The following is a 144179-nucleotide window of genomic DNA, read 5'->3' on the forward strand; positions in this document are numbered from 1 at the left end:
CACAGTGACGTTGTACGACAGCCTACGATTGGCATGATTTCAGACGTGTTTCAGACACCGGTGGACACTGGAGGCCTTAGTTGGCTGGTCTTAGCTGGTTTAACCTGCTCCAGCTGGTCTCCGATCTGGACCCAGTTGGTGTTTAGCTGGTCTAGTGGGCAGCTGGTCTCCCACAATGATCAGTGCTCAAAAGTTCAATTAAAACCATCATCCGTTCCTTGTATATCAGAATTAAGTAGCTCAGCCCACAGCAAAAATTCACTAATCTAAAGGTTTATTCTGCACACCATTATATTAGCACAGTAAACATTTTACTGTCACACTGCACTTTTGCTTTCCAGTGTGGACAAATAAATGTTTGACAAAATCTGCATCACGTCTGGTAAGACATGGTAATGAAAGCATTTTAACTTTGCAGTGCCACGTCTTTTGCTGTGTAAATGAAGCGTTAATAACACATTAAATATGATTTATTTTACTTTGACAGACAAAACAGCAGCTACGCTAAACAAGACCAGCTATGAGAGCACCTAAATGACCTCATAGCAATGACACTTGGACAAGGGCAGTTAATTACAGGAATACAGACACAAAGAGGCGTGAGGACATTCATCACCACAATACATCCACTCTTTCTGCATCATATCACATTTTATTAGTCCACGGATGCACTGGCATTTACAAATGACTGCTGCCTATGGAAAACGGCACATTTGCCTATATTTCTGCATACATTTGTGGAGTTTGATTCAGTGTCAAGGAGAGCTGCTCTTCATAGCTGTCGTATTTGTGGAGATTAGTCAGATAAGCTCTATTTTATTCAGTTCACTGCTCTTTGACACAGCTATGAACACATATCATAGATCTTGAATGAGGCTAGTGTATGAAAACATATTTGAACCATGTTTGGAATATCTTTGACAAATATTTGAAGGTTAAAGGGTTCCAATAAAGAAGAATATATGTTTTTTTGTCCAATATTGTTTTGAAACCCATTTGACTTTCATTGTATAGACAAAAACCATTGACATTTTTCAAAAATAGCTTCTTTTTTGTTCTGCAGAAGAAAGAAAGTCATACAGGTTTGGAATGACATGAGTGAGCAAATTATGACAGAATTTTCCTTTTAGGGTGAACCATTTTAAATCATAAATTGAGTAAAAGTGGGCAAAAGTGTCAATCAATACATTCCATTTCCATAAATGTGTTCATATTTTGTGGTGCTTTTATGCAAAGCATATAAATATTCCTCATACTTTTCATATTTTCTGGTATAAATGTTTGTGTTACAGATGTGAATGATATATAACAGAGACTTGTGCTGGACTATTTTAGGCAACCACCTACAAAACTAGCCATAACACCCTAGCAACCACCTGGAACACCATAGAAACCACACAGTAATGTGACCCAGCCATATCTTGGTACCAGAATATCACATGGGAGTGGGCAACCATTTGGTTACATTATAGCAACAGTTACAGCACCTACCAACACCTTAAAGAGATAGTTCCCCCCAAAAAGGAAAATTCTGTCATCATTTACTCGCCCTCATGCCGTTACAAACCCGTAAGACTTTCGTTCATCTTCAGAAAGCAAATGAAGACATTTTTTTGTTCATGCTTGAGCTTCTGTTTAGAGGACTTTCTTCAGAAGACCTGGATTAAACCGCTTGGTTCATATGGATTTATTTTACGATCTCTTTATGAATGTTTTGGGTGAACAGACTTTCAATGGAGGGGCAGAAATCTCTCAGGTTTTCTTTATTTGTGTTTCGAAGATGAAAGAAAGCATTTTGGGTTTGGAACGACATGAGGGTGAGTAGTTGATAAATTGATGAACAAATATACATTTTTGGGTGAACTAACCCTTTAAGACTGGAATACAACACAACTTTTACACAGATTTCCCCCAATATACAATCAGAGCAAGACGACACTATAGATGGCTAGCTGTCAGATTTCATAAAATATTGTGTAGGCCTAGAGTATGATTGGAACAGACACTGGTTTTTCAGTGCTTCCTCAGATTATACATTTGTCCAGCATTATCAAACATGTTTTAAGAACACATTTTGTTTCTGCATGAGTTTGTTGTGAAATAACTACGATGCCCAGTTTTGCTCTGTAAGTTGGCAAGTGTATGATGTCTAGTGTTTTAAAATCTGTTCAGATTTTAGTTGTGTAGTGTATTCCAACTAACACTCATGAGCACCCTTGCAACAACTCAAACATATTCAGCGGTCACTCAAAATGAAGTAAAAGTCTAGTAAATATTGAAAATATTTTAAATGACTAAAGCTGAACTGGGAAATATAGAACAGCATACAACTAAATGTCATTAATATAATTGAAAGAAAATAAATTAGTTATTGTTTTCTAAAATGACTTTTTAAAATCAAATCAAAGGGTCAGCAAAGGTTCTCGACTACCTTATTTGGGAAACAATCCCCTCTGTGTGTGTCACAATCAAAAAATGGCAAACTCAGCTGTCCCGTGAGTGTTATTCTGTAGCAGCGCTGACTGATCCCATGGTCATCAAAGAGTCTACACAGCGAATATGATCAGATATGATCTGAGCCATACGGATGCCGCACACAATGCCATAATCGCAGTGTTATCAATAGTCGGGTTTGGGCTGGATACTTTTAAGCCCTGCTGGAGATTTGGCCGTTGCTCTGTTATTGAATATTTCCATTGTCAGTGCAACAAAAGTGTGATGATCGCAGGCAAAATGCTTACACAGCAAATTCTTTCTTTGCATTGTAAACAGTGGTTGATGTCAGCAGTTTTGAAGAGAAATATGTGATGATTGGAAAAGCGCTGTTTTGTTCCTCTGTGATGAGTTCTTAGAAAAAGCTGTTGGGCCAGTGAACAGCTCGATGTCACTCACCCTTTTTCATGTCACTCTCCTTCCTTTAACACATGGAAAAAGGGTTGCATGTTTTTTCGTTTTTTTTTTTAAACAATTAAACTAATCTATTTTGACTTCTAATCTATTGTCTGTGTCTGAAATTATTGTAATATTGCTGTCATTACACAATACAGTCCCTTTGACAAGTTGTTTGAGTAAAAATATATTTACATAACAAATAAATGTAAATGAGTGTATAGCTGCTTGGATGTGTTCAAAGTGAAAAGAAATAAATAAGAAATAATATTTTGCAAAAAGCGCAACATTGTTTTTTAGAACCATTCATATTTTTTATGTTGTAACATTATTTTCATATCACATTTCCCCCTAAATACCTCAAAATGTATCATTCTCATTAATTTCAATCTTTTTTGTATTATATTTCTTTATTTTATTATAATGTAAAATATTTTGAAAGCACATTAAATGCAGTACAACAAATACTACAGTGATCTGTGAATACTTTAACATTGAAATAATATATATATATATAACACCTGTTCAATTTCTCATTAATGCAATTATCTAATCAACCAATCACATGGCAGTTGCTTCAATGCATTTAGGGGTGTGGTCCTGGTCAAGACAATCTCCTGAACTCCAAACTGAATGTCAGAATGGGAAAGAAAGGTGATTTAAGCAATTTTGAGCGTGGCATGGTTGTTGGTGCCAGACGGGCCGGACTGAGTATTTCACAATCTGCTCAGTTACTGGGATTTTCACGCACAACCATTTCTAGGGTTTACAAAGAATGGTGTGAAAAGGGAAAAACATCCAGTATGCGGCAGTCCTGTGGGCGAAAATGCCTTGTTGATGCTAGAGGTCAGAGGAGAATGGGCCGACTGATTCAAGCTGATAGAAGAGCAACTTTGACTGAAATAACCACTCGTTACAACCGAGGTATGCAGCAAAGCATTTGTGAAGCCACAACACGCACAACCTTGAGGCGGATGGGCTACAACAGCAGAAGACCCCACCGGGTACCACTCATCTCCACTACAAATAGGAAAAAGAGGCTACAATTTGCACAAGCTCACCAAAATTGGACAGTTGAAGACTGGATAAATGTTGCCTGGTCTGATGAGTCTCGATTTCTGTTGAGACATTCAGACGGTAGAGTCAGAATTTGGCGTAAACAGAATGAGAACATGGATCCATCATGCCTCATTACCACTGTGCAGGCTGGTGGTGGTGGTGTAATGGTGTGGGGGATGTTTTCTTGGCACACTTTAGGCCCCTTAGTGCCAATTGGGCATTGTTTAAATGCCACGGCCTACCTGAGCATTGTTTCTGACCATGTCCATCCCTTTATGACCACCATGTACCCATCCTCTGATGGCTACTTCCAGCATTATAATGCACCATGTCACAAAGCTCGAATCATTTCAAATTGGTTTCTTGAACATGACAATGAGTTCACTGTACTAAAATGGCCCCCACAGTCACCAGATCTCAACCCAATAGAGCATCTTTGGGATGTGGTGGAACGAGAGCTTCATGCCCTGGATGTGCATCCCACAAATCTCCATCAACTGCAAGATGCTATCCTATCAATATGGGCCAACATTTCTAAAGAATGCTTTCAGCACCTTGTTGAATCAATGCCACGTAGAATTAAGGCAGTTCTGAAGACGAAAGGGGGTCAAACACAGTATTAGTATGGTGTTCCTAATAATCCTTTAGGTGAGTGTATATATATTTATTAGTGTAATGCAAGGTTTTGTGGCAACAATTTTCATTTAAATAATGGAATGAAATACAAAAAAAGGGGGGGGGGGTCCAAAAATAGGCTTTATTTTCTTTATGAAATATAATGCTATTGTGATTTTGGGGTGAAATATGACCTGTACATTTCCCTGACTGGTTTTCTGAGTTTCACCCTGATAATACTTACTGATAAACTGTTTATTCAAGAAATGTTTCATATAAAATGAAACATTTTAATATTGTAATTTTTTCATGCCTGTTTTAGGAAAAATTCAAGCCACCATTTTGGCACCATCCATGTATCTGTTAAATCTGGGGATGTAAAACACCAACTTCCCCAGTTCACTCATCAGGTATCTGACCGCCTGCTTACACCTCCAGTGCCTCCCATCTGTTTGAATCAGATATGTATCTGGAGAGCTTTGTACTCCCTTGAGCTTCATTCTAGCCGATTGCTCATTTTATAGTGCTAATGGTGGCAGGCGGGATGGTGTTGGGTTCCCGTCAGCTGGTCGCTGCGCTGGGAAGAGTGTTTAATGGACTTTGACAGTTAAGAGGGCAGATCTTATTCACTGAGGGATTTGGTATGAGCTATTATTGTCATGACAATCAATGGATGTATTACTCAACAGACCTCAATGAGTCAGATGTTTTTGGTCATACTAAAGCAACTCTGCAGGATGTATCACTATGGAGGAGCTCACACACAATGGACCACTCATTTGTATGCCATAATAGTTTTAATAAAGTTATCAAGACTACATCTGACAAGCCCTAATGAGGTGGAGACAAACATAACAGCACCATTAAAGTAATCTGTTATTAAGTTTTTGAAGCTTTTTTGGGTAAAATTTAACTTGTAAAGAAAGACTACACGCCTGCGCATATAATATTCTATCGTGCATACCTATAGACTAGACGTAATACGCATGTGCACGGCGTCAGCGTTTTCACAGGTTTGCGTTTTTAAAGCTTGCGCATAGATAATTTTATTTATTTTTTCTTTATTTTTTGTTTTGTTTTTTTCTTCAAGGCTTGCACCTTGGAACCTATTTAAAGGTTTGCGTTCTCGAGCCATCAGGCACTGTTGTTGTGCGAATGAGCGGCCGGAGCGTGTTAAGGGTTTTCTGTTAGAACGGTGTTGTGTTGGCGGCCCCTGAGTTAATAACTGATGGTCTTTGCAATGGAAGTAAATCGATCAAAACTAACTTTAGCTGGACAATAACTTTATTCTAGAGCTGCTGTAAAGCCAAAACAATCTCTGTTACTGTAATTTCCTATTTTCACTGTAAAGCTGCTTTGAAAAAGTCCATATTGTTAAAAGCACTATATTAAACATACTAAATACTAAAATGAGCAATAAATCTTTGTGGGAACTCAGTAGGACCAGCTACCTCTGACTGGCAGCTATGGAAAATACAATTATAACAGTCAGTAGCCATTTCATAACATAATTACCATATGACAACTACCACAGTAAAAACAACCACAACATTTTCAAATAAAGCATTTTATCACCTATCAAACGCACATACACACAAGAAACGCTAAACCATTGCTGACCATCTGTCCGTGTGCTTTACAGACATGAGGTAGAGCTGATGAGTCGAACCTGCTCCATGAATGGCCTCTATTATTCTATTTGGTTGAAGAAGTATCATCTTCCATTGGCAAAGATCATTGCGTATTAACACAATGTGTTATTATTGGTAAGTTTATTGAAATGTAAATGCAGAGGACAAGGTGACCTAGATTTTTATCAGTAGAGAAAGGGCATGAATTCTGCTTGTGTGTGGAAGTAGGGGAAGAATCATTTCTTTGTTAAAAGTAAATCACTGGAAGAGACAGGTGCTTGAAGGTATACACACTCATATGGTACAACTTATAATGAGTAAAATATAATGAGTCATTTCAAAAGCACACTCCTTTTATTAATCAAATGGGAAGTGAAATGATTGTGCTTTGTATAAGCCAAATGACAGTTAAAATGGAAAAAATGGCTTTGAGAACTTGCAGTTGCCATAACATTCAAGACGTGATGCCACAACATGAACTAACGTCATACATAACAGTTCCTCCAATGTAACAATTTAAATGTACAGAGTGTGTTTTAAAACAATACAAAAATAAAAATAGTTTTAGTATTTTTAGTGTTGTTTACATTAACAATGCAAAACCTGTAAGTATAAAAAGAACACTCAATTCAAGCACAAATGATATTAATGTGAAACAGGGATTGATAAATAGTTTTTGATAAAGAAATAGGGATTCATTTCTCCATTAAATACAAATGTACCTCATTACAAAACCTATTACAACCAAGTGTTTAGCAAATGTGATGCATGAATACCTTCAATTATTTAAAAAACTTAAATGCAATAAAATAATAAATCATAGCTGCATATTAACAATAGTTATAATCTTCCTCAGCAAAACAACAAAATAGCATCAAATTAATTTATACAATACAATCAACACTACTTCAGTTGTGAAAATCTACCCAGACTATATAGGCAACATTAACCTACAGCAGAATCTTTAATAATGTAACTACATAGGGTACACTTGTACAAAAAACCCCAATGAAACAGCACACCTATGAAATTGCATCACATTTAAATTATGGGTTTGCATCCTAAAAGATGAAAATCAATCAGTCACTGTTGTTTTATTATCTTCAACCAATTGCCGGAAATGAAACGTTGCACCATTTTCGCTCAATCTCTCAAGCCAAGGTAAAGCTCTGTTGAGTTGTAAGTTTTCCAGATGCCCAGCAGAAATCGACAGGTGAGGTATGGCACCATTTTGAATAACAGGTATTTCATTGGTCCTCATACTCAAACCACTAGTGAGAGAGGTATACTGGCTCCAGACACCTACGGAGTCCCCGTTACGCACTTTATCTACAACATCTTTTGGGGGAGCGTCTTGAAATCGCTCAGAGTTGGATCTAAGGAGTGGAGCATCAAGCCTGCGACCTCGTCTGGCTGGAGAACTGCTCCACATGTGAGTTCCCATATGAACCTAGATGGAAAACAGGATGGAAATGGCAAGTAGATAGTTGGTCATAAGGTATCTGGGATAATACAACTCATTCCATAAAAGCAACAAAATACAAACTGGCAATCAGTGATGGAACACCTTTAACAACCTTGGAATGGTGTACCTTCAAATTTCCTTTAGTGGTAAATGCACGTCCACATATGTTGCAGGCAAAGGGTTTCTCACCAGTGTGGGTTCTTTCATGAATCTGCAGTGCACTTGAAGAAGAGAAGGTCTTCCCACAAGTGTGGCAGAAGTGCTGTTTAGCTGTTCGTCGAAGTGGTGTTGCTGTGGAGAGTAGAGGTAATGTGGAAGCTGTTGAGCTAACCATACCTGCGGGTGAATCTTTAGGATCTTTTTTAATGAGCCCATTGTGTTCAACTCTTTTTGATGGAATGATTGGTTCCATGGAGGGTAGAAACTGGTTTGGAGGAAAAATCAGGATCTGATTTGCTGGCTCAAACAGCTGTGAAGGCAAGTCTCGCATCTGGTGGGTAAGCATGTGCTGTTTAAGGTTACCTTTGGTTGAGAACCCTCTGTTGCACGCAGTGCAGATGAATGGGCGCTCTTTGGTGTGACTTCTATAGTGAATGTCCAAAGCACTTTGACAGGCAAATGTCTTGTTGCAAATATCACAAACATTGCTTTTTAGGGATCCCCGCTCATTGAAGGGTAAAATCATGGTCAAGCTGTCGTTTGGTATATCTCCAGATGTTCCGTCAAGTAAACTAGACACTGTAAGACTAGGCTGTAGGCTTGAGTTGTTTGATTCAGCAGATTTCAGGTTTCTGTCAGTCGTTGTGTACCCTTGCATTTCATAAGCACAGTCATTGGGGCAGGATGGGTTCCAGGAGGGGTTTGTCTCAGTGATGGCCAAAATCCTCCTCCTTAAACTCTCATGATCCCTGTTTAGTGAAGATGATCTCTGGGTTAAACAGTCTCTATCCACTGATCCATTCCCCATAGTCAACTTATTGATGTTTGACGAATTCTCCACATTTGAAACTGTAACCTGACTTTCTGATCCAGTTGCTCTGGTAAACACAGAAGAAGCAGTTGAAGAACATAGACTTTCTGGTGAAGAGTCTTGGTATTTTGAATCGGATACACCTTCCATAATTTCTATGTTCTCCTTGGGAAAGGTATCCACTTCCAAGGTCCTACCATCTACAGAGTCAGTATCCTGGTCCATGGGTTCTTCACTATCATGCAGTGGGACGTTAGGGATGTGACCACCCATATGCATGTGGATATGCTGCTGTAAAACCAATGCATTTGTAAACTTTTCTTGGCATATGGGGCAAGAATGCTGTATTCTAAGAGTTGGCATGGAACGATGAATGCTATAGTGTGTCTTGAGATTGCCCTTAGTTGTAAAAGCCCGTCCACACACCCTGCATTTGAATGGCCTTTCTCCGGTGTGGGTGCGGTAATGCATTTTAAGGGCACTTTGACAGCTAAGAACCCGGTGGCAGATTCCACACTCATTTGGGTCAGTAGACTTCTTGTCAATGTTCTCCACCAACTGCTCCAGCTTTGAAGTCTCAGATGCTCCAGAGGGATTTGGAAGACTTCCAAAAAGAAATTTGGTTTCTAGCTGCTCTGATTTTAGCTCAGTTATTAATCTTGTACCAACCAAGGTATTAATAGCAATGTCATCTCTTGAACCTTCCCCTGAGGAGCTTAGTAAGGTAGCGATACTCAAGGGTTGTGTAACCTCTTGAAATTTCTCATTTGAAGTTAGAGGAGGGCTACTGCCAAATCCCTCTTGATGCCCGTTACTTCTCTCACACACCTCACTGACAACAGGACTATGAGGTTTGGTTATTGATACCCCTTCCTCCTCTTTTTTAATGATGGGTGGAAGACTTGGCAAAGATGATGGAAGCACAAAGCCAAGAGAGTTACCCACTAAAGGTTTACTATCCAACCAGTTAAGAGCAGGCTTCTCAGGAGGCAGAGACATGCCGTAAGGAACACCTGTGCTGGTTGGGACATTATCTAAATGCTCTGGAACCGGATAAGGATTCATTAGTATGTTAGGATACTTCTCCTTGTGACGTTGGAAATGGACTTTGAGATTTCCACGGGTGGAAAATCGATTCCCACATATGTTACATTTGTAGGGTCGCTCTCCAGTGTGAGACCGCAGGTGTATTTGCAAAGCACTATCACTTCCAAATACTTTGGCACAGAACCTGCATTTGTGCTTGAATATACAATCTTCGGATGGCCTCTTGTGTTCACATAAACTCACATTGAGAGGTTTGACTTTCCTATGTTGGGCTAGGGCAGTCAAAGCATTCAGGTCCTCTACAATTGCCCCAATACTAGGCAAGGAGTTTTCAAACATATTAAAGCTGTTTTGTTTATGGGCCAATTCAAGTTTGTTTAGAATCCCATCTGTAAATGAAGCAGGAGATGGTGAAGTTGTTTTTGAATTAGCTGTGTCATCAACTTTATCGCTGACTGTGTTTCCTTGCAAAGATTGATTACTACACCGATCACTACCAACCTTTGATGGCAAAGGGTCGTCTCTATTTTTTTCAGTCATTTGGGAGTTTCCTTTTTCATCCCTTAAACCATCTTGGTTGTTTTGTGAAATAACATGTTTAGACTGTTTAGCATTAGCAGTAAGGTTTTCCACTAGCCCAGCAGCTGTTGTGAGCTGTTCTGAGAGGTGTGAGCTGAGTTTTCTCAGTGAACTGGTTTGAAACAGACCATTGTAGGTGTTTGTGGCCAAAGGTTTATCAGAATTTGGGGTTACTAATAGCATTAATTGGTGTCGAATGTCTTCGATTAGTTTATATTGCTGCATCTGCTGTTGCTGCAGTGATAACAGCTGCTCAATCAAACTCGAGGAGGCCAATTTGGTGTTGATAGAATTCCTGCAACTTGTTTTTGGATTCAAAGTAGTTTCCTGTGAGAACTGAGCAACAGCAACTTTGGTGTTTTCTAGGTTCTCAATGAAGACATTGCTATTAATGGCTGATAATTTGCATAACTCAAGTAAGGTACTCTCTTGAGGTAGGACAGCTAAGTATGCTGAGCTAAAGCCATCAGCATAGTCTTCATTATCATGATGTAAATGAGACTTTTTGGCGATGTCATGATTGCGGTTTTCAAATATGTGTAAGGATTCGTCAACATCCACTGATGCTCTACCATTAGAAAAGTCACAATGTTCCTCCGTACCGTCATTACTTATCACTCCATTCAAATGCTCCTCAGAGTTGAAGAATGATGAATTGATTGTGAGGCCAGAAGGTGGAGAATCTAGGCTTTCGTTTTCACTTACTATTAGAACTAACTGGTCTTTTGAACAGTCTTTCTGATGCTGATAGAGGTCTGTTATACTGGAAAACTCAGCACAGCATTGTTGACACATATGGACATCGCGGGTTGGAGTGGGGTCATTCTCCATCATATGATCTGTATTTCAAGAAGAAAAAATGTAAAGACATAAATTAGTATATTAGAGCATTTTAGGTGGCAACTCAATGTAAACTTAAAGCTTAACAATTGACACAGTAGCTTTCTTCTCAACAGACATAACAATACAAGATATTGTCTCAAAATTAAATTAGAATAACTTCATAGTTATCAAGTAGTAATTAAAAAAATTGTCATGTAGCAAAATCTGCACAAATTTCAGAATAACTTTATGCCATTTGAGCATCCTGTAAATATCTCCTAAATACACTATGTATTTCATTGGAATTTCCAAACTGACATTCATTAAACAGAACACCTTTGTTTCAAGTGCATATTTAGGATAGCTTCACAGGTTTTGTTTTACATTTTAATGATAAAACTTGCATATAATGAAAAAGTACATTTTGATCCATTACATTCATGATGACCTCATACATGTCTGCAACACCCAGCAATATAACACCTTACAGCAGTGGGAAGAGATGTAACAAAACTGGCCTGTAGTGTGTGTGTGTGTGTGTGTGTGTGTGTGTGTGTGTGTGTGTGTGTGTGTGTACATCTGTGTTTCAGCATTAGAAATGAAAGACAGACAAGGTCCAGCAAACACTTTGAAAAGTTAATTTCAGAAAAGAAGGTTTATAAAACTAGTAGGATTTGTTTTTAATGCTTATTTCATTTAATTTAATCAGCGGTCACTACATTTTTTACAGCATGAACCTTCTATTAATAGGGTACAACAATAAGGTTTTTTTTGTCAACAGTTATTCCTTTCTAGCAATAAACATTAAATAAACATAAAAATAAAATAAAATAAAATGAATGCATAGCAGGACTGATAGCTACAGAGTTGCACATCAAACTAGCCTAAATTAAACTAGCCCCATTCAGTGGTTTGACAAAGTCACTCAAGTTACAATTTGTGTACAAATGTAGAAATTTAATTAGAAAATTCACCTGGTATTTTTACGCCATGTAACGTCTAACTGGGTGTCACTTTTGTATGGAATGTAAAATTTGTAATAGGTTGAAAATCATGCAGTAACAGGATTGAGTGCAAAATGTGGGACACAACTAAATATTGACTAATATGATTTTAAAACAAGATTTTAATATTTGTTATCATACCTTTTTTTTTTTGGTTTGAACATTTGTGAATAGAGCCATCATCACCATCATCACCCTCATCAAATTAAAGCTATATACAATGAAAACATAATTTTGCTTTTTTTTTCTAAGTTGTAAAGATGACACTCTTTGATTCAACACCAGTTCATGCAGTGATTAATTGATCATATATTACAGATATCAAAATGACTAACAGTTGTAGTACACTGATGTTGTTTTGTAATAAAATGTGAGAATCCTGGGGAAAGAGTTCTACATGCGAAACATTAAAAGTGTTGTACTTATTCCTAAATTTGCGCGTTTTGATCAAACTCCATCAGCATTGCAAGTTCAGAAAGTGATATAAAACTCACCGATGAGAACATACTGTGGCTTAGCCTGTTTCCTCCGGGACATGCTGGAATAAAACCTGTGTATCTTCCTGAAGAATCCACAAGTGTACTTTTATCAAAATGAATCAGTGTCAAACCAAAAGCATTCTTGTCAGTGAGCCCCGGCCCGGGGGAAATCTAGGCTACCGCGCAACTGTTTGCATATTATTCATCATAACTGAGAAATAAGTTCGCAGAAATGAAGTTGCGATGATCTCACATGGATGTGCTAAAGGCAGTGATGTCAACAAAGAAGTATTAAATAAGTTAAAAACGAAAGTCGTTCATACATCACCGCACTGTCGATCACAATATCCAAATTAAACATTCCCACAACTCATAACATGACAACTCAAAGACCGCAAATCCATGAGGAAATTCTTTGACAGCGTTGGGACAGTTCAGCCCCGCCCTTCGCTATTCCTATTGGCCGACACGTTTCACAGCCACGCCCTTCTACGACCCTTATTGGTCAGTGTGTTTCGGCTCGGCTAGACTGAGCTCATGAAAGCGTGTGTGAGAGCATGAATCAGTGGCTGGTAATGTAAAGGATTAGTTTCACTACCAGCAACAGAAAACCAGTGATTTAACCTGGTAACAATTCATATTATAACTTTCATTAATAAATAATTTACAAACATCATCGTGCTAAACATCAATAGTTCCAGTGTTGGGTAAGTTACTCAAAAAAAAAAAAAAAAAAAAAATTAATTAATTAGGCTACTATCTTTAACAGTGTAACCAGATTACTGTACTAATTACTCTCTTTAAAAAAGAATTGCATTATTTATTACTAATTAAGTCCTAAATCCCATATCAAACTCGAACAATACAAGAATAGACATGAAAAATAAATAATTTAAAATTGCATGATTTATTCTTGAACGGACCAAAGTATTTAAATAGAGAAGGTTACATGAAAAACATTTTAACATTAGATGTTAAATTTGTATGTTAAATCCACTATTGTTTTATATCGAATTGTTCTTGTCTATATGGTATTTAATGCAATGCAGAAGTAGCTAATTAAACTACAGACAAATGAAGAATAATTCCTTTACTTTTCAGGAGCAAAGTAATTAAATCAAATTAAATGTATTACTTAGTAATGCATTGTATATTTTGGTAATGTATTTTACATATCATCTGTTAATCATTACACCTTTTGTTATGACTTAATGAAGGTTATGGAGTTTATTATAAAGCGTGGTGTTTTGGTGTGAAGAGTGTCAGGCTACATATGGTGGTTGTAGTTAAGATATGCTTTGTTAGTGTATTAATTCGGGGAAATCTGTCTCTGCAGTAATACATTCAATGTCAACTTTTTTAATAGGGTATAATGGGTTATAATTACCTCCAGGATACAACAAAAGGTCTAACCAGAACCCTACCCAAATAATGAACACTCTGTCATCATCACCCTCATGTCTTTCCAAACCTGTATGACTGACTTTCTTCTCCAGAGCAAACACATCTGAAGATATTTCACATGCAATTACTATAAATAAGCTTCAAAAATGATGCAAAATCCCTATAAACGCTTTGTAAATGTTGTCAACAAGATTGATGCGCTATAAGTCTTCTGAAGTCATTTGATAACTTTGTGTGTGAAACAGACCAAAGGTTCATCGTTATATTATTCATGGATAACCTTCGGTGAAGCGAATTAGTTCAGTTCATGAACAAATCATTTAAACTTGTTTGCTGAGTCTGAAATCGCATGTACTACATTTGGCTTGCAATTACTTACTTTGTGACCGATTACAAAATAATGTTCTATTTGTGTAGTTAGTATGAATGAAATTCAGAGGTACATCCGCCATGTTGTCACAGTCATGTGACCTACGGCGTCAGTCATAACTCCTCTCCTGTGGCCTCATGGGATAGAAAATGATCCAGTGGACGTGCACTTCAGAATCTCACTGAAGGTCATCCGGGGACTTTTCGCTACTAATTTGATACTATTTATTATTTATTAATTGATACGCTTTGGCTCACATGCTGTTTTTCACCTACTGGGCATATTCGGACAAGAGTCATGTTAACCGAATCAACTAAATTTTTCAGTAAATAACATTGCACATTTCAGCCTTTTCCTTACACAAACTGCCCAGTCATTTTTAAATACTAATTTAGAACCGTCTTGAAATCTCACTCAATTGTGATATTAAATTGTAACATATTTAGATATATGTTTAGCATGTGCAGGATGATGATGCACCAGCCAATGTGATATTAAGGGAAATAAATAGAATTTGATCATTTATTTGTTATAGGACAAAGTGTAAAATTATTTTTTACTATTATATCTTACCCACTACTGTAAAATGACTTTTGATATAATTCTTATTAATATTTATATTTTTTATGAAATAAAGTATCATTAATGTAAAATGCATAAGAATATTTATATATTTAAATATATGTCATCATTGCAACACTATGCAAATTTAATGATTTCACTCAATTAACCTCTGGGTTTTAATGAAAGCAAATATGTCTGAAAGTCCATCTAATTCATGGAGATATTAAACAATAACTCCGTTAATGACAATAATTATTCAATTTAAAAATAACAACACCAGTAACAACATACCACTTGGGGCCTTCTGGGTGGCTCATCTTACCCCAAGGGTCTAATTTTATCTTTTTAATTCAAAATTAAACTTAACTTTTACTCCACAAACCCCAAAGCATAAATCCCTCATTAACAAATAGACACACACAAAAAAAAAAACTTTGATATTCAACATAAAATGTCATAAATCACTATTTTCCAGAGATGCAAAATTAGATAAATCAACCTCAGAACTGTCACGGCTGACTAAATCTCACAAATGTTGATTTTTAGAGTAGCATAATCACTCATCAAAAGTGCTGAGATGAAATATTGTGTCATCTATGGCCAGGAGAAAAAAATAATAAAAATAAAATAAAAATAAACAATAATAAAAATACATTTCATTTTGAGGTTTAATTATGTTCAGTGCTTTATTTCAATCCACTTTCTGGTTTCTAAACAGATTACAAATAAACCACAGTGTTCTTTGGAAATAACTCATTCATTCATTCATTCATAAATAAAGTAAAAGGGAAATTATTTCATTTATAATTCAGTGCTGCTCAGTCAGTGTGCGATACATGCTACAATTATTTTTAGCATGTTGTGACTTTAGTTAGCTACACAAACACACATTCATTATTTCCACCCCACTTTTGATTAACTCATTCACCTCTAAAACCGCACACACACACACACACACACACACACACACACACTCAACCCTTAAAAGTTTGCGGTGTTTTCACAGTGTCCTCTGCAAACAGAACAAGTCATTATAATCAAAAGCATTAATAGACAATGAGACACGCTGCCTCAGTGAGCCTAATGATATATTTTGCATGGTTGTCTGTTTTCAGAAAACATGATTTTATTAAATGCCACTGTGATGTAAACAAGTTATTTTTGCCCGTCGCTTCTCCGCAGCTCGTGTTGCCGTGAACAGTGATGTGTTGACCTAAGCCGGTTACCTTATACATGAGGAATTTTCCTGCTCTTTGATGGTGCGTGAACATGACTATTACTGTCCACCTGATCTTTTGATTCATGGTTCTTCCGTGCGGCACACAAATACATAAATACATATGTCATTTTGGTTTTGTGTGATAGAGGTGTGTGTGTTTGTGTGAACAGCAGCACACCAGGTGCTATACTGCACTCATATGAGTCATGTTTTATAGTCATTAGATATGAAGGGTTGTGCGGGAGCACTGTTATCCGTAGCCTAGGGTCCTTAGCAACAGACTTGATATGGACAAATGATACCTTCACTTCCTAAAAACATAAACACAGCATGCCAACACTGTCTCACACCAATATTTACACACTACATGTGCATAATTATCCACCGCAGATATATTTTGTTTTCTTCAAAGCCTTTAACACTTTTAAACATCATTTTCCGATTACAGTCCATTTTCTGGTTGAACTTTTATTCTGAAAAAGACCTTTACTATAACGTGGCTGCCTTAGGTGGGGATCGAACCCGGGTCTGCAGTGCTCAAGTGCAAGGTGTTTACCACTGAGCTAACTCCCCAAAAGTTAAATGCAAAAGCGAATGAATAAAAAGAAAACAAAGTACAAATAAACAAGGAAAGCCGAGCTTCCATAAAACAGTGAAACTAAATAGAGACAAGGGTCAAACGGTATAGCCTAATAAAGAACAAACTTAACTTGAGAACTGATCACAGAGCACTGAAGCACAGAATACATAGGCTCAAGACTGAACACAAAGGCAGGGAACAAACGGACTTATAAAGGGCTAGACACAGGTGAAGGGTATGAGGGTTAACGAGCAGAGTGCTGAACAAGGTTAGGGACGTTGGTGCCATCTGCAGGAGTGGAGAGAACAGGGCTCAGAGAGCCATCTGTAGCCCTGGAGGGAGCATGACATAGAAGACTCAAGGAGAGCACCCCCTAATGGTCAGGAGGAGAACAGCAACCCAAAGATGAGATCTTTACAGGAGCCCCTCCCCTAGGAATGGCTCCTGACGTTCTTCCAGCAGTTCCCTCTGGCCCGGTGAAACTCTGAGATGAGAGTCGGATCCAGGATGTCTTGAGCAGGAACCCAGGTCCGCTCCTCCGGGCCATAGCCTTCCCAATCCACCAGATATTAAGTTCTCTCACAGACCGGGCGAGAATCAAGCAGTCTGCGGACTGTGTAAGCTGGCTGGCCATCAATGATGCGAGGTACTGGGGCAGGCTTCCTAACTGGGGACAGAGTAGAGCAAACAACAAGTTTTAACCGGGAAACATGAAAAGTGGGGTGAACCTTCATGGACCTGGGCAGATGGAGTCGATAGGAAACTGGATTAATCTTTCGGAGGATCTTGAATGGACCGATGTATCGTGGGGCCAGCTTGGGGGATTCCACCTGCAGAGGAAGATATCGGGTTGACAGCCATACTCTTTGCCCTGAGAGAAGCGTGGGTCCCACCCTCCGGTGTCGGTTAGCCTGCCTCTGTCGGGTGGCTCTCAATAAAGCAAATGTTCTTTGCAGGAACGTCGGTACTGGCGGACCAGCTGAGTAGCAGCAGGGACGTCAACCTCTGGCTCCTGTCTGGGAAACAGAGGGGGAGGGAAACCATACTGACATTCAAAAGGAGACATGTCTAGGGAGGAATGGTAAAGGGTGTTATGTGCAAATTAAAGGAGAACTCCGGTCAATTTTAACATTGAGCTCATTTTTTTGTACATTTGGAGTGCTGTCAATACAGAGAACAACGACAAAAATCGGTGTTGCCTACACCGAGTTATTCTATTTTTAAAATTTGCACCCTGTTGACTTCAATGGGGCAAGTACTAAACCTGCTTTTAGCCTCTTAACATCCTTGATGTGTCATTACAAGTGCACAGGTCATGTGAGTGATTCCTTCTGAGTGAACACGAGTGAATCTGACTGCAGTAGATGTGAAAGATATGTATAAAAATGATGTTATTTAAGCCAGCGCAAATACCTGTGTTTACATCCTGTTTTCGGTTGAAGGCCATAGTAATCAATTGCCGAGTTCACGCGCGAGATCATAGGTAACTAAACCTATGCGCGTGAACTCGGCAATTGACTACTTTGGACTTCAACAGAAAACAGGATGTAAACACAGGTATTTGCGCTGGCTTAAATAACATCATTTTTATATTTCTACTGCAGTCAGATTCACTCGTGTTCACTCAGAAGGAATCACTCACATTTTCTGTGCACTTGTAATGACACAAGGATGTTAAGAGGCTAAAAGCAGGTTTAGTACTTGCCCCATTGAAGTCAACAGGGTGCAAATTTTAAAAATAGAATAACTCGGTGTAGGCAACACCGATTTTTGTCGTTGTTCTCTGTATTGACAGCACTCCAAATTTACAAAAAAATGAGCTCAATGTTAAAATTGACCGGAGTTCTCCTTTAAGCCCAGATTAATCGAGAGCTCCATGTGGATTGATTGTTGGCAACCAGGCATCTTAATGTCCTTTCAATGTCTTGATTTACTCTCTCTGCCTGGCCGTTGGACTGGGGGTGGAAGCCAGAAGACAGGCTGATGAAAGATCCGATGAGCCAGCCGAATGCCTTCCGAATGTGAACTATGGACCCCGGTCGGAAACCATATCCTGCGGGATGCCGTGGATCCTGAAAGTATGCCTCATAAACAGTTCTGCTGTTTGATTTGCTGTGGGGAGCTTGGACAAAGGTAAGAGATGGCAAGTCTTTGAAAATCTATCCACCACCACCAGAATTACCATATTTCATTGAGACTGTGGTAAGCCTGTGATGAAGTCCAAGGAAATGTGGGACCAAGGGCGTCTCAGAATAGGAAGTGGGTGCAGCAGGCCTTGAGGGTGGGTCCTAGGCTCCTTATTCTGGGCACAAATGGAGCAAGCAGCGACGAAGGCCCGGATGTCTTTATGCAGTTTAGGCCACCAGAATTTCCTCTGGACAAGCTTACATGTTCTGGTAGTTCCCGGGTGTCCAGAAGGGAGGGAAGCATGAGCCCACTACAAAACCTCAGAACCCAGACAGTTAGGGGCAAAGAGGCGCCCAGGAGGGCCATTACCTGGTCTTGGCTGCTGCAGTTGGGCCCTCTTGACAGCCGTCTCAATATCCCACTGGATGGGGGCCACTACCCTGGAAATGGGGAGAATGGGTCCTGGAACGGACTCCCCCTTTTGTGGCTCAAACTGTCTCAAGAGTGTATCTGGTTTGAGATTCTTGGAACCTGAGCGATAGGAAAGAGTGAAGTTAAATCGGTTAAAAAAGAGGGCCCAATGCGCTTGTCGAGATTTCAACCTCTTCGCCTCCCAGATGCAAGTGATGTTTCTGTGGTCCGTCCATATGAGGAAAGGGCGTTTGGCCCCCTCCAACCAATGCCTCCACTCTTCCAATGCCATTTTAATGGCCAGCAGCTCCCTGTTCCCATTATCATAATTTCATAATTTCAAAGAGTTGGGGTAAGCCGACGAGAGAAAAATGCACATGGGTGAAGCTTGTTATCACTCTTAGTCCTCTGTGATAGGACTGCTCCTACCCCCACATCTGAGGCGTCCACCTCCAAGACAAAGAGCATCTCTGAATCAGAGAGAGTTAGGATTGGGGCAGATTTGAAGAGTCGCTTCAATCTATTGAAGGTTTGGTTAGCTCTGCTGGTCCACACAAATGGTTTGGCCGACTTCTTAGTCAGTGCGGAGAGAGGCTCTGCAACAGAAATGAAGTTTCTAATGAATCTCCTATAAAAATTGGAAAAGCCTAGAAAGCGCTGTACCTGCTTCACTGAAGTTAGATAGAATATGAGTATGTCATCCAGATTAACAAACACAAATATATGCATCTCTCTGAGAGCATTAATAAAGGCCTGGAAGACGGCTGGGGCGTTAACCAGGCCGAATGGCATTACCTGGTATTTGTAGTGGCCCGTCGGAGTGTTGAATGCAGTCTTCCACTCATCTCCCTCACGGATTCTAACTAGATGGTATGCATTACGAAGGTCGAGTTTAGTAAATATAGTGGAACCCTGCAGGATCTCAAAAGCCGTGGTCATGATGGGAAGAGGGTACCGGTTCTTGATGGTAATATGGTTTGAACCTCAGTAGTCTATGCAGGGTCGGAGGCTGCCATCCTTCTTTTCAACAAAGAAAAAAACGGCTCTTGCAGGTGAGGTGGAAGACCGGATGAATCCACTGTTCAGAGCTTCTTTGAGGTATTTGTCCATGGCTAATCTTTCAGGACCAGAGAGAGAGTAGAGCCTTCCATGAGGTGGGCAGGTACCAGGAACCAGTTAAATAGGGCAATCATAAGGTCTATGAGGGGCAGTGAGGCAGCTCTGTCCTTACTGAAGACTTCATAGAGGTCCGCATACTCCGGGGGAACTCTGGATAACTTGGGAAGATGAGCAAGAGACTTGCTTTAGCTGGCTCCATCTTGGGAACAGGGTCTCAGAAACAGAGACAGATCTCCACATGGAGATATCTGGCGAAGGTTCTGGGAATGATTCTAGTAGTTTGGGGGAACAGCAGAAGGTGATGTCTGAGACCCGGTAGTTAGTTCCCCAGGTTCTAACAATCCCTCTGGACCAGTCAACGTGTGGGTCAAGGATTAGAGGGTGCTTAGGAGAATTAATCAAAAAGAACCGTATCTGTTCCTGGTGTTGGCCCACCTTTAGCTGGAGAGGTGGGGTACAATGATTAATCTGTCCTGAACCCAGAGGACTGCCATCAACTGCCGTAATGTTAAGGGGTTTCTGAGGCATCAAAGGCTGAATAGAAAGTCTCTTGGCCATCTCAAAGTCCATAAAACTCCCAGTGGCCGCAGAGTCTACAAAGGCACTAACTTGATGATGTTGAATGCCCTGGGTAATGGTGGCATGGATGGTCAAACCAGAGGTTGCCAAGCAGGGGATGATTCCTATTCTCGCCCGGGGCCCCCTCCTCCTGGACGAGAGTTGGCTTTTCCCGACAACTCAGGACATGCAAAGCGAAAGTGGCCTGGCTTGCCACAGTAGAGACAGCATCTCTCTCTCATCCGTCGGTTGCGTTCAGCTTGGGATATCCTGGTTCCATCCAGCTGCATGGGTTCCTCGGGGGCACTAGGAGACGAAGGCAGTTTAATAGGTCTAGTAGACTCAAGCAATCTTTTCTTCTGCTGTCGCTCCTGTCGGCGTTCCCTGAGACGATGGTCTACCCAGATGGCCACGTCAATGAGGGATTCGATATCAGGCACAGAGTCTCAGAATGCTAACTTGTCCTTGAGCTCAGGAGATAAGGCATGGTGAAAGGTAGCTCTCAGAGCTTGTTGATCCCATCCACTCTCTGTGGCTAGAGTGCGAAACTCAATAGCAAACTCCGCTGCACTCCGGGTACCTTGAGAGAGACTGAGCAAGCGGTGATCTGCATCTCCCCTACTAACTGGATGATGGAAAACTCTCTACATCTCAGAAATGAAGTCTTGACTGTCGGCTGTAAGTGGAGATTTCTGATCCCACAAGGCTGAGGCCCAGTCCAATACCTTGCCAGTGAGAAGTGTAATGATGTAAACCACTCTACTACTTTCAGTGGGAAAGCTGCTGGGCTGGAGATGGAAGGCCAGTGTACACTGGGTAATGAAACCTCTGCATCTCTCAGGACTGCCCTCGAATCACTCAGGGGCTGGTAGTCTGGGCTCTGATGTTAAAGCGACCATAGATCTGGGTGGAAGATCAGGAGGTGGGTCTCGGGATGAGGAGGCTTGAGACTGGTGACTCAGAAGGTGAAGGATCTCTGACAGATCCTGGTCATGCCAAAAGCAGAAGAGCAATGAGCAAGGATGCCTGTTTCTTTCCAAAAATATAATCTTTACTTGAAGAAAAAATATAAAGTACAAAGTTTTTAAGTAAGGATAAAAAGCCAATTTGTTACCATCATTATTACATCCTCGAGAAATATAATATATTAAGCTTTGAAAGCTTCAGTAATTTATGTTTTTTGAAATAAATTTTCAAGTGTATTAATAATTTAGCACCCGAGTCACTTAGTAAATTTATTCAAAAACAGAAAAGCAAAAGAGTTACCAGAAGCAGCACAAATCATAACTGTACAATACCATACTGTAGGACAAGCTTAGCACAGACAGCCTTTTTTGTTAAGAGCTGTAGGCTCTGGAATTTACCATCTGACATTAAGGTCATATCTGACTTGAAAAAGTTCACCTCCAGGATTAAGTTGTGGCTAACCAAAACTGCAACCATTTCTAATTATTGTTGTTGTTCTGGTTGTATGAGTGATTGATAGTGTGTGTATGTGTGTGTGTGTGTGTGTGTGTGTGTGTGTGTGAGTGTGTATGTGTTTTAAGAAATGTGAATGTTTTTTATTTGTATGTATCTGTTTTATAATGTACTTAGAAATGCCCAACCAGGGACAGGAGTTGAAAATTAGTATTAGCTATAAACTCTATATGCTGCGCATCTGTTACAGGCTTTGTATTGCATAGGCGTAATTTGCGGGTGGGACGGGTGGGACGGGTGGGACATGTCCCCACCACTTTTTGCTAAGGTCGATATTGTCCCCACCACTTTTGAAACATCTCACGGCACAAATGTACCAATACAAATAAATAAAACATCTCCAGTTAACTAGCAGAGCATTCATTTAGTTCGTTTGTAAGAGGCGATCTAGCGCTGAAATGTGTTGTTTTTGAAATCAAGTGATCCAAGTGCTCGTTGTCGCTGTGATCAGTGGCGCGGATACTGTGTTCTTTTGTGGCTCACGCACAGTCTTCACTCGGACGCACGCTTCAATCCGTTGTGGAGACTCTCCGTTCGTTCCGGTGAAATTACAAAACAAAATGCTTACAAACGTATGCTTGCCTGATATACAACCACTGATAAACATAATCGGTTTTAATGAGAAAAAAAAAAAACCTATACGAGTGTGGATTAGAACCCACAACCTCTGACACGCTTGGCAAAAGTTCTATCACTGGACCATTTCAACACACATATTAATAATGGATTTACCCACATCAACATATATCAAACCTCATTAAACGACAAATTAAACCCATGCACTATTTCAATCGATTGCTGGACATCGTAATGTTATTGTACATACATCGATTTATGATTTAGTGTTCATAAATCCCCCTGTTTTTTTTTTTAAAACCCATCCAACCCACTTTTTAAAACAAAGTTACGCCACTGATTGTAACTATGTTTGACTGTATGGTCCCTGTTAAATAAATAGATAAATAATAAACAAGGAAAACCGAGCTTCCATAAAACAGTGAAACAAAATAGACAAAAGGGTCAAACGGTATAATAAAGAACAAACTTAACTTGCAAACTGATCACAGAGCACTGAAACACAGAATACATAGGCTCAAGACTGAACACAAAGGCAGGGAACAAACGGACTTATCAAGGGCTAGACACAGGTGAAGGGTATGAGGGTTAACGAGCAGAGTGCTGAACAAGGTTAGGGACGTTGGTGCCATCTGCAGGAGTGGAGAGAACAGGGCTCAGAGTATGGCCGTTTCTCAATATGCGTTCTTGTCTGTACTTGCGTTCTTGTGGACTTGTGAAACGTCATCAGTCGCTGCCCAAGTACCGTCCCAAATCCCGGAAGTGTTCTTGACGCCCATTTTACCGAGGATGCATAGGTTGGTAACTTGTGTGAACTTGACGCCAGATATATCCCAGCATTCATTTCGGCATTCGAGGAACGAGAGGTCAATACAGCAAGTCGTTTTTCTACAATTTCGTACGCTATTTCATCACTAAATTCACTTCTGAGAACATTTGATGCGAGAAATCAACTGTGTAGATTTCAAATATTGGCATTTTTCGAAAATTTATGACGAATCGAAAATGCGCTCAAACGTTTTCCGAAGTGAGAATCTCCAGCGTTGGTAGCTTTATTGTTATGAATATACATTACATAGTGTACAGTTGTAGAGTAATCCCTTGAGCTGAGGGTAGGCTTAGGCGATAAAGCCTGGCTGTTATCGTCAATAATTCTCGTTATGTTTGGGTACTGCAGACGGCATCTGTGCAGGGGTATTATTGCGTAATACCAGCAAGAACACATCGTCTCAAACTGTCAGCAGCGTTCTGTGTGCTCGTCACCTTGTGAGTTCATTCTTCCAAGAACAACTAGCAAGAGCATTCTTCCCAAGAACACAAGTCCGTTCTTTGCATTCTTGGTTTTGAGAAACACCCTATAAGTGCCATCTGTAGGCCTGGAGGGAGCATGGCATAGAAGACTCAAGCAGAGCATCCCCTAGTGGTCAGGAGGGGAACAGCAACCCAAAGATGAGATCTTTACATTTACTTAGCCCTTAGCACCAGAGAAACAAGCACACAGCCATCTTTTTTGCGGTAACATTTCTATGGCATTGCTGTCAAAGTAAAGTGGATTTATTTCTCAGGAGCATTGTAATGTTTGAAAAGGGGCGTTGTTCATAAGCTTGCGATTCAGTTCTGATCTTGATTCAATATCGATTCATTTGGCTAAATATCAGGTACAGTAGGGTCACATGTTAATTTTTCTCAAGGAAATTGACAACACATTTTTATAATAACATTTTTTTAATGATATAAGTGCGAAAATACAATAAATATGCAATTTAGTGCATATATTTTTTTAAAAATATCCTCTCTAGATTTAATTTTTCTAGCTAACTAACATGCTATATGGTCCTTGAATGGCTTTATGTGACACATTTTTCAGAAGTTGTTTTATTTATGTCTTTACACGGTTGAAACACTCATTGAACGATTACATGAGACATGATACATTTCAGTAAGCTGTTCTGTATCTTCAAACAGCACGGGGCCGAGAGCTGTGGGAAAGGAGCGAGGCCGGTGACACGAGTGCTAATGAGAGTTACCTGCGCGCCACACTGGTCTTGAGTCTCACGGAAGGAGATCCAGAAGGATAAAAGGAGGAGGGATGACAGTGTAAGAGGAGAGAGGCGGTCGTCCATGAGGGGCTGCCGCTTCACTTTCGTTTTGTTGTTTGTTTATTTTGATATTAAAGTTTAGTTGAATGTTTGCCAGTTCCCGCCTCCTTCTTCCCTGAACTTTAAACCTTGTTGCACTTCTGATGTTCACTGTTTATTTGGTGCTGTAACTAGTAAAGAGGAAGACAGATGGGTTCACATGACAGCGATCTGTCACGTCACATTAAAAAGCACCAAAACAGTAGTTTTGTAATAAAATTTACAGAATTTGAAAGCTGAGACTTTGTTTCATATTAAAAGTAACCTGCTCTGTCAAGACTGTCGGTGTCAGTGTCCTCTTTGCTCGGCAATGTTTTTTTCTGCGTGAGAAAACAGATTTTGTGGCGTGAGAGCATAAGAAAAATGTCAATTGCGTGAGTCTCACACTGAATGCGTGAGAGTTGGCAGCTCTTAAATGAGCAGGTAAGGGGCGGAGCTACATAAGGTCTGCAATAATAAACATACTGGATATACTCGCTCACTGCCATTCATTACTATCCATTTTTAGAAATTCTGCACTGTAATTTAATCAACTTATTCTCATTTTCATTTTAATTCTCATTCATTTTGCATTTCAGCTCTTATTTTTTGATATTAAAGAGCCAAATTGCAAAATATTCCCCGTGACAGGTTTGAGAAGCACTGGTCTACCCAACTAAGGAATAGCTGCATTTACACCATGTTGTAATTACCGTAATTTCGAGATGACAACGGAGCTGTTCAGGTCCTCGGACTGGGAATTATGCATTTCTATGGCAATTTGCAAGACTATCATCACCTAAATGAATCTGCAGTAGGAGCTCTCAGAAATTTCAAGCTGTAATTACCAGCTCAATGAGGAAGTGAATGCTTTTTACAAGTTGAAATCTCGTAATTACGGTAATTTCAACATGGAGTGAACGCACCCAATGTTCTCAGAAGTTTGACTAATGTTCTGGCAAGCTTCTCTCGAAGTTATGAACAAACAGTAGAACGATACTTCAAAGTTGTCTGATCTTCAATAATCTAAAATAATTCTCAAAGTGTTAGCATAAAAACATTATACATTGTTCATGGTATACATTATTTCAGTGAAGATTTTTTAAATGTGACTACTTGTTTTAGAATGTTTCGATAACATTCAAAAGTAACATTCCCATTTTTTTGCAAAACAATTAAATGGAATGAACATTAATATTCACATACCAAGAAAACATTTTTTTTAAACATTTACAAAATGTTTTGAACATTCAGAGAACATTCAGAAATAACATTTTCATAAGTTGATGGGAACATTAGCAAAACATTCTTAAAAACATATTTTTGTTAGCTGGGTAATGTATATATGCCTAGTTCTGTCATGAAACTCTAGATGGCACCGGTTGATGTGTCCTTAATGCAGCTGATTATATTTACAGCATTAACTACTTGGCACAAGCTGATTGGCTCATGTCACATCTGCAGCCAATGAGCTTGCTGCTCAAGAAATGGCAGGTTACCATTCACTGCAATAGGAGTTTGCAGCGTCCTTTCAGAGTTTGTCTATAACCCTCCACCTTCCCCAGCTCCACCTGTATAGATCTGCTCTGGGTAATTGATGTATGCTATTTGTGCAGCAGCAGCATGACTTACTTAGGATTTCACTTTTCTAACTTTAGTGAGTCTGTAATGTTGCTGTTTGAGCATAAACAACATCTGCAAAGTTATGACGCTCAAAGTTCAAAGCAAAGGGAGATATTTTATTGTTAAAAAATTTAAGAACTACAACAAACTGCTGGTAGGGACTACACGACATTATGTAAAATGTACATAAACCCCGCCCCCGGGAACGCGATTTATAGATTATCATGACAGAATATGCCAATCAATGCCTAGAAGATAACTACACATGAGCTACATAAATTCATCAACTAACCATTCAGTAATGTCCTGTTGCTTCTCTATGTTGTCACTTCTTAGTGAGTCTCTCCATCATTGTCTGACTCCGGTTTTAACATAAAGGCTAAAAGTCTTAGAAATTTTCAGTGCATGTCTGTGTGAGGTAAAATTAGCAGCAGCTTATTTGTATTTAAAGGGACAGTCACAAAAACTGTGCATTTTTGCTAACCCTGAAAAAGTGACAATTTTAACATGCTATATAAAAATATCTATGGGGTATTTTGAGCTAAAACTTCACATACACACTCTGGGGACATCAGAGACTTATTTTACATCTTCTGAAAAGGGCATTATACCACCCCTTTCAATAGACCAAACTAATCAAAGAAATGAACATCAGGTGTAAGCTAATCAATCAGTAACCAAGGAGACAAACTGAGAGAAACAGAAAACAGTGCAAAAACTCATAGTAACACAAATAAAGATAACACATATAAGAACCCTGACAAATGTTTCCTTTAAGTTTTGTCCCTCATTTTAAGCATTTTTTTTTATTTTTTTTATTTTTCTCAATAAACGTACACTTTTTTATTTTTATTTTTATCAATATGCTGTGTTATATCCATTGCTATTTATTTGTGCATTTACGTGTTCTTCTTATTTTTCATTCTGCACACTTTCCTATTCCAAGTTTTACATGAGTTTCAATGTGTGCATTGATGCCTGTCACTGTTATTTTGTGTTTTTCTTTCATCTTGTTTTCCTCTCTTCCTCAACATCCTGTGAAGATGTCACTTAGACAGTTCACAAAGCATCTGATGAAAGATTGAATAATATGTTCATTTTCACAGTGTTAAAAGACAAGAGAAATACATTCATCCTGAAACACTCTTTTTTTAGCACATTATTTCGGTAAAGAAAACAAGATTTGTAACAGCAACAGCATACATTTTTTTTTATATATATATATATATATGTTAACTATTTTTGTCTTGGAAAACAAATGAGATATATTATATATATTATCAAATTGAGACCATATTGTCTCAATCGTCTTTTCCTTCTCAGATTGTTTTCCTGAGAAAAAGGATCTATTTTCACTAAGGATTCAGGGATCTCTTACGCTCATTTTTGCCAGACACCAAAGTCACTGTAAAAAAAACATTTTCACGATTTGTTAATCACAAATCAACTAAGGTAATTAATGTGGGTCAGATAACATAGGCTACTATTTTGAGTTTCTGTTGATTAAACCAAAATCCTTCTTTGTATTAACTCAAATTTTTTATTTCAATGAACTCAAAATGTTAAGGCAACCATTAGGCTACTTACTTTTTTAAGTTAAACCAAACATTTCTCACCAATTCCCACAAAATCAACTGACCTGATATAGTCTCCACGTTGATTTTATTGCTCTGTATGTCAACAAGTGTCTCATTTGTGCCTGTTTTTATTGCTCTTTGGGGAATTTAACAAACTGTGAACATTTGAGCTATGAAATTTTCCTCACTGTTTTTATTTTTATTTTATCGCTTTCAATCGCTCACCAAAGGGTAAATGTCCCAAGTTTGATCAAGGCCAAATATCCCATGGAAATGGTTTTATGGATGGCCTTGGAGATGAATGAAACTTGCAAGGTTTGCTCTGTTCATTTTTGTTTTTACGAGAGCAAATTTCGATGTTTCTCCATCACTGACGGGTATTGTCTGACATCTGCATAAACGCGGCGCATATTTATGATGTGTCAGCTGTGTTTGTTTGCTGGACCTCACGGCATGTTAAATCCAGACCCTAAAGCTGCCAGCGCCGAGCTGAGACTTCAGGATTGACAAGTGTGTGAGTGACAGAACGAATATTTCTTCAGGAATATCAGCGTCAATGGATTACTTAAAAACAATCCCATGTTTTTACTGCCTCGATGTTTCCACGCGACACACTCCGTTTCGATCCTAAAGAATGAGAGCTTGTATAAATAAGAATAAAACCTTTAAAACTTAATATGCTTGTGTGTTTTTTGAGAAAGTTTTTATAAACAGTTGCGGACTTTCTCAGGTCAAACTGGCCAGAAAAGGAATTGAAAGAGCTCAAGTCAGTTATTGATAGCCTGCATGACAATCTTTATATGACATATTTTGAGTTTTATCCAAAAATATGGAAATGTTTTACAGTGAGACAGACCGACTGATATCCCAAAACATCTCACGATTCATCAAATGTGTTTCTGATGTACTGATGTGTGTGCCATCTAAAATGATGTCACTTCCTCTAAAGGATGATGTCATTGCAGAACTGGCTTTTGTCAGAACAGATACAAGATGAAAAGAAGGGACTCCGGATTCATTCAAATGTATCCTAATTTTAGTTAACATGTTTCTGTAAAAAAAAAAAAAAAAAAAAAAAAAAAAAAAAATTATAAAATGTGTTAGGCATTAAAATGTAAATTATGTAAATTATTTAATATCTGTTTTTTTTGTTTGTTTTTTTACAATCGATGTTCACTTCATAGTGATCACAAACACAGCTTAATATAATTCTGGTCTTTTAAAGAAAAGTGAGAATATTTTATCCAATATACACTAAAAAGTTTGGGTTATTATTTTCTTTTTGTTGAAAAATATTAATCATTTTATTCAACAAGATTAAAATGCCAGTAAAGACATTTATAATGTTATAAAAAAAATTACTGTTTTAAATAAATTCTGTTCTTATGAAATTTCTGTTCATCCAATAATCCTGAATTATTTCTGAAAGATCATGAGACACTGAAGACTGGAGTAATGATCACAGGAATAAATGACATTTTACAACATATTCACATAGAAGAAAGCTATCTTAAATTGTAATAATATTTCACAATATTACTGTTTTAAACTGTATTTTTGAACAAATAAATGCAGCTTTGGTGAGCAGAAAAAAATTACAAAATCTTACTGATCCCAAACTTTTTAAATGGTAAAGACATATGCGATGTAGTGAGAATGACCCACACGTGTTTCTTATTTTCATTTTTACATATGCATTTGTGTGCCTTATGACTGAACCATTTAACCTGTGGTTACATGCTTTTATGTTAATCCAACCCAATGAGATTCAGACCCAGATCCTATTTAGGGGTCTATAATGATCAAATGCAACAAAACAAGCATCCCAGGCTCTTCTGAAGCAGTGTTGAGACGCTGAATGAGCAGCATGTGGTCATATTTCAGACGGTGAGATCACACACTGACTCACGGCCTCCGTCTTTCACTGAGACTCAGAAGCAGAAGTGCTGAGAGACTCACACACATTTCCCAGAAGCTCTGAATCATTTCCACAATGATGATGATGATGGAGGTCAAATCAACACAGGTGTCCTTCAGCCATTGTATCCCTCCTTTAGACAATGTCTTGATGGTTAATCACTTATAATAGGAGACTGCATAAATTCTCCCTGGATGACTAACAAACAGACTTTTACAGCATAACTCCATATACAGTAAACACAACATAATTCCATGTAAGAACAATATCAGATGTGCAAGGATGAATGCTGTCCATGAGCTTTTTGCATTTAACTTGGGTTTACGTGTTTTTTTAAGGCCAGGTTAAGGCCACTTTTCACCTTGGGTGATGTTTCATATCTGTTTTCTGAGCGTATATTTTTATTTATTTAGTTTAAATAAGTATGCTTTATTTAGTTACAGGATTTAAATAATTTTTATTAAAAAAAGAAAAAAAGTTAAATAACCGCAGATGTACATTTGCAGTCACTCTGAGCACTGATTGATTGGACTAACCCACGGATGATTATTCTTGCGTTATTCTGCAACAACCAATCAAACACTGCTTTAACGCTTTCTTCATTAAATATTCATGAGCTTTGTATAGTCGCAGAAACTTAAAAGCGCGTGTTCGTCAGTGGAAAAACGGCTAATATGTGGAATGGTGGCGGTAGAAACGCAAACTGGAAGTATGAAGGGCTCAAGCCTTAATTAATTAGTTAATCAATTTATTTTTCTACATTTACATAGACAGGAAGTCAAGACACGTCGCGTGCTGTGATTGATTGCAGTCTAAAACACTTGAACAAAGTAACACAAGGAAAGCTGGTGATTCGCAAACATTCTTGTTCTCAAACGTTAGTTGAGTAACTTGTATCCCTCAGATGTGAGTGGGGTTTCGATATTAAATCCATACAGCAGTTTTATGAGTAATGCTGACTCATGTAAGATGATTCAGGTTGTCTGGCTCCAGCTCACTGCTGGTTATTGTGTGATTTGTATTATCACTTAAGTGTGCTTTAGATATTAAACCCCTGCGGTATTTGATCCCTCAAGACAGACTGTCTGCTTCACATGCTTTTGAAGTTTGTTGGTGACACATGTGGCATCAGTGAGTCCACCCTTCTGCCCTATTTGGGGCATAAAATACAAGAGCATAGCACATTGCTGATTTTCATATTGTAAATTTCATGTTTAACAGCACCACTTGAACAACGTTTTACTTTAATTCCCCTTGTAGTCAATATTTATATCACAATAACTCATCTTTGATCACCAATATGACATATTTAAATGTTTTTTCCTGTGAAATAAAAAATCCTTCATGCTAAAAGTAGCTTGAATGCAACTCTAAGCCCTTGCTTCATTTAGTATGCGCGGATCTATGAATATGCTAATTAGCCCCGCCTCCACTCACTCACAGCAGCTCAGTGATCCACTCTGTCAACTTACTGAGGTAAACGCACATGTATCGCTCTTTACAATGTCGGACACATCACGCTAATTAATATGATTAGCCTTTTGCTTGACTATGTTAAAAATCAGCTAATAACGTGTTGCTAATGTTACATGAACCATATTCCCGTTCGCCATCTCAGTCTGCCTTCTAACAATCATCAGAAACGCTTTGAACAACTCATAACATCATTGGAGAAAGGCATGTAGGTCATCATAACATCGTAATAAACATCATACACACGCTATATTGCTAACTCTGCTTCATAGTTAATTATATGCTAGTTCGCTGTTGATTGGTTAGTCAGAAACACCAGCGATTTCAAAGCGTGTTTTTGAGACTGTCTTTGGTTCACTGCAGTTTTAAGGAGGAAATACTCAGCAATGGTGTCGACTTATGAATTTACACATGGTTTGTGTTAAAGCATATTAAAAACACCACATAGACACATAAACAACATTAAAAACTCAATTTTCACCACAGGGGGACTTTAATTTGTCAATTTTTGTCCCTTTTCAGTCTTTATGAGATGATGAGAAAACTCACCTGTTGTGCTGCTACAACTGATTTAGATTTAGAAAATAAATGCATTTGCTATATTTAGGCCTAATGTACATGACTACATATCTATAGAAAATATCATGAATTACACCAAAGTTTGATTACACTAGAAGCATCTGCAAAAGTCATGAAGGCCTTTCACAGGCCTATGTGTGAAAGGAGAGTACACTCATAATAAGATGAGTGCCCCATCTGCTGGTTAAAGTGTGTTATACAATGACACCAAATAACCACTTGTTTCCCCAACTTTCAAGGCCAATATTGCAGAATTGGATAAGTGCAAATTTATAGTCATTTAACATATTTGAAAGCCATAATGTTCAAAACTGAATAAGCAAACGATCTGTTTATTAATTAGGCTATTAATGACAAATTTCATAATATGATCAATCATTTTAACAACTTTTAAATACGAATAATAAAATAAAAATGAATTCAATGAATTTTCCATGTGAATTTGTCATAATGAGTCTTTAAGTAGGGAGGAGACTGTCGTTCTGATTATCAGATGCTTTAGCTTCTTTTGGCTCTATTATCGTTGGGAAAATAATAAGTGGTACATTTTTTATTCAACATACTTGTTTATTTAATCTCACTGGCACTGTGTTGTTATTAATAACAAAAAGTAAAACTACTGAAAATATATTCTAGAATTGAAATAAAGCTGATGTAAAATATAAATATTAGATAATATTTATATATAAAATATAAATATTAGATAAAACTTGGCCTTGGCAACTAAAAGTTAGTAAACTAAAAATAAAATGACTAATATATATATATATATATATATATATATATATATCTATATATATATATATATATAATATATATATATATATAGATATATATATATATATATATATATATTATATAATGACAAAAACTCATAAAAATGAATAAAACTTAAACTAAAATTAAAATGTAAAAATAAAAGCTAATTGAAAGTATGAATATATTCTATGACACTACACTTGTAATGACATATTTATGTAATAGTCAAATTCCCGAATACCGTTACAGACTGGATCACTGGTGGAAACTAGAATACAACTTGAGGTCTTTTTTAATTATTATTTTATTAATGTTGGATCATAATTTAATGCTGGGCTGCTGTGTTAGAGATTATCAGGAAAGACAAAAGGTTCAGGAGAAAAGGCACTTGCAACAAACACACATCTTTTTTTTTTTTTTCAGAAATGAGGGAAGGAAACATTTTCTTCTGTTTACAAGCATAAACTACTAAAAAAAATCATTTCAGAACTGAAAGGGAAATAAGAGTTTAACACATCTAACACATGCAGAGAACAAAATAAATAGGACGTCACCATCTACTATTAACACGACTGTTACCTGATGATGTTATTCGTCTAAGGTTAGAAAAATAGCATAAATATATAAACCAGCAATACAAACATACAAGACAGCAAAACCACAGACACATAGAGTGCACATACATCTCTTGACACTATACATTATAAAACTCTTTATGAAAAATAACTCTTTATAAAACACACACGATAAACTCAGAGCAAGATTTGCAAACAAATCCATTGTTAAGTGCTTCAAATCTCCTTCAGTCGTATGACACATCCGAGCATTTTTAAGCAGAGTCTAGTCTACAAAATACTCTTTTAGCTTTAAAAATATCTGAGCTGAATGTCATTGGTTGATCGTGGCTGATCATTTTCATTGTGATTAATTACATTATTTTTAGCCAATTTGTAGATGAAAATTGGCTTTACTGTAAATGAATATTTCACCCAAAAATAAAAGTGTCATGTTTCTACACCCACATGTTGTTCTAATCACATAATTACATTCTTTGAACAAAGAATTTGATCTTTTGATGAATCTTCACACAGCTGTTTTCTAAAGGATTATGTTTTTCATGACATGCAGATATTGTGGCCGTGAATTAAGAATGATTTCTGATTATTATTATTAATTCATTCCTCATTTTAGCTTTATGTCGAACGTCACCTGAGCCTCATTGCATCTGCTTGTTGGAGAGAACTGACGGCAATATCTATGGACTTTTAAGGTCATTTACTAACATATTGATCTTTATTATTGGGTGTAATAATGTAAAAGATAAACATTATTTTCCACATACTGCACATTATTGCATCTCCTCTGTTCCCAGTCTGTCTGAAACGCACTGATTTCAACAAAGCCCCTCCTCCCAAAAAGCTCAGAGTGCTCTGATTGGCCAGCTGACCCTGTGCGTTGTGATTGGCCAAACACCTCGAGCCCGTGTCGGAAATGTAACGCCTCTTACCTTCTAAAAACTGTAAACACACAATATTTCGTCAGTTTTACAGTGTCAGTTCGAGACCGTGTCGGATTCTGAAAATGCGGATGATCAAGTCATTCGATCGGAAGGGACTTTGCGAGCATGACTTGAGTCAGTACTCTTAGTATATAGCCTGTGTTGTACTCTCTCAGATTCAGGAAGCTGTCCTCTGTATAATGTGCTGTGCACAAGCAATGGGGCGTTTACACTAAACACTGAGAAGTTCTTATGCGTTTTGTCTGTTCATTAACTTGACAGCAGCATTAGAGGGGCCTGAGGACACAAACTTTTGAAAACGACACCGTTATCGTCTCTGTGTAAATGACAAAAACATGTATTTGTGTAAACGGTGACGTCATGCGCATGCGTAACACATGTTCAGTCTATAGACGCGTAGTGTTTCTTTACAAAGTGACATCGCCAACTACTGGCCTGGCATGCACAAAAAAGTGTCTTTCGTGTCCAAACACACACAACGTCAACACTATTCACTGAAGCCTCGTCTTCTTTCTTTGCGTATGCCTTTGGGCGGGCATTATGCTAATATTTCACATTGTGACGTGGACGTAATATGGACTTCGATCGAGGCGTTTTAGGCGGGTCTGCAGCCGATACATCACACACTAAAGCAAAATGAAAACATTAAAAAGCATCGTATGACCCCTTTAATGTCCAAATGTTACTGAGAAAAATAAAAGCGTTTAGATGTCAATGTGTATATGCGATGGACATCGGTTATGCTCATCTTTGCTCGCTCCTTTGAAGGCATCTTGTGTAAAATAGCTCTATATTTAACAAAGCACACACAAAAGACCTGGAGTCTCATTTATAAAACTGTGCGTAGGATCCTTACTAAAAGTGTACGTGCGCCAGAACCCGCGCAAAATTCACTTTATAAATCCCAGTCAGCGGAAGATTGTGCGACATGCGTCTCCACTGGGAAGTGGCGTACGGCTCTTTCAGGGCCTGTTTTGTGCGACGCATCGGTTATAAATGAGGCCCCTGAACCGGAAGTGATGCGACCTGCTTTACAGAATACAGAAGTTTGTTGTAGTTCGTAGTTATCACTGAACTAAATTAAAACGAGGAAAAAAATGAGTACAACATGGCCGCGATTAACCTAAAACAAGGGAATGAATGAATTGAAAGTGAGCATGAATTAATAAGTCATGGGAATGAATTATAAATTCAATGCCACAGTATCTACTATTTTCTCTTGCATGTCATATGCGAGGCTCAATAGGATATTCCAGAGTTGTTTGGTAAAATAAAAATAAATGTTGTGTTTCACATAAAAAGTAGCGAAACAGATTGAGTGATTTTTTTACTGTTGTTGTTTTGGTGTGAAGTGAACTATTCCTTTAAAGATAAACAGCATGTGTGAGTGTCTTTGGGTGAATGAACCTGTGTGTGTGAGACGGATCAGTGTGAGGAGCTGCGGTCGTTGGCCACGTCCTGCAGGCGTCGGAGCAGCGCCGTCTGGTTCTCCTGGCACAGCCGCTTGGCGGGCGACTGATGCTCCTCCTCCAGGCCGATGCTGCGCTTCTTGGTGGGCGTCTCGCCCGTGCGGATCATCACGTTGATCTCGCGCAGCCGCTGTGAGATAAAGGGATAAAGTGTTTAAGTTTGATGAAACTGAACAGGAAGCGTTTTAACAGGGCTGTTCTGTTCTTACGTTAGACGGACTGGAGCTGACGCAGTAGAAGATCTTGTCTCGTGGAGAAATCGCGCTGCCGGTCTTGTGTGGAGAGATGTAGATGGAGTGATTGTGGGACAGGAGGACCCGGCGAGGAGAGCCAATGCGGAGAGAGGGATACGGACAGAGGGGAGGAGCTTCAGCCTGCACACACACACACACACACACACACACACACACACACACACACACACACACACACACACACACACACACACACACACACACACACACACACACACACACAACTGCAGTTATACAACTAGATTTATATATTCTCTTATATATTAGGGCCAAGCAGCAAACAGATGTTTTGTTTCTGAAGGAATACATGTTTTGAGCGAATCAATCGGGTAACCCAATGAATCAATAGCCCAGTCATGAAGGGGCTGTTTACACCTGGGCACTTCATGTGTTTTCTGTGGTCTGATAGCTATCCGATCGTGAAGAGACTAGGTGTAAACAGCCCCATTTACTGCCACCTACTGGCAGTTTTAGATTCTTATTTACAGTATAATTTCATCAAAAATAAATCATATTTTGGCGATAGTCTGCCCAAAAATGAAGATTCTGTTTATTTACATTTATTCACCCTCATGTTGTTTAAAACCTGTGTGACCAGATTATCAAGATAGTTGATTTAGACTCAGACTTTAGGCCACAGTAATACACTAGACAGGCGATAGTTACCCCATTTTTCGGTGAGTTGCTGGAGTAACGCAGAGCAAACGGTTTGATCTGTTTGATGTAGACGTGGTTGTAGAAGCGTATGAGGTCTCCCCTGTCCTCGTCCTGCTCCTGGGGGCCGCCGGGGGCCCGGGTCGGGGTGGAGGGGGCGCTGCTGGGCTGGGGAATGGGGAGTGTGCTGCTGGAGCGCATGGACACCGGACTGCTCTCACCGCTGGCTGTACAGCAGAACAACAGGACATCGCTTTTAACAAGTCAAGTCAAGTCATCTTCATTTATATAGCGCTTTTAACAATGTAGATTGTTTCAAAGCAGCTTTACAGAGATAAATGTATAGACAATCACAATCAATTCAAAATCTGCACACGATTTGAGCATTTCTAGGTCTGTCTGGATGTAGCCTGTCAGCAGTGTCGTTGTACTCCAGTCCGGACAAGACCAGAATCAGACTCAAGTCCCAGTCCAAGACCATATTTTCTATGACTAGTGGAGACTGGAGACCAGCTCAGGCTGAGTCCAAATGGTCCTGAAATTGAGGTTTTGGACTCAAACGCGCCGCGAGATTGACTTTTTGGTCGCTGTCCAAGTCCAAGTCCGGTCTTGTTCAGACTTGAGTACAACAACACTGCATGTATGCCTATGAAACAGTCATAACTTAATGTTTTCAAACTAAAACCTTGTTGTATCTGATCAATAACTACTATATTTCCCACCTTTTTAGTCATTAAAATCTTGAAAAAAATTCTATGAAATGAATTTTTTTTACATGAACTACAAAAAAAAAAAAAAAAAAAAAAAAAACAGAGTGATGCAAGAGAAAAATGTATGGGATATGAAAATATTCCATACAGGCCATATAAGTGTATTATGATATGAGTATTACCAGAACAACCTTGAAACCATGATTTCTCAAATTTATGAAATCAACAGATACATTTTCTAACAAAAAGAAAAAAAAATCTAGATTATTCTGGAATGTTTTCAAAACAATAATTACATCTTACTTGCATTCATTTTCACTTTCTTATGAAAATTATAATTTTTTCATGCTTCAATGGTTTATTAACAGGTTTGCATATTCAAAAATTAAATCCCACAACTGTGTGTGAGATAAGGGAAAGAGGGTACATTTATTTTTTTACAAGTATTTTTTAGTAAAATAAAATAAAATCAAAACATCATGCATGACATCGTGTCTAAAGCCTCAGTTGATAAAAATGTATTGATAAAATTGGTCAAAATGGATTGAACACAAAAGGTGTAACTTTTTTTTTTAAATGGTTATATCTTTTATTATTATTTAGTATTTAAAAAAATAAATAAAAAAATAAATTATACTCTTGGCTTATTTGCAAAGTTTGATTGCTGTACTAAAAGCATTTTTTCATGTATTTCTGAAAACCGACCAGAATGCATCATGAGGGTTTGAGGGATCAAATACAGAATGAAACATCTGGACACATTCACTGAGAACGAACGGCACCGCTGATAGTGGTGTTTATCTGCACACTGTGCTAAAACAAGCGGCCACATCATGCAATTCTGTGGGCTTGTAAATTACAGTATGACCAAAATAGCTGAGCGGACTGACACATGACATGTCCCGTGTCAAACACGTGTTACCTTGCTCTTGTCCTCCTTCAGTGGGCGAGCACTGTCTGTGGCTGTTCTCACTGTTTCCTGAGTGACGTCGTTTCCTCCCAGAGATCAACACACTCCTGTACACCTGCGATACCATTGTCATCTTCATTAATACAATTATCATCTTTACCACTGATTCTCCACACGGACTGAGGTTACACTCACACTGCTGCTGGCCTGAGGCTGAGATCTGTAGCACTTCATGATGTTCTGAAAGGACTTGTCTTCCTTCGTCACCTGAACAATGGACACAACGGATGAAGAGACCATGCTGTACCCAAACCTCCCTCCCCACACCACATACACCATTTGATGAAACAAAGCTACACAAATTACTTCAAGAAATCGCAAGGATTGTGAGCTTATCAACATTTGACCGCCCGTTTTTCCATATCAATGCCTTAATGTGAACGACAGCAAAACTATTCATAACAGAGGAAATGTCTCAGTCTTAAAGGTACAGTAGCAAAAACAGTCAATATAATTTGAACATACTCTACACAAGAATCTGCATACACACATTTCTGGCTATGCCATTTTGATTTCACACATCAATTCTCTCTAAAGTGTGTCAACGAACAAGTCTTTCACAAATCGACAAGAACACTGTTGCACTGCAGTGGACATGAGCATAGACTGCTTTTCTCTTGCACAAACAGCTACTTTGTGAAAAAAGTGCACTTTAGCATGCTTTTAAAAAAGTAATTTTAATGGAAAATTAAGAGCAAAATGAATTTAATGTTTTGGACACTTAATTGCAATTAAAATACATTCTAGTTTACATTTATATTAAATGCAAGTAGTTTCGAGTGTTTTTTGACCCACTTATGTAGGACTTGAGTACATCTTTACATGCAATTTCATAATTACTTAATTTTCTTACATTTCTGCCAAATGTACTGACAAGATTTTATAGTAAACTACAATATACTTTAATGAAATTTCTATTGAAACGTGTATGTCATGTATTTAAATATATAACTGCACAATTGTAATGATGAAGTTGCAGTTTAGTGCGAACCCAAATGCAATGACTGGACAAACATTATTTGTCCTGAGACTTCAACAGAAGATACAGTATACAGTATGTGTCATGTGTTGAGTGTGTTTTGATTCATGTTTGTATTTCTGTCCTAGTGTTTTGCTGTCAGTGTGTTAATTAGTTCTGTCTTCCTCGTCCCCTGCCTGTCTGTGTCCATGGCTACTGATCGAGTAAGTTGATGGTTAATATGTACATTTTGTATTTTTTAGACCACTTCTATGGATTGCAATCAGGGTGTGAAGAGAGTTTCAACCAGTATAAGAAAAAGTGTTTATGAAAAGCATTGCCTACTGTACCTTTGATGACATACACGTAGATAACATTTGTACGATAAATGATGAACACACCTTAGTCATGACGTAGACGGCGCACATGAGGAGCTGGTCCAGATGTCGGTCCATCATCAGGTCAGTGCAGTGCACTAGTGAATACTCGAAACACGTCCAGATCTTCCTGCGCAGATCTGCGCTGATGTCCAGTTTAGCACACAGGTCTCTGAGACGCACACTAGCGAGGTGATATACCTGATGGGGGAAAGGGGCATTATTTCTGACTGAATGATGTCTAATTGTTTGAATGATTAACCTTGTAAAGCCTAATATATGAAATAATAGTAAAATAGAAATAAATAATAGAAAAAATCTTTTTGAAATGGAACAGTTTATTGAACCTTTAGGGCCAGATTTACTAAACAGCTCCAAAAAAGCACAGATGGGTGTGGAAAGTTATGTGTTTGATCTACTGATGACGAAAATGTATAATGTAACGCAATTCAATGATAAAAAAATATGTATGAATAATCAAGGATATGTACAGTTGCTTCAGTCCAGTAAGTGTTCATCTGGAAATATTATTAACAATATTGGGTTTCACTTTATTTTGATGGTTCTGTTGACTATAAGTGACGTTGCACCTACATGTTTACTATCTCTCATTAGAGTATTGGAAGGGTTAGGGTTAGAAGAATAAGTTGAATGTATTTGCAAAGTTACTTATAGTCGGTAGAATGTCTGGAGGAGCATCACAATAAAGAGTTAGCAGATATTGAACAGACAGTCTACTAATCCTCTATTGACTGATAGTTGACATGTATTTGCAAAGTTACTTATAGTCAACAGAATTTTTTAAAATGGACCATCAAATAAAGTGTTACCCAATATTGTAACATTATGGTCTGGTTTTGTTCTCACTGTGTTGCCTGCCTGTTTTCTCTAGTTAGTTTCCTTGGTTGTTAATAGTTCTACACACCGGTTCAGTTCTCATCAGTTTCAGTTCCCTCAGTTCACATGGTCTTACGTTTACACAACAGCGATATGCTTAAAACGTCTCAGGTTACGACTGTAACCTATGTTCCCTGAGAACAGGGAACGAGACACTACGTCAGAATGACGCTATGGGGAACGCCTCAGGCGTGACAGGTGTCTGAAATAAATATCAACTCTCGTCAATTATGTTGACCGGCGACAGCCCGTGAATCATCAGCTTGATTGATTAACGCGCAACCTGGATGTATAAAGGGAAGCCTTGCATACATGACAACATCCTATCGTCTGAAGGGACTGTTGCAGGCAGGCCCCGAGGCATGGCAGGAAGACGTAGTGTCTCGTTCCCTGTTCTCAGGGAACATAGGTTACAGTCGTAACCTGAGACGTTCCCTTTCGAAAGGGAACTCTACACTACGTCAGAATGACGCTATGGGGAACGATATACCAACGCCACCATGCTGAGGGGAGTGCATGCCCAAAGGCAGTGACAACTGTCCGAACCAGTAATTCAGAAAACACTGGAACCACTCACCCTTAGGTCACATCGGGCTGTCAGTGACAGCACTCCCTACCGGTCATCACCCAAGCTAATGAACCAAGAAACCGCCAGAACATAGTTAATGGGGGGTATATCTGGGCCAGCTCAAAGGCTTAGGACCACAGCTTCCAAAAGAAGGGGTCCCTTCTAGGGAGTGTGGCTAGGGGGCCCAGGGGACTCCCAGCCAGTCACTATTCAGGGGAGCGTGCCACCTGAAATACCACCAGGCAGGCCTGACCTGGTGTCACTACATAAGACACTAGAGTCTGGCCACTTCCTGTCTGTCTGAAGACAGAGCCTCTGGACACTTGCCTAAAGAAGGCATCCAACCCGAGGGACTGCAAAACAGGCAGTGAACCACTCGGCCCGGATCTCAGAGACGGGAAACCCTGGAGAGTATGACTCAGCATAGAGTCTCTCTACTCGATCCATGGATCTACCCAGTGTTTGTGTTTCCAAAACACTGAGGAGGCCTGAGAGGGCCTAAAAAGGAGCTACCTCCAGGAAGGCCTAGTAGGACCTCTAACCTGGCGACCACAACATGGGGGAGCTTATAATATATGGAAGCTCAAATACAGGAAGGCCTGTGTGAGGCCTGTGACCTGCCAACCACAGCATGTGGGAGCTCAAATACAACCACAGTATGTGGGAACTCATATTCAGGAAGGCCTTGTGAGGCCTCTGACCTGCTAACCACACTATGTGGGAGCTCAATCATAACCACAGCATGTGGGAACTCCTATCAGGAAGGCCGGGGAGGCCTCTAACCTGGTGACCACAGCATGTGGGAGCTCCTATCAGGAAGGCCGGTTAGGCCTCTAGCCCGGCGACCACATCATGTGGGAGCTCATATCAGGAAGGCCGGTGAGGCCTCTAACCTGGCGACCACAGGATGTGGGAGCTCACTTTAGAAAGGGAATAAAGCTTATAGCGCACACCCTTACCATAAAAAATAGAAAGTACATGAAAGAAAGTGCATGTACTTAGCCATTCTGAACCCAAGAAGGCCTGATAAGGCCTCTAACCTGGCAACCACAGCATGTGGGAGCTCATACTCGAGAAGGCCGGTGAGGCCTGTAACACGGTGACCACAATGTGTGGGAGCTCATCAGAATGTGAAAGTTAACTAGAGAAAGGCGTCTGTCGTAATAAAGTGACGACAGGTCGCATCTAGAGTGGGACCCGAGGTAAACCCAGGGTCTGATCCACATAGGAAGGGACAGAAGCGATACGCGCATGACCCTTACCAAAGAAAAACGGATTTAGAAAGTACACAAGACATAAGTCGTGTGACTTACCAAAAGCATGGACAAAAACGTACGGAACGTATGTACCAAAAAGGAATGAAGTAAAGGTTGCCCGTACTTCATCACTCTAAAAACACAGAATGTGTGAGCCCACATTCGGGAAGGCCGGATGAGGCCTGTAACCTGACATGTAAAAGCTCAAACCCAGGAAGGCCTGGTGAGGCCTGTAACCAGGGAACCACCGTACATGGGAACCTATAATCAGGAAAGCCAGAAGAAGCCTGCAACCTGATAGACACAATACGTGGGAGTTCTCATTCAGTAAGGCCTGGAGAGGCCTGCTGACATGAAAGAACTCATAACCAGGAAGGCCGCAGAGGCCTAAAGCCTGGTGACCACTAATTGTGGGAGGTTAAAACTCAGGAAGGCCGGTGAGGCCTGTGACCTAACGACCACAGCACGTGGGAGCTCATAGGATGGCCTGGAGAGGCCTCAACCTGATAACCACAATATGTGGGAGCTCCTATTCAAGAAGGCCTGGTGAGGCCTAAAACTTGATAACCACAGAATGTGGGAGCTCATATTCAACCACAGTATGTGAGAGCTATACTCAGGAAGGCCTAGTGAGGCCTATGACCTGATAACCACAGTATGTGGGAGCTCATATTCAAGAAGGCCTAGTGAGGCCTATAACTTGATAACCACAGAATGTGGGAGCTCATATTCAACCACAGTAAGTGAGAGCTATACTCAGGAAGGCCTAGTGAGGCCTATGACCTGATAACCACAGTATGTGGGAGCTGATATTCAAGAAGGCCTGGTGAGGCCTATAACTTGATACTCACAGTAAGTGGGAGCTCATATTCAGCCAAAATATGTGGAAACTCATTCAGGAAGGCCTGGTGAGGCCTCTAACCTGATAACCACAGAATGTGGAGGCTCATATTCAAGAAGGCCTGGTGAGGCCTAAAACTTGATAACCACAGAATGTGGGAGCTCACATTCAACCACAGTATGTGAGAGCTATACTCAGGAAGGCCTAGTGAGGCCTATGACCTGATAACCACAGTATGTGGGAGCTCATATTCAAGAAGGCCTGGTGAGGCCTATAACTTGATACCCACAGTAAGTGGGAGCTCATATTCAACCAAAATATGTGGAAGCTCTCATCCAGGAAGGCCTGGTGAGGCCTCTGACCTGATAACCACAGAATGTGGGGGCTCATATTCAAGAAGGCCTGGTGAGGCCTAAAACTTGATAACCACAGAATGTGGGAGCTCATATTCAACCACAGTATGTGAGAGCTATACTCAGGAAGGCCTAGTGAGGCCTATGACCTGATAACCACAGTATGTGGGAGCTCATATTCAAGAAGGCCTAGTGAGGCCTATAACTTGATAACCACAGTATGTGGGAGCTCATATCCAAGAAGGCCTGGTAAGGCCTAAAACTTGATAACCACAGTAAGTGGAAGCTCACAGTATGTAGGAGCTCACATTCAGGAAGGCCGGCGAGGCCTGTAACCGGACATGTGAAGGCTCCTAACCAAGAAGGCCTGGTGAGGCCTATAACCTGGCGACTACAGTATGTGGGAGCTCATATACAACCACAGTATGTGGGAGCTCATACTCAGGAAGGCCTGGTGAGGCCTCTGACCTGATAACCACAGAATGTGGGAGCTCATAACCCGGAAGGCCAGATGAAGCCTGTAACCTGATGACCACAGTATGTAGGAGCTCACATTCAGGAAGGCCGGCGAGGCCTGAAACCTGACATGTGAAAAACTCCTAGCCAAGAAGGCCTGGTGAGGCCTATAACCTGGCGACTACAGTATGTGGGAGCTCATATACAACCACAGTATGTGGGAGCTCACACTCAGGAAGGCCTAGTGAGGCCTCTGACCTGATAACCACAGAATGTGGGAGCTCATAACCAGGAAGGCCAGATGAGGCCTGTAACCTGACGACCACAGTATGTAGGAGCTCACCTTCAGGAAGGCCGGTGAGGCCTGTAACCTGACATGTGGAGGCTCGTAACCAGGAAGACCTGGTGAGGCCTATCACCTGGCGACTATGGTATGTGGGAGCTCATATGCAGCCACAGTATGTGGGAGCTCATATTCAAGAAGGCTTAGTGAGGCCTAAACTTGATAACCACAGAATGTGGGAACACATTTTCAGCCACAGTGTGTGGGAGCTCATATTCAGGAAGGCCTAGTGGGGCCTCTGACCTGCTAACCACAATATATGGGAGTTCAACCACAATATAATTTTTTTTTTTTTTTTTTTTTAAGAAGACTGTCTGGTCAAGGAGGCCTGCAAAGGCCTACTACCTGCCATACAGCACCTCCAAAAATCTTATTTTTACCTTCTTACCAAACACATGCCCCCAAACTCTATACAGGATACTCGGTCTGTAAGAGAAACAGAAATATGTTATTTGCGCACAAAAAACATTATACAAAGAAGACCAGACAGTACACCTGCGGCGTGTAAAGTAAAGACACGTCAGGAACTCTCTCTTTTCCAAAAGAGTACCTGGGTTAACCACTTACATGCCTGAAAGAGGCGCTTCTACTAACCAGGCTGAAGGGGGGCCATCAGACATGATATTCATCATAGACCCAGCCCCAGGCCTGATGTAAGAGACGCCTGGGGAACATCAGAAGAAGGCATCCGGGGGGATCATCCCTAGCGCCGCTGAGTGCGCTTTTGCTGGATGACCTCCCTCAGATCCTTCTTCCTGCGGGAACTGCGTCTCCTCTGTGACCTACTCCGGACCGGAGGAGGCGCACGAGAAGAGACGCTGGCCCTCTGGGCCTGTCTATGGCCCTCAGACCCAGACTGGCCAGGCCTGCCCGCCTGTTTGGGCGCGGACTCGGATCTCAGCGGTATGCAGCTCTTGAATGCAGCTGAGCGCGCCCTCGCCTCCCTGAACTTTTCAACCACCGTCTGAACGGAGGGGCCAAAAAGTTCAGCGGGCGAAACCGGCGAATCGAGAAGAAAGGTCTTCTCTTTCTCCCCGATGTCGGCCAGGTTAAGCCACAGATGTCTCTCCGTGGCCACCATAGCCGCCATTGACCGGCCAATGGCGGCAGCAGATTGTTTGGTAGCCCGGAGAGCCAGATCCGTGGTACGGCGCAGCTCAATAACCGCCTCAGGGGACAGTCCTGCCCCCTGGTCGAGATCCCGCAGCAGGTCGGCCTGGTATGCCTGTAACACAGCGAGTGTGTGCAGAGCAGCACCGGCCTGACCTGCTGCAGTGTATGCTCTGCCATTCAAGCGCGAAGTTTTTTTAAGCCGCTTGGATGGCAGGGTAGGAGCTCTTAGTGTCGATGCCTGCCCAGAGACGAGATAGTTAGCCAACGTCTCGTCAACGGGCGACATCGACACATACCCATGCTCCGCAGCTCCATCCACAGCAGCGAAACTACCCCGCTGATGTGGATGAATACGAGCGGAGTACGGGTTCTTCCATGCCTTCTTGATCTCAGCATGGAGATCTGGAAGGAATGGAAGGCTCACCTGAGCTGGTGGCCTATGGCTGGAAAGAAACCGATCGTCGAGACGACCACGAGCGGTTTCTTCCCTGACGCGCCTCCACGGCAGCTGCAAACTGTCGGTGGCGCGCCCCATAACATCCACCAGCTCCGCATACACAGGGCAGGATGGTTGAGATGGCTCAGTATCTGCCAGACTGACGACATCAATCATTTCCTGCCCGTCCGGAAGAGCAGCAGCTGCAGACGCATTTGGTGATAGTGATAACACGTCATCATCACCTGCAGCTCATTCTCGTCAGTGGACGAGCTGTCTGAGAGGTGAACCTCCCTCTCAAGACGCTCGGCCAGCTCCTTCTGAGACCCCCATGATGAGAGTCGCCGCTGAGCCTCAGCCCGAGCGGGACCCGCACCACGCGGCTCAGAAGCTGAACCCTCTTCCCTCGAGAAAAGGGTCAGACGAGAGCGGAGAGTCTTCAAAGAAAAACTCTCACAGTTCGCACAAAAAGCTCTCTCGAGAGCCTCTCGTGCATGCTCTTCACCCAAACAAACAACGCACAGATCGTGTGTGTCACCCGGCGTCAAAAACCTTGGGCACGGGTCTGCACACTTACGGAAGCCCTGCTTCTTCTCTGTACGTTTCATTTTAATATTCACTGTAAGCGATATTCTTACCAGACAAAAACAGTCCCTGAAGACGAAAAGATGTTGTCATGTATGCAAGGCTTCCCTTTATACATCCAGGTTGCGCGTTAATCAATCAAGCTGATGATTCACGGGCTGTCGCCGGTCAACATAATTGACGTGAGTTGATATTTATTTCAGACACCTGTCACGCCTGAGGCGTTCCCCATAGCGTCATTCTGACGTAGTGTAGAGTTCCCTTTCGAAAGGGAACGGAGAAGTTTTTCCTTTGAGTTTTCCGCGTACAGATGACACCACTGTCAAAATCATGTCAGCAACTAAAAACGCTGTAATCTGCTGCCAGACCATTAGATGGCGATGACACACTATAGACTGAACATGAACACAGAGACCGTTTTCAAAAGTTTGCGTTGTCAGGCACCCACAATGCCGTTGTCGTGTAAATGAACGGCCAAAACGCATAAAAAGTTTTATGTTTTTAGTTTAAAATGGTGTAGTGTAAACAGCCCATTAGTTTTATGCTGTTAGTTTGTTTTTTTCCTGCGATCTCCTGAGTATTCCTTGTGGATTTAGTAAATTACGTTTTTGTTATTTATCTCCTTCGTTGTGCGTTACTACAGTCACAGCATGACAAATATAAGTTATTCTTACATGTAGGCCTATTTAATGTAAAGATTTCACAGCAAAAAAAAACGTGAAAGACAAGCTGAAGGTGGACGTTTGTACAGTTATACTAAAAGGACAAAGGACAATTATACTTGCTAAAAAAAAGTATGAATTGTCAGTCAGAAGGCATGTAGTAGATTGTGTTCAACAACAAACTTTTGATCATGGTGATCATTTAGAGCAGTGGTTCCCAACAGGGGGGCCTCAGCGAGCTCTCAGGGGGGTCGCGTCATATTTTGAAAAGTTTTGAGCAATGAGCAATTTTAAATAAAAACCCTTAACTTTTTTGTTCAAAATTTACAAAATTTATATAATGAGCGAGTTCATCATGAATCCATTTTCCAATCCGTGTTTTTGTCTTATCCTGAACAACTATGGTACACCTATAATAAGTGTTTACATTGGGACTATTTCACACTGGTTCGGATCGCTGCCGCTGCGGAGTAGCCCAGTACCTGCGTGACTCGTCATAGACGCACACAGAGAGAAGTAGTTCCGGCTACAATGTTCTTCCGAAAGACGCATTTTACCTATACACCAGTGTGAATATTTTTGTTATTGTATTTCAAATAGGGCCAATTTATAGGCTACTCCTAGGCTTACGTTTTTAAATTACAAAGGGCCTACTGATGTTTTTGTTATTGTATTTTAAATGTGAAGGGGGGCCCTAAAATATTTTCTTGGGAAAAGGGGGGTCTCAGACAAAAAAAGGTTGGGAACCACTGATTTAGAGGCCTTCTTAATTCTAAAAAATAAAAGAAATACAGTGTATCTTAGTGTACTACCTTGCGGAAGAACAGGCAGAGAGAGCCGGTCTTTTGTGCTCGTTTGGTGGGGGTTCCCTGCTGAGGGCTCTTCTTGTCCGGTTTGGCAGGGCTGGGGTTGTTCTGGACTGTCCCTGTGTGCGTTGCCGTCAGGGCGCCCGTCAGAGCCTGGGCACTGAGGGTTGGCAGAGCCCCCCCGCCCTGACCCGTCACGCTCACCTGCACCGGGATAAATGTGATGCCACCGCTCTCATTTGCTATTCCTGAAAACAGTGTAAACAAAGATGTAAATAATAAAAAGTTTGTACAATCAAAATTGTAATTGAAATAAAATGTTTCCTCTGAACCCCTCCAGTAGTGGTGATGAATTGAAGATTTTGATTTTACACCTTGAACAGGTATGGTGACAGTCTGGCCGTTGTTTGCTGTAACAGTCGCTGTTGCCATGGTGACCACAGTCTGTCCGGCTGAGATGGTGCTGACCAGAGACGGCTGCGCCACTTTGACAGGTTGAGCGGGCTCAGGGGTTGTGTCTCCATCGACAAAGAGGCGACGACAGGCTGTGCCAGTAGGGGGCGAGCTATAGCGGTCATGGAGAGACGCAGGGGACGGAGAAACTCCTGGAGGAGGAAAAGAAACGGCATATTAAAATATGAAAGTTTTGGTTTGTTTCAATGAATGTTTATAGAAATCATCATGTGTTCAGTCATGGTGCTTGTTTCATTCAAAGCAAGTCACCTTTTCCTGCAATTTTACTGCTGAACTCAGTCTTGTTGGGAGTCTGTGTGGTGCTTTCTGAACCGTCCTCCAGGTGTTGAGGAGGCATTACCTGTCATATACATATGATTATTCATATCAGCCATCTTAATATCATGTGCATTGTAACCCTAATATCACAGGTTTCTTTTTTCATTTTCTGAAAAAATAAATAAAATAGGTCTGAAGATATCATTAGCACACTTTATTCTAATATTTAGAAACATGTGAATTTAATTGTACTAAATGTGCACTTATAGTGTAGTGAATATTAAAAGTATATTTAAAAAAAAACTGTATGATGAAGATAATATAATATTAATGAGATTAAAGCCCACTTAAGTGTACTTTAAAGTGAGTCCACTTCTGTGACTGTTTCTTAACACACTTAAGTACACTTTGTAATATTGTTAAATATATATTTTTAAATCGTTAAGTTTTAGTAAACTTTTGATGTGCTTTAAAGGACACTTATTTTGATGTGTTGACTAACATACGTACACATGTAAAGTACTTGATTATTATTTTAACTATAATGCGTTAATCAAATTTACATTTAAATTTAGTATATTTGAACTTTACTGTAAAGCAAATTTACAGCACAAAACATTTAAAATTGTACACAAAATAATTTGGACAAAATAAATATAATTGCAAGAACATCAACAAGTTGTGTTCCAAATTTGATATCACAAAAATAGAGGTTCCTGTGAGAGATGTTAGGTGCTATACCAAAAATAGCCAGCAGGTGACACACATGTTTTTTTTTTTTTGTTTGTTTGTTTTTTTTTTTTATGTTTTCTCCTGCCACAAATTAACATATTTCTATCACAGTTTCACTTCTATCACAACAAAGTGGCCAAATATGGAATCTTGGGTCTCAGACCTGTCCAATTATATGCGTTTTGTCAAGATTATTAAAAGAAAACAAAAACGTGGTAAATTTCGAAACATTAAACCATCAACTAGGGGGAGGAGACAGCTAAAATGTTTTAAAGTACCATTTCCATGCTAACACAATGTCAAATTTCAAAAAGTTTTGAATCTTTAAGCTTTCAAATAATACCTACTTGAAGATAATTACTGAAATATGTGATGGAAAAAAAAGGCAATAAATGTCGAGCGATGACCAGCTACGCCCAGTGCCATGCTGCCTGCTTCACTTCTTTGTAAAGTATGCAAAAGTGTACTTTCTTTTCATGTTTATATAATCATGAGCAGTTATATTGTTCTGACCTCCTGGCAGGCAGGAACACAGTTCTTGGCCTCTCGGATGCTCTCCCACAGCGGGGAGTTTCCTTTCCACGCCAAGGATTCCAACACCTGCTCCTCCACATGGTTCAGATGTTTGACCACCTCCCGGAAAAGACCCTCCTCCGCCCGTACCAACAGCTCAATCACCTGTGAGTGAGATAGAAAGGCTTTTGACTCTTATGGATGAATGCAAACCATTTTAACGGTTATTCTTTATATTAATTTACCTTGTAAAAGTAATAAGCTGGGAGGTCAAATATTTGTAGGACTCTGGGAAACTCTCCCGGTGGTCTGTACGAGAAGATGACGATTTCCAGACAGCAGGCGATCAGTGACCGGTGGAATACGTCCTGCTCTAGAATGCCCTGAGACATATGATAGAACATTCACAATACGCAATTAACTAAAGTATGCAGCTAAAGTTCAATAGTTTTACAGTAAGGTGTACATTACATTTATGGCTTATTTTATTTAGATTTATGTTTGAACTGAATATGAAACCTACAGACAGGTCCATGTCTCCAAGCCTTTTCTTCTCCTGGTTGATGATCACTTCCAGTGATTTGTAATAAAGTGCCTCAGCCAAGCAAAAATACTTCACAGCAACATCTGTAAAAAAAAGATGCCCCACATTTTTTTTTTAAATCAGTGTTTGAATTGTGGGAACAGTCATTCGCTACAAATTAAAGCCATTTTTAGGAAAACATTACATAAGGAAGCATGAAGATGCACACCTCTGGCCAGATTCTTGTTCTCCTCTCCTGTTCCCTCATAATTATGAAGAAAAGTCTCTGACATATCCTTCAGCCTTGCTGCTATGGACTCGCTGGGGTCTCTTACACAAGACCTGTGGGTTTTTAAACAGAAAATACCAGTGATTCCAGTGCACAGCAAATATCACTGGAATCACAGGTCACTGGAATCACTGCAGTCACAATCACTGCAGTCACAATCACTGCAGTCACAATCACTGGAATCACTAGAATCACAGTTCACTGGAATCACTGGAATCACAGTTCACTGGAATCACTGGAATCACAGTTCACTGGAATCACTGGAATCACAGTTCACTGGAATCACTGGAATCACAGGTCACTGGAATCACTGCAGTCACAATCACTGGAATCACTAGAATCACAGGTCACTGGAATCACTGCAGTCACAATCACTGCAGTCACACTGCATGGAATCACTGGAATCACAGTTCACTGCGATCACTACAATCACAGTTCACTGGAATCACAATTCACTGGGATCACTAGAATCACAGGTCACTGGAATCACTGGAATCACAGTTCACTGGGATCACTGTTCACTGGAATCACAGTTCACTGGAATCACAGTTCACTGGGATCACTGCAGTCACAATCACTGGAATCACAGTTCACTGGGATCACTGGAATCACAGTTCACTGGGATCACTGCAGTCACAATCACTGGAATCACAGTTCACTGGGATCACAGTTCACTGGAATCACTGGAATCACAATTCACTGGAATCACTGGAATCACAGTTCACTGGAATCACTAGAATCACAGTTCACTGGAATCACTGGAATCACAGTTCACTGGGATCACTAGAATCACAGTTCACTGGAATCACTAGAATCACAATTCACTGGGATCACTAGAATCACAGGTCACTGGAATCACTGGAATCACAGTTCACTGGGATCACTACAATCACAGTTCACTGGAATCACAATTCACTGGGATCACTAGAATCACAGGTCACTGGAATCACTGGAATCACAGTTCACTGGGATCACTGTTCACTGGAATCACAGTTCACTGGAATCACAGTTCACTGGGATCACTGCAGTCACAATCACTGGAATCACAGTTCACTGGGATCACTGGAATCACAGTTCACTGGGATCACTGCAGTCACAATCACTGGAATCACAGTTCACTGGGATCACTGCAGTCACAATCACTGGAATCACTGGAATCACAATTCACTGGAATCACTGGTCACTGGAATCACAGTTCACTGGAATCACAGTTCACTGGAATCACTGGAATCACAGTTCACTGGGATCACTGCAGTCACAATCACTGCAGTCACAATCACTGGGATCACTGGAATCACAGTTCACTGGGATCACTGCAGTCACAATCACTGGAATTACAGTTCACTGGGATCACTGCAGTCACAATCACTGGAATCACAGTTCACTGGGATCACTGGAATCACAGTTCACTGGAATCACTAGAATCACAATTCACTGGAATCACTGGTCACTGGAATCACAGTTCACTGGAATCACTGGAATCACAGTTCACTGGGATCACTGCAGTCACAATCACTGCAGTCACAATCACTGGGATCACTGGAATCACAGTTCACTGGGATCACTGCAGTCACAATCACTGGAATCACAGTTCACTGGGATCACTGCAGTCACAATCACTGGAATCACAGTTCACTGGAATCACTAGAATCACAGTTCAGTGATATCAGTGGTATCACATTGTACTAAGATCACAATTCAATGGAATAACTGGTATCGTTTTTTACTGGGTTGACAATTAAGTGAAATCACAAGAATCAATTTCCCTGAATATCTAGAATCAGATTTGACAAGCATCATAGTTTACTGGAATAACTGAAATCATAGTTGACTAAAACTGGTTATTTTAGGGAAGTCACAAATCACTGGAAACAATGGATTGGTAAGTCATGAAGTTTAGTGGAATCTAAGTTCATTAGAATCAATACAAGAACATTCCACTTGATTCCAGTGAACTGTGACTGCAGCGTCTGTAAATACAGAGCTCTGCTTGTTGTAGTTGGCTGTATGTTGCAGACTAACACAGAACCTAGTCTGGGATCACCTGAATACGTCTCTGAGTCTCACGCTGGGTCTGTATTTAAACCCTGTCAGCAGCGTGTGCAGACGGCCCACACTCTGCATCGCCATGGAAACGGGGGTACCCACGCTGCTCTCCGGCACGTACCTCCTTCCTGTCAAAGGAGTACACACTTTCAGAGCAGACGCCTGTGAAACAAACACACGTTTATTGATCAATACACAATCGGTGTTCATTGTTGAGAATTAATGTATTCAATTGTGTTTGTACAACACACATACTGTCATATAGTTCTGAAGGGGGTTGGCGGGCTGTTCCTGGTTCTCTATCCCTTCACAGAAACAAGGTCCTGGGGTACCGATGTCTTCTCTGGCCGCTTCTCCCAGAAACACTCTCTCATCCAGAGAGCCGGATGATAACACATGCTCCTCATACACACGGTTCAGAGAAGCACTGAGAAACAGACCGAGAACAAGGAGAGTGTAACCTACAAGAGAAGTGTTTCAGAAGCTTGATGCGGATTAAGTGATTAACTGGAAAGAGATGCTTACAGACTGTCACCAAAATTCACTGGCTCCAAAAATCCTGTTAACGAGTCTTCTTTTCCTTTCAAAATCTGTGACAGAGAACAAGATGGGAAATGGCACATTATGAATATACTTAGCCAAACAATATTAATAAAAGAAAACTTATACTACTTAAAGGTCCCATGACATGAAATTTTCACTTTCTGAGGTTTTTTAACATTAATATGAGTTCCCCTAGCCTGTATATGGTCCCCAAGTTTCTAGAAATTTCAATCGGTGTAAATCGAGCTTTTGCTATTTTTCTCTGCCTTTGAGAAAATGGAAGCTCAATCGCGCTGATCTTGAATCTCCTCCTTGTGACGTTACAAGGAGGAATGTTACCTCCCCTTTCTCTGCTTTGCCCGCCCAGAGAACATTTTCCGCACATGAGAAAATGAGCTAGGAAGTAGGAACGCGCGCGCGATTTTAGTTTGTCCACGAGAGATATCATGGCATTTGAGCGAGCGAAGCATAACAATTGCTCAATAATTGGATGTACAAATGAACACCGAAGGGTCAACACAGAGCTGGGCTTGCTGAACGTCTGAAACTAAAGTCTGGATCACTCTCTTTGGCTCAGCTACACACCTCGGAACAGTAAGTCAACTAATGATATATAAGTGTGTTGCTTTACTGTTTATGGTTGCCTAGACTGTTACACGTAGAATGTGGCTGTCACATTAGCTATGCAGTTTATGTGTGTGAATACACACACTGTAACGCGAGTGTTGTACACTTCTTTGTTATTTGGATAACCGTTTTCCTGTTGGTTATACGGCGCGCGCGATATCCGCATTTCAAGATCGCAGAGCTTGATGATGTAATTGTAATAAGATAAATTACAGATGTTACAGATCTCTCATGAAAAGGCAACAGTAGGTTAGCGTTAGCTACATGATAATAACTGTAAACCATCCGAATAAAGTACCGTATCCAGACATAATATTTTAAACTAACCATTCGGAAACGTCCTGCTGGAGCCGCTGAGTTGCAACTTCTTCATCCGTTGCTTCTCCATCCGGATCAGATTCTGGGTCAAACTGAAATGCTTGAACGACTGCGTGTCTTCGTGCCATTGCTATATCCCACGTAAACATGCACGGACCGGTGTAGCAGTCGATTCTGTTCCCTATCGGAATTCCTGTTCCCTTTACGCAAATCATACTACAAATCATGCGTAGTTGTTGAGTTACCATGCGTACCATCAGTACTGAATACGAGCAAGAAGCACAACTCTGGATGTACGGGAAGCCAAAAGTTTAAAAAAGGATTGTATTTTTTCCCGAAATTTAAGCGTTTTTTATTGTTTTTATTTTTATTAGAAGCGAATTTTCCCCCATCTGTCAATTCAATCCAGATTATTTCTTTTCAAATTTAAAACATTATTACAGATTTCAATGTAATGTTTATTCAGGCTTTGATTTATTAAGGTTTATTAAGGCTTTGACGCATGCGCTGTCAGCAGACACGGCTCGTTCAGGGGGAACATGAATTCCGATAGGGAACAGAATCGACTGCTACACCGGTACCGTTGCGCAAGATGGTCAAGGCCACACACACCCTCCACCCGCCGCCTTTCTCCTCCTCATTAGCATTTAAAGTTACAGACACCGAAACGGCCTGTCTGAAGGAAGCTCATTCTGGGACTGGCTTGTAGTGGCTATAATTCTGCACCGAGGCTGAATTTTTGAAAAGAGATTTCAGATACAGTACTAGGCACCACTAAGGCCTATATTAAAGCCTACAAAAAGTAGCATGTCATGGGACCTTTAAGCCAGTTTAAAGACATCATGAAATATAATTTGCAACATGTTGGAAGAGTCCATTTTGATATCATGTAGCCTTCAAACTTGAAGAGGATGTCCTGACACACATCTTAAACGTCCCACGAAATTGAAGAGCAAACTGATGTGACGTCATTTCAAACAAAATCAGACCAAAAGGAAGTTCGTCTGGAGTTTGTTTCCGGAGGTCGAAACAGCTTCCCAAAACAAACTTTCCGAAAAATGTATTTTCAGCTGGTAAACACGTTCGAACTACCACTGGTCAGTGGCGAACACGTGAGCTCTCTGATGTGGAAATCTTCCTCTGTTGAGTTGGTCGAGGTCAGACGTCCACGAGTGAAAACAAACACTGGAGAGCTGCTTATAGCAGAAATTGAAGCGTAATTCTAACTGAAAGCAGCACTGACACTGTTTTTTCATGTGTAATACTGTACAGCTGTTTGGTTTAACCCTCTGAGGTCGACAAACGCGCAGGCGCGTTTTGCTGGATTTTCTCCACATTGTAGCACTATAAACTTAAACTACTCCGTCATTTATGGTCATACAGAAAAAAGAAATATAAAAAAAGAATCTGTGATCTTTCTCCTTTTGTATGTGTCCACTTACAATCAAATCAAAACATTGTGCTTTTGTAAAATAAAGAAAATAAACAGGGTGTGCGTTCTGCCTCTCCGTCGCGGTGAACTTTTTTTTCTTGAGCACGTCTATAAACTGAAACAAAACTCAGCGAATACTTGTCACACGTTTATGAGCCATATACCTTTATAAACATTTAAGTGTGTACTTTTAAATGATCGGATTCAAAACGAAAACAAATATTCTCTGTTTAAGTAATTTGTATAAAACCAACAAGATGTCCAGCTTCTCAAAGGCTTGCTCATTACAGTTAATTTGGCCACGCCCACTCGCGCAAAAGATATTCACATGCAAATCTCCACATGGAACGCGAACGTGCTCGTTACCTTAACAACAAAACACTTCACTTCACTTTTCGTCGAGTTTGAAAGACGTGCCTGAGCTTACATTGGATTTAGGCTACCTCAGAAGAAGAAGAACGCGATTTGAAGACAAGAAAGATGTAAGGTAAGAAATTCTTACATATTAGTTTGTTATTGTTGCATAAATGTCACGTTGCAGTTGAACTGTTGCTAGATATATGGGGAATATTATAATATTTAGACCCGTGTTTACTGTTACTGTGTTTGTGGATATCTGCTCAAACGTAGATATGTATATGGTAACCATAATGTTTTATATTTGAGTGCGATCGCGTTTGAATGTTTAATATTTTGCAGCGCGATCGCGTTTGAATGTACTGTATCATATTTTGGATGAAAGCAAAACGCACCAAACGGCTTCATGTTTTTATTATTATCTCATTTCATATCATCATAACAGATGGAAACATTTGAAGTAACATGATAATCAATATATTTTTCTCTAGCTTAGTTGTTACTGAAATCTTTTGGAAGATTTATACCGCTATAGGTTATTTATTGTTATTATTATTTTATCCGGCACTGCGCATATACCTTATGCCTACAAGGCACAACAAACCTGGTGTTCATTATATTATATATTGTTGGAAACATTTGTGTGTGTGTATTCTGTGAATTTTAAAAAGGAATTTTAAAAAGCAATTTTAACCAGAAAAATCTAATATTTATTTCCAAAATTGTGCAGGCCTTTCTCTTGATATCAGTATGTTCACTTTTTTTTTTCAGGGCCCAGATGCCACTGAGGACTTCAACATTCACATGAGTCTCTGTACGTGAACACGGTAAAGTGAAAATCTTGGAAATGAAAGGTATGTACAATGTTTTTAGGAATGGCACAAAGGTCTCTGTCTTTGAAGTGCTTTTTTGGCATTTGTTGTGTATCTTTGGATTATGTTGTGCTGTAAATAAATCCAAACAATTTAAAAGCCATTCTTTTTTAAATCTCCTCATTTACAGTATTGTGCAAGGTTGCTCAGAATGACTGGGGCCTGATAGCTCCTAATAGGGCCGTTAGGGGAGGTTCTTTGTCTTTCTCAGGTGTGAAGAGCTTACATATTAATGAGCTCCCGCATAAAGCTTTTTCACACAAAACATGTCGTAAAATTTTTAAATCAATATATTGTCTTATCTGAATGAGCAGTCAGGGTGATTTTCACATAGTTTTGCAGCAAATATTCTAGGCTATGTCATACAATTTTCAAAAGTCTTGTGAAGAAATAATCAGTATGGATTTCATGGCCTTATTTCAGTGAGAATTTTTTTTTGTATTTTTGTAGCAGAGTTTGTGCTGAATACAGTGTAATTAGACTTTAGCCATGAAAATGTCACAAGTAACAGAAATAACCAGAAATGTCAGAGCATGTCAGAACACCTCCAGGGCCCAGAAAACAGCTCAGACCTCAGAGGGTTAAATGTGACGTGACTTTCCTTGACTGGAGTGCTGAACTGCAGAGCTTGTGCAAAAACATCCACAACGTTATGATCAGATGCTTTCTAAACTGCTGTTTTCTCACACTTTCATTTCTGTTGTGTGTTTATTTTGTTATTACAGTTTTTCTCAATTGTTTACACACAAATACTGGTACTTGAGACACAATGACCACAACATGTAACTCATTCACCAACCGCCTGAACCAATTCTGCTAAACTACAAGCACAATTCCTGCTTTACACTCAAATTGCAGTTCTAAAACACACCTTTTTCAAAACACTACACACAATTTTCTGCTTTTGGCACAATTTTCATGCAGGAAATCTCTTGTTTTCACAAGGAACACACTGCCATTCAAATATGCACACTGACTCATCACATGGGCAAACACCCGTCACACAGTTTTACAATTAGCAACCAGAGCTTTAGCATGAAAGGGCAACAGGAGAGCTCTTCAGTGGAACAATGGATGACAACATTGGATTTATGTATTTTTTTACTGTAACTGTATACAATCAATTCTTCTGTTGTTTTGTATGTAGACCACTGTATGTGCAGCTTTATGTTGGTTGGGATGTACACTGTGTACATTGTTTTTGTGGAAAAAATAAAATATATTTGTTACCGTGTATTTGTGTGTTCTGAGTATAAAAACAATATTCTCAAATATTTTACAACACACTTATATATGTACTGTCTGTAGTAAGTGTAACGCTGAAAAAAAAAAGGCCTAAGTCATTATGATGACTGGAGAAGTGTTTTCCATTCATCATAGTGTTTTACATTGAGCACATCAGTGTTCAACTGGTTCTTATAAATGTCTATTCATGTGATGGTTTGTGTGTCATTTGAAAACAAAATACCATTTTGAGAAGAAATAACATTGTTTTGAATGTAAAGTTTAATTTTGCAGGAGAATTGAGGGGTTTTGCCCATTGTGTGTGTGTTTTTTGATTTGTGTGTAGAGCTCTGAGAATATGAGGCATGCTTTCAGAAAATGTGTGTAAACAATCGAGAAAAACTGTAAGCACATATTTACATATTCATCTAAACATAACTCTCAGCAGCGTGGGCGGTGTTGGCATGTTCACTAACTGTATATCGCGGCTTAGATATTTCCTACTTCGTTTTACCCCTAAATGAAGAAAGAAAAAGACTCGCTGTGAGTGTATCGGGGCCTGTGGCGAGTGTGTTTCCAGTACCTTGCGCTCAAAGAGTTTCTTGATGAAGGGTTTCCAGAAATGCTCCTTTGCTCCTTTGGCCTCCAGTACCAGACCATCATGAAGTTCACACAGCTGCTCTATGAAGCATAATGAGCCGGGGCCTGGCTTATAATCTTTACTGTTGAAGTCCTCAGGCAACCCTGTGCACAACACACACACACACACACACCAATGTTAGTTTGACCCTCAGCGATCTCCTACCGTCTGATCCCACAAGACATGGTTCATTTAGGTTTTTAAGAAGAAGAAATGCAATAGTTATGAAAGCTTATGTGTGTGTGTGTGTGTGTGTGTAGCTACTTAACTATATTTTGGGGTTAGTGTGTATGTGTGTGTGTGTGTGTGTGTAGCTACTTTACTATATTTTGGGGTTAGTGTGTGTGTGTGTGTGTGTGTGTGTGTGTGTGTGTGTGTGTGTGTGTGTGTGTGTGTGTGTGTGTGTGTGTGTGTGTGTGTGTGTGTGTGTGTGTGTGTGTGTGTGTGTGTGTGACCTTTAAAGGCAGGGTTGAGCAGATCTTTCCGACTGGAGCACAGCAGAGCGTTGCAGTAAACCAGATCCAGAGCACACAGGAGCAGATGATACGAGTTCACCAGATCATCACTGATCATTGGGAAGTTCCCTACAGGACAGAGGAGACGTAACATATAAATAATAACATGTCTTATATATATGACATATAGATGTATATAAAAAATAATAGATGATAATTCTAATGGCTTACGACTATAAAGCGTTTTGGTTCTGACTGAGCCTTTCCTTTTAAAAGTGTAGTTCGGTAAGAACGTGTTTCCTTAATTGAAACTAAATGAGCTGTCAAACTTATTACAGAAAAGAACTGAGCACAGTTTGTTTGGCAGGAAAACACCACTGATCACACTATGCACACATATATCAAGCAGACAGGCGGCCCGGCTCTAACGCAACAACAGGAAAAGCCTGCAAAACCTACATGAGCAGCAAGGCCAGTGTTTGGATTTATATTTTCGAGAGTTACAGTAAAGAAAGCAAGCAGAGAAAGCATTGTGCCTGAATGTAATAACAGTGCTATCAAAAAAAAAAACTTTGCCAAAATGTACAGTATTGAACCAAGTCTCAGTGCACACAATACTGTATCCCACAATCCAATACCTTCCTTTTCCAGTGTGAGCTATGAGGGTAACAATAATGACAATCATTTCTGCACACAACCTCTTTCTTGACTAAACTGCTAAAATATATTTTTCATACAAAATATGATTAAAAATGCAAAATAACCATTTTTAGGATCACTGGCTGGTGTTCGTTTGCATTCAAGCCACAAGCAGCCCTGGACAAAAATACTATACACACAATAACTACATTTTATATAAAAGTATTAATTTTACTTTCTAAATGATATTTCAATATAAAATAGCACTGCACAATGACACCAATGATCTCCAGTGGATGGTGAAGTTCAGATAAACTGAGTTGATCTGCTCTTGGTACTCACGTGTAATTCCTCATTTCCTCAACTAATGTGAGTGTGAGTGTGTGTCAGCGGCGGAGGCTCTCTCCTCGACACACAGCAGAATGAGGCTCTTGCTCCAGGACAGGGTCCCGAGGGCCGCAGATCGGCCCCACCGGCCTCAAACACGGGCAAGCCCTGACTTGTCTTGTGGGCTGTTGCTATGTGAAGTGACGCACTGCACATGAGGACATAACGCGCTCCTGCTTCGCTGCATGCAAGGCTCTTTAAACATGACCGTCAACATCTCTGAACACACCATATAATGAAAATGCTTTGTCTAGGTTTGAGGACATGCAGTGTTGCAGCACGGCTTTAATGATGAGGCAATTCAGAAGATTATTAACAAATGAATATTCATGACTGGCTTGAACGATTACGTGGAAAGAAGATTACTTGACTCAAATAAACCATTCGAACATATGATTCGGACATCTTTACTTAGGTAGCTTTGCAACTGTGCAGAGTAAAGAATTTAGGTAAATATATCAGAATAAAAGTATTTGTTTGCAGTGAAGTACTGATTTTTTTCAATTGTAACTCAAAATGTCATGTTTAATTTGTTGTAATGCATGAACACTATTGCATGAATGAAAAGAATTTAATAAAAAATTAAATAACGTAAACATAATTTACACACACATACACACTCTCTCTCTCTCTCTCTCTCTCTCTCTCTCTCTCTCTCTCTCTCTCTCACACACACACACACACACACACACACACACACTCACTCTCTCTCTCTCTCTCTCACACACACACACACACACACACACACACACACACACACACACACACACACACACACACACACACACACACACACACACACACACACACACACACACACACTCTCTCTCTCTCTCTCACACACACACACACACACACACACACACACACACACACACACACACACACACACACACACACTATTTTGGTTTAAACAATTTCAGAATGTCTGATCTTGCAGCTCAAAAAAAAAAAAAAAATCCTTTCAGTAAAGCCACATTCACTCAAAGCATTAAAGAAAATGACTTCCCGAAAATGCTCATTGTGTGTGTAAGGAAATGCTCTGTCCCCGATGGCCTCGATCAAACATGCCTGTACAGGCCCGAATAATGAGCACAGGTCACATGATCAAGCTCCTGCACTCTCAGCCAATGACTGCCAGTCCTTATGTTAGACACGCTCCACTGCTCAAGACCCTGTTAAAGGAGGAACATGAACCGCATAACCCGGAGCTTTCCTCTTCTCCTACTGATCTCTTCTCCTCCTGATCTCTTCTCCTCCTGATCTCTTCTCCTCCTGATCTCTTCTCCTCCTGACCTCTTCTTCTCCTGACCTCTTTTGCTTGTAGCGAAGCAAAGTATCACTACTGTTCTCTTTTTTTGTCTTCTGGACAAAACTTTGCCGTGTAACTCGTCCATGCACGGTTTGTCGGAGACCCGTTACTGAGGTGTCACATCACGCAGATTATTGAGGAAAGGTGTGCTGTGACTTTTATAAGCCATCGCACCATGGGAGAAAAATCCCATAGACTTCACATTGGGACAAATGTTGGGTCATAGCTCCGGGCGACAGGGGCGAGAGAGGGATTTGTAGAAGCATGTGGGTTACACATTTGAAGAGGCTGGCAGGCTGTGTATAAGTCGTACCCCTGGGGCACAAGAGCTGTGTGCAACCATGTGGTTTTCCTACTATGGTAATTTGCATAAGAATTTCTTATTCAAATTGAATACTTCCCTACTATATAGTACACCAAAAGAGAAGTATGTCCGAATCTTGCAGCAACCTCCCAGTCTCTCTTGAATCCAACACTGAAGTGACTTAAACTGCAGTTCACCGACTGGCCACTAGAGACAGGCTCCACAGGAGAGTCAACCCATAGACCCCCTCAGCCTGGTACAAAAAGTGGTTTTGGTCTATATAGCTAAGTGATTATAGTTTATAAAGTTTTAAATAGGTTGTTTGCATATGACATCACGTTACTGCGTTGCCATGGCGCGAAATGCAGATGGAGGGCAGGAAGTGATTTGCAACACTTAGGAAGCACTATAACAAACTCAAAATGCCTATGTTTTGCGTCGTTTATGGTTGCTCAAATCGATCAAACCGAGAAACCATGAGGAGTTTTTATCGTGTACCAAAAGTTGTTGTTCATAAGGGGGAAACATGCAAGAAATTGACCGAAAAACGCCAGAAAAAATGGCTAGCAAACCTACGTCTGCGGTCGGGAGGAGCCGAATCGGAAAATGCCCGTGTGTGCAGTGATCACTTCATCAAAGGTGAGTTAATACAACGTATGTGGCTATGTTTGTGTAACGTACCAGTTTCCGAACTTTGTAAAGTCAAAGTAATTGTTTCTTCTTTTCTTTTGTAAGTTTGTAAGTTACCCCTGTAACTGAAGACAAACACGTAACGTTAGCAAAGCTACCTACAAAGTGTTTTGAGGGTGCAGCCTTCAGTGGTTAAGTGGTGTTTCGGCGGACCTTTGAGAGTGGTTAACCTAATAACGTAAAGTAAACAGCCGTAAAAGTAACGTCGAGAAGCGCCGCAGCGTTGAATGGCTGTTAGGGTTATCGTTACGGATTAATCCACAGGACAAAAAAGAATGACGGGCAAATCTTTCAATTCAGTTGAAAAATCACTCCTCTTCATAACGCAAGGATCACATCCAACATATGTTTAGATTTTTTGTCTATATCTTTCTCTTTTAATAGCGTCTAAAGTAGTACAGTAGAGACTTTCCTCCATCTCGTCCATTCCGCTCTTCACTTCCTGCCCTCCATTTGAATGCCGCGCGTCATCACAATCACGTGACTGCAAACCACCTATATGGGTATTTCTCTCACACAAACGCATGGCTTCGCTTCAGAAGGCCTTTATTAACCCTGGGGCCGTGTGGAGTATTTTTATCATGGATGGATGCACTTTATGGGCTTCAAATTTTCTCCAGCCATTCACTCTCATTATAAAGCTTGGAAGAGCCAGGACATTTATTAATATAACTCTTGATTGTATTCGTCAGAAAGAAGAATGTCATACACACCTATGATGGATTCAGGGTGAGTAAATCACAGGCTAATTTTCCTTTTTGGGTGAACTATCCCTTTAAGCCTTAAAGTTCTGCAAAATTAAGGGCGTGGCCACTTGAGTGACAGGTGGATTGCTGCTGATGTCACTGCTAGCTGTCTGTTAGCGTCACGTCACGTCAGCTAATCCCAGCCGCTGAACTTGGCATTTCTGCCGTGTTTGTGCTTTTTTGGGGATTATTTCATACAATTATCACATAACATGGCTTGCTGAGCGGTTAATTGTATAAACAGAGTTTACAAGAAGTCTGGGCTCCATTTTTCTGGTGAGTGAAATTCGAATATAATAATATTTTTAATAATTTACTTAAAATCATTTCTTTATTATTTATAATTTTATTTAAAAACGTTACTTCACTCCAGAATCCGACAGACTGTGATTAGCTGTAGGCTGAAACCATACACTGTATAAAACAGTATGAAACGTTTTCATATGAAGTTACGCCTGCATTTCATAAACAGCGTAACATTTACTAACACAGACTTGGAAGTATTTGTTTTAATTGTTGACGTCCTAAAATATGTGTAGGAAATAGGCCTGTAATTACCATAGACAGTTTTGAACCAGGCACCTCAGCTCCGCCCACATAACGCCTCTTTGCCCATTTTCAGTTATCCGGGAGTGACACGCTGCCAAGATGGCGACGGCCGGCTCCGCCCACTTTGGGCTTCAGAAATGCTCTTCAGAAACCAACGGGTGTCGTCACGGACACTACAGTACGTCCACTACTCTATACAGTCTATGGTCCGAATGCATATTCGAAAAACATTAGCTAGAATCTTAAGTGTGCATTTGATGGACACTTTACTGACGCTGGGAGGTCATGTGACACGGCGGATGTAGTACATCTGAATTACATTCATACACACATGTTCACACTATATAGAACATACTTTTTTTAATGGTCGTGAAATAAATTCGAATTCAAATGTAGTACCTACTCAATCAGTATGTGATTTCGGACACAAACATGTCATAGAGACACAGGGATTGGCTCTTTTGATTCGGGCAGACATCCAGTCTATTAGTTTCACACTGGTAAGAGTCTGGTCACACCCTAGCAACTATTTACAGCACCCTAGCAACCGTACCGCAGCATGAATAAGCCATATCTCAGCACCACAACATAGAGACACGAGATTGGCTGTTTTGTTTTGGTTGGAAACCAGCCTATAAGTATCACCATAGGAACTGTGTAGCCACACCCTAGCAACCATTTAGAGGACCCTAGCAACCATATAGCAACATAAACACACCATATCTCAGCATCAGAACATTGCACCGATTTGGGAGTTACACAAAATACCCTAGTAACTACCTAGTGCCCGAGTTTTGTGACGGCAAGCACCACTTTATGTCTAGTTTCTCTAATGTCACACTTTTGTTCTTTTGAACTTTCTATTGATCAAAAATGTATAATAATTATAGATATTTCTTGATCATCAAATCTGAAGGATTATGAAGACTGGAGTAATAATACATTTCAGTTTAAAGTATAATCACACAGAAAACAGCTCTTTTAAATTGTAATAATAGGCTATTTCAGAATATTTCTGCTTTACTTTATTTTGGATCAAATAAATGCAGTCTTGGTGAGCAGAAGAGACTTTATGTTAAAAAACGTTGAAAAAAAACATACCGACCCCAAACTTTTAAACGGTAAAGCATCACAACAGGCAAGGGGGAAAAGTTGAAGGACTTTACGTTATGTTTTGTTCATGTGTGTCTTTTACTTTCGTTTCGTGTTTTGTTTATTTGACTGTACTGTGAGTACAGTGCTGTGAGTAGACATTAGGGGAAACATGTAGAATATGGCCCTTTAAATGAACATTGTGTTTGGCAATTCTTTACCTTTAGCATGTATGAACAGGATCCAGCAGAAATTGAACACCTCAGTGACGGTGCAGGGATGTCGTCTGAGGACACAGGAAGTGTCAGTCAGCACAACAAATCTGATCCATATGCAGAAATAACTGACTGTTCACACATTATCTGTGAACTACAGCAGGGACCTAACCTGAGGTTATTTATCACTATATAGTGCTTCACTATAAAACACAGTGGAAGGTTCAGGTTCAAGTACCTCTGTTTCCTGCCTCTGTGCGTTCTGGGTAATTCATCTGTGGGCGCCTTGAAGATGTCTTTGAATAAGGGCACGTATTTCTTGAAGATGACAGACGTGACGGTGAAGTTCCTCTCCAGTTTCTCTGTGCTCTGCTGGAACTCGATGGGGAGGTTGGCCATATCCTGCCATTTCTTCATTTTATTGAAAAACTCGATCAGGCTGAAAGGTATAAGGACGTTTTTTAAACTTTAGAATACATTACATTACAACATTCATTACAATAATACTCATATCCAAATATAATGTTAATAAATAAATTGTGAAAACACTTTATTTTAATAAGTCCTTGTTGCATCTGATTCAATTTAGAGTACATTTCATACCCACTGAAGATAATATATATGTATATATTTTCTAATAATTTTCTTAACAGAAATCATATTTTATTTAATATCTAATTATTGATTTAATATCTAATTAAGAGTAATTAGAATGTTAGAATTAGAACTCAAATTAGAACTCAAAATGTTAGCTTGAGGTGCTCTTTGGATGGGATAATCATAATATAGAACAAAAGGAAACTCCAAGGCACTCTCTTTAAGAAAGATTAAAAAGCCTTTATTTTATGGCTTGGTCATCGTAAACCTTTAAAAACTCCGACGCGTTTCGGCATACAAGCCTTCGTCAGGGAGTCAACAGTTGACTGTCAACAAGCTAACATTTTGAGTCCTGGAAGCGCTCCTTTACAGACATTTGAGAAAGCATATTATATATAAGTCACACAAATATTTGTAAGTTTTCTTGAAATTGCCTTGATGTCCCCTAAATAGCAGTTTTTGGGGTGTCTGTTTGTGAAGGAGCAAGTCTTGAGTTCAGACTCATGTATTTAAAAAAAATTCAACATTTATTAAATTTATTTCTCAAATCTAAATGCTTAAAAAAAAAAAAAACTTTTTTAATTGATTTACATTAAATTTTCTTTCAATATTTATTTCTCTCATGTCCGCAAAAGTTCTGTCAAGTATGTTACTAACTGAACAACCTAACTGCTGACTGAGAATATTACATGGATATCTGCAACAAATAATATGATTCTTATAATTATTTTAAAAGATTCACTCTACATATGGCAGATTAGATAAAAGAGCCCCTAATCAGAGTGTGTGTAGAGGCAAACAGTTTGTACGTAACATAGATGAAAAACTGACTCCACTACACTACACTACACTACACTGTACTGTACTATAATATACTGTACCATACTACACTGTACTACACTACACTGTACTATACTATACTGTACTATACTATACTGTACTATAGTACACTACACTACACTGTACTATACTGTACTGTACTGTACTATACTATACTAACTACACTGTACTGTCCTATAATATACTGTATTACACTGTACTGTACTATAATATACTATACTACACTGTACTGTATTACACTGTACTGTACTATACTGTACTATACTATACTGTGCTGTACTGTACTATACTATACTGTACTATACTACACTGTACTGTACTATACTGTACTGTACTATACTATACTGTGCTGTACTATACTACACTGTACTGTACTATACTACACTGTACTGTACTATACTATACTGTGCTGTACTATACTACACTGTACTGTACTATACTACACTGTACTGTACTATACTGTACTGTACTATACTATACTGTGCTGTACTATACTACACTGTACTGTACTATACTACACTGTACTGTACTATACTATACTGTGCTGTACTATACTACACTGTACTGTACTATACTACACTGTACTGTACTATACTGTACTGTACTATACTGTACTGTACTATACTACACTGTACTGTACTATACTGTACTGTACTATACTATACTGTGCTGTACTATACTACACTGTACTGTACTATACTGTACTGTACTATACTGTACTGTACTATACTATACTGTGCTGTACTGTACTATACTGTACTATACTACACTGTACTGTACTATACTGTACTGTACTATACTGTACTGTACTATACTATACTGTGCTGTACTGTACTATACTGTACTATACTATACTACACTGTACTGTACTGTACTATACTGTACTATACTATACTGTACTATAGTACACCATACTACACTGTACTGTACTATACTATACTGTACTATAGTACACCATACTACACTGTACTGTACTATACTATACTGTACTATAGTACACCATACTACACTGTACTGTACTATACTGTACTGTACTATACTGTACTATAGTACACTACACTACACTGTACTGTACTATACTGTACTGTACTATACTGTACTATAGTACACTACACTACACTGTACGTACTATACTGTACTGTACTATACTACACTGTACTGTACTATACTGTACTGTACTATAGTACACTATACTACACTGTACTGTACTATACTGTACTGTACTATACTGTACTGTACTATAGTACACTATAATACACTACTATACTACACTGTACTGTACTACACTGTACTATACTATACTGTACTATACTGTACTGTACTATAGTACACTATAATACACTACTATACTACACTGTACTGTACTACACTGTATTATACTGTACTATAATACACTACACTACACTGTACTACACTGTATTATACTGTACTATACTATACTATACTATACTATACTATACTATACTATACTATACTATACTATACTATACTATACTATACTATTTCTATCTTTCTTAACAGTAATGTGAATTTGGAGGCCAGGGCCATGTCCTAATTATCATGAAAATAATGTCACAAGAGGCTTTGTTGTATTTAAGCAAAATATATTTTATTCATCAATTTTATCTTATTATGGAATGAAATAAGGCTTTGAGTTATTGCTAGATTTAGCCATACATATACTGTATAGTTATTATTATCAAGATCATATAAAATACCTTAAATTAAAATATTTTTTTAGTTAATTTGATCATTTTATACGATTGCACAACTCTACTCTCAATCTAGTCTCTTTGGCTTATGAACTATAAGAAGCTAGAAGCTCACTGCAAGAAGACATGCTGCTCTCTAAATCCCCAGCTGATCTTTAAGTTGTCTTGGGAACATCAAAACTTGTGTGTGTGTGTGTGTGTGTGCAGAGCCGGATTAACGCAAAGGCAAACTAGGCACGTGCCTAGGGCCCGATTGGCGGGATGGGGCCCAGACAGAGGGAAAAAAAAAATATGTACAAATGTCCTATCTACAAGATAAATAGGCACGCAAAGAAGCATAGCTCGTAATGCAGGTCATCGATTTTGGAGTGATTGGAATGTATTTTAAATATAAACTTGTGGGCTACTGTAGATCAGCGTCATTTCTGGAAAAATCATTCACCGCTTTGTTAGTCTACGAGTTTAAAAGAGCGCGAGCGTCATTAACGTGCCCAGACGCGACGCTTTGAATTTGCGCGTACAATGAATAACATCGCGTTGGGAGCTGACTAGTAAAAAAGCTACAAAATGAAAAGACAAGACGTCTGTATTCAAAGTTAAAAGTTAACACACTGCAACATTTTTAAATGTTTCAAATAAAGGATCTCATATCTATGGGTCTATCTTCTATATTCTGATGCTGATGATTACATAATACCCTGACATCATAGCCTATACGAATATTAGTTTAGATTTTTTTTTCTGCTCAGTAGCGATCGTATCTTTCTCTTCCACTTGATTTGTGTATAGCATATTTAAGGTAGCAATGCAATACATAATAACATATTAATGATATTAATAATATGACAATATCTGCAGTCAATATTGATTAAATGGGAGGGAAAAATCCTGCCCATAACGCAGCTATGAAAAAAATTATAAAAGCACGTTCATGTTCATCTACTGGAGTGGTATTCTGGAACTGTGAATAAACTGAATAAAACAGTACAATAACAACAACAACAATAACATCTTCATTAAACAAAAAAGAGATTACCTTAGATAAAATTTGCTACCAGTAAAAAGTCTGGACCCATTACTATTTTTAATGTTTTTGAAAGAAGTTTATTATTATGCTGTACAAGCCTGCATTTATTTGATCAAAAATACAGAAAAAAACAGGAATATTCAGCAAGGATGTGTTAAATATATAAAAGTGATAGTGAAGACTTTTTTAAAACAACTTTTTAATAATCAAAAATCCTGAAAAACAGTATCACATGTTATAAAATAAATATTAAGCACCATTTCTAACATTTGATAATAAATCAGAATATTATAAAGTTTTCTGAAGGATCACGTGACACTAAATTCAGCTTTGCATCACAGAAATATATTTTATAGTAAAATAGAAAACCATTATTTTAAATTGTAATATTTCACTATATTATTTTTCTGTATTTTTGATCAAATAAATCCAGGCTTGATGAGCATAAGAGACTTCTTTCAAAAACATTAAAAATAGTAATGTGTCCAAATGTACTGTGTAAGTCAAAATATACAAAATTTAAAATTAAATGTTGTATAAATAAAAAGGTTAGGAATCATATTTGTTTCAAGTGTTTTTTATTGGGGGTTTGGGGGCCTCCAACATGAATTTTGCCTAGGGCCTCCAAATGTCTAGAGCCGGCCCTGTGTGTGTGTGTGTGTGTGTGTGTGTGTGTGTGCACGCAACAATAGCTAAACTGTTCAGCTGAGTCTTTTGTATGTGTTTAGCTTCATCTCTAATGTCAGAATAAGTCAGCATGTTTCCACACCTCTGCTGAGATGAGCGCAGGATCCTGGTCAGCGAGACGTAGTTGCCCTCCGCTGTGCCTTTCCCTATAGTGGGCACTGAAGACCTGCAGGCCACATACAGCGCACACGCCAGCCAGTGCAGCTCACTGCCCTGAGACACACACAGACAACACTCAATCAACTGGGTTTAACAGTATTACAGTATTACCCTGTTAAAATAAACACAGAACGTTCCCCTACTGTTAGTATTTAGTTCCTGTTTGGTTATTTTTTTGCGGAATCCAATGTACCATGAAAATACCATTGTATTCTGGGGTGCCTAAAATATACCATGGTTTATGACAGAAAATTATGCTTTTACCATTTGATTCTCTCCATGCTGCATAGTACAGAGCCAATGCTGAAATGTTTTTCTCCACAAGCACAATAAGGTGACACTGGGGACATTAGTGGTGGAGATTCATTTTTATGGCTCAGCCTTAAAACAAGCAAAAGCACAACTTGTCCTCACTGTATACAGTATTGAAAGCGTCTTCATCACTGTATACAGTATTGAAAGCGTCTGTTCATTCAGATAAAGCCTTGATGATGTCACACAGATCTCACCCCCTCACGCGCATTCTGCACTCATGCACATTCGCACATATTTAAACACATTTAAACACTCTTTGACAAGTTTAAAGCACGCACTTCATACATTAAACATACAAATAACAGGTTAACATGTCAATTCACATGAATACTACTGAATGCATGCATACGGATCTAAATGTGTGCACTGGGCCTGCATATAATGAGTTCACTTTACCTCCAGAGTGTAATTTTTGCTGATATTTTCATAACTCCTCCATGCCCTGTTACTCGACTCCTCATCCATATTCAGTGCTCGACACAGATCTTCAAATGCATGTCTAGTTTTCACCAATGTGACTTCCTCCTCGCTCATTTTTGGGGGCTTTTCGTGCGTAGATGTATATACGAGTGATTTGAATCTTTGTTTGCAATACAAGAAACGCAGAAAAGCAAACCGCTATCAAATGAACAGGAGTGAAATAAGAATGAAGTTATTTCATGACAGCGCGAGCGACTGTACAGTTCTGCAGAGTGTAGCCATTTAAATGTCCTTTGACTGACAGCTCGCTCCTGCTGTTTTTGAGTTACGCTGAGTGCGTGCCGACACGCTCGAAACGAAGAGTTACGCATAGTTTTTGACGTAACAATATAAGCGAATTCCAATTCTGTACGTAGAGCCCGTCACACGGAAGTGGAGGTCCCGCCCACTTTCTGACTTTAATATGCCATGACTTAACTCACCATAAAATACTGTTTTACGAGTATTTCAGCCTGTATTTAAGGTTTTAGATGGCATTTTAATACAGTTCAAGAAGTAAATAAGACCTTTGCTGTGTTAAGTTTTGTTTAACATGTCGTTCTCTGCACTGTACACTATCCTGAGCAAGATTTGCTCTGACATTCAGACATTTAAGATTCATATGGTATATTGTCGTGCAGCGGACGAATTGTTACTTTTTTACAAAAAAGCCCCAGCAACATTTAAATGTAAATTCAACAGCTGTTTTTGAGCGCAATTCATTCTAGGCACGGGAAAACGTCACACCGTAAAAACACCATTTCCCATAAAGGCAGTTGCGGAAGTGGAGTCCTTTAAAGCGGAAGTGGATGAGTTGTTTGTTAGCAACTGTCGCTGTGGTTTGTGTGTGATGCTTTTGAATCGGTGAGATGATATTTGGGTTCAAATATTTTTATTTTATGAAGTTTTGAAGCACGCTGTGTGCCTATAAGTTCGCTTATCGTAACATTATGTGTTTTCTGTGACTTAGATAACCGTTTCCATAAAGTACTGTTAGAAAACATGTATCAGATCGCAGTGCAAGTATCAAGTATACCGTTATCAGATGGAAAGTCATGGTGCTTTGTAAATGATTACAATATTTATATGTGGTAATATTTAACTTAAAATAATGCCATGTCCTAAATAAACATGGTGATACCATTCTATTCTTCTGTAGCCTACGTAAAGTTAAGGATTACAAATTAAGTAATTTACTATAATTCATATTTGCAATTTTTTTTAAGTGTATATTTGCTTTGATTTCAGACTGAATGATGTTTTCCCGTGCTGATGAAACAGCTGGTGATATTCCTGTGAAAGACATCACTGTCAACACACATGGCACAGCTACATTGCCAGGTCACTATTAAAACAAAAGTATTATTATAACTGTTAAAAATTCATTGCAGTGAATGGCAATTAACTGAAAGTGTCCTGTTTGTTTTTAGAGTCTGTACTGTCCCAGAATGTCAGAGAGAGGCAGAACGTGTCCAAATTCAGCAGGGAAGAGCTGGAGGACAAGTTTTTACGGCTGCAGGATGAAAACCTCACACTCAAACAACACACATGCAAACAAGAAGACAAGATCCGCAGGTTCGCTCAGTCATTCAATTCTAAATACGTATTTTAATGGGCTTAGTTTTATTCTTTGGAAAAATGGATTGGATACAACAATACAAGAACAATATAATACATTTATAAAAATACAAGAACAATATAATACATTTATAAATGTCTGTGGTGTTTCAGGATGGCCACGAAGTTGATCCGTCTGGTGAAGGACCGTAAGCAGAGCGAGAGCGCGGGCGGTCGAGATGTTGAGATGGAGGAGATGATGGAGGAGATGCAGGAGAAGGTTCAGGATCTGGAGAAACAGAACGAAGGGCTGAGACGGCGTCTGCTGGCCACCAAACAGCAGCTGCAGGTTCAAACCCGCCGACACACTCCCTACAGCCACATCCAGCCACGCATCAACTCTGGCCTGCGCAGACCCCTGTCACCAGCACGACCACACACTCCCAAAGCAGGTACTTCTATTCTATTCTGTTCTATTCTATTCTATTCTATTCTATTCTATTCTATTCTATTCTATTCTATTCTATTCTGTTCTGTTCTGTTCTGTTCTATTCTATTCTATTCTATTCTGTTTTATTCTATTCTTTTCTGTTTTATTCTATTCTGTTCTGTTCTGTTCTGTTCTGTTTTATTCTATTCTATTCTATTCTATTCTATTCTATTCTATTCTATTCTATTCTGTTCTGTTCTGTTTTATTCTATTCTATTCTGTTCTGTTCTGTTCTGTTTTATTCTATTCTATTATGTTCTGTTCTGTTTTATTCTATTATGTTCTGTTCTGTTCTGTTTTATTCTATTCTGTTCTGTTTTATTCTATTCTATTCTATTCTGTTTTATTCTATTCTATTCTATTCTATTCTATTCTATTCTATTCTATTATGTTCTGTTCTGTTTTATTCTATTCTGTTCTGTTCTATTTTGTTCTGTTCTGTTCTGTTCTGTTCTGTTCTGTTCTGTCCTGTTCTGTCCTGTCCTGTCCTGTTCTGTCCTGTCCTGTCCTGTTCTGTTCTATCCTGTTTTGTTCTATTCTGTTCTGTTTTGTTCTATTCTGTTCTGTTTTGTTCTATTCTGTTCTATTCTGTTCTGTTCTATTCTATTCTATTCTATTCTGTTTTATTCTATTCTTTTCTGTTTTATTCTATTCTGTTCTGTTCTGTTCTGTTTTATTCTATTCTATTCTATTCTATTCTATTCTATTCTATTCTATTCTGTTCTGTTCTGTTTTATTCTATTCTATTCTGTTCTGTTCTGTTCTGTTTTATTCTATTCTATTATGTTCTGTTCTGTTTTATTCTATTATGTTCTGTTCTGTTCTGTTTTATTCTATTCTGTTCTGTTTTATTCTATTCTATTCTATTCTGTTTTATTCTATTCTATTCTATTATGTTCTGTTCTGTTTTATTCTATTCTGTTCTGTTCTATTTTGTTCTGTTCTGTTCTGTTCTGTTCTGTTCTGTTCTGTTCTGTCCTGTTCTGTCCTGTCCTGTCCTGTTCTGTTCTGTCCTGTCCTGTCCTGTCCTGTTCTGTTCTGTTCTATCCTGTTTTGTTCTATTCTGTTCTGTTTTGTTCTATTCTGTTCTGTTTTGTTCTATTCTGTTCTATTCTATTCTATTCTATTCTGTTCTGTTCTGTTCTATTCTATTCTATTCTATTCTATTCTATTCTATTCTATTCTGTTCTGTTCTGTTTTATTCTATTCTATTCTATTCTGTTCTGTTCTGTTCTGTTTTATTCTATTCTATTATGTTCTGTTCTGTTTTATTCTATTATGTTCTGTTCTGTTTTATTCTATTCTGTTCTGTTTTATTCTATTCTATTCTATTCTATTCTGTTTTATTCTATTCTATTCTATTATGTTCTGTTCTGTTTTATTCTATTCTGTTCTGTTCTATTTTGTTCTGTTCTGTTCTGTTCTGTTCTGTCCTGTTCTGTCCTGTCCTGTTCTGTTCTGTCCTGTCCTGTCCTGTTCTGTTCTGTTCTATCCTGTTTTGTTCTATTCTGTTCTGTTTTGTTCTATTCTGTTCTGTTTTGTTCTATTCTGTTCTATTCTATTCTATTCTATTCTGTTCTGTTCTATTCTATTCTATTCTATTCTGTTTTATTCTATTCTTTTCTGTTTTATTCTATTCTGTTCTGTTCTGTTCTGTTCTATTCTATTCTATTCTGTTCTGTTCTGTTTTATTCTATTCTATTCTATTCTGTTCTGTTCTGTTCTGTTTTATTCTATTCTATTATGTTCTGTTCTGTTTTATTCTATTATGTTCTGTTCTGTTCTGTTTTATTCTATTCTGTTCTGTTTTATTCTATTCTATTCTATTCTGTTTTATTCTATTCTATTCTATTATGTTCTGTTCTGTTTTATTCTATTCTGTTCTGTTCTATTTTGTTCTGTTCTGTTCTGTTCTGTCCTGTCCTGTTCTGTTCTGTTCTATCCTGTTTTGTTCTATTCTGTTCTGTTTTGTTCTATTCTGTTCTGTTTTGTTCTATTCTGTTCTATTCTATTCTATTCTATTCTATTCTATTCTATTCTATTCTGTTCTATTCTATTCTGTTTCTATTCTATTCTATTCTGTTCTGTTCTATTATATTCTGTACAGTTCTATTCTGTTTTGTTCTATTCTATTCTGTTCTGTTCTATTCTATTGTTATATTCTATTCTATTCTGTTTTCTATTCTATTCCATTCTGTTCTGTTTTGTTCTATCTTTATTCTGTTCTATTCTATTCTGTTCTGTTCTATTCTGTTTTGTTCTGTTCTTTTCTATTCTATTCTGTTCTATTCTATTTGTTCTATTCTATTCTATATATTTGTTCTATTCTATTCATTCTGTTCTGTTCTGTTCTGTTCTGTTCTGTTCTGTTCTATTATATTATATTATATTATATTATATATATATATATATATATATATATATATTTGTTCTGCTCTATTCTGCAGTCGATTTTATATTATGTTCTATTTTGTTATTTAGGCTACTCTTTTCGGTTATGCACATCCCATTCTGTTCTAGTCGGTTGTATTCTATTCTATTCTATTCTATTCTATTCTATTCTATTCTATTCTATTCTATTCTATTCTATTCTATTCTATTCTATTCTATGATCTCTTGATATATATATTTGTTCTGTTCTATTCTGCAGTCCATTTTATAAATTATGTTTCTATTGTGTTATCTACTCTGTTCAGTTATGCATATTTTATTCTATATATTTGTTCTGTTCTGTTCTATTCTATTCCATAGTCTACTGTGTAGGCTATTTCATTCTCACCTATTCTACATTTTATTCTATCATGTTGTTATAGTCTATTCCATTACACCACATTCTGTAATCTATATTCCACAATCTATTTTTTTCTGTTCTATACTGCAATTCAGTTTCTGTTCTGTATTCTCTTATGTTCTTTACTATATTCTATTTTATTATCTATGTTATATTTTGATATTTACTGCCATATTCTATTCTTTTCTATTCTGCAGTTTATATTCTGTGTTCTATTTTAATTCTACTATTTTCTCTTCTGTAATATGTTATGTTATATCTTGTTATATTATGTTATAGAAAATTATAAATGTCTTATATTTAAAGTATGCTACAAAATATGGTCTGTTGTGTTATATAATATATATATATATATATATATATATATATATATATATATATATATATATATAATATATATTTATATATATATATATATATATATATATAATATATATTTATTTTTTATTCAAAGGTATCAGGCATGTTGAAGGGGAAATGAGTGGAAAGCCGCCCCAGGGTTTGTTGCCCCGCTATGGACACAGTCTGCTGGATGAGGCCCGCGCTGAGATCCGCAACCTGTGAGTGATGCACAGTCTGTTCACAGACCCACACATGCTGAAAGAAAGGAGATTACACATCTGTTGGCTGTTTTACGTGATCGCAGGGAGAACGTGACTGAGATCCAGCAAGCTCAGCTGGAGGAGATGGAGAGATCAGCGGAGGTGTTGAGAGATCAGCTGAAGAGGAGAGAGAGAGAGTTTGAGGAGTCACTCCTCCAGATGAGAGAGCATCAGGCTGGTGGACAGAGGTGCGGTCCTCTCCTCAGGGGTCGCTGTGATAGAATATTAATATGAACGCATAGAGTTTGAATTGTGAATCGTGTTTTACAGGTTAACCATAAAGGATAATGTAGAGATGATCAAACTACAAAAGCTGTTATCTGAGAAAGGAAACGCACTTACAGTGCTGGAGAGCAGATTTCTACAGCAACAGGAGGTACGAGTGACCGTCAGGGACCCTGGTGTCAAAAAGATCAACTATAATTGGCTGATAATATACGTGTTATTAGTATTGCGGAGAATGTTCCCTGCTTTTTCCCAGATTCTTTGTGCCTCAATGTATTCTGACACACATTGCGTGTTAGCATGTGTATGCACATGACTTCAATAGTTTGGGGTCAGTAGGATTAAAAAAATAATAATAATAATTATAGAAATGAATACTTTTATTCAGCAAGCATGCATTCAATTATGAAAAAATTAAAAAAATTACAGTAAAGACATTTATATTGCTACAACATAATATTTCAAATAAATGCTTTTCTTTTGAACTATATTCATCAAAGAATTCTGAAAAAAATGTATCACAGTTTCCCAAAAAATATTAAACAGCACGACTGTTTTCATTGATAATAATCATAATTGTTTCTTGATCCTCAAATCATCATATACGAGTGATTTCTGAAGGATCATGTGACACTGAAGACTGGAGAAATTATGCTGAAAATTCAGCTTTGATCACAGGAATAAATTATATTTTAACATATATTAAAATAAAAAAAAGTTTGAAAATGCAATAATATTTACTGTTTTATGTATATGTTTTACTGTATTTTTGGTCAATTAAATGTATCCTCCGTAAGCATAAGAGACTCATTTCTGTCACTTCTAAAAAAAAATCACGCTTTTGTAAATTATAATTATGACATAAAACGTTGAAATTATGTCACACTATGCCAAATTTATGAGATGAGAACGTAGTAATTGTAGTTATGTAATTTCATAGTAGTAAATGTCATAATTTAGACGTTTTTATGTCATCATAAAGGTTTATTAAAGCATGATTTTTATTTTTTTGCTTATGGGGTGGAAATGAGCTTCCATAGAGACTTCTTTTTTTTGAACATAGTGAAGTGTCATCTTAAAAAATTGTAAATAAAATGTCCTAAATTTAAATCAATCAATTAATAAATACATACATGCATGCATATTAGGCTAAAAAACATTTAAAATATATTTTGAAATGCGTGTTTTTAACATTTTAATCAAAATGTTATATTTAAAATTCAACCATTAAAGCTCATATATGTCATATGTTATCATATTTGATTGATCTGTCATGCAGCCGTTAAGCCGCTGTAGTGCCTCTGCTGGTGCTCATGTCAATAGCAGGCGTTTGTTTCTGCAGAGCATGAAGACTCTGAAGGCCAGTCATGATGCGGCGCTGCTGAAGGTGGAGGAAGTGAGTCGACAGATGAAGGAGGAGAGGATGAAGAGTTTACAGCTGGAGACACAGATTCAGAGCAGAGTTCTGGACCAGAGACACGCGCAAGAGGTGCGGCTGCCATCACACACACACACATACACACTCACCACACACACACTCACCACACACACACACACACACACACACACACACACACACACACACACACACACACACACTCTCACTCTCACTCTCACTCTCACTCTCACTCTCACTCACACACACACACACACACACACACACACACACACACACACACACACACACACACACACACTTCACTATAGTTGAGCATCGCAGCAGACTGCAGTGCAGTGAATAATGGATGAATAGAATGAAGTAGAATATTTTCTATTTATAATTGGTAAATAATTGTATAATAAATGTGAAGTTTTGGTGATTTGATGTTAAGCGTTTTTCCACCTATATATATATATAATTTAAAGGTGGAAAAACACTTAACATATATATATTATATATATATATATATATATATATATATATATATATATATATTTATTTTTTAAATATCGAAAATGTTTTCAAAGTTTACCAATTGATTTGTTTTTTTGTCTTTCTTCAGTTACAAGAGAGAATCCAAGATTTGGAAAAGGAGAGAGACTTGCTCAAGGAAAACTGTGATAAATTTGTCAAAAGGTAAAAAAAGATAAAAAAGGAGTAGTATACTACTGACTAGTGTTGTTTGCTAACGTATCACTATTATAATTGCTCATGCATTAAGAATTGAAACAAATCCCTATCATTGTGTGGGAGCGTTCTGCTCTGAATTAGCTTTGTCCTGTTGCAATAGTGCGTTTGATGTGAGTCAGGAGCAGAAATGGAGAATTCGAGAACAGCAGCTCAAACTGCAGGTCGTCCAGCTGGAGACGGCTTTAAAATCTGACCTCACTGATAAAAACCAGATCCTGGACAAGATCAAGGCAGAGAGAGGTAACCGCACACGCGACTGCAGCTGCTTTAAACGGCTGGTGTGTGTCGACTCATTGTTGGTTTATTTTCACTGAAGATGTAAATGAAAAACTGATGCAAGAAAACAAGCAACTTCAACTGCGTTACCTGGAGCAGAAACAACAACTGGATGAAATTAAAGATCGCATGAAGTTCTTTACCAAGGTAAAGTCTAATATTTGTAGCAATAGAGATTAAACAGTCATTTGAAGGGATAGTTCACCCATAAAGAAAGTTGCCATTTACAAAAAACAAACAAAAAAAACCTTGAAAACAATACAGATGGTTTTATTTGATGCCTGAATCTGATACTTCTCTCTAAAGGAAAGTGAAATAGATGCAGCTGAACTCAGTGAAGCCCTGATGCTTATCAAGGTAAATACTGTACACTTGAAACTACTAAACTAATTAAGCACCGAACGTACCTATTGTAATCGTTGGCATTCTACTTATTATTATTCATCCGCTCTGCAAGTATATGCTAGCCCATAGAACCACTTGTGGGAAAGTTATGAAATATGACACACTGATAGAGGACAGTCAGAACTGTCACCATAGCAAATTTGGAGTCTCCAACTCAATCGCTCTAGCGCCACCATCTGTCCAAAGTTGCTCTTACGTTTATGCTAATAACTTTTGAACCGTAGAAACTTGAAACTAATTTCTAGAAATTAAATTCTTTTTTCCTCTGATTCCTTGGCTCAAGACGATTCGATTGACCATATGACGTAATTTCCCATCATGAAAATTTTGAATTTACCAAATAACATACTTTTTCCAACAACTCCTTGGCCATTGCTCTGATTTTCATCAAAATTAAGCCAGGTCATCTTCAGACCATGCTGGCAAAAAGTTATGGAATTCAAGTTGATTCGTCAAGCCGTTCTCTAAATAACATGCAAACGAATTCGACGAAGTGCTTGCCAAAATGAACGTGAGGCTATATCTCTGTAACGCTTTAGCGCAGGGGTGCCCAATCCTGCTCCTGCCGATCAACTGTCCTGCACAATTCATCTCCAACCCTAATCAAACACACCTGCAGCAATCAGTTAAGGTCTTCAGGTTCACCTGAAAATTAAAAACAGGTGTGTTTGATAATGATTAGGGTTGGAGATGAACTGTGCAGGACAGTCGATCGGCAGGAGCAGGATTGGGGTCCCCTGCTTTAGCGTATTCTGACCAAACTTGGTGTGTGTTATGACAACCATGACCTGAGGTTACCTGCACAGTTTTGGCGCAGTGCCACCTAGTGGTCAGGATAAAAATGGACATTTAGATTGAGTGAAGCATGCCAAGTCGAACAATGCCCAATTTTCCTATATCGGCCATTTTGGGTGTCGGCCATTTAGAATTTTGACGTAAAATTTAATATTTAAGAACACATTAGCGTATAGTTATGAAACTTGGTATGTGTCTTTGGAACCATGCCCTTAAGGTACTCAAAGTTTCGAGGCAGTACCACCTTGTGGTCATTATAACCTTGTGGGTCATGCCGAGACCATAGATGCCAATTTTGCCATAGTCGGCCAAACTTCCTGTCCACCATTTTGATTTTTTCTTTCTACTTTTTCGATCTCCTCCTAGACCGTTTGTCCAATTTACACAAAAATCGAATCATAACATCTTCAGACCATGTCGATACACCAAACTGTTTTTGTATACCGCAGCAACACATTTGATGGCATGATGCCAAAACGACTCTGAGGCTGTATATTTGCGATGCTTTGGCATATTGACACCAAACTGTGCATTTGTCAATGTCACCTCACACTGACAACAATGCATCAATTTGGTAACAGCACCACCTATTGGTCAAAAGTGATAAACCATTAAATCAAATTACTAGAGACTATATTTATGATTTTTCAGCCATTTTGCCTAAAATCATCTTAAAATGTCTTTAATTGCACGTTGTTGCAGTTGGTCTGATGCTCCCAGCCATGTTGGCATGACTTATCGTGTTTTTTGTGCTTGACCCCGATAATTGCTGCTTGCAGCTATTTTTGCAAATTCTTTCAAAAACATTAAAAAAAATCATACCCACCCCAAACTTTTGAACAGTAGTGCACTGCTAAACTTAATCTTGCATAGAAATTGTCATTGTTTTTCACTGTCTTGATTTTTTTTAATGCCCATTTAGACTCGTAGGAGTCAGAAGAGTGGAGAGCTTGGCTTCCTGGAGAAGGTGGAAGAAGATGTGAAAGTGGATGTGGAACGATCTCTGAGGGAAATGCAGGCCACTCATGCTGAGACCATTCAAGAGCTGGAGAAGACCAGGAACATGCTCATCATCCAACACAAGATCAATAAAGACTATCAGGTTTGATCAATCCTTACACTGAGAGTCTAACATACCTTATAGATAATCCTCTGACTACCTCTATCTTTTATCCAGAAGTTAACATGAAATCAAAATTGATCCTCTTTACTGGATTAACACAATGCTGGTGTTGCTGATTAACTTTAATGTAATAATTATTTTAGAAATAATAGAAAATAACAATAGATTTGAAAGAAGCGTTACCGTTGGCAATATGTCAAGATGCACTTGAGGATTAAATTGACCTTCAGCCTCCATGTCTTTGTGCAGCCTCCTCAAAAGTAGGTGCACTATCAACTGCAAAGTCACATTTAGCTCCAAATTAGACTCAATTTTGGTATGGAACGCCCACTTTTCACAATTAAATCGATTCCAAGTGGATAAATTGGTCATGCCCTACATTTTATCTCTTGGAAATACACCACATTATGGAGCAGTGTTGTAGAGTCAGTTCGAGTCTGAGCTCAAGACCATATTTTCAGGGTCTCGGTCTTGACTTGGACTCGACTCGGACTCAACCTATTAAGGTCTAGGTCTGGACTTGGACTCGAATGAGCAGGTCTCGATTGCAACGTTGGGTTACAAACTTAATTTCATGTTAACTTCTCCATGTACAGATATTGGTCACATATGGCTGATGTATTTAAACATCAATATTGTTTTAGGCTGAAGTTGAAGTGGTCACTCGCACGATGGACGATCTGAAACTTGAATGTGAATTAAAGACGGAGAAGCTGGCTCAGCTTCTGGACATGAGAGCTGCCAAGATAAAGAAACTTGAAGGTTTAGCTGCATCCAAAACATAATCTTCCGATTCCCAGTGTCCAAACTAACAGTTGTGCTTAGTAAAGCTAATTCTTCCTGTGTCCTTCCAGCCCAGCTGAAAGACATTGCGTATGGAACCAAGACCCATGTTTTCAGACCTGATGTCACCAGTGATGACGTCACAGATGAGTTTGATGGACCCCTCCACTTGGCTCGAGGCGAGAACCTTCTGGAAATCCACTTGGGGAGAGCGCAGTTCGCTCCTGAAGCTGTAGAGGGTCTAAAGGACAGAGATCCGTCCACCTTCTGCACATATGCCTTCTACGACTTCGAGCTGCAGTCCACCGCTGTGGTGCGAGGTGCCCGTCCAGCGTACAGCTTCACTTCTCAATATCTGGTGAGAGTGAATGAGCTCTTTTTGAACTATCTCCACACCAGCTCTGTCACCGTGGAGGTGCAGCTCGCCGAGGGGTTGAGTTTCCGCACGGTGGCTGCTGGTCAGCTCAGGTTAAATCAACTGCTGGAACGAGATGGGAAGGTGTTTGGCACCATTCAGTTAGTCGGTGAGTCTTTAGACTGTCTGTTGACATTGAGGTCGACCAATATGGGTGTTTTTTTGGTTGATATCTAAGGAAATGTTCACTCAAAACTGAAAATGTACTCGCCATTTTTCAAGGCTGCATGATTTGGGGAAAATATCTAATTGCACATTTTAAATGTTTTTATGGTTAAAATTATGATTTGCGATTTAAAAACTCAAACTCACAGTGCTTTCAAAGGACGAGCAGCATTTACTACTGATCACAGAGCTGCTCTTCACTAACATGTTGTGCATATATCAATTTAATTAAAAATTAATCATTTAATTTAAAAATGTAATAATCGCACTAAGCCAAATCACTATTTCAGATGATTTTGTGCAGCCCTACCGTTTTTGTAGTTCCAAACTTCTATGACACTCGTGTTCAATCCTGCTACTGGAGGGCCACTGTCCTGCAGAGTTTATCTCCAACCCCAATTAAACATACCTGAACCAGCTAATCAAGGCCTTACTAGGCATACTAGAAACTTCCAGGAAGGTGTGTTGAGGAAAGTTGGAGCCAACACCCCGGTTATATATGACTTTCTTTCTTTTGAGGAGCACATAAAGTTTAATGCCCAAGCTGCTCCCTTTCAAACAACACAAACATAAAGGTTATTTATTGACATTTATGGTTCCTTGAAGAACCTTTAACATTCATGGAAACTTTTCAATGCACAAAATGTTCTTTATAGTCGAAGAAGGTTCTTCTGGTTATTAAGATGTTATTAAGAAAAAAAAGTGTTCTTTTAAGAACTGTTCACTGAAATGTTCTTTGGAGAACCTAAAATGGTTCTTCTATGGCATCACTGTGGAAACCATCTTTTGGAACCTTTATATTTAAGAGTGAATGAAAGCGGAAAGTGATTGAAATGGTCAAAAAGCACCGTACAACTAGCAAAACGTGCTCTCCATCTGTTTGTAGGTGTTACAGATGAGATCCAGGTGTTTGGTACTCTAGAGTACTGGCTCAAACTGAGAGTTCCTATGGAACAAGCCATTCGCCTTTATAAGGAGAGAGTCAAAGCACTTGGTTACCTCAACACAAGCACGAGAGACAGCCAGGTACTGTTTATTCACCGGTTTCCTTGCATGGTCTCCTGCTTTTACACATACCAAAATTACTTGATCTTTTTACTTTATTTTTCAGGCTTTATCGGCTCCTGTCGCCAGTTCCTCCTCATTGATGGATGGTGATCTAAATGAACTAAACGTCACTGTACACTTATGCTGTAATCTCAAATCCAGAGCTCCTCACACTCAACCCAGCCCCTATGTCATCTACAAACTCTACGACTTCCCTGACCATGATACGCCAATCATATCCTCCACCAATGAGCCACAGTTTGAAGATCACACAGTCTTTCCATTGGCCATGAACTCTGACCTTGATGCGTTTCTGAGGTCAGAGGCTCTGGTGTTGTATGTGTTTGATGATTTAGATGATGAGAACCAGCTGTATCTGGGGAAGGCCAGAGTGCCGCTCATCTTGCTGGCACACGATGAAACCATCACTGGTGAGGACAAACAATAGGTCATAATGATATCATTTTACATAGAATGAGTTTGATTGATTTTCAGAAGTTAAAGAGCTTTTTGGTCTTGTTAGTGAGCATTAAGATCATTTATATGCTAGTTTACTCCCAAACCAGGGGTTTCATACCCTGCTCCTGGAGGGCCACTGTCCTGCAGAGTTTATCTCCAACCAGCGCCAACACACTTGCCTAGAAGATTCTAGGCAAAGCCGCTTTAAGGCAAGCCTCCGAGGTTAGCAGAAAATATCGTAACGCTGCGGTACACAGGGAAGGAGACAGAGGCAGATTTTTATTTTAATGGATGTCAATGGAGGAGAGGCTTCACTACGCTGAATAAACCGCTTTTGTGGGAAAACGGCTTATCATTTAATGAATCGACAGCCTATCGGCTAATCTTCACCATGTTTGCTCTTAAACATTCTTTTTGGATTGATCTATTTTTAGAGTTTACACCAAAACAATTTTTTATAAGAGAAGTCACAGACAATTGTGCGACAGGTAGGATTAAGTTTACCGCACTTCCTATTTATTTCTATGGTATCCACAAACAATGATTGACTGTCACACAACTTCAATGACGACAATGCTGTAATGTGATTGGTTATCAAGGCACATGTTAAGCAAGTTAGCCGTTACAATTTTTCCATGGACCCTCCCATCTCATATGGTGGACTTATGAATTTGCACATGGTTTTTATTAAAGCATATTAAACACACCACATAGACATATAAACAATATTAAAAACTTGATTTTCACCACAGGGGGACTTAAAATGTAGAATTTAAAGAATTTAGATATGTTTAGATATATTTTTTGTGCAGGAAATGATGCCAAGAATGCTGATTAAGAGTTTTATTTATTTATTTTTCAGCATATAGATACTTTTTAATATTATTATTTTTTGTCATTTTTGCATTTTTTTAAGGTATGTTTGAGCTTACAGACCCTGCTGGACTCCCCAGTGGCCAAATCAGTGTGACGCTGAAATGGAAATTCACGTACCTCCCTCCATCATCCTCAGCTCTCGCCACACAACAGACCAAGATCACCAGCAGGACGACACCAGAGAGACAGACATCACAAGACGAGGAGAAAACAGAGAGACGGACATCACAAGACGAGGAGAAAACAGAGAGATGGACATCCCAAGACGAGGAGAAAACAGAGAGACGGACATCCCAAGACAAGGAGAAAACAGAGAGATGGACATCCCAAGACAAGGAGAAAACAGAGAGACGGACATCACAAGACAAGGAGAAAACAGAGAGACGGACATCACAAGACAAGGAGAAAACAGAGAGACGGACATCACAAGACAAGGAGAAAACAGAGAGACGGACATCACAAGACAAGGAGAAAACAGAGAGACGGACATCACAAGACAAGGAGAAAACAGAGAGACAGACATCACAAGACAAGGAGAAAACACAGACACAGCTGATGGCCAAAGACCCTCCGCTAATACCTCAGCCCACTGTTTCTGAGGTGATGCCATGCCCAATGCATGAAAGATGATATAGCATATAATACTGTGTATAATATATGGATAATAATTGCCCTCTGTGGGTCACTACGCACTGTAGGTGGTGAACAGGTGTTTTTTATTATTATAAAAACTATTGGGTGTTTTAGCACAGTTGGAGCATTGTATCGACCAATCAGCATCCAGGGTCATACATAAATCAATGTTGAATGCTTTTCCTGGTTTCGTCATTGTAGAATATATTCTTTTTCTTGCTCTTCATTCTAGACTCCACTGCCCAAACCCAGACAGCGAACTCTACCAAAATCAACTGCTAAAAGAGTGTCTTTTGTGGACGTCACTGAGCTTGAAAATCAGGTAAAAGAAAAGTCTGCTCTGGTTTCATTAGTAATGTTTGCCAAATCAAGCATCACTATTACTAGTACTCAAATTTAGATTTTAAATAACCTCTGAGTATTAACCCATACCATTTGGTGTATATGGTGTTTTGAGTATGTATTTTTGTGTGTATTAATGATCTCAAGATGGAGCAGACTACAGCCTCTGATGATGATAATAAAGAGACAAGATCATCTGTCACCCCTGTGCCTAAGGTACGCTGAAAAACTGACATTTACAAGGAAAAATAGTTCAGGAATAAACAATGTCACACTGTGTCACACAGACCATCATAGTGATGGATGCAGGACAGGCCACTGCAGTCAGCGAGGAAGAGGATGAGGAAGAGTCTCATTTCTCTGAGGGTCAGGTGATCACCGCCAGCTCTCAATCTGACGAGTCTGAGATTTCTGAAGAGCTGCAAGAGCCACAAACAGGTGTGTGTACTGTGTGTTATTAAAACATACATATCCTCAAAGACATTAGACATAAGCATGTACCTTCTGCAATGTGATATGGAATATTCAGCAAGAAAAAATGAGTGGGTTTCATCTGCATCCGATTGACTGTCTGTGACTGTCAGGTTATGATATTTTTGGTTAATTTTATTTTTCCCTCACTCTGAGAAGTCATGTCATCCGTTTTTTGCTGATAAATTGAGTGCAATGAGGCCAGGGACATTTATGAATTATATTATTAATAATAATGAATAATAATGTTATAATTGATATAATAATACAATGATTTTTAATACATAAATAATAATAAAAAATATGTAAAGTAAAAATGGCCTTGTTTGAGTTCTAATTGGCTTTAAACAATTTTTTAGTATATTATTTAAGTAATAAAATAATTTGTATTAAAATAATTTTAGTGTTGAAATAATGCTAAAATAATTTGAAGTCATGTTGTTTGTTTGTGTATTGGTTATTTATCACCTTCATGTCATTCCAAAGTGTTCGTCGTTTCCTCTCTGAATCACAAAAGTAGATGTTTTGAACAATGTTCATGCTGCTATTTTATATACATTGAATGTGATGATGGGATGGACAAAAAGCAGAAGTATGATTGTAATTTGCTCTGCCATTATCAAAACTCATTTGCATATGTTAATTTTTCGAGTGTTTGTCCCCAATTCACCATTCATGGAAAAGAGCAGCTTGGACATTATTCAAAACATCTCATTTTCTGTTTCACAGAAGAAAGAAAGTCTTACATATACTGTATGTGCGGAATGAATAATAACAGAACTTCTTTTTTTAACGAAGGCTTCAGGTTCAGTGTTTAAGTTAACCTCAAATTAGCTTCCATGTTAGCACACACATAAGCTGCTTCTAGAATAAATGTGTTTGTGTTATTGTGTGCAGGAAGGGCCCCTGTGCTTCGGCCCTTAGTAGAACTTGTATTCAGTAGAGCCTCATATGAATGTTTTGGTAAACCAGTGCTTAATGCTGAGCGTTAGTATTCAGTTTCATATGAGGAAGCAGCTGTGCTATTGTTTTTCCAATGAGATGAGAATCATTAATATTTCATTTGCTGCTGCCAATAATCTGATGTGTTTCCTGTTGACACCCAACAACATAAATGTTAATGTGTGTTGACCTTGGCCAAGAGGCTGTCTTTAAAGTGTTCATGTCTAACATCTCTCTCTCTTACCTGGCGCGGGCCGCTGAGACCACAGCGAGAGATGGACGACAAGAAAATAAACAATCCAGTCCTTCACGAACACCTTCCATATGAAATGAGACTAGGAACGCTTCATCTAATGATCTGCCAGTGCGTAATGTTCTCGATCACCAGCTGACCATAACACAGATCTGTTCTCTGCAGGCGTACAGGGTGAGGATGAAGAGGATGAAGAGGATGACAGCGATGACTGCATTGTTCCTGCTCAGAGCACACAGCAGAAGAAACAGGTATGCCATTGCATGTTTAACAAATCAACAGTTCAGTATATCTTAACAATGCATTCAGTTGATCAACGGTAACAGTAAAGACTTTTACATTGTTGCAAACCATTTCTATGTCAAATAAAAGTTATTTTAAAAGAATCCTAAATAAAAAAAAGTCATGATTTCCACAAAAATATTAGGCAGCATAACCATTTAATAAGAAATGTTTCTCGGGCATGTTAGAATGATTTCTGAATGATCATGTGACACTGAAGACTGGTGCAGAAAATTCTGATTTGCCATTTACAGGGACAAATTACATTTTAAAATACATTAAAATAGAAATTTATAAATTATAATATTATTTCACATTATTACTGTATTCACTGTATTTTTATTTTATCAAATAAATACATCCTTGGTGAGCATAAAATACTTCTTTTAGAAAACTTACTAACCTCAAACTTCTATTTATATGCATTGGTGCCCATAAATATTTCATCAAAATAAATGTATTAATTAATACATTGTTCTGCACATAAATGTCACCTTCCACTAACTTACACAATGTTTAAAAACCACAGAGAGGAAATTGTAGAAACACTTTAGTTTAGGTTAAAATTCTCACTATTAACTAGTTGCTTAATAACATGCATATTACTAGGATATTGGCTGTTTATTAGTACCTATAAAACACATATTAATGCATTATTCTACATCCCTCAATCACCCAATACCTAAACTTAACAACTTCCTCACTAACTAATAAACAGTAATTAGGAGTTTATAGAGGCAAAGGTCGTAGTTAGTTAACCATGGAATTGGACCCTAATCTAAATTGACTGAAATTATTATAGAAAAAATACCCAAATATTTGGTATCTCTGACAAAACAATGTTGTGTATCGTCTCAGAGAAATGCACATCCTCAACACAGGACAGAAATGAATTGCTGGGTCTCAGGAGGATATTGTATTTTTCATTCCTTACTGATGAAGTGTCGTTTTAAATGAAGACGTTTTAGTGATGAATTTAGCCTGTGTAAGCAGACAGTTCACTCTTGTGAAAAGGGTGATGTAAGTTCAAGGATTTAAATGGTCAGCTTAATGTTAGCTCGAGAGGAGTGAAAGAAACAGAGATCTAATGACTGCTGTCAGCACAAACTTAATGGCCTAAAAACTCCATCAATGTGGACAGCATGTTTGACAGATTGAATCAAATGATACACAGATAGACAACACGTTTCCAGCCCACATCATTATCAGAGAACTATGCCCTGCAGGTTACAAGTCCACATCAGGAAAGAGATGTAGTTTGTCCTGTGTCCATCATTTCAAACAGTGGAATATTCTTGGTGGATGTTCTGTCAGATGTTGAGAGTGATTGAGTCCCTGAAGATTCAGAGCGTGTCTCACCATGTCAGTTGGCGTGAGGTTGAATGTCAGTTGTGATAAGGTCATGTGATGCTTTGCTCCACCAGCCGTCCGAGTGCATCCGTGTGGAGATCGTTTCTCTGAGTCTGAAGCCAGGCTCGAGAGTGGCAGAAGACAGTGGGATCGTCCGGCTGTTTGTGGAGTACTGTTTCCTGGGCCTGCCGTCAGTCGAGACCCCGCTGTCCCTAAAGAAGCCACTGCCTGGACACTCTCTCTCCTACAACTTCAGCAATGGTTAACAACATATCCATGCTATACCAGCCGTTGTTTATTCTACTTTTTTCTGCTCTCCATGTCTATGGCAGCTATTTAAACCGCATGGTGAAATATTGTGAAAATTGGTGCATTAATTAAGACATGTCTAAACTTTCTTCTGACCAATTTGGGGTTCTACACCTCAAACCTCCTAGAGCCACCATTAGTTCGAAGTTACACTTTTCTGCTTTAGTCTAGGGCTAAGTCTGCAGTAATCCAGATATATTTGAAAATCTTTTTCTCTATGTTTTGGCACTGAGGGTATTTTTCTTTCTGCGAAAACTGAGCTTTTTGAAGATGCTCTTCCACATATATAAATTTGAAAACCGTGTTTTTGCGTTGTAGTGTGGACAGTGAAAATGATATTTGAAGACAATAACGCATATTGTTGACGTGACGCATATTGTACCCGGTCACCATGATATTGATATTAACTCAAGTACATTTTGTAATGAAAAAAACGTATACTTCGTTACGTTGGGCAACGTTCCTCTCGTTACTTTAGTTTAATGCAAAACTGTCTACAGTACAGTCAAGTGAAAGCAAATCTGCAAATGCATAATATTTTTGCCAGCGATGAAGATTAGTTGAACATCTTCGTAAGCTGTCTGTGAATGAATGATTCCACAGGACGATACATTTGATTTCATTTCATTCAGGTAATACATTTTACAACCAAACAGATTATTACGCCACGATAGCACTACTACAAAGTATGACATTACCCGTTTTTTGTACATATACTTTAATTTATACATTAAATAAGCTAACATTGTCCACAGTTTATGAAATGAACACCCGCCATCCCGCGGTTATGTGTGTGCAGTGATGTGAATGCAAAACTCTGCAGATTCACTTTATTTCGACATTGTCTAATAATCCAAATGTAGTTGTATAAGTTACTATTATACAAACCAAAGGATAGGCAATGATTTTCGGGCTACAGATGGCAGAAATAATACATGTCTCTTTTGTTTTTGTTGCAAAGATAGCCTATCTAATTATGATAATAATAGTCATTTAAATTAAAAATATCTAAATAATATAATGTTATATATATATATACAGTGAGGAAAATAAGTATTTGAACACCCTGCTATTTTGCAAGCTCTCCCACTTGGAAATCATGGAGGGGTCTGAAATTGTCATCGTAGGTGCATGTCCACTGTGGGAGACATAATCTAAAAAAAAATATCCAGAAATCACAATATATGATTCTTTAACTATTTATTTGTATGATACAGCTGCAAATAAGTATTTGAACACCTGTCTATCAGCTAGAATTCTGACCCTCAAAGACCTGTTAGTCTGCCTTTAAAATGTCCACCTCCACTCCATTTATTATCCTAAATTAGATGCACCTGTTTGAGGTCGTTAGCTGCATAAAGACACCTGTCCACCCCATACAATCAGTAAGAATCCAACTACTAACATGGCCAAGACCAAAGAGCTGTCCAAAGACACTAGAGACAAAATTGTACACCTCCACAAGGCTGGAAAGGGCTACAGGGAAATTGCCAAGCAGCTTGGTGAAAAAAGGTCCACTGATGGAGCAATCATTAGAAAATGGAAGAAGCTAAACATGACTGTCAATCTCCCTCGGACTGGGGCTCCATGCAAGATCTCACCTCGTGGGGTCTCAATGATCCTAAGAAAGGTGAGAAATCAGCCCAGAACTACACGGGAGGAGCTGGTCAATGACCTGAAAAGAGCTGGGACCACCGTTTCCAAGGTCACTGTTGGTAATACACTAAGACGTCATGGTTTGAAATCATGCATGGCACGGAAGGTTCCCCTGCTTAAACCAGCACATGTCAAGGCCCGTCTTAAGTTTGCCAATGACCATTTGGATGATCCAGAGGAGTCATGGGAGAAAGTCATGTGGTCAGATGAGACCAAAATAGAACTTTTTGGTCATAATTCCACTAAACGTGTTTGGAGGAAGAATGATGAGTACCATCCCAAGAACACCATCCCTACTGTGAAGCATGGGGGTGGTAGCATCATGCTTTGGGGGTGTTTTTCTGCACATGGGACAGGGCGACTGCACTGTATTAAGGAGAGGATGACCGGGGCCATGTATTACGAGATTTTGGGGAACAACCTCCTTCCCTCAGTTAGAGCATTGAAGATGGGTCGAGGCTGGGTCTTCCAACACGACAATGACCCGAAGCACACAGCCAGGATAACCAAGGAGTGGCTCTGTAAGAAGCATATCAAGGTTCTGGCGTGGCCTAGCCAGTCTCCAGACCTAAACCCAATAGAGAATCTTTGGAGGGAGCTCAAACTCCGTGTTTCTCAGCGACAGCCCAGAAACCTGACTGATCTAGAGAAGATCTGTGTGGAGGAGTGGGCCAAAATCCCTCCTGCAGTGTGTGCAAACCTGGTGAAAAACTACAGGAAACGTTTGACCTCTGTAATTGCAAACAAAGGCTACTGTACCAAATATTAACATTGATTTTCTCAGGTGTTCAAATACTTATTTGCAGCTGTATCATACAAATAAATAGTTAAAAAATCATACATTGTGATTTCTGGATTTTTTTTTTTAGATTATGTCTCTCACAGTGGACATGCACCTACGATGACAATTTCAGACCCCTCCATGATTTCCAAGTGGGAGAACTTGCAAAATAGCAGGGTGTTCAAATACTTATTTTCCTCACTGTATATATGTTACCGGCAAAGTGTGAAATCCCGGTATTGTATAGAATGCCTAGGCAATGTATGGAATGCCTGATGGTTTTTGGCAAAAATACATTACCTAATTCTATACATTACCTAGGCATTCTATAGAATGCCGGATTACACACTTTGCCGGTAACATATACAAATACTTGTACTTTTACCTGAGTACAGTTTTTGGATACTCTACCCACCTCTGGATATTTGGCTAATTAAATGATCATGCCAGAAGAATAGGGTGAGAACTCTGAGACTCTGGTCTGTCGGTATCATCTCAGTGAGCACGTATTAAAGGTCTTGAAAACCATAGTGTGGATGGAGAGCGTTTTAAAACGAAAACACTGTTTTCAAATGTATCTGGATTAATGTTAACAAAGCCTAGAATAGGTTTCTTGGAGGCACACACACAGTACATATTTTCACAGTACATATATTCTCTTCCTAATCAAACGCTCCTGATTTAACTTCAGAACGTCAAATAGATGGGATTGATAAGGAAGACATCTAAAATGTGTACTGTTGGTATGCTTGAAGGAGCAGAGTTGGAAAGCGCTGGTATGGAAACATACATTTCCTACAATTCCTGGGGTTTTATACCAAGTTTAATAAACAGAGTGGTTTCAATTTCTGCCCTTTTGATATCTTGAGTGACTTGATCTAAAGTCATGCCTCTGCTCCATTTAGATTCATTGGATTATACCCATTTATCAACCATATTGACTGCCCACTAATTTGAATTGTATACTGTTTAATACTCTTCAAAAATTCACCATATTTTCATCAGATGATCATGCCTGGCAAAGGTTGGGTCCCGCAAGAATGCAGACCTCTATTAACCTGTAACAAATTAATGAAATTGATCATAAACTCTGATGGAACGACCTTCCAGAACTATGGAGGCTTGTTTCCACCACTGGATAAAAAAATAAAAAGGTAATTGCGACCTTTTATCTCACAATTCTGAATTCAGAATGGCATCATGTTATTCGCAATTGTGAGGAGAAAAAAAATTCTCTGTTTCCAAAAAGCTTCCATACTCAGCAGCTTCTCGTAGTGGTCAAAATGAGTAAAATAGGGATTCATTTGCTCATAACTGTTGGACCAAGTGTCCTAAACTTATACTTCCGCAACCATATTGGGCACATAACTGGTTCCTATAGCTTTATTATTATACAAATTATGTTTATTTGGCATTGTCTTGTAATAGTAATTCATCAATATAAGAAAATAATCTTAAACAACATGCATTGTTCTGACAGTGATCCATGTGGATATGGAGAATAACCAAGCCAGACGGCAATCTCTGAGAGCAGTGCTGGAGGGCCGGAACAGACAACTAGAGCAGTGAGACACTTCCCATCTACAGTCTCTTTCTCCAGTGTGATCGCATGCTTTTGTTGTGTAGAGTGCAGTGTTATTGTGAATACTAGGGATGTGCCCGAAGTCCAATACCTTATTCAGAAAGGCTCGGATAATGGCTTCAAAATCAATAACGAATTCCACTGAATAACAGGAAAAATATTCTGCACATTCACTCCTCGTAGCATGATATTATACATAAACCTCTCAAATCGACATTGTTAATCTGCATTTAAAGAGCATTTCATAATAAACAATGTTATAATTTGAAAAATTATGAAAAAAGGAAAGAAAAAAATCTTTGAAATTACTAGTTAACTTTGTTTTATGCTCATGATGAGAGTTTTGATTATTAATTATGTACATTGTACATAGCAAACTATAAAAATGGTCCTTATTTTTCTACAGCATAAAGTTCACGGTGGTGAGTGACCCTCCTGAAGAGGAAGAGCAGGATGAGGAGTGTGAGGATGTGGGCGTGGCCTACCTGCGAATCCTCGACATCATGGACAAACGCAGAGACATGAGGGACGTGAGCCTGAGCGGTAAGAGTTTTACTTTGCATCACACAAAGTCCGCTCACAACCAGCGTTTTTAGTGTGAAAATCAGAATGTTATCTCAGATCTTGGGTTACTTGGTCATTTTTTGGGAAATTTCCACATTCAGGTTTTTAAATAAGAAAGTTCAAGAAAGTATCGGGGAAAGATGTTTAACCTCTGAACCTCTGTTGGTCGTCCAACTCAGACAGATTATATATATTACATGATTTGGTTTATTTTGGATTGATTTTATATGAGGTTTGCCTTTTATCTCAACCCTGTTACCAGATCTCGGGACACAGTTTATTTTTTTATTTTATTTGTATTTATAGCCATAAACATTAGATAAACATGAAAAAGATAATAAAATGTATAAGATGAAAAGCATGCCATAATGCTGTAGGTGTGCAAGTAACAGGGTTTAGTTATTTTGGGATGGAATTTTGATTCGTAAAAAATTGGTTTAAATGGAAACTTATATTTCCCATATATAAGTTTATATAATGATACTATCATTACTATTATCATTATTATTACTTTTAATATTATTATTATTTAATTTGTAAATACAGTTTTAGCAACTGGGTTGAATGGCTGAGCTCGATAAATGCAATTTGTGTAAGAAAAAATGTAATGCAGTTATTTCCATTTCTTTCTGCCATTCTATAGAAAGGATCCAAATTATGTCACTTCCATGTTGGCAGAATTTAATGAAATATATATATATATATATTTTTTTAGTAACAGGGTGGAGTGCACATTTAGAATTTTTTGTCTTTTTTGGTCATTGGTCGAGATTATAATGAATTATTCTCTACAATTAATTGAATATCAATTAAACATATTGTCAGAATTGTTACTGTATGATAGTAATTGTTGCATAAAGTAAAAAAAAAAAATCAAGACCAAGCCAAAATTTGAATTAGTATATTTTATGTGTAATATTAGTTTATGTAACACATGTAATAGTTCTTTCTCTAAATAACATGGTATTTATGCCCTTTTATATAATGAGACGACAGCTTGTACCCTATTTGTGGAAAGTGCCACTGTCTGACCATAAACTGTCTCTCTCTCTCTTCTGTTCCCCTGTCCCTCGCTGTAGTCGTGGACGTTCAGGACAGCAGTGAAGTTATTGGCCATCTAGTTGTGACCGTTGAAGCTCTGGAGGCTCTGACATCCATCCTGAAAGATCCAGAGCGGGATCGTCCTCTAACTACACTTGCTTAATTTACCAAAACCAATGATTTACTTTTTCCAATTGTGCTTTTCAGTCCGCAATATTAAATGTTTCTCAAACCATGCTAGTTTATAATTCGATTCACCGAAATGACGTTAAATGCGATGCATGGGGCGGTCCGTTTAGCTTTAAACGCTACAGACGGTGACAACATATGGGAACAAAACAGTCCTTTATGTAAGCGGCATCACACGGCTTTGATCCCTTACGGTGTGAAATCATATCCTAATGTTTCTCTTCATGGCCTCCAGTGTTGCGTTTGATGGAGCGCTGATGTTTAGACCTTTAATAACTTTGCTTAATGAAAAGGCTGTTAAGCCTCATTAGGCAGCGCCGTGGCAGGCGGCGATATTTTATTGAAGGTGCGAAATGAAATCTAACTGGATTTAATGGGATTAAATCAAGCTCTTTAAAATGCTAATGCACATTTTCACGCGTGCCGAGCTGTGGCGCTCGCGCAGACACTCCTTCTGTTTTGGTGTGTGTGTGTGTGATTCAGTGCGAAACGTTACTGTGATCTGCACTGCAGATCTTTTGATAATTCTTTATAGGTCTGACTGAGTACAATTCAGATTTTTTAATATATTTTGTATAGATATAGATGCTTTATTTTGAATGTACTGTAAGCCTATAAACCGATATTTGTAAATGATTTATATTTATGAACATTACAGAGTGATGTTATTAGAGGTTCAGTGTTATTTCATGTTATTTTTAAACCTCGGTTTTCTAAATGTTGAAAAAATACTGCATTTACTAACCATTCAACTTTCATAATGTGCTTTATTCAATCTATTGGAAATTGATGGCAAGTGTTTCATCCCAGAACCTTAAAATGAAAACCCTGTCATCATTTACCTTCTTCATGTCGTTCCCAACCTGTTTTCCATCCTTTCTTCTGCTGAACTCAAAATAAGATATTATGAAGAATGTTGGGGTCCAAACAACATTGAACTTCATCACTGACTTTCAGAGTATGGACATGAGACGTTTTTACACGGTCATAGAGGTTTGACATGACATAAGGGGGAGTACATGATGACAGAATTGTCAGTTTTGAGGGTTTGAGAAAACCAATGAAATCAATAATACCTGCAGTGAGCTATGTAGCCGTTAGCATTAGCATTTATCTCAATAGTAGTTGCTCGGCTGGTGCCTATAGTCTCAAAAGTACGTAACCTGCATTATTTTGAGCCAGTCACTTGAGCATGTTGCTAACAGTCTAAACCAGTCTAACTTTTGACCCCTAATAGCTCTTTGGTTAGCATTATTAAGTAGCCTAGCATGGGCTAGCTGATATCTATGGAAGCTTGTTTCCGCCACAGAATAAAACATTTTAAAAGATAGTTGCGACTTTTTATCTCACAATTGCAATTTACTTCTCACAATTCCGACTTTATTTCTCAGAATTGTGAGTTTATATCTTGCAATTCTGACTTTATAACACACAATTCTGAGATAAAAGTCAGATTTGTGAAATAAAAAGTTGCGATTACCTTTTTTATCTTTTATTCTTTGGCGTAAACAAGCTTCCATAGATATCAGCTAAAATTATGATAATAATATGTAAATCTCATGCACCGATGAATCATATACATTAAGACAAGGAAGGTACTAAGAAAGGCGGCAACTAACAAGCTAACCCTTGCTAACAATGAAAAATAATGTATCTGTTTCTCCAGACATGCAGTGTCAGATGTTTTTGTGGGTCTGACAGATCTTTCAGTAAGGCTGAGCTGCTGTACATCAGTATCGGTTGTTCTTCGGTGGGTAATGATCTCTCTGAGCGGGTTCATATGTTCAGTGAAGGAGCATCATTAGCCGAGCACATGACTTGATCAATTTCACCGGTCGATACTGAGCACTGCTCTCTCTTTCACTCGTTCCCTCTCGCCGCTATCATGCAAATGACCCTGCCACCTGAAAAGAGGACAAGAAAAGGTGTCCCACAGGGTCTCATTAGCCATTCAGAGTCGAGCCGTGGGGCGGGCCGTGTTGTCATGTGACGGGGATCGGAGCGCAGGCCTTTGACAGCTGACAGGCGGGGGGGTGGCCCTCTTTTTACACTCTCGGCCCATCTGTCAAATCACCGCTGAGCACTCTGGGAAACGATACAGGGCCGCTCCTCAATTAGACGTGTTAGGACAAGAGGGAAGTGTCATTCTCCTGACATGGATAACCTCAGCCCGCAAAGGCCACTTACCACTGGCAGATACTAAACGAATCACACAGATATCATTTTAACTGTGTCTCTTAGAGGGCGTCCTGCACTACATTGTGATAAACCTGACGCTTTATGTTCTGTGACGCGACAGAAGCGATACCGTTACGATCAGGAACGGTTTAGCTGCCGTTTCAAGCACAATTTAAAGAGGTTAAACTAGTTAAGAAACCTTCTCAGATCACTGAGTCATGTTTTTTGGTAACAAAATAATGTTCTATAGGAATATTCTTTTTTTAGATTGTATTTATATATTTATTTATTTATTTTAAAACCATAAAAGATTGTTGCAAGGAGTTTTACTTTGAGGCAACCTGAAAACTTGACTAATAACAAGTCTTAAAAATGTAAAGTGTATTTTAAAATGTTTAATAAACTTTAGCAGTGCTTTAAAGTAACTCGATTAAAAAATTAAAATTAAAAAATCGATTTAAAGCACTTGATTATAACTTTGACTGTAGCATGTAATTCATTATTACATTTAACATTATTATATTTTAAATGTCCTAAATTGTAACTTCATCTTTGCAAATGTGTAATTATCTATTTAAATACCTGACATCTAATTTTCAGTAGAAATTAAAGTATATTTTAGTTTACCATAAATGCTTATTCTGCAGTTCACTTTTACTATATTTCAAAGACAATAAAAGTAATAATGAAATTACATATTTCTACTACTTTAAATGGGTAAAAAAAAAAACACTCTAAAGTTTGGCTAATTGCATTTAATATAATTTAAAACCATTAACATGCAGTTAAGTTTCTGAAAACATAACAATCAGTTTCCAGTTCAGTATACTCTTTAAAGGGGTCATATAATGGTACATGCACTTTTACAAGTTGATTGTACTGAAATGTGTGTTGGCAGTGCCTGTACACAACCATCTTAAAATGATAAAAATCCATCCAGTAGTTTTTTTTTAATCTTCTTATGTTTCCCCCTGGCTCAAATCAAGCTGTTCGATTTTGTGACGTCACAAAATCGACGCCCCTCCCACGAATGTTGATTGACAGTAGAGTTTCAAACACAGACCCGCCCTCGCTCGTGAGCGAGCTGTCAATCATAGTCCGCGCGGACCGGCGCGGTTGTTGTTGATACGCTGGAGCACTGTCTATGAGCAGAATGGCGTCTAAGCGATTGTGGTGTTCTCTTCTTGGGTGTAATAACGAACACAGCAGTCGTTTCTAAATCCGAACCGCTGAAGACGCAGTGGCTGAGTTTGTTTTCGAAGGGAATATTCCCCACGATCAACGTCCATGCTTTCATGTTTGCGCGAATCATTTCACACACCAGACTGCTTTACAAACGAGGGTCAGTAATGTTTTAAAGCTGGTTTTGCTAAGAAGCTGCTCCTGAAAAAAGGATCAGTACCAACTATTCGTGTTCCTGCTGCTCATTTAAAGACACATGCACTCGTGCTGAAAACAGCTGTTTTTGACCAGGTAAAATGAGTGTTTTCTTACAATACTAATGAGAATTTTTAATTAAAGTATATTACAAACTTTTAATTTAGACCCTAAAGAATCTTAGCTTGTACAAAAATGGCATTATATGACCCCTTTAAAGTATATTATCTATGTAACAAGTACACTTTTTAAAAGTGTGCTAAATGTCTTTTTCACAAGGGCAGAAATAATTTCGCAACCAAATCTAGTCTAGTCAAATCAAGTACTGTACATACTCAATTTTGTTTTCTATTCAAAGTCTGCTTTGCTTTAAGTAAAGTTCAGGTTGTAGCAACATTTAAAGAAGTTCATGTCTTCCACTTTTAAAACAGTTCAAAATTCACATTTGAGGTATTTGAAGGTAATTACAATCCACAAAAGTCACAATGTTTTTACTCATGAATTTGAAAACGCACGTTAATTCTCTCTGGGGTATTAGGACTACAAACTGTATTTATGGATGATCAGGCACGTTTTGATTGGCTGCGGTTCTGTGGCGTTGTGATGCGTGTTTAGTCCTGTTTGACTGGCAGCTGCTTTTTTCAGTCAGGACACTTCTTAAACTTTGATGAATTGGTAATGGTGTGATTGAAACTCTGCATGTCGGAGACAGTCGGCCAGTGAAGCGTGGTGTTCGGCCCTCGCTGCTGTCTCCAGATCTCACCTTTGACTCGCCGCTGTGTTAGTGGAAGTGTTCTGGTTGGAGCCGCGTGTTTCGCAGGGCTTGTCTGAATATGACTGGCCTGTCTGCGGGTTTCATTACACTCACTCAAACTCTTGCCCGTCCCAGCGCCACAGGCCTGTCATCCGCATGATCAGGGGTGCATGAACACACGAGACGCTCACTCTTCCTCTTTAATATAGGCAGATTTATCCTAAAACCACTCCTGCTGCAGTGGAAGTGCGTTTAGATGAGCCAGAGGAGAGAGTTATGGAGAAACCCAGATGTTGTTTGGACCAGCTTAAAGTCCTAACTGGTTTTAGATGGCCAGTGCTGGTCTGTTACTGGCACAGGCTGGTTACTGTTGCAAGCGGGCCAGAAATCAGCGTGAGAGGGACCAAAACACACCTGATCATACTGGAAATCATAATTAAGTTCTAGCTGGTCATTTATAGCTGGTGATCTGCTTAAACTACGGTACCATCAAATGGTAATAACATGGTAATACTACAGCTATTACCATTACTATGGTATATGCACAGAAATGCATATTACCTTCTTGCATGTACCAAAAAAAAAAGTATTTATGTGGTACATGTCTAAAACACAGTGTTTACTGGACATTTACCATGTTCATACTGTGCTTGTGTGTTTGTACCACATAAATACCACATGGTATTATATTGTATTTAAAAACAAACAAAAAAGGCATTACCATCGTAAATGCCCCCCAAAAATATGCTATAACAAACATACCCAAAAATATGGTAACTGGCCCAAATGTATTATGATAGTAATTGTTCAAAATGCATTGTATTTCCTTAATAAAATCTTAAAAACCATGGTATCCCCATTTTGCATGTCTAAGAACTTGATAATGGTAAATTATTATGGTACATGTCAAAAAGAAAAGAACATATTTTATTGAAATTGGACATAAATAAAACATGTATGCGATGATACATGCCCAAAAATAAAAATATATTACATGGTGCATGCCTCAAAACTGAATATGTAAAAACAAAAAGCATTGCATTGTTAAACTACTAAACTTGTACACGTCTAAAAACCATTGTTGTGTGTAAAAACAAATGTGCAAGAAAACAAATTAGGCTATTATATTAATACGAATGGTGCTATATAATGGTACTGTATTGTACTGTATTGTACATTGGACTATATAAATAAAACAACAACAACTGTAGTGCCATCATACATATCCCCCCAAAAAAGAAAAGAAATGGTATTACTTGTATCCCAAAAAAACATTGTACAATGTGCTCTAAACTGTGACTGGACTGGATGATATTCGTGAAAAATGCAGAAACCACCACTAGGTGGCGTTATGGCATCATTTTTTCCATAGAGACCCAGTCATCCTCTTAGTCTTTCAGATTGAATGCTATTTAATGGTAGTTTTGTCACAACACAAGACGCATTGTAATGTCGTCACCTCTTGCCCAGTGAACTCTCCCAAAAAACCTGTTCTCTGGCCTGATTTACCATAATAATTAGCTGTTGGTTTGGGCAAGTCTTACGTGAGGACTGAGACATTCCTCAGGTTAAGAGACTGACTCTCGGGTCAGGTGCTCCTGACCTTGTGCTTTCATTGGCTCTCTATTAAATGTATGCGTGGCATGTCACCTCCGAAATTACATTTTCAAATCAGCCCCGTCATGCTGTGTCTCACTGTTAATGGTTTACAGCGTTTGAGCTACTGTACAGCTCTGAGCACGGACTCACTGGGATGCTTGTGTAATATTGTGTCGAGACCATGTGATGGTGTGTTATGATGATCCACACTCTTATCCCCACACACAACGCAGGAACTGGCCTTCACTGGCCTGTATTTAAGCTTATTGATTTAAGCACAGACATAAAAAGACTCTTATCAAGAGCTGTGTAAAAGCATTAGCATGTTATTGACTGCACTTGCACTGTCAAAGCCATTAAACTCATCGGACTGTGTTCCTAATCTGTTTTTCACTCAATGCTTTTCTCACATAGAAGTCATACACCTAATGCACGGACTGTGATATTGTTAAAGGCAAATTATTCACTTAACAGCCAGAAGAGAAAAGTACTCCTTAGAGGCCAATATATAAGCATTGCATAATTTTTTTTTTTTTTTTTTTTTTGGCCATTGTCTTTGTGTAGCTAATCCAAAAAACTGCAACAACCAAGTACAGTACATTCATATATCAGTACATTCATATATCATCCAAACTCCTTTTACTCGATTAAAAACAATCAACAAAAATAAATGAGCTTATAATTTTCTATTTTCATTTTTATAAGAGATTTGCAATTTTTTTTCAACCCTGTTACCAAAACTTTGGAATGTGTGAATATCTGTGTGATTTCATTATTTTCTAGTGCTAAATATTTAATAAACCTAAAACATAAAATTAATAAACTTTCTAAAATATTAAAATCACTTTTCAGAATAAAATAAGGCATTAAACTATTACAAACTAAACCAAGATTTTTCATTTCTATACTGATTTTATGAGATGTGTAATATTTTTCTCAACCCTGTTACCAAATTTGGAGCATATCCTGATCTCTGCAAAATATCTCTTTTTTTGTTTCTAGCGCTAAACATGAAATAATCATAAGACATTAAATGAATAAAGTTTGTAAAATTAAGAATGGGTAACAGGGTTGAAGATTTATTGTAAATTAATTTAGTTTGGAACCAAATGTTGGTTTATATGTCACCTTCATTTATATAGCGCTTTTAACAATATGGACTGTTTCAAAGCAGCTTTACAGTGATAATAGGAAATTAAAGTAACAGAGATTGTTTTGGCTTTACAGCAGCTCTAGAATAAAGTTATTGTCCAGCCAAAGTTAGTTTTGATTGATTCACTTCCGTTGCAAAGATCATCAGGTATTAACTTAGGGGCCGCTAACACAACACCGTTTTAACAGAAAACCCTTAACGCGCTCCGGCCGCTCATTCGCACAACAACAGTGCCGACTATATATATATATATATATATATATATATATATATATATATATATATATATATATATATATGTATGTATATGTATGTATGCTTTTTTTTATTATTATTATTTTATCTCTGCGCAAGCTTTAAAAACGCAAACCTGTGAAAACACTGACGGATTATGTGTATGCTAGGTCAAAGAGATGTGTTTTTAGTCTAGATTTGAACTGACAGAGTGTGTCTGCTTGTGTTAGGAAGAATGTTAGGAAGACTGTTCCAAAGTTTTGGTGCTAAATAGGAAAAGGATCTACCGCCAGCAGTTGATTTTGATATTCTAGGTATTATCAACTGGCCGGAATTTTGAGATCGCAATAGACGTGAAGGACTATAATGCGTTAAGAGCTCGCTCAAGCACTGCGGAGCTAAACCATTTAGTGCTTTGTAAGTGATCAGCAATATTTTAAAATGTATACAATGTTTAATAGGGAGCCAATGCAGTGTTGACAGAACCGGGCTAATATGGTCATACTTCCTGGTTCTGGTAAGAACTCGAGCTGCTGCGTTTTGGACCAGCTGTAGTTTGTTTATTAAGCGTGCAGGGCAACCACCCAGTAGAGCATTACAATAATCTAGCCTTGAGGTCATGAACGCATGAACTAACTATTCCGCATTTGTCAATGAGAGCATATGGCGTAATTTAGATATATTTTTAAGATGGAAGAATGCGGTTTTACAGATACTAGACACGTGACTTTCAAATGAAAGATTGGTATCAAAGAGCACACCCAGGTTCCTAACCGACGACGAAGACCTAACAGAGCAGCCATCAAGTGTTAGACAGTATTCTAGGTTATTACGTGAGGACGTTTTTGTCCAATAATTAGAATCTCTGTTTTTTCAGAATTTAGAAGTAGGAAATTACTAATCATCCAGTTTTTTATATCGGCTATGCATTCCGTTAATTTTGTGAATTGGTAAGTTTCGTTAGGTTTTGAAGAAATATAGAGCTGAGTATCATCGGCATAACAGTGAAAACTAATTCCATGTTTCATAATGATATCTCCTAAGGGTAGCATGTACAGAGTGAACAGCAGCGGTCCTAGTACTGATAACGGTCAGATAAGTATGATTTAAACCATGCTAGTGCAATTCCACTAATGCCAACATAATTTTCGAGTCTATTTAAAATGATGTTGACAATAGTGTCAAATGCAGCACTAAGATTGAGTAACACTAATAGAGAGATACAACCACGATCGGATGATAAGAGCAAATCATTTGTGACTCTAATGAGAGCTGTCTCGGTACTATGGTACGGTCTAAATCCTGACTGAAAATCCTCGCAGATATCATTTCTTTCTAAAAAGGAACATAGTTGTGAGGATACTGCCTTTTCTAATATCTTTGACAGAAAGGGTAGATTCGAGATCGGCCTGTAATTGACTAATTCTGTAGGATCAAGTTGTGTTTTTTTAACAAGCGGTTTAATCATAGCCAGCTTAAAAGTTTTTGGTACGTATCCTAGAGACAAAGATGAATTAATGATAAGAGGATCTATGACCTCTGGAAGCATCTCTTTCAGTAGCTTAGTCGGTATAGGGTCTAACATACTTGTTGTTGATTTAGATGATTTAACGAGTTTAGAAAATTCTTCCTCTCCTATCGTAATTAATGAATCCAATTTTTCCTTAGGGAGACTACAATACACTCCCTAATGCGATACTGTAGTAGATGGTTGCATAGTTATAATTTTTCTCCCTGATATTATCAATCTTATAAGTGAAGAAGTTCATAAAGTCATTACTGCTGTGCTGCTTGGAAACGTTTGGGGTTGAAGCTTTATTTTTCGTTAATTTAGACACTGTTTCAAACAAATATCTAGGGTTTTGTTTATTTTCTTCTAATAGGGTTGAAAATGAGCAGATCTAGCAGCTTTTAAGACCTTTCTGTACGCAATCATGCTCTCTCTCCATGAAATGCAAAAAACTCTACTGACGTACTACTAAACTTTACCACTAAAACATTTTGTTTTCTTTCAGTTGCGCTCCATTTTTCTGGCTGCTCTCTTTAAGGGCCTGAGTGTGCTCGTTGTACCACGGTGCTGATCTATTTTCTTTAATCTTTTTTAAAGGACAAGTTCGGTATTTTACACTTAAAGCCCTGTTTACAGATCGTTTCTGATGAAATAGAACGGTTAAGATTAAAATGTGGACACATGCTGCTGTCCCGAGAATTTTAGGTTTATTTCGCTTTCCCCCCCACCTACACAATGGCAGCCTATGGGCACTGGAACAATCCTTCATAAAACGCATTAAACTTTCGTTTACAAAGACGTGAAACTCACCGAGTGGTCAGGGGTGTTCAATGATATGCTCACAAAAAAATCGCTGCAAAAGATGCTTTCCAACAGGTGTTTTACCATTCGTTGTAAAACTGTGGACCTATTTTTCCAAACGTCTCACACCCGTAGATTCTTCCGTTGAGAGCTTGAATAATAAACACTCCAGCCCAGTTGGTGGCGATAATGCACCTTTGCCAATACAAGCAAACCACTGGCATTTCATTGAATACACAGAAGAAGCAGAAGAAGAAGCGGCGGAGTAATACCGTACCGCACACAGCCCATCCAATTCAAGTCAATGGAGTTGGACAAAAACTACGATAAAACCTGTTGGAAAGCATCTTTTGCAGCGATTTTTGTGTGAGCATATCAGTGAACACCCCTGACCACTCGGTGAGTTTCACGTCTTTGTAATCGAAAGTTTAATGCGTTTTAGGAAGGATTGTTCCAGTGCCCATAGGCTGCCATTGTGTAGGTGGGGGGGAGAAGCGAAATAAACCTAAAATTCTCGGGACAGCAGCATGTGTCCACATTTTTATCTCAACCGTTCTATTTCATCAGAAACGATCTGTAAACAGGGCTTTAAGTGTAAAATACCGAACTTGTCCTTTAAGCGCAATGGAGAAACTGTGTCTAAAGTGCTGGAAAAGAGAGAGTCAAACGTTTCTGTCGCAATATCTTGTTCTTCTAAGCTATCTGGGATGCTGAGATGATGAAACTGATCAGGAAGATTATTAATAAAGCAATCTGTAGTAACAGAAGTGATAGTTCTAACATATTTGTAACATGGAGTCGGCTTTGCAGCCTTGGCTAAATGAAGTTTACAGGAGACTAGATAATGATCTGAGATGTCATCGCTCTCTGCAGAATTTCAACGGCATCAACATTGATTCCATGTGATAATATTAGATCTAGAGTATGATTACGACAATGAGTAGGTCCTGACACATGTTGTCTAACTCCAATAGAGTTAAGAATGTCTTTAAATACCAATCCCAATGCGTCTTTTTCGTTATCTATGTGTATATTAAAATCACCAACAATTAGAACTTTATCTGCAGCCAATACTAACTCTGATAGAATATCAGCAAATTCTTTGATAAAGTCTGTATGGTGCCCTGGTGGCCTGTATACAGTAGCCAGCACAAATCTCAAATGTGATTTATCATTTACACTATATATTGTTACATTAAGCAACAACACTTCAAAATAATTATATTTGAAACTAGACTTCTTAGTAATTCTGAAAATATTACTGTAAATTACAGCAACACCTCCCCCTTTGCCTTTCAGACGAGGTTCATGTTTATAACAGTAATCTTGCGGGGTGGACTCATTTAAAGTCATGTAATCGTTTGGTTTTAGCCAGGTTTCTGTCAAACACAGCACATCAAGGTTATAGTCTGTAATCATATCATTAACAAGTGCTTTTGAAGTAAGGGATCGAATATTCAGCAACCCAAGCTTTATCATTTGCTCATTTGTATTATCTCTGTTTTTTATTTGTTGAACATCAATTACATTTTTACCCTTAGATGGGTTTGGAAGTTTTTTGTTTTTCCTAATTCGGGAAACAGACACAGTCTCTATATGATATCTAGGTCTACATGATATCTAGATATCTAGGTGAAAGAGTCTCTATGTGATGGGATTTATCTGACCTTGGTGACGTGAGACGGCTGGCAGACGGTCGGTTTAGCCAGTCTGTCTGCTTCCTGACCTGAGCCCCAAGTCATGTTTGAGCTCTAAGACTATGTGCCGTATTACTCTTCGAGAGAAGAGTAGCACCATCCCAGGAGGGATGAATACCATCTCTTTTCAACAGGTCAGGTCTGCCCCAAAAACTTTTCTAATTGTCTATGAATTCTATATTATTTTGCGGACACCACTTAGACAGCCAGCCATTGAGTGAGGACAATCTACTGACTATCTCATCACTCCTGCGAACAGGAAGGGGGCCAGAGCAAATCACAGTGCCTGACATTGTTCTTGCGAGTTCACACACCTCTTTAACGTTAATTTTAGTGTTCTCCGACTAGCGGAGTTGAACATCATTAGTGCCGACGTGAATAATGATCGTAGAGAATTTATGATTAGCATTAGCCAGCACTTTTAAATTTGCTTTGATGTCAGGCGCTCTGGCTCCCGGCAAACATGTGACTATGGTGGCTGGTGTCTCTATTTTCAAGTTCTGTGTAATAGAGTCGCCAATGACTAGAAAACATTCAACAGGATCCACAGTGAGTGTTTCACTGAGTGGGGAGAATCTGTTTGATGTTGTAATCTGAACGGAAGAGCAGTGTTTTGTCCCACGACTACAGCGTCTCACCGTCACCCAGTTGCCCTGCTGCACGGCCTACAGCCGAACAATGTACAGAGTTCACTAAGCTAGTCGCATCCAAAGCAGTATCTAAAGCCCTTGCACTCTTACTATCCTCGATTAAAGTTTGGATGCGTGTCTCTAGTTCTGAAATCTTCTCCGTCAGCCCGACTATCTCCCTGCATTTATCACATGTGTAGTCCTCACCTGACAGAGAAGGCTATGCTAAACATGTTGTATGTAGTGCAAGTGACAATAACAGGAGAAGACATTGTTCACCGTGTTTGTTGACTGATCCTACTCACCACAGTTGTTTGAAGGACTCGTAAAAGGCACGAGCGTGCACAAGATGGCAAGCAAGGACGGCAGGTTAACAGGCTAGCGAGATACTAGCGTGTTGTGCTAGCGATAACGATTTAGATAAAAGCTAGCGATGTCAGATTAATGTGATAGGCAATATTAGACTATGTCTAATAAATGTTGATGAGTAAGTTATATTTAGCAATATAAACAAAAAGGAATGATAGTAAATGGAGATTCAAAACAGAAAGCTATACGGAGCTTACAGACGCAAACCAGCAGCAAGGCAGACAGGAGCAATCGATCAGCAGCAAGCATATTTATAGCTGATAAACATAGTATATTAATAACAAATGTGTTATAATTTCTTTTATAATAACAGGGTTCAATAGTTAGATTTGATGAATACATTCGACACTAAAATTTCAAAATTAGAATATTATTGAATTATTTTAGTACTGAGATGATTCCTTAATCATATTTTAGCATCAGAATGTATTTTCCACTGCAGGAATACAGCAGAATATTAAGAGATCCATTGGCGTTTTCTCATATATGCGACTCTATGTGAATGTGTGTGTTCACTGGCATCAATGTTGATAGAGCATGTTTCAGTAATGCATTAATCAGTGATCAAGACCAATATCTCCGTACAGCTTTCCTTCAGCACGAGGTTACAGCTGTGTTAAAGCTCCTGGAGTCCCCACAGGTACAGCACACACACACACACACAGACAGACAGACAGATCAATCTTTATATTAATGATCTCTACAGAGACAGATGAACTCTGCCCCGTCCACATTTAAATCACCTGCCCATTGTCTGCTGCCGCTGGCAATCATTCCTCAAACGCCACCTGGGCTGGTTTAACCTGAGATTAACACTTCAAGTGCTTGTGTGTGTGTGTGTGTGTGTGTGTGTGTGTGTGTGTGTGTGTGTGTGTGTGTGTGTGTGTGTGTGTGTGTGTGTGTGTGTGTGTGTGTGTGTGTGTGTGAGAGAGAGAGTGAGAGAGCGTGTGTGTGTGTGTGTGTGTGTGTGTGTGTGTGTGTGTGTGTGTGTGTGTGTGAGAGGGAGAGAGAGAGAGAGAGAGAGAGTGTGTGTGTGTGTGTGTGTGTGTGTGTGTGTGTGTATGTGTGTGTGTGTGTGTGTGTGAGAGAGAGATAGAGCGTGTGTGTGAGAGCGAGAGAGAGTGTGTGTGTGTGTGTGTGTGTGTGTATGCATGCATGTGAGTGTGAGTAAGATATACTGTATGTTTATAAATATATACACAAAAACTAAAAATTAAATTTCCATTATTACCAATGAAAAAGAAATTGACATACATTGAAACATTTATTACCATTTTAATTCTAAACAATTAACAAGTGTGTGTGTGTGTGTGTGTGTGGATGTATATACTGTATATATTTAAACCCTGCCACATACAATGTAAGATGCAAAAAAAAACCTTACTTTTTCCACATCAATCTACACTCCATTCACCATAATGACAAAGCAAAAAAAAAAAAACAAAAAAAAAAAATTGTGACAACTTTGCAAATTTATAAAAATAAAAAAACTGAAATATTTACATAGCATCTGTACCCTTTTCTGGGACACTTATAGATATAGCTCAGGAGCATTCCAGTTTCGCTCGTGGACGTTACTACACTGGAGATGTAGTGGAGTTAACCTGGGGCCGGTTTCACAAAGATAGACTTTGACTATGGCTTAGATATACAGTAGTAGATTGTGCAACGGTCTGATTTAGATGTCTATCTGAAGTGTGACTAAGCACTTAACACTCTGACTATCTTAAGTAGGACTACACTGCAATGCATTCTGGGTAAAATAAGACACTTTTCAAAACAAAAAACATGGCGGCTCGAGTAAGCGCATTCAACCGCTCAGTGCAGTTTACCCCTGAGGAAAATATGTGTTTGTTGGAGAAGTATAACAGTTACCTGGGAAATTTAGTGGAGAATGTAGTAACAAGAAGAAATGTTTAATTTGGAAAAAGATTGCTACGACAGTTAACAATGTTAATACGACCGTCGAGCAAGGCATTAAAGATGTACAGAAAAGATACAAAATCACCAACCGATGAAGTCCTCATTATTATATATTTCCAGTAAGTTACTGCGGTCCCTAAAAACCCTTTCCCTTCTCATATCTCTCTCCATAACATCGTCAGCAAACCACAAATTATGAGCCATTTTCCCTTTTCTTTTGGCTGTTTGTAATGTAACTGATTGTTACTGCTGGTTGCCAAGGTAACATAGAGTCTTAGACCTAAGTTAGCCTGAGGGTAAGGTCTAATTTTTTTGGTCTAAATCAGGGTTTCTCAAACTCGGTCCTGGAGGGCTACTGTCCTGCACAGTTTAGCTCCAAACCTGATCAAACACACCTGAGCAAGCTAATCAATGTCTTCAGGATCACTAGAAACTCACAGCTAGGTGTGTTTGATCAGGGTTGGAGCTAAACTGTGCAGGACAGTGGCCCTCCAGGACCGAGTTTGAGAAACCCTGGTCTAAATTAAGTCAGTCTATATTTTTGTGAAACAGTCTAACTTGCATTAGACTAGTCTACGAGCAAATTTGTCCAACACTATAGACCGGTCTAAAATAGCTTTGTGAAACCGGCCCCTGTGCAAATTCAGTCGAATGGGTATGATTTGGAAAGACACACTTATCAATGGCTATGTTTACATGCAACCTCAATCGGACTGAAAAGCCTTCATGTAAACACCTTAATCGATCCGACTGAGCTCGATACAAATGAAATTTCCATCAGATTGAAAGGGATTTATTTCTTTTGTCTTCCGATCGAGAGAACATGTAACACTTGATCGGATTGAATACCGAAACTGAAAGGACTGCGCATGTGCAATGACGTAGAAATAGCGTAATGATGTGCGAAACGAGCTGTTTTTCTTGTTGAATAAAAGTGTCATATAAACGAGTGTCCCGTCATCCTAAAATTCTCCTTTCCCTGCGTCTGTGAAGAGGAGCAGGACAACGGCCCACCAGTTTCAGATTCTCATCCACACACGACTGGATTTGAGCATTTTTACTGTGTGATCAATATAAGCAGCGGCACAACGGTTCATATGCTCATTGTCTCCAAATATGACCAGAAATGGATAAATATTAAGTGTGCTGTTTAAAACAAATAAAGAACCAATGTAGGAGAACGGTTATTATGCGAGAAACAGTCAAAAAATCTATTCCAATTTGAAGCTCGTGACGCATAAACACACACATCAACCCGATCACATGTTTAGCGTTCATGAAAACACTACGTTCGGATTCATCAGTCGGAATGAATTCAGTCCGATTGAAACAAAAGTTTTGCATGTAAACGTAGCCACAGAAAGGTCTGAAAATGCATATCAGAGCAAAAACCAAGCCATGACGTCGAAGAAACGGCCCGTAGAGCTCAGAGACAGGGTTGAGTTGAGACGCAGATCTGGGGAATACTACAAAACATTCTGCGGCATCGAAGGTTCACAGAAGCATGAGGCTGCCATCTTTCCAATTCCATGAACCTTAATGGAAGAAGTTTGGAACAACCAGGACTCTTGCTAGAGCTGACCTGAGCGATCGATGGAGAAGGGTGATCAAGAAGCTGATGGTCACTCTGGTTGAGCTCACGATGAGAAACTCACAGAAGGACAAACGCTCCACTGATATGGGTTTTATGGCAGAGATGCCTGACTCAAACCTCTCTTGAGAGAAGACACATGAAAACACACTTGGAATTTGCAAAAATCCCCTCAAGGTCTGATGAACCTCAGTTCCAAGCATCATGTATGGAGGAAACCATGCACTGCTCATCCTGACAATAAAGCATGGTGGAGCAGCTTCATTGGGGACTCTTCAGAAGGAGCTCAACACAGCAAAATATAGAGATATCCTTAATGAAAACCGAGTCCAGAGCATTCAGAACCTCGGACTGGGCAGAAGGTTCAGCCTCCAACAGGACAAGGACCCTGAGCACACAGCTAAGACAATGCAAGAGTAGCTTATGGACAACTCTGTGAATGTCCTGGGCTTGAACCCAATCGAACATCTCTGGAGAAACCTGGAAATATCTGTCCACCGACGGTCCCCATCCAACCTGACAGAGCTTGAGCAGATCTGAGGAGAAGAATGGCAGAAAATCACCAAATGCAGATGTGCAAAGCTGTCACATCATACACACAAATACTTGAGGCTGTAAAGGTGCTTCAACTAAGTACTGAGTTAAGGGTTTGAATACTTATGCAATGTACTCATTTCAGTTTTTCCTCTTGCAAAGTTGTCACAGATAATTTTTTTTCGCTTTGTCATTATGGTTTATGGAGTGTAGATTGATGTGAAAATGAATACTTTCGCAAGTAAACCATATTTATGGTTGTATTGTTAATGCATACAACAGGAAGTGACACTTATGTTATTCTCATTTCACAATCAAAACAAATCATAGTTGTTCAGACTGAATAGTTTGATCATAACACTCATAAGGTGTTCTTGCACCAAAGGGCCGTAATGCTCCTCAACTATGTCACCACCTCTGTGAATGAATGACCGATAGTTAGTGTTATTATTGCGCTCATGACGGTTACGTGCGTGAATAAGTATGCCTTTTCACACCTTAAGAGAATAAGCGGAATAAATTTAGGAGTCTATTGCCCTTTGGGTTAGACATTAGACGTCTTTGCCTCGGACGAGGGTGTGAAACGTTAGTGATTAATTTCAACTAGCGGACATGAATGTGTGCGGCCTGCTGTGTTTAATGGTCTATCCATCTAACCTAACCTTCTCCAGGAGACGAGACTTTGAGAAATGATGGCTGAATACAGTAGAGCTCGTGTTAGAAAACACGGTTTAGCTAAATACATTTCATATATATTTTTAGAATTGATCTGAAACCTCAGAGTATGGGTTACTACTGAAGTTTCAGCTAACAAAAATATGTTCTAGGAACATGTTCCCGTTTAGTTATGGAAACATTATTTCTAAACGTTTTATGCTATGGTTAAGGGAACTTTCCATTTTATATTTTTGCAAACATTATGGGAACATTGCTTTTAAATGTTCAACTTCTTACTTGTTCTGGAACTAGTAACATTTAAAAAATGTTTGACGAGTGTCCAACTAAAATGTTTAAGAAAAAAAAACGTTCCATGAAGTTAAATATTGTTTGTTTGAGAACATTGAGACCAGACAACTCTGAATCAGTGTTAGGTATAAGTTACTCTAAAAGAGTAATTCATTACTAGCTACTAATAACATCTTCAACAGTGTAATTAGATTACTGTAGTAATTACTCTCTCTAAAAAGTCATGCATTACTTATGAATTACTTTCTCAATCCCATCTCAAGCTCAACCAGTTGAACAATACAAGACGTGAAACTGCTCTATTCATTCTTTCAAATAAATTATATAAAATTGCATAAATTGTATAAATTATTCTTGAATTGATCAAAGTATTTAGATAAAGAAGGTTACATTAAACATATTTTAACATTAGACATTCAATTTCGATGTTAAATCCACTATTGTTTTATGTATAATTTTTTTTTTTTTTTTTTTGTAGAACTCCATTTTTTGTTCCATATAACCCGATAAACTATAGTTGTGATGAATGGACACGTGCATTTTTTTAAATGTAAGATTTTGTTTGTAAGTTATATTGCATTAAACAGAGGTAAATCAGTCAAATGTGACGGTTACGGTTAATTATATCAGTCAAATGACACAATAATGTCAATTAAATACACTTGGTTTTCTGACACCTTGCTCAGTCTGGCATTGTGGCATGACCTCTGACCCCTGCGACCCCAGCGAGCGTGTGTGTGTGTGTGTGTGTGTGTGTGTGTGTGAGTGTATTTGTGCTCTCAGCACATTCCAGGAGTCCAGTAGCACCAGCCCTACATTTCTTGCAACTAGGAGGCAAATGAGCTTCAGGTTTGATGGAGGTGCTGTAGGTTCAGCCTTCAGTTTGTCTCCGCTGACAGCTTTATGTGATCAGGGTGATTCTGGGACGGGTGTCAGGCAGGTAGTGTGTATGACAGCTTAACTGAGTAAATACAGTGATCTGTCTGCCACCTGCCAAACACACTCTAAATCTACTGCCATCCGCTGCGAGTGTGAGGAGGCTTTGAGCTGCGGCTGAACTGTTTCTCAGAAACCTCAACATGTCTGTGCGCTTGTCTGGGCAGAAACTCTCCTAAAACACACACTTTCAATGTGTCTGTCGTGCGTTACAGGTTATTTTTCCTTTCGGTTTGTTCAGAAGAAGCTACATGTGAAGTATGTAGGGGTGTGTTAAACAACCCAGCTTACATTTGAGTCGTATTACGCTTGAAATCTTCTAGTTACATTAATGTTTCTCCACTAACTAGCAATTTAGTTCAGCTGATAAATGTTTTATTACGTGTGAATATGATCAATTGTACAAGGGTGAATCAGATCTCCTTAAATATGTGAAGAATATATCCAGATAATCCAGATAATTTTCCATTTAGAATCAAAAGAAAAATAATAAAGAATATTTTGATTTAGAAAAAATTCCAGATACTTCCCAGGTTTATTTCCCTTTAAATCACCATTCGTTTTATATCACTGGTGTTTGTCATCAATGTTAAAAAAGCTTTTAAGCTTAAAAGAGGAAGGAGAGACTTCAAATTTGTTTTTAATTTACCTTTAAATTATTTTAACGATTTAATGGTATAATGTATTGACTTGAGTTTAATTAGTTAAATTAGTTTAATTTCATTAGTTTGTTAATTTGTGTTTTGTCATACTATGACATTTTTTCACTGGGGTTACAATCCTTTCTTGATCTGTGAAGTAAAATAAACAGCAAATGTTGTCTTTTATAATGTGTAATAATGTCAAGACAGTAATGAAACATTTGTTTACATTATGGTTATGACTAGAATAAGACAAAATGTGCTTTATTATCCTGAAAATATTTAGACACTGCAAAGGGATCTTGATGGTCTTAAAAATGGCTTTAAATAACCTTTTTAGGGAAAAAATAATTACATTTATATTTTTGAAATAAACATTTTTGAGCATTTAGAATATATATATATATGACATTACATATGGTATATAATATTTAACATACATGCTGTATGTGTATGTGTATGTGTATATGTATGTGTGTAAATTTGCAAGAATTATTTTTTTATGAGATGTTGCTTTTAATTTCTTAATCAATATTAATATCAAATCAAAATGTATATTTCATTTTTATTTCATATTCAGGTCTCATTTCATGCATAACAGATAGTATTGTGCTGTAGATAAGTGTGTGTTTAGGTTATCCGCTGCCGTTAAGGTAGATCGGCACACTATATCCTTGGCTGGAATGATTGATTGAACCTTTTGTTTCCATTTCCCCTTGAGGGCAGCGAGTCAGTAGATCCATTATTTATGTCTGCCTGAGTGTGGAGGGCCACCCGCTTGGCCCTTGTGTTCTTCATGCCTTTATGACATAAACCTCTGCTGAGAGAATGTTTCGACAGAGAGAAAATATAGCAACAGAATCAATCACACGTAACCTGGTCAGAGGTTGACTCCACACCTCACCCTCATAACTATATGGGAATTCGCTTTCTCCCCATATATTAACACTCTGTAGAGATTGTAATTATTGAAATTAATGATGGTACATGACTGTAACGTATCACACAACCATTTCTCTGGGTGTGAGGCGGGTGAGATGTGCATTGGCAAACACCACTTGCGTTTCTTTGGAAAATGTAAAAATCTAGTTATAGAACTGGCTGTGTGTGATATTAAGTTACACAATCAAAGTGAAATGTCCAGTGAGTGACGGTTAAAGCATTTTATCAGATGAACATAAATCTGGAACGTTATTATACGTATCATGGAAGTTCAGAAAATAAATAAAATGTCTGGTAATTGGCGCTAACAGGATAATGCAAACATAGCACTGCTACACTAAAGTCTGCCATAAAGGATTCGTTCACTTCAGAATTAAAGTTTCCTGATAATTTACTCTCCCACACGTCATCCAAGATGTTCATGTCTGTCTTTCTTCAGTCGTTAACCTTCGACCCGTTGGACCCCATTGAAATCCATTATATGGAGAAAAATCCTGGAATGTTAGGATGATCCTGGAATGAACATATTGGATGATGTGTGGGAGAGTAAATTATCAGGAAACTTTAATTCTGAAGTGAACAAATCCTTTAAACATATCTGACAGCATTAGGGACATTCCACCGAATGGGACACATTTATTCAAAATGTGTATTGGTCAATCTCAGGCAACTTCATTTATTTTTGTACAAGGTTTCTAAGCAGAAGATGGACGCGTGTTTTCTCAGTCCTGTTACCGAAACTCATGTGCCGTTTAAAAAGCATGTTTAAAAGCATGTCAATTAATTCCTTTGTTTTCCCCACAAGAAAGTGTTTATTTTAAAGAAATTGTTGGTTATATGTTCAAATAATTTATATTTGTGACAAAACAAAATCACTATATATTAAGGCAAAGTGTATTTTAATAAAAAACACAAAGCCATTTTTTCATTTGAAAGGAGACCAAAGCCTCAAGTTTATAATATTTTTTAATATATAATTTAATTTATTAAACAATTGTATAAATAATGGACCAAAAAAAACTGATAAAAAAAAAAAGAAGTGGTTTAACTTTATTTTTTTGGAACAAAATAGTATGAACACTTGGTAACAGGAATGAGTGGCTGTTTGTGTATGAGAGAGTGTACATGACTGCATGAGATTTCTGTGTTGAAGTGATGTAGCTAGTAGTACTTCACAGCAAATGAGGAGGAAAGAGAAAGAAGGAGAAGAGAGAGGAAGGGAGAGAGAGGGAAGTTAAGACAAAAAGGGAGAAAAAAGAGGGTTGCGGGTGTCTCTCGCTCCTTCCATTGCAATATGCAATATGCCAATATGCCATAGGTTTCTGGACCTGCATAGTATGAGTTCTCTCCATCTTCTACAAAATATAAGGAAGACAAAGACAAAACGTTTAAGTCACTTTGTGACTGGTTCCCTGGAAGTATGGTGTTCACATTGAAAAACGAAAGTTTTACTTAACTGTAAAACAGAGGACTCTACTCACTTCTGTTACTTTAACTCACTCCTGTTATTTTTCATATAAGCAACAGGACTGAAAGTAACAGGATTGAGTTTTTAAGCAAAACGTTATCAAATACATGACATATGGCCACATAGCATACATGCTAATAGCATGAGGACACTGAGCAAATTCTAGTGACTTACCAAAAGTTAATATTTTTTAAAAATAATTAACATCTAAGAAATAATTTACTGTAGGTAACAGGACAGTTTGTTGAGATTGACCTTCTCAGTCATAGTTATAATTTCATACAGAAATTAAAATGAGAGGACTTACTTGTGGCCTTCCCATTGCCTTCAGAAGATCCAGATTTATCCAGATAAATCACTCCGCAGAAGTAGCAGAGCTTCGCCTTCTGAGAATATAGTTCCCAATATACGGTTGATAAGATGGCTATGTCTCATGTGACCATATTTGTTAAACGCGGTGACTATACAAATCACAACATGTTAATAGGAAAATGTTGGCGTTATTTTGTCACTTATTGGGAGCAGTATGCTAGCTGGAGCCATTTACCTCCAGTCTTTGTGCTAAGCTAGGCTAGCGGTGAGTGTGTCAGACAGAGTTACGGCACGCACGGAGATGAGAAGGGTATGTATGGACTCAGAATAGCCATACACATGGAGCTGCTTATGTGATGCAAACATCCACTGTATTATGACAAGTTTCTTTTGAGGTCTTGACATAGTATTGTGCAAGGAACCGTGCAAAAATAAGTCTTCATTGATCGATAATCTGCACCTGTAATCATATTTTGCGTGAAAGGGAATAAACTTTGTTGGTGCCACTAGTATTTCAGCGGAAAACTGCAGTGAACTGAATATATAGGCCCTACGTTTTGCAAAAATGTAGAGTCTGTGGTGTTGTTTTTTTGTCACAGCATAGAAGCACTTTATTTAAAGTTTGTGAGAGGACAAAACTAAATACATGTTGACCTTTCAGATTCTGTAGATCTGTTTTGAGCGACATTTGTGTCAAACGCTGTATCTCATTTCAAAAGCTGTGCCCTACAGAGGTCGTATTTGTCGGCTGCAGATGTCGTCGAGGCCGTCTCGTTTAAGAAAAGTTGTAAAGTAAAAAAAGAAAAGAAATTAGAGTACTTTATGCCTCATGTGGAATCAATTTGTTTTTTTAAATGAGACATCCTCGATGACGTATGCGGCCAGCAAATGTGACCTCTGGAGGGCGCAGACTTTGAAATGAGATACAGCTAAAGTCAGATTTGCTGGAGTTTGCTCAATTGTTCTAGGCACCTGTCTGACAGGCACATGTGTTAATTGAGAGTGTTTGTTCCCGTCATCGGATGAACTCGGTCTCTCGTGCGCTGAGATCAGGGATTGATGCGCGGCACTGCGCATGTGTGCGGAGCGAGGCTGTCTCGTCTCTCTGACAGTTTTGACAGTTCTCCCGCAGAGATGTTGATGCCAGGAACGTCAAACTAATATTGCGACATGATTGGCACTCCACAAATACAAACAAGCTCATGTGATGATATTCTCTGTAATTGGTGTGTGCAGAGAAACAAGGATAAGCAATTTGAGTTGTCAACCGTAATAAGGCTGTTTATAATGGACTGAAGCCTCTTCAGAGAGAGAGAGAGAGAGAGAGAGAAAGAGAAAGATATGCCAAGCACAATAAAACTGTGAAGTTTATCTGTGAGACTTTCTGTGGATTATGACACATTACAAAACAACTCTGTAAAACAACCCTGGACAGGGGGTGCTGTGCTGTAATTACAAACAAAAAACCTAAAGTATACTTATTCCCAGTGTATGTGTAAAGCCGAACATATAACCTTTTGAAGTATGCGCCATTTGATAGTAGCCCCTTTCACACATACAGTTTGTACTGGTAAATTACCGGTAATAATCATTACTTTACTTTTAGATCATGTGTGAAATCAGTTGAATGAAGATTACCGTACGAAGTCAGAGCGTGCTGACGTAAAAAGTCTGCTTTGGGCCAATCAAAGTTCTTATGAAGATGACGTGATTACTCTGTGCTGTTTACAGTAAGCTTTTTAGTTGTTTTTCTATTTAAAAATGGACTAGATGATAATTTTTTACCGTTGCGCCACATCGATCTTCAGTAGTTTGTTGTTTTACGTCTTTTCCATTCCAACTGTAACAACAGGCCAAGACAGCATTGCCAGCTTGTGGACCAACTAATTAGAGCAAAATAACTTAAGGCGGGAGCTGAGCTTGCAGAATATGTGCGGTTTGTAAATTAGGCTGTACACCCCAACGTCTGCGTAAAAACTGATGCACACCAAGGGGGATTCACTAAAGATTTACCGTTGGTCTGCAAAATTTCACAAAAGAAAATATGAGTCAATCCAAAAAGAATCTGTGTGATTGGGATTTTTGCCTGAGGGCGAAAAGGTTCCCCATGCAGATTTCAGTCATTTTCAAGTTGGTCACTTGAATTCACCACACTGACCAACAGAAAGCTGCTTGGTTTGAAAGTGACTTCACTGTGAGCTGTGCTTTATACAACATTATGCTATTTTTGGCCATGAAATTCCTCAGAAATATTGCTAATGTAAACGCACCTTAAGAATTAATTGCGGCCTCTAAGGGTGTGTTCATTAAACCGAACCCTGGTGCGATTGCTCTGTGTGACGGAGGGATTCCTGCCGCTGTTTTGACTCCTTTACATATTTTATAAGCTCTTCACGAGTTCTCAGCTGGTAAAAATACCATCATATGTAGCTACGCACAAACAATTAGCCCTGAACACATTGTTTTAGATGTTCGGCCAAAGCTGAGCAATCAGGTTGTGATCAAATCCCTGTGCCTTTAGGTTAGATTTCTTCAGTGTTAAAATGCCAATTTGAGCGCTAAGCAAACCAGGACTAAATGTTTATTTATTTGGGGTTTTTTTTTAGTCTGGACCAAACAAACCAAGCGAACCATACAACGAGTGTGAACAGACCCGAAAATCGCTACAGTGTTTCAGTCCCTGATTGACTACATTATTTAAATAAGCACAAACGGCTCACAAAATAAGTACATGCATTAATTCCTCAAATTACCAATTCGATCTCTCTGAGCCTGGCTAGCGCTCCCCAGACTATGCCACTGGCTCATCTGCACCATCAGACTCGGCTACGCAATTCAGTTTGCCTGGCGCCCTCCCAAGTTCAGGGGCATTCAGTTCACTTCTGTGCAAACCAGTGATGCTCCTGTCTTGTGGTCAGAGATCGAGGTCCTACTGGCGAAGGACGCGATCGAGCCGGTCGCTACTTTGACGACTGGCTCATACTTGCCCACTCACGGGAGCAGTTGTGCGAACACAGGGACATGGTGCTCCGTCACCTCAGTCTGTTAGAGCTTTGGGTAAACTGGGACAAGGGCAAACTCTCTCCTGTGCAGAGGATCTCTTATCTCAGTATGGAGCTGGACTCGGTCAACCAGACAGTAACCGCCTCACAAAGGAGCGTGTCCAGTCTGTGTTGAATTGCTTGAATTCGTTCACAGGCAGGACAGCGGCCCCACTGAAATCATTTCAGAGGCTCCTGGGTCATATGACAGCCGCAGCCGCAGTAACGCCTCTGGGTTTGCTTCATATGAGGACGCTTTAACACTGGCTTCATGGCCGAGTTACGAGATGGGCGTGACAAAGCGGCATGTACCCGGGTTTCCATTACTGGGTTTCCATTCTCGAACCTTCCCCAAAGGTTTCCCCAAACCTTCAGCCTGTGGTCGGACCCTTCGTTTCTACGGGCAGAAGTTCCCCTAGAACAAGTGTCCAGGCATGCTGTGGTTTAAACGGACAACTCTGCAACCGGCTGGGGGGCCAAGTACAACGGGCATGCTGTCTCGGGCATGTGGACGGGTCCCCTGGAGTGGCACATCAACTGCCTCGAGTTGCTAGCAGTACATCTTGCACTGCACTGCCTCATAGGGCCGCTGCATGGCAAACATATACTGGTCCATACGGACAGCACTGCGACCATTGCGTACATCATCTGCCAGGATGGTTTTGTTCCCGTCACAACTCGCCCGCCATTTCCTCCTTTGGAGTCAGAAGCATCTGAGGTCGCTTCATGCCATTCACATCCCAGGCATGCTCAATCGTGCAGTCGACGAGCTCTCACGACAGCCTGTGCTTCTGGGAGAGTGGCGACTCAATCCCCAGGCAGTCCAGCTGATCTGGAGGCGCTTCGGAGACGCACAGGTAGATCTGTTTGTCTCTCCGGAAACGTCGCACTGCCAGTTGTTTTACACCCTGACCGAGGGAACCCTCAGCATGGATGCGCTGACATACAGCTGGCCCCGCGGCCTACGCAAATATGCGTTTCCCCCAGTGAGGCTTCTCGGACAGACACGCAGGTTCACCTAAAGACCACTGCCATTTATCACGACCCGTCTTCTGCAGCCCAATCCAGACATAATGAACACCTTCATCTTTCATACTCTTATTCAGCTTTTTCATGTTGTCAACGGTGGCCAGATTCTGTGTATTTATCTCTGCAGTATCTCTGCGCTTCATTCCAGCTCTTCCTCACGTTCATAGAGTGATACTGACGCTGATCACATTCAGATACGGAGCAGAGAGCTGTGAAAGAGAAGGTATGCTTTAATGCTTTTCATAACACGGTTAAACCTGATGAAACTATAAACCATAAATAAAACAACAAACATACTCAACAATGAGAAGAAGAATGAAATATAGAGTTTGGTTCATTTCTGTGGAAAAAAAAAAACACATTGAAAAACATTCTCATATTCATCTTATATTAAAACATAAACATGTAAACATAACTCGATTCAAAATCATTCAGACAATATTAACATCTCAACGTCTAATTGTGTTTGAAGAATGAACATGTGAGTTGTTCTTACTTAAGAGGTTGTGTGTTTCTGTCCTGAGTCTGATGTTTCTGTCTGCAGCTTTAAACTACCTGATTATTCGGCACACCACATCATTTGTTTATAACTCTAAAAAAAATGTTTTATTTGTCTTCCTTCATTTGTGTGTGTCCACATGTTTTCGTTGGTAATCGTTGCTGTAATTCTTTGGAAACATGTTAGTTTGAATGTGAGTGGAGGATCTGTACGTATATTGTATTTCCATAGCGGCTTCACAGGAAAAATCCTCAGTATTTGCATTTTCGGTTACACTTTATTTTGATGGGCCCTTTAGAACATTCTGTTGACTACAAGTAACTTTGCATCTACATGTCAACTAACTCTCATTAGAGTGTTAGTAGACTGTCTGTTCAATATCTGCTAACTCTTTATTGTGATGCTCCTCCAACAGACAATCTACTGACTATAAGTAACTTTGCAACTACATGTCAACTTATTCTAACCCTAACCCTGCTGTGATTGCTGCTGCTATTGGTGTTGGTTATTGCTGCTGCTACTGTTGGTGTTGATTACTGCTGCTGCTGCTGCTGTGTATCAAACTTCTGTTTACCCCTGAGTGAGGAATGAAGAAGCACTTTGCCAAGAGTTTAAATATGAAGTGTAAATAATGACACACAACTTCATTCGGGCTAACAGACAGTCCCGACTCCCGCCTCAAACTCACTGGAATGCCTGAGCTTGTGCAGCCGTTTCAAGCTAGTCGGAACTATTGATAACCACTACAGTGGTTTCACTCTTCAGGTAGTCAACTTAAGAAATGCTACTGTTGGTTATTGCTGCAGATAATATTGCTGCTGCTGCTATTGGTGTTGATTATTGCTGCTGCTGCTGCTGCTGCTGCTGCTGCTGTTGCTGGTGTTGATTATTGCTGCAGCTGCTGCTGCTGCTGGTGTTGGTTATTTCTGCAGATAATAATATTGCTGCTGCTGCTGCTGCTGCTGGTGTTGATTATTGCTGCTGCTGCTGGTGTTGGTTATTTCTGCAGATAATAATATTGCTGCTGCTGCTGCTGGTGGTGTTGATTATTGCTGCTGCTGCTGCTGGTGTTGGTTATTTCTGCAGATAATAATATTGCTGCTGCTGCAATTGGTGTTGATTATTGCTGCTGCTGCTGCTGCTGCTGCTGCTGTTGGTTATTGCTGCAGATAATAATTTTGCTGCTGATAATATTGCTGCTGCTGTTGGTGGTGTTATTGATGCTGCTGTTTGTGTTGGTTATTGCTGCTGATGATAATATTGCTGCTTATGTTGGTTATTGCTGCTGCTGTTGGTGTTGGTTATTGCTGCTGCTGCTGTTGGTGTTGGTTATTGCTGCTGATAATATTGTTGCTGCTGTTGGTGTTGGTTATTGCTGCTGCTGCTGCTGCTGTTGGTCCTGATGCTGTTATTGCTGCTGCTGTTGGTCCTGATGCTGTTATTGCTTCTGCTGTTGATTTTTGCTGATTCTGTCATTGCTGCTGCTGTTATTGTTGCTGCTGTTGGTTATTGCTGCTTCTGTTATTGCTGCTGCTGTTGCTATTGCTGCTGCTGCTGTTATTGTTGCTGCTTCTGTCATTGCTGCTGCTGTCAGTCTGCACCATCTAGAGTTTCATGACAGAAGTTTGTATTTGCAGAGCAGTTGCAAACATAACCACATCACTTAGATCATATGCTTTAACTTTTTTATTTGTGTTGCATTATTGGGAGGATAGCGCGCAACACATATTTAAATACTCATAAAGTTCACAAACAGTATACTGTTGCACAGGTATTTCGAACTTCTGTTTACCCCTGAGTGAGGAATGAAGAAGCACTTTGCCAAGAGTTTAAATATGAAGTGTAAATAATGACACACAACTTCATTCGGGCTAACAGACAGTCCCGCCTCAAACTCACTGGAATGCCTGAGCTAGTGCAGCCGTTTCAAGCTAGTCAGAACTATTGATAACCACTACAGTGGTTTCACTCTTCAGGTAGTCAACTTAAGAAATGCTACTGTTGGTTATTGCTGCAGATAATATTGCTGCTGCTGCTATTGGTGTTGATTATTGCTGCTGCTGCTGCTGCTGCTGGTGTTGATTATTGCTGCAGATAATAATATTGCTGCTGCTGCAATTGGTGCTGATTATTGCTGCTGCTGCTGTTGGTTATTGCTGCAGATAATAATATTGCTGCTGATAATATTGCTGCTGCTGTTGGTGGTGTTATTGATGCTGCTGTTTGTGTTGGTTATTGCTGCTGATGATAATGTTGCTGCTTATGTTGGTTATTGCTGCTGCTGCTGTTGGTGTTGGTTATTGCTGCTGCTGCTGCTGCTGTTGGTGTTGGTTATTGCTGCTGCTGATAATATTGTTGCTGCTGTTAGTGTTGGTTATTGCTGCTGCTGCTGCTACTGCTGTTGGTCCTGATGCTGTTATTGCTTCTGCTGTTGATTTTTGCTGCTTCTGTCATTGCTGTTGCTGTTATTGTTGCTGCTGTTGGTTATTGCTGTTGCTGTTATTGCTGCTGCTGTTGGTTATTGCTGCTTCTGTTATTGCTGCTGCTGCTGCTGCTGCTGTTATTGTTGCTGCTTCTGTCATTGCTGTTGATGTTATTGTTGCTGCTTATGTCATTGCTGCTGCTGTCAGTCTGCACCATCTAGAGTTTCATGACAGAAGTTTGTATTTGCAGAGCAGTTGCAAACATAACCACATCACTTAGATCATATGCTTTAACTTTTTTATTTGTGTTGCATTATTGGGAGGAAATTGCGCAACACATATTTAAATACTCATAAAGTTCACAAACAGTATACTGTTGCACAGGTATTTCGAACTTCTGTTTACCCCTGAGTGAGGAATGAAGAAGAACTTTGCCAAGAGTTTAAATATGAAGTGTAAATAATGACACACAACTTAATTCGGGCTAACAGACAGTCCCGCCTCAAAATCACTGGAACGCCTGAGTTAGTGTAGCCGTTTCAAGCTAGTCGGAACTATTGATAACCACTACAGTGGTTTCACTCTTCAGGTAGTCAACTTAAGAAATTAATCAAATATTCACATTAGGCTGGGATAGGAGGAAATATTTTAACTGACAACATTTCAAGACATGGTCTGAATGATAGTTGCGGCATCATAAACACCATAAATCATTTCAGTGAGTTTTAACTGATCAGACCACTGATATTTGTCATTCTTCCTTGTTAGAAATGCAAAAGCACATTCACATGTATTTGCCTTTCAGAGTACAAATGCAAATTATTCTGAATGTTTTTGTTTTGGATAGACACAGATAATCCCTTTACTCTGCAGCGTTACATGCCTACATTTTCAGGAGGGTTTCATGATACTTCAAACACATAAAATGTTTAAAATCATACAGAAATGTGCATAAAAGCTCCTTTTTGAAATGGAAAAGGCTTTCACTGCATAGAATGACCTTTTTAAATATTTGGACAACACTGATCAGACCCACACTGTTGAGTTGAGGAGCCTCATCCTTGAGAGGCCTGTCCCGTCCTCATTCACATGACATCTGAATGAGGCAGCAGGAGGCTCTCCTGACCTCTGTGTCTGTCAGCTGACCTCTGTCGTGACTCTCTCAAACACAATACATCTGCACTGTCCACTCATGACAGCCCAACACTGACGACTCCTCAGGACCACTGGAGATGCCAGCTCACTCGGAAACACGCTTTTGTCAGTAATGTCGATTGATATTCTGTGACTCTCTTGTTTTGTTGACTGGCCTGATGGTTTCCTGACTGACAGTGTACACATTATTTGCATCGTGGAGAATTTAAAATAGAAACATTTTAGGTGTAAGGCTGTTTCATATAGTTTAATTAAGCAATTTAAGTGTGACAGTGATTTTAAAATGGTTAAGTGGTGTTTTAGGCATATCTCTTTATTTATTCAATCAACTACAAAAGTTATTGTCATTTGATTAAAATGTTTAATCAAAGTAATTATATGATTTTCAGATTAATAAGTAAAATATAAGAACATAATTTTGGGTAGCCTATGTTTACACGACAACGATGTACTAAAAACTGAAAAGTTTTTCCTTTGTGTATTTCGCCTTCAGACGACAACGTTGTCAAAATGATCCCGTTCACACTGATCCGTGAAAACGACTAAAACTGCTGTATTATTCATGCCAGGCCAGTAGATGGCGATGTCACTTTGTAAAGAAACACACGCACCTATTAGATAAATGATGGAAACGCACATGGAAACAATAATATAACATATACAAAAATGTGCACTTTGTTTTCAGGACCCCAAAACGCCATTGGTGAGCAAATGAGCGGCCCAAACGTATATAAAGTTTTCAGTTTTTAGTTCGGTTTTCATGTTAAAGTAACAACATGTAACTTTTCAACCTTCATAATATATTTCCAAGACCCTTGTGATAGTACATCGACTTACAATAGGTTGAATGAGACGTCTGCCAGAGCCTGACGGGGTCTGTATCGCTTTTACTGGCACTATGTAACTTCGGGGTGCGGGTAGTAACCAGAGCTCAAAAAGAACTACAAAATTCGACTGCTTTACGGCATACGTCACTTTGCCCACCACTTCCTCAAATGTGGCCAACCAGCGCGTTTGTTTTCGTACGTCTGTTTTCGTCATGGCTGAAGCAGCAGCGAAACGTAAGAAGTCCAAGGTTTTGTCGGAGTAGAGTCGGAAGAGGAAAAGGGAGAGTAATAAACTGAAAGTCAGGACGAGGATCAATATTGGTCGAGCGTTTGCTCGCTGGCGTTAGCTTATGGAGGAGGAGAGTTACCAGACCGATGCTGACTTGGCCGTCATGTTGTTGAACTAGTAAGTAACTGTAAATTGCTTGCATACTATCTTTAGTTTTACTAATCTGTTGTCTGCCTGGCTACGTTACGGAAACTATCTGGTCCTCCATTTATCTTCATGAATCAGCTAGTAGATGAGCGAATTATCAATCTGGTAGCTAGTAAACACTAACATGGTAGTTTTAGATGGTTAGGATGCTATCGCTATCATTCTCGTTCAGATTTGAGCATTGCAATCGACATGCGAATCGCAAATGTTTGAGTTAAAATGTTTAGTCTACTAAACATGTATAAATTATGAAAGGGGGAAGATTAATAATATTGTCATTGCCCATATGAAAAAAACCTGCATGCTTCATATACAGTAACCGTAAATGATTTTACGACAGCGGTAATGGACAATTCCGCTTCCAACCTGTAGGGCGACCGCAGAGGAAAAGTTCCATGTTGTTGCTTTAACAGACCATTTATGCATTATTGTAGCGGAAAGCATTTTAAATGATATTTAGAAATCAGTGTATTGTTTTTGTTTTTTTATTATTATTGATTGTAATTAATAAAAGACTTTAAGGAGAATTAATAACAATAGGTGGTTAAACTTTATTTTAAGGTGTCAATGTTTCAGTGTAATTATGTATTTAAATACTAAGTACTAACATTAAACTACATATACTTACTGTAGGGTTCAGGTTAGGATTAGGGTTTGGTTAAGTGTTAGCTACTTGTAATAATGCATCATTTATTGTTATTACTATAATACTTACATGTAATGTGTAACAAATACACTCTAAAATGAAGCATTACTCAATAGATTTATTATGTTATTAAAATATGATTATTAACATAAGCCTATCCATTCAATCAAATCAAATCCTGGAATATCATAATTAAGCAATTCTGAAATGTATGAACGTAATTAACTGTGTTATGTTTTCTAATGGATTTTTTTTATGATTACAATTTAATTGCACTATAATGAATCAATTTATAATTAATCACACTACATCAATGCATTTAATAATCACAGGTGCGTGTCATCCGACGCGGCTCATCCGAGTCAGAACTGTGTGTTTTATGAATACGTAATTGTTAGATTAATGATAGTCCATATTTAGCTAGCCTCAGAGGTTACTATTGGTTTCCATGGCAGTAAGTGTCCAATGACAACAAACTTCTGGAATCTCACATCGTCCTTCTTTGTGATTCTCAAGAAAAGGCTCAATAAACTTCATTCACTCAACATCACTAAAGCTTGTTGGATTGAATTCAGAACAGATTTTAAAGGAAGAGAACAGAGTTGCTGTATAGGCAGCATATGGCAGAGCGTAAGGGCAACAGTTGGTTCAGTGAAGATCTACAGAAGTGGACAAAGAGACGTCCACTCCTCACTGGCATTTCAAGTAGGGGGCAGGAACAGTCTGTTGATGATCGAGCCACTATTGTCTGTGCCTCCTTCAGCATTCAGAGGCATGTTTCTCAATGTTTTACACCTCATATAATGCTTTCGGTGTGTCCGGCACACTTTGACATAGATGGAGCGTTGAGCGTCTGCTGTTGGTGGACATTCTTGTAATGTTGAAGACAACGTGAAACGCCATTCACAACCCTTTGTATTTCTGGATTCTGATGTACTTTTGAATGAAACGAGACATTCAATTAGACAAAATGTGGAACGGGACTTGATTTAATCCATTAGGAAATTATTGGATGACAAAACGTAGATCTGTTATTACCAGAAGAGAGGCGGGTGTTGGAATCTGTGAAAAGGCAGAAGCAATTCGTAACATTTTGATGACATATTGAAGATGACAACGACAAACATTTTGTTTACTTTGGAAGAATTTGCACATTAATTTTGCACAAAATGTACATATTATGGTAGAATTTTCTATATTTTTTAGTTTTTTAAATTATAAATAAATACATTCTGTTGTTTTATTAATTTCCTAGATGTTAGATGTTAACAGATAAACTTATATCTGTGTGACGCTTATATCTTTTGTCATTTTATAGGTAACATTTACAATAAGGTTAAATGTGTTAACATTATTCAATGCGTATTATGAACTAATACCACAATTGTTCTTGCAGCATTTATTCATCTTTCTTAACGGTAATTTAAAAATGAGCTATTATTTATTGTTAATTCATGTTCATTAATAATACGTGAACAATTATAATTTACATAACCTTTTACATAGAAATTTAATGAAAAAAAAAAAAAAAATAATAATAATTTTTGAACCTGTAAATGTTTCCCTTTGTTTCTTTGTTTCCCTGTATGTAGACTGCACTGATGAAAGCTAGGTTTGTTTGAATGGCCGCTCTCTGAACCCAGACCTGGAGTCACAAAGTTGCATTTATTTGTCTACACTAGAAGACAGGTATTGTCATCTGTCCATAAACACACTGTCTGAAGAGGCCGGTGTTGACAGAGAATATCTTAAGAGCGACTCAGCGTCTGTTTTGTGTGAGTGTGTGTAAGTGGTTCTCAAGGCCTGTCAACAGCCTTTTTGCGAATGGTTCAAACATGTTTGAATGGGATGTGTGGTTCAAAGAAGGGTCACATACTACAACATAGAAATGTTCGTGCTGAAGTTTAAAACATCCTTCAACAAATCCATTTGTTTAGCGAGTCTAAAAGACACACTTTTGTTGCTTTTTGCCTAAACTTTAGAATAATCAGTTGCATTATGAGTGGATTTGGGTCTAACACAGTTTAAGTGTGCCATTATGATTGAGTTAAAATTCTGATCGTACTATTCATACACTAGTCTCTCATTTATTTCTACTTATGAAAGTGGTGGAACTGAAATCTGAGATGCGGATCCCGACCATTGCGACAGACTTTGTGTCTTTGTTTGGTCTAGTGACAGCACCTTTCACTATGTCCCACTCGCACCATGAAGACTTGTGTGTGTGTGTGACCTTTGACTCCTGACCCTGATTGACACCTCCACACCCACCCAGGAAATGACCTCACACTGACCCGCCGACATAAAGCTCTGAATCACCCGAGTTAAAGATGGTGGTCATCAGCAGCGCGGGCGATCGATCTGGAGGAGCAGTGGCGGGGGGTTATTTAAGAAAGGCTATTACATGATAATGGGCATTTGAACTAAACGATGAGGGGCTTTAGGGCGGGTGGGGGGAGAGGAGAGGAGAGCACTGAGAAGCACTGGTGGGCCATATTTGATAAATGAAGAGGGAGTCAACACCCATCTGCTCCACCATCTCTAGTGCATCTCGTGAGCACATGTGCTCTTTATAGTTCCTGCACCATCCCGCTCTCTTGTTTTTTGCTGTGCCCATCACAAACTAGATTCCTTATTCTTACTATGAAGTTTAAAGCTGTGCAATTTTATTAAAGTAAAATACTTTTTCCTTTACCAGTTCCACATGCAGTATTTTGCTGTTTGTTTGAGAGCATCCCGACCAGACAGTGACTCAACCAATGGCGAAGTTTGGGGCGGAACGGTCTGTTTGACTGACCAATGGTAGACAAGAGTGGTCAGAAAAACAATCATTATTTTTGTAATTTTACTTGGTGATGCTAATGGTGAAGAAATTACACACTTCATCTTAAAGGGATAGTTCACCCAAAAAAGAAGATTCTGTCATCATTTACTCCCCTTCATGCCGTTCCAAACCCGTGAGACTTTCATTCATCTTCAGAACACAAATGAAGATGTTTTTGATGAAATCTGAGGGATTTCTTTCCCTCCTTTGACAGCTACGCATCTACCACTTTGGCGTTTCCAATAGTTCATAAAGAGATTGGAAAAAAACAAATCTATTCGTTTTCTGAATTAGGCGGTTTAGTCAAAATTTTTCTGAAGAGACTCGATCGCTTTATATGATGATTGAATTTAGGCTTTTAATCACGTTTTAATTTTTTATTTTATTGATGAATAAATCAGAGAAGTGTTGTCCCGCTAGTATCAAACTGGTGGAACGGTATTTTTCAAATGGTAATTTCATCCATTAGATTATAAGCTGTGTAAACACTGTTCTGTAAATGGTGGCCAGCAAACACAACACATTTTACTAATTTGTTCATTTTAGTTACAGTTAGGTTATGTATGAAGTTTGAAAACTGTACCAAATGTCACCCTAAACACTCGCGATCTTCGCATAGCATATTAAATGCATAGTTCACTCAAAACTCTTCAAGTAACTGATTGGTTCTTCCAAGTCATCAGCGCAGCCAATCGAGCTCTTTCCTGTCTCTTACCTTATTTATTTGCATGAGAATATGGCATTAATTGCGATCTTGAATTGATCAATTAACAGAAGTTACTATAAATTACTCCATAATTTGCGTGTGACATCATTAATGATGAACCAATGTGGTTCAAATAACGGAGGTGCGACCATGTTACTACGGCTTTGGGCAACAGTTGCAACTGGCTCGTCAGTTTCTCTAATGATGCATTTATGTTAGTTAAGCAGCGAGTTATGTCACTGTACGGGAAACACACCCATGCTCGACTTCAGTACCATGAAAACTTTCTTTAGCCTTCCTCCACCCCAGCACCACCTGTCTAATTCTTCTCTGAATTTAAAAGCATTTTAATTTAATATTCATATCAATAAATACTGTTAAATCTGTCATGATTGAAAAGTAATGCAACCAAAACATTCATGTAGTTACATCTTTGAATTATGGGAAGCATCACACTAAACTTTGCAAAATGTTACATTTTAGTTGTTAACTAGTTGTTTCATTTTAATTACAACCAATATATATATATATATATATATATAGAATTTTTTTTCTAAACATTGTCAACAGTTAATATAATGTTAATAACACATTTTTACTTCAAAAACCAAAGCAGACCCAAATACAATGTTTGTCAAACAATTTGTTTTTCTGTTGTAGAATAATGGAATCAAAGTCATATCTGCAATAACATTTACGCAGAATCCCTCAAGCAAGTGTGAGACTGTGATTCATCCACAAGTGATTTGTCCACAATAGACATATTGAGTCCATATTGAGTTTTAAAAAACAAAAACTTTTCAGAAAATATTTGACCTGTTAATTATTATTATTTTTTCTTCACCAAAAAATTGTCCAAAAAGAAACTAAACATCAAGCGTTGTGCATCATGTTTGGTAAGGAGATGCACATCTTTACTAGAGAGACCATGGGCTGTGAAGAGATGAGATGGATCCAGGGCACGTCGTGGGCTGGACTTGGACTTGAGCGCCACAGCTGGCACGAGCACACACGCTAACCGCTGGGCCGTACTTCAACAAACTTAACTCTCCAATACATTTCATAGTAATAGCTTGGGAAAAGAAGAATAATTAATGTAAATATGTTTAAACGGCAAAAATATGACCACACATGACGATCCACTTACAGTCCGGCGCCCCACGCAGTTTGTGTTTAGCCAATCCCACAACCCATGAGCAACATCTGTGAGCCACATCAGCGTGTCATAACCAGGCACACTTTGTCATGGGACCGCAGATGGAATTTTATCGGTTTCAGCGAGCACGATTTGACTTTAACCAAAGTGGACATGTGTGTGGAAACAATAATGTTAGGAGCTCTTAATTTCCCCTGGAAACGCCATCAATTATTCATGCTGATGCAGTTGGCGCTACGGCTGGCGTCTTCGCTCCATGAACCGCTGTTAATTACAACCTACAAGACTGTTACAGTTAATTTCAAGGCAAGCATATTGTCTCTTGGAGGCTGGAGAGCGGGTCATAAATTATCCTGAAGGTGAAGGAGAACTCGAGGGAAACAGTTATGAAAATTTCATCAATCTCGACCGCACACCACAGCTGGTCCTGTCAGCGTTCGCATTGTGGAGGAGCAGCGCTGGGTGGAGGGTCAAACCTGAGGGCCGAGGGGGGCCTGTCACATCCTGCTACTGCTCTCTGTCACACACACACACACACACACACACTGGCTATTATTGTAGCACTGGGCAGAGAGCCACTGAGGCAATCTTCAGCCTGTCCTACTCTATTAATTTACTTAAAGCGTGCTTTGTGGTCAAGACCTCTTCCTTTCATCAGCTTGAGTGAATGTGTGTGTGTGTGTGTGTGTGTGTAGGAGATCATGCCAGCTTTAGTACTCTCTTTGTGCCATATCATACTCTAACACAAAGCTTCAGCGTAAGATCACATGTCTGTTTGTAGGGCACCAAACGTGGTTCATGTGAAAGTTTGTGAACCAGCTATGAGAGAGGATTGTCTAATGTAAATCTTTAAAGAAACACATCTCCTGAGATCAGCCCACAAACTAAGACAACACTTGAACAAAATAATGTTAGCTGCATATTACCTGTTGACATTTTTTAAAGATGCTAACAGTGGAGAGAACTGTCGCCTTTGGCACTTAATTTGCGGACACTTAATATTCCGCAATATCATTGATTTGACTGCGTGACACCATCGGATGAGAGCTGAACTGAGCTGGACGAGGACATCACTGTTTCCTCCAGAGCTGCGATATACAGTAGATTAACTGAACTATTTTCATAATTGATGAACTTTACACAGTCACTGAACTGAACTGAATCAACACTGAACTTACTTTTTCGAGCTGTTTTACAGGAGATGTGAATTCTGTTTGCATCATTGGATCAAGGTGACTTGACAAACAGGAATTCTCTCTTTTGTTTGTTCATCTTTTCATTCAATCTGTTTTCATATGTTTCAGTTGGACATTGAGTTAGTTTTGCTCTGCTCCCAGTTCAGTTTCATGTCTCTGTTCATCTGTTGCCATAGTGTTTGATTTGCTCTCATGGTTTGCACCTGTGTCTTGTTCATAATCTCGTTCAGTGTTCCCTGGCTGTGTCCGAAATCGCCCCCTATACCCTCATTCACTCTTCCCTCTTCCCATTGCTCCACTATTATACTCCACTGGAAGGAGTGAATGAAACGAGTGAGTGAATTCAGACACTGAGTGCGCCGGAAGAGCTGCCGCTTTTATATAATTTGTGCTTTCTGTTTAACAATGATTTGGCACTTAGCAAACTGGCAACTCCAGTATTGATGAAAAGATTTATCTTGAACTCTGTCATTGAATCTATGTATAAAACTTAATTAAACAATTTAATAATCAAGTAAAAAGGAATTTAAACCTGTATAATATTACGCTGTAGCCACATTGTCTACGTTTACTTGCAACCAAATAATCTGTTAGGCTCGATCGGACTGAAAAGCCTTCATGTAAACACCTTAATCGATCCGACTGAGCTCAATACAAATGAAATTTCCATCGGATTGAAAGAGGCGGTTTATTCCTTTTCTAATCCGATCAAGAGAACATGTAAACACTTGATCGGACTGAAAACCGAAACTGAAAGGACTGCGCATGTGCAATGACGTGGAAATAGCGTAATGATGTGCGAAACGAGCTGTTTTTCTTGTTGAATAAAAGTGTCATATAAACGAGTGTCCCGTCATCCTAAAATTCTCCTTTCCCTGCGTCTGTGAAGAGGAGCAGGACAACGGCCCACCAGTCCTTGCTTCAGACTCTCATCCACAGACGACACAACGGTTCATATGCTCAGTGTCTCCAAATTATGACCAGAGACGGATATTAAGTCTGCTGTTTAATAAAGAACAAATAGGAGATTAGTTATTATGCGCAAACATCGGGAAACTCTGTATATTTGTGCAGTGCGCATGTCACAAAAGCAATTCCAATTTGAAGCTTGTGACATATAAACGCGCACATCAACCCGATCACGTTATTTAGTGTTCATATAAACACTACGTTCAGATTCATCAATCGGAATGAATTCGGTCCGATTGAAACAAAAGGTGTGCATGTAAACATGGCCATTGAATCAGTGGTTTGGAAAACGGATGGATGGATGATTCAGTGGCGGGAATTCATTCGGCGCACAATTCTCACAGTGCATTATGGGTATTCTCTACATCGGTTGTACCAGAGAATGTCTAATATGGCGAGAAGTTTCACTCTCACTACACTTCCGGCTTCTGAACTGGTTGCAGTTCCACTCTGATTCCATATGATGGCGCTCACAGGACGAGTGCAGAATGAATGGAGGTCTATGGCGCTATACCAATAAAAATCCACTTTTCTCAGGATATAATTTTTTGTCTAGTAATTTGAATGTTGTATTCGAAAGGAGATGCAAATAAATTACACATTGCTGGGTGTTAGATTTTTTTGAGTCACTTATTTGCTTTAAAAAGTCTTTTAAAGTGTCAATGACGTCATACACATGTACGACCAGAGATGCTGCTTCACGGCAGTCCTTCAGTCACTCTGGTGCGTTCGCGCTCTGCACTTTCTTTTCACTCGAGGCATCGACAACACAGCTGACACAGGTAAACACACTTGCTAGAAGAGTTTTTGTTTTGTTTTGTTTGTTTCTGGTCCCGCTGCGGATGACACGATGCCATCAAGCGGTATCTCTGGTCGTAATCAGTCCTTCACCCACCAATCAGCGTTCATTAGCAGAATGCTAGCGTGTTATGGGCAACAACAACTCAACCTGTAAGAAATCGAAAGGACATAAGTACTCGTTCATTCAACTTTCGACCTAAAACCCATGTTGAACTTGCAAAATCTACAATCAGATTTGAGATTTATCAACGGCAATCGGGTGAAAGAGACACATTTAGCCGTCTAGCCCCATAGACTCCCATTCATTTTGCACTCATGGCGATCGCCCCCAGTGGAACTCTGGTGGTACTACAACCAAAATTCGGTACAATAGGACTTAATAGGGAGTGGGCAGGCTCTCCGTAGACGGGCTCTGGTTGTACACTCTTTATTGCAGTGTATTGTGGGATTGAATGAGTGCACTCGATAACGTCCACTATAGTTTCGGACAGCACTACAAATGGATGTTCTCTGAAATAGAGTCCTATTTAAGGGTATAAGGAGGTCATTTTGGACACAGCTTTGATGTTTTCTTTTCTTTTTTTATCTTTTCAGACAGGTGACAGGTTTCATCTTTTCTATCGTTTCTTTTGTTTGTTCTTATAGGTTTTTGTTTGTTCTTTTGTTTATTCATATGCACTTAAGTTTTTTCCGTCAGTATTTTGCTAATTCTTCCATTAGTTATTACAGTGTGTTTGATAATTTTTTCTTTTGTTTGTTCTATCTTTTTTTTTTTAAAATACAAACCCGTAAGACCTTCGTTTAACTTCGGAACACAAATTAAGATATTTTTTATGAAATCCGAGAGCTTTCTGACCCCGCATAGGCAGCAAAGTCATTGCCACTTTCAAGGTCCAGAAAGGTAGTAAAGACATCGTTAAAATAGTCCATGTGTCTCCAGTGGTTCAACCTTAATGTTATGAAGCGACGAGAATACTTTTTGTGTGCAATAAAACCCCAAAACAATGACTTTCTTTATTGGTATTCTATTGTTTCTTTCTTTTCTTTACCTTTGTCTTTTGTTTATCATTTTTTCATTTCATTTGTTCTTTCATTTATTCTTTCTTTCATTCTTTTGTTTATCCAAACATTCTTTCTTTCGTTTGTTTGTTCCTACATTTTTTCTTTCTTTCTTTCTTTCTTTCTTTCTTTCTTTCTTTCTTTCTTTCTTTCTTTCTTTCTTTCTTTCTTTCTTTCTTTCTTTCTTTCTTTCTTTCTTTCTTTCTTTCTTTCCCCCGTCTCTCTCTCTCTCAACAGCTGTGCCGCCCGTCCGCAGTCATACATCAGCGCGGCGCTCGTCCTCTCGCCGCGGCCACAGACGGACACTGAGGTGCGCGCGCGGCTCGTCTCGTCAGGTGTGAACACCGTCTTCCATCCCTCAATCTGTCAATTAGTGCAGCTGCAGATCAGAGGAGAGGGAGTGTGAGCTTTGATAGTGGGCAGAACGGCCTGTCACACAAGAGAACGGGCTGGAACAGAGCTGACACGGCTATTTTTCACTCTGTCTTCCTCTTTTTATGAGTAGCTGGAGTGGATTTTTTGAAAATTCTTATTGAATGTTTTAAGATAAGACTGCGGGTTATGAATATCTTTGAGCTTTTAAGCTAATAAAACCAGCCATTGAAAAGATGGTCCTTAAGAAATCCACTGGCCTAATTACGTAAAATCTCGGTGTTTCAGACTCTTGTTTGTCCCAACAGGGTAAATTCTCTCTCAGTAAACATTGTCTATAATATACCCATGTGCGAAGTCTGATTTGGCGAATGACCTTCTGTGTATGGGTCTTAGCGAAAGCCATCTCCTCCATAAGACTGGCACATTTTGGCACCGTGGACAGACGCATAAACAGATGCAGTCTCTGTTAGTAATGACAGGTGATTATATGTGGCAGCAGTGCCAAGGCAATTAAACGGCGGGCTGACGGCACCATTTGGCGTGCTGTTATCCCAGCGTTAAGGCTAATTGTGGCAGCACTTTCACTCCTGCCAGGACACTGCTTCGAACATCGTTAATTTTACACCAATACATGTCGTCTGGAGATGAATGCTGGCTCTCTGAGGGCTCTTCAATTCGGAGAGGGATCAGACACGCTGAAGTAATTACCTAGTGTTTCATGATTATAATCAGTCAAACCGTTCTCTGTGGCGATGTTCCTGTTTGCATTTTGCTTCTCTCTGAGGCCACTGCTCAAATTTGCAATGCATTTTGAAAATATTAGAAAACAATTGCGTTTTGAGGCAATAATCGTACATGAAAGTCAGGGTTAAGTTTAAATTTATTCCAAACAGTGTCTCATTAATGTCTAATCTTCAAGACATTGTTAAACGAAGACCTGCAGTCGCCCAGAAGCCCCGTGCGTGACACGTGACGTTCCTCAGATGTTTGAGCCCAGTGGATTCCACAAAAAATATGTGTATCTTTGACAAACAAGGTATAAATTGCACAATTATGTATATTTAAGATTTAAAATAAAAAATCAAACCTGATAAATGTTTGATTTAAAGTTAACCTGCACTAAAAAGTGCACTCTGTTATAATCAAAGGTTTTACTTTAAAGTATCTGTTACTTCCATAAAAAGTGCTAAAGTGTACAGTACTTTTTCACAACATAGATATGGCTAAAACTTTAGCTACGGCCATAAAGTGTGTGAATGTCGTTGCATTAGAGAAAATATCTCACAAAGTGAGATGAAACTTTGTCATTTTGAAACATATAATAACTAATTACCATGATGAATACACCTGTGGATACTCTGCAGGACACCTGTGTGAGGAAAGTGTCATAAGTGTTCAAATAGGGGGGCAACTGTACATCCCAAACTGAATAGTCAGCTGTTGAAATGTAATCACGCAGGCCTAAATATACATGACACAACTGATTTATTTAAACGGACTTAAGTTGGCGTTGTAGTGCAGTTGTACTAGTCGTCCCCAGATTACAGTAAAACACCTCGGCCGGTGTAATGAGCTCTTGATCCAGTCAGCAGCAAATGCATAAGTGTCTCTGGCTCGGGCCGCTGACCTGCCGAACACATGGTCTCATCCGCTGTCACAGAATGCAGCACGCTGTTATTCTTTAATTACTGAGGTCTTAGCTGTGAACAGCCTCCGCTAACCACTTTTAATCAACCCGGATTTGACACAGAATGCTGGTCCAGTGTGGAATTTCGCAGCCGTGTTCTCACAACCGCTCGCAGGCAGGTTTTATCCAGAGCTTTACACTACATGTGTCTGCAGAATTCAATTTGGATCCCAAACAATAATGCGATTAGGAAGCGATGTGACCCTTCAGAGTGGACACTTTCGGCCCTGTGGACTTACAAAATAAACTCCCTTTCACACTCGCAGCTGTTTAATTTGTCGACTAACAGTGTATTTAAACCTATTACAAATGAATCATGTCATCTATTTACTGAACTTATTCTAATAGTAGACACTAATTGTATTGTGTTTGTTACCATTCAGTGAAAAAAAAAAAAAACATGAATTAAACAAAATGGCTGCCCCCTTAGTTTTGCTAATTGCCTTGCTTATAGCATTATGAATTTATTTTCTGAATTGTGTTTAGTGAAGCGCTGGTTGTGTTGTTATTGGCAGAGGAGAAGGGCGTCAGATGGACTGTAATTAGGAGTCAGTGAACAGACTGTCCTCTCGCTGGGCTCGGTGCGTTTGATGCTGTCGGGACACTGGGCTGTCAGTTTGGCCAAATCCAACACATTTTAAATATTGGGTCAAAGACACTTCCTGTGAGCTTCCTTAATCTGTCCGCACAGGCATGCCAAAGTCATTAACACACACTTTAACAGTTCCAAATGAGCATATGATTTTAGGGAAATATGGCATGTTTGCATAGCATTAAATTCTGATGTTTGGAGGCACAGTTTGGGGGTAATTGTAGCATGCTAAATTTCCTCAATCACAAGTGATAACCCTAAGTGATGATTTGCATGGCACTGTTTTCAACTAAAAATGGATAACTTTGTATTAGATTTGGTCATTCATTTACACAACAACGGCATTTTGGGGGCTTGAAAACACAAGTTTTTGAAAATGATACTCTGGGGAAAAAGTCCAGAAAAACAGGTCTGTTCCATATAAATATAACGCAATTTTCCATATATATATATATATATATATATTATAGGTGTTTTGCCTGTATTTTGAATTAAGCTTTTTGTGTTTTAGGGTTTATAGAAGTTTCGATGAAATTACTGAATAAAGTCTTGGCAAGTCTCGTATAAATTTTTTAAAGTGTACCATTATCGTGTAAATTACAAAAATGTGAATTTGTGAAAATGGTGACATCATGCACATGTGTACTACATGTTCAGTCTATAGGCGCGTGTAGACTGAACATGTAGTACACACATGCATTATGTCTTTACAAAGAGACATCGCCAACTACTGGCCTGGCATGAATAATACCGCGGTTTTAGTCGTTTTCACAGATCAATGTAAACGAGGATCGTTTTGACAATGTTGTCGTCTGAATGCAAAAAAACGCAAAGGATAAACTTTTCCATTTTTAGGACATCGTTGTCGTGTAAAGAAGCCTACCCTTATTCACATATGCTCAGTAAAGAGTTCTCTCTTTCTGATAAAAAAAAAAATTGCAATTGTTTCAATTTTCAACAACAACAAAATTTAGATATATATTTATAATCATGTCCAGTGTTTTATTTTCTGCTGCTGAAAGTTTTAATGGATTTGAATTTGATCTCAATCAAGGTTGTTCGTTAGAGACAGCATGAAACAGAAGTTGCCATAGTCTTTTCTTCCCTATTGTTACGGATCCAAGTGAAACAGCTTCTCGAACTTGTAGAATTAGAACAGATTTTTTTTAAAATATAAAATAAATGATAAAATAAATATTATTAATATTATAAAAACTAATGTGTGATCTCATTTGAGATACAGTGGGTTAATATGAGGGTATAGTTACTTTATATACATACATATGCTTATACCAAAACATATTGGCAAATGTGCAGTAGTGAATGGAAATGTTATTTTGCACAACTCAGAATTCACTTTTGGATCCTAATCGTTGTAAATAAAATCCTAAATAACTTTGCTCACAGATAATTATAATTGTGTTTGAGAGTACAAAATAGCCCTATCAAAAATAGACATGGCTGTTCTGATTGTCATTGTCATAACAAACTCATAATACACCATTAACACACTTACTTCCATAACAGAGTCAAAAACAATAGAAATCAGCCGAATAATTGCCGTATATAGGGTGATGTTTAGGTTGAAACGGGTTGAAATAAAGTTCTGGATTTAAGTGCAGCAGTCTTTTCTTATTAAACAAATCAAAACACAGTAATCCTATTGTGATCAAAAATATAATTTACATGGCTGTAAGAACACCGTTGACAATCACAGATGTTTTCTCTCATGGTCAGGTTAAAGGTCTCATATCTTAGGATATCTCATGCAAACAATATTAAATATTTAAAACCATATTTAACAGCAAAATAAACCATAAAATAAATAATTTTCTGCAGTTCATCCCTGTCTTTTAAAAAGTAACAAAATTATTATTATTTTTATGTGCACTTTGATGCTTAACTATGTATTAATAAAATTATATAGTCACAGTGTCATTACTCTTTCTAACACCATAGACATTACAGTCGTTAACACTGACAATCACTACACTAAATATAGATCTGAATGCGCTGTCATACAAAGTCGATTTCTTAAATCTGTCTAGACACATTTCATTCTTCATGTGAAGTTTTTCACGTCACAGAAGCCATCTGATCGTCATTTACATTTCTCTACGTCCCGCTTTGATACGAAACACTCAAAGTGATGTGCCTGAACCGCTGTCATACATCTGCCCCATCGTCATGTTTAAAGATAATATGACAGTTGTTTGAGTGGATAAAAAGAAGGCAGTTATTAAAGGGTGTTAAACAATGAGAGAATAATGATGGAGGCATTTAAACTTTTTGAATCCTCTTACATCTGAGACACTCAGAAAAAGGGGGCTGTCGGAGAACGGGAATAGAAGCCACATTGATGCTGTTAATTCCTCCTTATAACAATAAGAAATAAAAATAAATAAATACAGAATAAATAAATTAACAAATTAAAAAAAAATAGAAGATTGGTTAGGATAGTTCCAAAATTAAAATGATGTTTTTCAGCCATCCTCATGCTGTTTTTCTGTGGAGCACTAAACGATAATTTAGAGGAATATTTGATTCATTCATTTGATTCATTTGAACATAGTGTGTTCCTTATACAAAGTTATTTTATGGCTTCAGAAGACTTGGAATATCAGTTCATATGGATTGATTTTTTTTTTTTTTTTACTTATAGATATTATAACTATCGTTGTAAAGAGCATTTGACAACCAATGCCTTTGTGAAACAACACTCCTGAAGAGAGATTTTTAAGCCTTTTGATTAAAATGCGAATAATAGAAAAAAAGATACAGTATGACAAGCGACTCATGCTATGACGTTGGTTAATGCGTTAATACAGAAGTGAAGCAGGGGCTGTAAACACTGTAATTATAGTGAAGTTAGTGAGTTAATTAGTGAATCAAGGAGCCCCACTGGAGAGGGACTTAATAGAGTAATAAAATGGCTCCCCATTACCTTACCTGATGATTATGAACCTTTACACACATCTGCACAGTGTAATTATCTAGATCCGACAGCATAATGTACAATCTGAATCATGAAATGGGGCAGCTCTGCTATAAAAGTTCAACAAATAAAATATTTTTATGAAATTAAACTACACCAAAGAAACTCTAAATTCTGATTGGATGACCAGTGTCGAAAAAACCGACAGGACTAACAAACAGCAAACTCATTTCAACCACACAATGTGAAAAATATTTTTCTTTTTTCCACAACATTAACTATTAGGCCATGACTGCTGATTCGCTTTGGTTTACATGGCACCGCATTCAATGTTTCTTGGAGAGGAGAGGTGTGTAAGAGAGCAACTAATCACTGGCGTGCCTCAGGGTTCGGTGCTTGGCCCCCTACTTTTCTCAACTTAACCTGGCCCAATCATGAAGACATGTGGCTTTTCCTATACATGTAGAAGATAATCACCTCTGCCATTCCAGCCTGATGACCCCAGAGTTTGATGTGCTGTCACAGGTTTTTAGACCCGTAGGCTTTAACCAAACCAACAAGCCCAGAGATTAATCCCATCATGAACTATTACGAATGACACAGTACAGAAGCATATATCATCTTTTACACAATTTTGGAGCTCAAAGTAGGTGTGTTTCGATAGGTTTATACTTTAATGCTAAAGAAACGGAAGGGGATTTTGTACTTGTGTAACCCTACTGGTGCCCTCTGTTCTCTATATTCCACTTTCACTGGATAACTCTTTTGACCTTTTGATATTACACATGTCAAGAGTTTGCAAAACACCAGCCTTTACTCTTTTATTGAAATGATGGCTATTACATCCATCCAACTGAGGTCAGACACTCACTGTTATTGAATGAGGTTTGATTCCTCACCAATGAGAATCCAATGGCATTGATCACTGTGTAATATGAGCTCATTAGCACACTGACTCAGGATCACTGAGTTAGGGAAACGAAGAAGCAGCCCATCTTGACCTTAGCTAACGTCTCCAATCGATTAACTCAGACTGGGAAAATAAGCTGCGGAGAGGTGAACACTGCTTTGCCTGAAACATGATTACAGTACTTTGGCCTCTTGGTTTTTAGCATTAGAGTCGAGTAACTTAATTAGTGCTTTCTGATAGTGTTAATAATGACTTGGGGCGACTGATTTACATTGATTCTTGTTGCATGTGTTTCAAGAGCCGTATGGCACCACACACTTGATGCGTTTAAATTATGTGAAAGTGCATGCTAAATTACTGTACTTGGAGACGATGGCAGGTGATATCGTTAATGACTTGGGTAAAGAATTCGATTAGATTCTCAATTGAGTGTTCATTTCAATTGAGTGTTATAGAGTCAAGCCAAGTATGTCTACTACAGAATCTACAGTATGCACCTCAAAACAGCTTTTTTACGAAGGTAAATGTTTTTGTATTGCAGAAACACAAATGTGTTCATCAGCATTAGCATAGTGTTTCACCTCACATGTATTGCTATGTGTTTTTGGCTTCAATTGGAAATTGGAAAAAGGAGTAGGGTAAGAAGTGCCATCCCCTAAATCTAACAAACTGTGCACAATGAATGTCAAACGACCATGTTTTTAGAAAAAGCATTATCATGTACAGCTGCCGTCTGATTGGTAAAAATACAAAAAGATGCAGTAGAAGTATTATTATTATAATTTAAGTACAAATTATTTCAGTGCATTCGAATATTAAGAAATTGAAACCTTTTTCTGGCCAATGACAACAATTCTATTACAGCAGACAGCTTGAAATAATTAGGGTTTGTGATTTCACTTCCATTTCTTGCCCCTTGCCAAGGGGACAACTTGAATAAAACCATAACAGTAAAAAAGAAATCCTCTAAATCGTCTATGTTGCAATTATAAAAAACACTTTTTTTTTTCTTTTTGAACCTCAGCTGTACTCTAAATGACTGTTGACACCATGGAGCAGCATCTAATATAAATGGTTAATGGGTTGTGATGACCAACTACATGGTTGAAAGACCATGTAATCTCTCTTCAATTACGGAAAAGCACACACAGCTCTCTCTCTCTCTCTCTCTCTCTCTCTCTCTCTCTCTCTCTCTCTCTCTCTCTCAGCTGACACTGAAGGGCTGTGATGTGTAAAAATGGAGATCTGTGGTAGAGAGGCTCTTGGAGGCGCTAGGCATCTGTCTGGTTATTTGTGTTTTAGCCCCATGTGTCAGTATAAACCCCTCCAACACACACACACACACCTCCAATACTTCAGCTTAATAAGGCAAGAATCATTATTACTGCTGATAAAACCCTTGACCCTTAGTATTAAACGTTGGCATGTAACTCATGCTAAACCATTTGATACTTAAAATCATGAAGCTTGTTTTGGAGGGTGTGCCATTAC

General features: G+C 38.8%; 3 protein-coding genes across 3 annotated transcripts; 1 reads left to right on the top strand and 2 right to left on the bottom strand.

The window, feature by feature from the left end:
* Positions 1–7269: 7269 nt before the first annotated feature.
* sall1b (spalt-like transcription factor 1b) lies at positions 7270–12703 on the bottom strand (the record flags this gene model as incomplete). The annotated part of the gene is made up of 3 exons (XM_081355555.1): positions 12576–12703; positions 7787–11094; positions 7270–7644 (listed from the first exon to the last, which is right to left on the bottom strand). The coding sequence occupies exons 1-3, from the start codon at positions 12616–12618 to the stop codon at positions 7270–7272; spliced, it is 3726 nt and encodes a 1241-aa protein (XP_081211681.1). The 5' UTR covers positions 12619–12703.
* Positions 12704–33322: 20619 nt separating this feature from the next.
* rbl2 (retinoblastoma-like 2 (p130)) lies at positions 33323–71550 on the bottom strand. The gene is made up of 22 exons (XM_081356329.1): positions 71211–71550; positions 70423–70553; positions 65716–65916; positions 65484–65548; positions 59544–59672; positions 59032–59192; positions 53601–53665; positions 53331–53502; positions 53074–53237; positions 50970–51082; positions 50741–50844; positions 50463–50600; positions 50218–50382; positions 48964–49054; positions 48615–48845; positions 48247–48488; positions 39949–40125; positions 38725–38796; positions 38542–38644; positions 36922–37136; positions 36211–36375; positions 33323–36131 (listed from the first exon to the last, which is right to left on the bottom strand). The coding sequence occupies exons 1-22, from the start codon at positions 71346–71348 to the stop codon at positions 35958–35960; spliced, it is 3216 nt and encodes a 1071-aa protein (XP_081212455.1). The 5' UTR covers positions 71349–71550; the 3' UTR covers positions 33323–35957.
* A 501-nt stretch (positions 71551–72051) lies between these two features.
* rpgrip1l (RPGRIP1 like) lies at positions 72052–96654 on the top strand. Its single transcript, XM_081355470.1, has 26 exons — positions 72052–72137; positions 72522–72614; positions 72704–72848; positions 73005–73282; positions 76566–76671; positions 76758–76901; positions 76984–77089; positions 78281–78427; positions 78942–79015; positions 79170–79309; positions 79386–79492; positions 79652–79702; positions 81468–81647; positions 82313–82430; positions 82523–82975; positions 83918–84057; positions 84143–84509; positions 85454–86013; positions 86279–86368; positions 86536–86604; positions 86676–86826; positions 88220–88305; positions 89761–89947; positions 93913–93997; positions 94421–94557; positions 95658–96654. Exons 2-26 carry the CDS (start codon positions 72527–72529, stop codon positions 95780–95782), a joined length of 4134 nt encoding a protein of 1377 aa, XP_081211596.1. The 5' UTR covers positions 72052–72137; positions 72522–72526; the 3' UTR covers positions 95783–96654.
* Positions 96655–144179: the final 47525 nt, after the last annotated feature.

The sequence above is a fragment of the Scardinius erythrophthalmus genome (assembly GCF_964197995.2).
Source record: "Scardinius erythrophthalmus genome assembly, chromosome: 24".
NCBI lineage: Eukaryota > Metazoa > Chordata > Actinopteri > Cypriniformes > Leuciscidae > Scardinius > Scardinius erythrophthalmus.

What these genes read in the sequence shown, in the direction of transcription:
- rbl2 (XM_081356329.1), bottom strand. Translation starts at nt 71,348, where the DNA reads ATGAGCGAGGAGGAAGTCACATTGGTGAAAACTAGACATGCATTTGAA. An exon ending in GCTCAACCCTGCCTTTAAAG is followed by an intron (nt 59,193 to 59,543) that starts GTCACACACACA and finishes TGTTGTGCACAG; the next exon opens with GGTTGCCTGAGGACTTCAAC. An exon ending in AGAAACTCTTTGAGCGCAAG is followed by an intron (nt 53,666 to 59,031) that starts GTACTGGAAACA and finishes TCTCTGTCACAG; the next exon opens with ATTTTGAAAGGAAAAGAAGA.
- rpgrip1l (XM_081355470.1), top strand. Translation starts at nt 72,527, where the DNA reads ATGATGTTTTCCCGTGCTGATGAAACAGCTGGTGATATTCCTGTGAAA. An exon ending in ACCAGAGACACGCGCAAGAG is followed by an intron (nt 78,428 to 78,941) that starts GTGCGGCTGCCA and finishes GTCTTTCTTCAG; the next exon opens with TTACAAGAGAGAATCCAAGA. An exon ending in CTGTCACCCCTGTGCCTAAG is followed by an intron (nt 86,605 to 86,675) that starts GTACGCTGAAAA and finishes TGTGTCACACAG; the next exon opens with ACCATCATAGTGATGGATGC.